Below are 144,179 nucleotides of genomic sequence, written 5' to 3' on the forward strand. Positions count from 1 at the left end.
ATGTCTGTAATTTTTCAAAAGAATCTTGGCTTTATTCTCATCAAATACAAAAATTTTTATTGGGAGCAACCCCCAAAATGAGGGACTATCCCTCAGACAAGAAGTCAATTTGCTGTTGTAGAAAGGAAAAGAGAAACACTTCGCATTTTTATCTTAAAAGGAGGTACTTGAATTCGATGTATTTGCAACGACTTTTTTTCAAAAAGGGGTCCACTTATTTTTTATAATAAGGATATTGCTATGTGTTTCTTTATTCTACGTTGGCTAGAGGTATAGCGGGAGGGTTGAAATCTCACAAAGACATGTCTAACCCCGCCGTATTTTACGCCTGTCCCAAGTCAGGAACCTCTTGCCTTTTTTTTCCAAATCAATATGGATACTTCTTAATGTTTTGTTTTACTGAATATGCATGAATCATTTCCCTCTAGAAGTAACGCACGCAACAAACAACACGATATATAGTTGACAGCAACTTTATGAAGAAAACATCTGAACAGCAGAAGTGCAACAAAAACAAACTCTAACATACATAACTAATTCTTTTAATTTATTAATACTAGTTCCTTTTTTTAGCTCCAAAATGCATGTGCATACACCACAGCGTTTTGACACAAATTAGCTCCGCGCCTGATTCTGGTGCAAACATTTTAGGGTATATATTTTGTAGCCGGACACACGAACACAGTGATATAATAAAAATATCAATACTCAAATAGTTCAGTATTAGGCTAAATTCAATACAATTGATCGGTTTATTTTACACCGTGAGGTCATTCCGATGTATTGTTATCGCCAAAATTTCCATTATGCAAATTATTTCGGGGGTTTTCAACTGATCCATACAAATTATAGATCCGCGGTCATTATCTCAAAATAACATTACTTATCGCTTGTTTCAAATTTATTTTTTCAATGGATACTCCTATAAATATTTTTTTTATTAAAACACAAATTGATATGAAAATGTGTTGTCGTTAGATGTATATACAAAAGTAAAAAACCATTCATAATATCTAAGCACACGTACCGAAAAATAGTATTAAAGCTTGTGGAAGAATATCTCGATCAAGAACGTTTTGCGACACTCCCGACAAGGACCGGTAACTCTGTTATTGTTTTTGCGGGAAAATATGAATGCCTTCTAATATCCAATCTTTTAGAAACATCGATTGTTTTTTACAGAAGAGTGTCCATCATGCACTTGCACTGCACTATAAGTAGAATAGTAGAATAGAGTGACATATATACATGCAAACGTAATGTTAATGAAATATATTATAACAACCAAATGTATACTCTGGGACTATTATTATATTAGTATAACTGTTCCAGGTGTATTGATTTGTATCACTTTAATACAATAGTTATTACGGTGCGGTAGAATTTCCTGTCATTTATTAATCATCCACGTACGAACTTAATTGTACCAGAACAAATATATCTTTGTACATTGACCTCAGTTTCAGGTATAGAGATGTGATTTGTTTCTGTGACATGTGCTTTGGACCATCCACAAGAACTTGAGGTCATCCGATGTTCAGTACTTCAGTACTTTGATTGTTTAAAAAAAATGCCACAAATGAAAATTTTATAAGTTGATTAATATTTTCCACTTATATTACAAGTTTAGAAAACAGTTTAGAAAGAGATTCAACGAGACTGACTGTAACTTCAGAGAAATACATCCTTAAATTTGCATTTCTGGGCAATAATTTCATTAAAAGGGAAAGTCGAATGCACCCTTTTATGTTCGGGCGTGTTTGAGTTTTGTCTTGAAAACGTATAAAGCAAAAATGTCTCGCTCCAAATTCTATTAGTTTTATATATTTAGGATACAGGTTGATTTAATATCTTTACAAATGTACAGTACTAAAAAATGAAATATGTTGGTCAAGTGAAATACCTTTCCGATGAGTCATAATGAGTTACAGAAGGTGTGTTCGATTAACAAATTTTTACTGACAGACTTTTGAAGTGGATCTTAAAAAATGCATGACTTAAAAAACTTAATTGTTAATATGAGTTTTCATGGGTTGCAAGTCTTCAACCTCTGAAATGTTTAGTCTGCCATTCATTCCACGAAATATTTTATTGGATTTTTTTTATGTTTTTGAACTTTCAAAAATTACATCTGAGAACCGATTGGATAAAAAAAAATTAAGTTTAAGTCAGAAAAGTAAATTAAATAGTGCTCAATAATTAGTAGATATTAGCAGAGACATATAATACAATTGTATTATATGTCTCTGATATAAGTAATGTCTTTTAAAATACAACGTTACTTGCATGCAAGGATTGTTATAGCCGCTTTGTGGATAAATTTGTCGGTTTCCAAGAGCAAAATTTGTAGCGTCTTGTCCCTATAATGGCTTCCATTTTAACGACTGCAGTGGCCGGAATTTGGAGATCATTTTGACGAAGTCGAAACAAGAAAAAAATCTTTAAATTTCACTTTTTCTGAGAGTAAAAAAAGACATGAACGTTTTCAGTGGCGGATTTACAAGGGCACAGGGATTTGTTTTTAAAGAGATTGTCGTATTTCCTCACCTCTTATTTTCAAGGTAAATCGAGAATTTCTTTAACTCCCACCCCTTTTTCCCCGGTCCATGAAAAATGAATTAAAATTTTGTAATGTATAATCATTAATAAAATGCTATTTTAATTTCATAAGATCTACTTTGTAACAGAATCCGGGACTTATACATTTAATTCTCTAAAAGCCAAAGCATACAGTTATATTTGTTTATTTTTCTTATTTCAATTATTATGTACATCTGTGAGGCAGTGAATAGGTCAACGAATAAGGATATGAAGGTGTTTTACAGATATTAGAAAAAAAATGTGCAGAACAGTAGGTCTGGGAGCGAGGCAAAACATTAATGATAAGATAATGAAGAGGGGATAAAAGTATCGATTTCTTGGTTGGTTGTTTAACATCCAGTGGCAAATATTTGATGCATGTTTAAGACGAATATAATAAAGATCAATTGAAAGGAAAACAAAGAATAAAGTGAAATGGGAAAAAAAAAAAAGATATTAAAATATAGAAACGATGATCTGACACCCCATCCCGAGAAAAACCTACTCACACTCGCATAATATTTTTTTTTTCATGTTGCCCCCCTCCCCCAGACATCGGGGTTAAGGATCCGCCCCTGACGTTTTAACTTAGGAATATTGATGACCTGGACATGAATTCCTAGAAAATTGTTCCGAGGACATAATTACTGACATATAAAAATAAGACTCAAATTAACAGTATACTAGTAAATTCTTTCACCATAGACATTTAATACTTGTGAAAATTCCGCCGTCCAGACACAATTATTAGGACTAATTTATCTCTTACATTTGAACAATAAGTATTCGTTCCTATTGTGACAACCCTGTGATGAAATATAAAGCTCAAACAAACGCTATTAAATGTTTTATCTTTATGGAACTTCTTTCTGGCGATATTTTTGGTGTTGATGCGGAAAACATATATATATATTCTCTCTCTTTGCTTCATAAAAAGTTCAACTATTCTTTTTTATCAGAAATTGCAGTATGCTAGCTAATACTAATCTAGGGAGCAATCATTTGATTTGTATTGGGGAGGGGGCTAGGCTGGAAAATGTTGTCCTAGTCTCAGTTTATCCTGACTTTTTTTTACATACATAACATCCTGCTTTTTTGTTCGAGTCCCCGCTGCCTTCTTTTCAAGAAAACTGCATCCACTTTAGTAGTTAGTGGCCCCCTTATGACAATTTCCTGACCCGCCACTACATAAGCCGGGTCCTTCATTATGATTTTTTAACCCTTTTTTTAAACATTCGCTCATATTAACTATAATTAATTGATAGCTGTATTCCGGCTGAACATTGCTCTTTTTTGTTATCAGTATAATTTTACCCTATTCTTTATTCTGCTTCTGCTTCTGCCTGATTATTTTTTGGTGAAATTGCAGCTATTCTAATTCATGTTATTTTCTGTAATCGATATATTTTCATCAAATTATTTAATTTTACAAATTTTACCAATTCTTCAATTGATTTTCCATTTTCTTAGCGTTCAGTTTATATTTTAGCGGAATCCATTTTAACAATCCAGTATTCACTTTTTTCTATGATGCTTGCCCATTTTTCTCTATCTTTTATTTTTTTTTGCCAATTAAAATGATTAATTATTCTTTATTCGGTAAAGCCCCCAAGACCTTTCCTTCACGCTTCATCGAACCACGGGCATTGAGGGCTACTATTGGCGGGAATTTTCTGTTGATCTAATTTTTCAACTCTTGTGGAAGGATCCATTTTGGTATAAAAATGTTGCTCTGAACGGCTGTTCACACATTTGATTTGAAAGTTTCGTCTAAAAGGTAGGTTGTATTCTTTCTTTAAATTTATAAATAAAATATGGCCTAGTATATTTTGTTACGCAGTATAAATAGTCGAAGTTTTAAAAGTTACACAGTATCGGAATGTTAATTTCAGTTTCGTAGAAAACTTTTTGTAATTCACTTTATAAAAAATGTTTTTCACATTTTATAATAAAGATAAGAAGAGAAGATTTCATCTTTTAACATATATTAAATGCTATTGTATTAAGTTTCTGGTTCAACCAAAGAATTGGACTGAACTCTGTGAATTTTCGATTCGAGTTGACCGGTATGCATGTTGGAATCGATTTGTAATATTATGCCATAGAAAAGTAAATTGTTTTATCTAATATGGTTAATTCGAGTTTTATCCTGTAAAACAATAATTTCGTAATTTTTAAAATAGGTCCCAACCCAGAATACAGGGATTGGTTTTTTTTGGGGGGAGGGGGCAACTTAATATCCCCATTCAAATGCATTGATTGTCCAAACAGAAGGGGGTTCCAACTCCTGAACCCTCCCTCTGGATCCGTTACTGACCATGACCATCATCCTGGATGGCCTCTTTTTGAGACCATATCTGTTGTATTTGTTGTTGACTTGTTTTCATTCTAAATATTCAACATGCATGAACTATTTGCCACTATAGGTTAAGCAACCACCAACAATCAATAAATCATTCATTTTTGGCTTGCTTGACAGAGTCAAAAAGTGAGACATAGGTATGCTGTTTCTGGGGTCCGCAATGACGGCGTCAACAATGTATTAGTTTGTGATTTGGTCTAGTTTATGGTGAACCACTAGTGGTAGCCTACTAGGTCAAAGATATTTGGTATGCAGTTGTATTAGAATTGGCACATTTTATTGCCATGGAGATTATTTGGCCCCGCCCCCTCAGTTATGGTCTATTTTGATATATACTATATGCCATAGGTCAATTATATTTGGTATATGGAATTATTTGTGACGTTTATTTTACCCTGAACTCTTTTTAATGGTTCATATATATATGCTCAGTGTTAAGTTTTTGTGTGTTGGTCTGTTTTTCATGGTTAAGTTTGTCTTAGATACTTTAAGCAATAAGTCACCTATGTTTAATACATCTATTGATTGTTCAGTGTACATGTCTGTCTGGCAAGGTTCAACTGACCTTGACCTCATTTTCATGATTCATTGGTCTATGTTTCGTTTACTTAGAAACTATAAGAAGTGTGTCAACTATATATTTGGTATATATATAAAATGATTGATTGTAAGGTGTACATGTATTTTGATTGTAAGGTGTACATGTATTTCTCGTTTGCTTTATTTGACCTTGACTTCATTTTCTTGGATCATGTAAAGTTAATGTGATATTTGTAAGGATTTATTTATAGGACTATCAACATAAAATCAATAGTTAGTATTAAATAAGGCGAGACATTTCACCATGTTACTAATAACTTGTGTTTTGGTCTGTTTTTCACTTCCCTTAAGGGGGCTCGCAGGTCTAAATCATTTTTTTTATTTAATATAAGATTTCGCTATATTTTTCTATAAATGAACTTTATCTTATACTTAATAGAAAAATGAAATAAAAAAATGGGGTCATCGTTCATTTAAGTTCACAATCTGCCTTCGAAAGAAGCATTACAATTTTGTTAATGACCTTTTTTCTGTTGAACTAATAGGAGAAAAAGCGGTAATATCGAAATAAAAAAGAACTTAATTACAGAAATCGCTTAAATTTTACAATTATTTAGTTTATATACAGCTTATTCGAAAACAAGACTAAAAAATATAGGTCACAGATGAGTTAAAAAAGATATTTCAATTTTAATGCCAAAAAAGGCATTTTTTCACCAAAGGGAGATAATTTGAAGTTTTTTCAATGATATCTACATTTTAAAAGTCACCTGGGGCCAACAGGAATTGATTTTTTGGAATGATTTTTGTACCATATGATAAAGTAACAGTTACTTTAAATATGGTAATTGGTATAATTAATAAAATTTGTAATGAAAAATAAATGTTTAATTTTGTTCTGAAATCTGAAAAAACCCGCGAGCCTCCTTAACGAGTATATACGTACCCTTTTTGTAGTTTGGTGTTTCAATGCTTGATAGACAGCATTATTTTATGCAGTGCAAATAATGAGTGTGTGTGCATGCATGCATGGGGTATCATTTTTGGGATACAATTAAAGCAATCTGTAGACTTATACCATTGACTAAACATCAAGGAACATCTCAGTTTCTTGTGATTGTTTTGCTTTAAATGGTATAAAAAACAAAAGGATTGAATTCAAACAACTGTCCTATAATCTCCTTCTCATAATCTTCATGTTTCGATATTCCCCTTGACATTATCATTGTATGCGTGATTTTAACAACATGGAAATTCTGAATCAAGCAGTATTTATATTTAGGGTTTTTATACGCCCGTCAAAATGCAAATGTCCAGTGTCCGTCTGTCTGTCTGTCCGGCGTCACACCGTAACTTGAGAATGACTTATCCAAATTTCATGAAACTTGATAAAGTTGTTTCTTATGATGGTCAAATGATCTGTATACTTTTTGGTGAAAATATGATTAAAACTTTTTGAGTTACAGCACTTTGTAACTAAAACAAAGGAGTGTTTTTTTCACATGTCGCACTGTATCTCAAAAACGATTCTTGATTATGGCTTAAAACTTTAAACACTTCCTAGTTATATTAATCTTAATATCTGTATACTTTTTGGTGATGATTCAAAATTATTTTTTTGAGTTATTGAGTATTTTGTAAAAAAGGGGAATGGGGTTTTTACATGTCGCGCCATAACGCAAAAACGATTTATGATTATTGCTTAAAACTTTACACATGTCTTTGTTATATTTATCTAAAGATCTGTACTTTTTGGTGATGATTCAAAATTTTATTTTTGAGTTATTGAGTATCTTGTAAAACAGGGGAGGGTTTTTATATGCCCGTGCCGTATCTCAAAAATAATTTATGATTATTGCTTAAAACTTTACACACTTCTTTGTTATATTAATCTAAAGATCTGTATACCTTTTGGTGATGATTCAAAATTTTATTTTTGAGTTATTGAGTATCTTGTAAAACAGGGGAGGGTTTTTATATGCCCGTGCCGTATCTCAAAAATAATTTATGATTATTGCTTAAAACTTTACACACTTCTTTGTTATATTAATCTAAAGATCTGTATACTTTTTGGTTATTGAGTATTTTGTAAAAAAGGGGGAGGGGGTTTTTACATGTCGCGCCATATCGCAAAAACGATTTATGATTATTGCTTAAAACTTTACACATGTCTTTGTTATATTTATCTAAAGATCTGTATACTACTTTTTGGTGATGATTCAAAATTTTTTTTTGGAGTTATTGAGTATTTTGTAAAACAGGGGAGGGTTTTTTACATGTCGTGCCGTATCTCAAAAATAATTCATGATTATTGCTTAAAACTTTACACACTTCTTTGTTATATTAATCTAAAGATCTGTATACTTTTTGGTGATGATTCAAAATTTTATTTTTGAGTTATTGAGTATCTTGTAAAACAGGGGAGGGTTTTTATATGCCCGTGCCGTATCTCAAAAATAATTTATGATTATTGCTTAAAACTTTACACACTTCTTTGTTATATTAATCTAAAGATCTGTATATTTTTTGGTGATGATTCAAAATTTCATTTTTGAGTTATTGAGTATCTTGTAAAACAGGGGAAGGGTTTTTATATGCCCGTCAAAATTGATGGGACGTATTATGGTATACAAATGTCCGGTGTCCGTCTGTCCGTCTGTCTGTCCAGCGTAAAGTTTCATGTCGCACCGTAACTTGAGAATGACTTATTCAAATATCATGAAACTTATTATAGTTGTTTCTTATGATGGTCAAATGATCTGTATTCTTTTTGGTGAAAATAAGATTAAAACTTTTTGAGTTACGGCACTTTGTAACTAAAACAGGGGGGTCTTTTTTTCACATGTCGCATCAGATCTCAAAAACGATTCTTGATTATGGCTTAAAACTTTAAACACTTTTTAATTATATTAATCTCTATATCTGTATACTTTTTGGTGATGATTCAAAATTTCATTTTTGAGTTATTGAGTATTTTGTAAAACAGGGGAGGGTTTTTTGACATGTTGCGCCGTATCTCAAAAATAATTTATGATTATTGCTTTAAACTTTACACACTTCTTTGTTATATTAATCTAAAGATCTGTATACTTTTTGGTTTTGATTCAAAATTTTAGTTTTGTGAAATTTAGGTTTTTGTAAAAAAAAAAAAACACAGGGTGGGGGGGTTTCACATGTCCCGCCGTGTCTCAAAAACAATATAAGGTTATTGCTTAAAACTTTCTCAGAAACTTTATGATTTTTGCTTAAAAATTCCACACAAGACATAATTATTATTCGGGCGTATCATGCGCTCGTGGTGCAGCTGTTTATTATAAATTTAGAAACACGTCTGAGGGAATTCCCCAGTTTTGATAACATGCGAGAGTTCTCTGAATTCCGATCGATAAATCTATTTCTGTTATATAAGAACTGAAAGCATGGAGTTTTCTTATGTCATGGTTATGAAACTGATATTTGATATTGTACTTCCATAAAGAAATGGAGGTCGTTTAATTAACATTTACTATATGTCCTTGCTACAAATCACATGTCTAGGGTTGTAAGTATGTGCATGTGTATAGTTTTCTTGACTTTAAGGGGTATCAGATTGAATGGTTGCTCTGGATTCCCCACTCCATTGATTAATTTGAAACTCATGGAATCCTTTCTATGTATGTCTGCTATTGAGTGTTTTTGTTGTTGCATAATTTTAAATTATAATTATATGCATCATATGAATTTAAATTAATGTAGTCCACAACATAAAGGTGTAACTAGAACACCTTTAGCCAAAATGGAGTCTTCCATATTATCGCTATAATTTGTCTCCCCTCTGTAAGTAACTTTCGTCAAACTTTTAAACAACAATATGTTGAGAAAAATTAACTCGTTCTGTCAATAGACATCGTATTATATTAAAACCAATCACAATTTAAACAGAGGAATGAGTACGGAAAGGAGTCATGCCCACTGACCCATAGGAAATTAAATATTGAAAGAGTTAGGAATGGGGTTCCACCTAGAATTCATGTAGGAAAATAGGGGTACGAATTAAGTGAAATACCTTCTCTCATTCTCAGTGACTGCTGTGGAAAGTAAACTTGGAATTGATAGAACAAAAATAAAATAGATTGTTCATACATTTCACTTGTATCAAGGATTGGCTATTTTTAAAGTTGAATAACTATTCAGATTACGTAAATAACATTTTAAGAGCATTATTCACGTGCAGTTGAATTATTTTTGAAAGTAATACTAATACATGTATCAATGAAAACAATGGCAATTAATCGTATACCTCAGAGCAATCTGTTCTTTGATTACAAATATGGACACATTTTAATATGACTGCATAAATTTCAAAAAAAATTGTCAGATATTGGTTTCACGTTGTTGTCAGCTTCGTCCGAAGACAGATGGTTTCTGAAAAATAGCTTTAGAATAAGTAAATAAAAAATCAATAAAATTTTAACACAAGGTTTATATTAAACCACAAAAGGAAGGTTAAGGTTGATTTTGTTTTTTTTTGTCCCAACTGTTTAGGAATTAGGGGCCAAACAAGGGGCCCAGATAAGCATTTTTGCAGTTTCCAGCTTGTGATTAGGCCCCAAAAAAATATGTGTCTGTTTAAGGTTACATACTTTACAGAAATAGGGTTGGTAGGTCGGTAATTTCCTTTTATTTTATTTTTTCATTTTTTTTTTTTTACGACATGATTTTTAGTTATGCTGTTTCGTCTTGCCATGGTTTGAGTTGATCAGAGGACGAGTTTACCCATATTTTTGATGATTGGCTTATTTCCCTTTGACATTTGTTGGGGGAAAATAATGGCGGCTAATGTTCATTTCATCACACGAGTCACAAATTTCCTTAAATACAGCTATCATATTCACGATTGTGAACATTGGGATGCATCAGGCAATTATTAATTTATATTATTGGCAACACTATCTTCACTTTTGACATGAGTTCAGTTTATTTTTCACTTTACGAAGGAAAACAAAATGACTTACAAAATATAGGATCAGCTCTAAAAAATAGGGTAGGTCCAGTAACCTGCATATAAACCAGACATATATTTTTTTTTGCTTAAGTGTACTGGTGTATGAATTTCTGAAATTATACCAAAAGTTTCCATACTACAAAGGGATGGTTATGTTTTTTTTGGGCTCAAACCATTTAGCAAAAAGGGGAAAAAACAAGGGTTTTTGCAGAAAGCTTGACATATGGATCGTGATTAAGCAGCAGCAGCAGAGACATTAGTTAACTTCTTGAAAGCTTTACATTTTAGAAGGTGGAAGACCTGGATGCTTCATACTTTGTATATAGATGCCTCATGTTATGAAGTTTTTGTCAGTCACATGTCCAATGTACTTGACCTCATTTACATTAATCAGTGACTACTTGAAAAAAAATTTAGGATTTCTTGTAATGTTAAATTCTAGCGCTCTCTTATTATAAGTAATACTAGGATAACTATATTTGGTATGTGCGTTCCTTGCAAGGTCCTCTTGCCATCAGACAGTTTTCACTTGATCTTGACCTCATTATATGGATCATTGAATAAGGTTAAGTTTTGGAGGTCAAGTCCATATCTGAGATACTACAAGCAATAGGTCTAGTAAATTAGTAATTAAAGTATATTCGGTGTATGGAAGGACTGTAAGGTGTAAATGTCCAACTGGTGGGTGTCATCAGACCTTGACCTCATTTTCATCGTTCAGTGGTCAAAGTTAAGTTTTTGTGATTTGGTCTTTTTTTTCTTATACTGTATGCAACAGGACTACTGAATGCATGAATGAATCTTTATTGCATTAGCAACAACATTGCTTTAGCATAATACATATATATGTTGTGTACACGATGTAAGTTTGTACAAATTATAATTTGTACAGGGTTTTTTGTACAAGTTATAAGTTTTTTGACACCTACTTTCTTGCAACAGCTAGGTGATACAGGTTTATTTTTTAAAATATATCAGTGTAATGTTTCAAATTAAAAAAAAATATGCTTCAACCTAAAAGTTAGTGCTATTCTCCTCGTCTTCAAACTGGAAATGAGGATAACTGAATGGTTTAAATTCTAATTTTATTTTTTTCCTTATACCATATTCATATCCATACAAAATCTTTGTGTGGTCTTATAATGTTTTTGTATCAATGATCAGTATTAGACTATCGTGATGTAGTGAAAATATGACAAAAATATGCAAAGCAAAAGACTGTGTACTTGCATCATCCATTTTTGTTCAGCAGGTCATAAAACACTGATAACTTGTACAAAAATCTGTACAAATTATAATTTGTACAACATTACAACTTGTACACAACATATATACATATATGACAAATATGACAGAATACTATATTTGGTGTATGGAATGATTGTAAGGTGTACATGTCCAACTGTAATCCACACATAAACTATTGTGTTAGTGTAATCCACACATAAACTGAACTGTGAAAGGAGTATGTTCGATAAGGTCCTAAAATGGCCCACTTTTTTAGCGTAAATTTCAAATTCGGATTTATTGACCAATATCACGATAAATTGTAGCTAATACATTGACTAGCGATAGGATATAAGCCATTTTGTTTAAAATTTTACGTTTCTGCGTTTCATTATGACGTCACAAGTTGTACTCATATTGATTTTTCACGAAAAAATCAATGAAAATGGGTAAATTTCCAAAGATTATTTGACAGGAAACATAGAGCGCATACGTCGACAACAAAGATCTTTTAAAATAATGTTTGTGAAGACATTTAATATGTCTTATTTGAATTTTAAGCTTGTCGACGCCTAGCTGCGCTCTATTTTTCCTGGTCCTTTATTTGGTTGAAATCCCGCTGATTTTGTCAAATTTCACCAAAATCCCTTAACTTGACCGTTTTGGAATGTAAAAATCGTTGTGTTAGAATTAAACTTTGACAAAAACAGCTCTGTTTAACTTTTTCACATGTCTTTAAGGCAACTTAAAACAATTATTGTCTTGTAACCATGAACTTTATAATTGGGGCCAAATATGGCACTTACCTAACTTAATCCTTTACGTTCTCATTTATAAAACTCAAGGTTTACTGTATGTAGTTGAATCAACTGTTATGTTTACATGCAGTTGATTGTCAATGTATAGGCTTTGTCTGAGTTAACTGTACAAAAAACTAGCCATCTATATCTAAAGAAGAAATGTTTTTGAGTAAAATTAATATCGAAAACATTTAATAAAGTTCTGTACAGAATTAATTAGCTAAACTTGATATGTTGCTTCAATGTTATAAAGAAAACTTTTTGTAGCTTTATTTACCCCTTATCAAGACGGAAAGCATCATAATTCCTGAATCGACTGGATGTACATAGAAATATTTGCCACTGGTCTTTACTCATGCAATCAATGATTCACTCATGAATGTATAAATGCATTTCTCAATAGAGTGTGTGGTAAATATTATATATTGTTAGACCAGTATTTCATATCCGGTAAATTATTATTGCACTTAGAAATAAAGAAAACCAACAATATTAATTTGCAATGTACGAACTGTTATTTTAAAAACAAAGTTTAAGTGGCTTAGAAGTATATCTGTATCTGTATGGTATCTGTTCGGTAGTATTTGGTCATTGCTCTCGGTTCAAACTAGTGACCATTTCATTAAAAACTAATGAATTGAGAAAAACACAAATAATATTATTTCTCATTTCTTTCATTTTTAGCTCACTGCTGCGAAAGGTCTCATGTGAGCTTATGCCATCACTTGGTGTCTGTCGTCATCTGTTGTGGTAAACTATTTAAAAAATCTTCTCTGAAACCTCTGGGCCAAATACCTTCAAACTTTTACTTAATGTTCCTTAGGGTATCTTGTATATAAATTGTATCTGAAATATTGATCCATCGCCAAACATGGCTGCCATGGCTAAAAATAAAACATAGGGGTCAAATGCAGTTTTTCGCTTAAATCTCAAAAACTAAACTTTTTAGAGTAATCTGACATGGAGTAAAATTGTTCAATTGGTCAAGATCTATCAGACCTGAAATTTTCAGACTAATCAAAACTCACTTTTGGGTTGCTGCCACTGAATTGTTAGTTATAAGAAAATTTTGAAGTTTTTTTGTTTTATATAACCTGTAAACAGCAATAATGTTCAGCAAAGTAAGATCTACAAAAAAGAAAATATGACCAAAATTGTCAATTGACCCCTAAGGAGTTATTACCCTTTAAAGACAATTTTTCACAATTTGTTCATCAATTTTGCTAACATTTAAAAATTTATGAAAAACAGGTGAGGGATTCAGGCTCTTGAGAGCCTCTTGTTTTTATAGATTAGACTGTTGCATTGGTTTTCCCTTTTGAAAGATTTTTGGGGCTCTTTTTAGCTTATTGTTAGGTGTGAGCCAGGGCACATTGTATTTAATGTTTTTTCTTTTACAAATTGTGACTTGGATTGAGAGATGTCTCATTTTAAAGTTTCGGGACAATTACTAATGTTTAACTGTATGGATCTCTCTGACATTGTACCGTACATACAAGGTTCCATATAGTGAAGGGAATTAAGGCTTAGTGTCCGGTTGGGGTTAATATCCCTGAACATTAAGGAATAAGGGGCCAAAAAGAAGCATTTTCTAGTTTACAGACAATAACTTGTGTTTTAGTGTATGGATCTCTCTGAAATTATACTACAAGGTTTCTTACTCCAAAGGAAAGGCTGGAATAGAGTTTTGGAGTTCTTGCTTCAAGAGTGGTTTCAATAAATGAGGGGCAAATAAAGGGGGAAACAAGGGTTTTTGTCGAGCCTGCAACTTTTGTTGCAGAAAGCTCGACATAGGGATAGAGATCCGGCGGCTACGGCGGCGGTGGCGGCGTTAGCTAACTTCTTAAAAGCTTTATATTTTAGAAGGTGGAAGACCTGGATGCTTCATACTTTGTATATAGATGCCTCACGTTACGAAGTTTGTCAGTCACATGTCCAATGTCCTTGACCTCATTTTCATGGTTCAGTGACCACTTGAAAAAAAAGTTCAGATTTTTTGTATTGTTAAATTCTCTCTTATTATAAGTAATAGGATAACTATATTTGATATGTGCGTACCTTGCAAGGTCCTCATGTCTGTCAGACAGTTTTCACTTGACCTCGACCTTATTTCATGGATCAGTGAACAAGGTTAAGTTTTGGTGGTCAAGTCCATATCTCAGATACTATAAGCAATAGGGCTAGTATATTCGGTGTATGGAAGGACTGTAAGGTGTACATGTCCAACTGGCAGGTGTCATCTGACCTTGACCTCATTTTCATGGTTCAGTGGTTATAGTTAAATTTTTGTGTTTTGGTCTGGGTTTTTTTCATACTATATGCAATAGGTCTACTATATTTGTTGTATGGAATGATTGTAAGGTGTACATGTCTAGCGGGCAAATGTCATGTGACCTTGACCTCATTTTCAAGGTTCAGTGGTCAAAGTTAAGTTTTTGAGTTTTGGTCTTTTTATCTAATACTATATGCCATAGGTCAACTATATTTGGTGTATGGAAATATTTTATGATCTTTATGTCAGTAGCGCAGGTTTCTGTTGACCGTGACCTCATTTTCACGGTTCATTGCACAGTGTTAAGTTTTTGTGTTTTGGTGTATTTTTATTAAACTATAAGTAATAGGTCAACTATATATGTTGTATAGAAGCATTCGTTAGCTGGACATGTCTGCCTGGCATGGTTCATCTGACCTTGACCTCATTTTCATGGTTCATTGGTCTTTGTTTAGTAATCTTGGTTAATGTTAAGTTTATGAGACAGTTGTAATAAAGCTTTATACTTAGGACTATCAACATAATATCAATGATTAGTATAGAAGGCGAGACATTTCAGCGTATGCACTCTTGTTCAGGTTAAATGACAATTTAGACAATTTAAAAGCAGTGTAAGGGAGGTCAACTGAAATTTAAAGAATACTGTTATATTGATTTTTGGCCTTGAATGTTTGTCCCTAACATTTTGTTAACTGTGCATTTGCATTCAGGTATCGCAGATCAAATTTATTTGTTCATAGTGTGTTAATTTATGTTTTTTGATTGAGTTAAGCCTTTCATATTTTATCGTGTGGTTTTCTATGTTATGATGTTATGCTATGGTTTCAGAAAAAGGGAGTAGGTTTGGTACCATTAAAACGTTTAATCCCGCTGCAAATGTTTGCACCTGTCCTAAGTCAGGAATCTGATGTACAGTAGTTGTCGTTTGTTTATGTAATTTATACATTTTTCTCGTTTCTCGTTTTTTATATAGATTAGACCGTTGGTTTTCCCGTTTGAATGGTTTTACACGAGTAATTTTGGGGCCCTTTATAGCTTTTTGTTTGGGTGAGCCAAGGCTCCGTGTTGAAGTCCATCCCAATATGAATATATATAACTATTCCAGATATCACATACCGTAGCCAGGGGGTTCCGGAGGTTTGGGGGGTTTGGACGAACCCCCCCTTGAAAACAAATAAGCACTGTTAAAGTCAATGTTCTGTTCTAATTGTGACTGTTAAAGTTGAGTTTGTGAGTCCAACAAACCCCCCCTTTGAAATTCCTGGCTACGGGCCTGAAACACCTACTGTTTGAAAGCTCAGTGAGGAAGTTTTCACTTTTACAGTGAACATAATAGACTATGTTCTCCCATGCTCAACTTTGTTTGCATTTTAGAATAAATCTTGACATTTGTACATTGATTTCAATTGTTAGTTCACTCAGAAAATCATTGAATATCTTATCCTGATTGCGTGATCGACTGGTTAACTATTTCTGAATGAATTATTTCCGTTGTATTAAGTAACTCCGCAGGACCAGTCTAATAAATTTTATAAAATGTTGACTTTGAAAGATCAAAATAACCAAAGATTTCAACATTGACATCAATTTTTTTAATTTAAAGAATATATAGAGGCATATATGAATGAAATGAGATGAAATAAATTGACTGCATTTCCCGACACTCACAAACTTGTTTTACGAACTTTAAACAATCAATGATCTTAAAAACGATCGAACACAGGGGTTTGTTACAATTTGCCAGGCTTACTATCCATACGAACCCCGAAATTGAGCAAGTCTTTGAAGTATTAATTATCACCTATTCCATCTAATAATTGTTTAGTCATCAGCAGTAGTGAATTTTACCATTTGAAAATAATTGAGAGGATATGATTAGAAAAACAAACCCCAAGCTGATACGACATGAGAAATTCACTTTCTCCATGTCCAGCTTGGATGAAGCCATTTGAAATTATAAAACGTTAAGTTCAGAAAAATGAGAAATCATTATGCTTCATTAAAATATCAATTCCTGTCAAACGTTGTAAGGTTAACTGTACACTCTACAGTGGGATACAAAACCAAACACAGAAGCTGACAATGACTTTATTGTTGGTCTTACATGTTCTGCAACATCACCTGTTATAGTGCTAAGAAATCTTCACATAGGCAGTCTGGTACTATAGACCAATCACGGAAAAAGACTTCTCCTTGGTTTTTTTTTTTTTGATACACAGATAGTATGAGGATTATATGAATTTACAATGGAGAAATAAAGACTTCTTCTATATCCAGACAATAACATTAGCAAACAAAGGGGTAACTTCCAAGAGCATGATGAGGACCTCATTACAAGAGAAAACATCAATAGCATAATATAAGAAAAACACATAACAAATTAATTACAAACAAACCGTGCACCGCAACAAAGTTCCTAAGAATTGTCGAAAATTACGCGCTTACCACAGCGCTATATCCAAAAATCCTGGGGAGAACACTGCAGTTGTATTACCTAGGCACATCTCATTATTTGGCCTTGTCCTTCTGTTGAGGTTGCACTTGCATTTGTTAAGTTTAGCTGGATAATATCTAAATTTATCGCTTAAGTAAACAAAATCATGGTTAAAATTAGGAGTAAGCTTACTTTCTATTTGGACTTCTCTTGAACTGAATTTTAATGTGCGTATTGTTATGCGTTTACTTTTCTACATTGGCTAGAGGTATAGGAGGAGGGTTGAGATCTCATAAACATGTTTAACCCTGCAGCATTTTCGCGCCTGTCCCAAGTCAGGAGCCTCTGGCTTTTGTTAGTCTTGAATTATTTTAATTTTAGTTTCTTGTGTATAATTTGGAGTTAAGTATGGCGTTCATTATCATTGAACTAGTATATATATGTTTAGGGGCTAGCTGAAGGACGCCTCCGGGTGCAGGAATTTCTCGCTACATTGAAGACCTGTTGGTGACCTTCTGCTGTTGTTTTTTCTATGGTCGGGTTGTTGTCTCTTTGACACATTCCCCGTTTCCTTTCTCAATTTTATTTTCCAACATTTATATATATGCAAATTTGATATTTTACAGAAATCTAATAACTAAAGCAGAAAATTTGAACAACCTAAGGTTTAGAGAAAGTAATGTAAAGGTAATGTATAACAAAAAGTGTGGTAATTAAGAATATTAGTATTAACATATACATGGTGATTAGTTTTTTGTTGCATCATTCATATCACAAGATACTTAAATATAAGTATTAACTGAAGAAAAATCCTTCAGTGTTTCAAGTTCTTAATCACCATGAACTGAAAAAAGTTATTGAAAAGTGACTGGTAGTTGTTTTCATGAAGTATGCCAAGGGAGATAACTCTAATCACATTAAGAGGAGGTCCATTTTAAAGCATTTAAAACTAGTTAAGATTGTTTTTAATTATATTTATTTCGGTATTTAAGATATGTATTTAAATGAGCTAATTTATGTGTATGCCTTCTCTTAATCTTGTTTCTTGGTATATAATTTTGATAAACATTTTTTTCAGCATTTCTTTAAAATGATAACATAACTTAAAGAAATCAAAAACTTTTCCAATATAACATTAGCCATAGTCGTGCTTACATCAATTACAGATAACTTTTCATTTTTCCAAAGACTGGTTATGATGTTGGATGCCATTTCTTTTAACAATAAGTTGTAACCGCATGAATCCCTATAAGCACACTAAACTTCTAAGTGTATTCTAAGTCATACACCATATATATTACAAATTTGTGAAGAAAATTTTGATTAAAAATAATTTTACTCATCTGTACTCTGTAGATCCTATGTATTGCACAAACACTGCACCTGGACTGAAGACAAACACTGCACCTGGACTGAAGACAAACACTGCACCTGGACTGAAGACAAACACTGCACCTGGACTGAAGACAAACACTGCACCTGGACTGAAGACAAACACTGCACTTGGACTGAAGACAAACACTGCACCTAGACTAAAGACTTTAGACATAATATCCAAGTTAAATGGGACTAGTGACCACTGGAACTAGCTCCTTCAAAAAACATAGTCATTATTGACCTCTATATTGATGTGTTATGATGAAATCATGTTTTTGATAGTTGCATTGATAAATGTTCATGCATTAAAACATTGGATTGACTTTGACCCAAGACTTATTATAGTTTCTCCAGAGTATAAATGAGTTTGTCAATTTTAAGTGTTTAGAAAATTTAATTTTAATATTTACCAATTTGTGAAATTTGATAGCAAGGCTAATGGCTGGTGCACCAAAATAGACTTTCATAATTGGCTGTATTTTCACTGATAAAAAATTCTGAAAAATTGTAACAGCAAATAGCTTCTCTTTAAAGCTGATATAAATTAAGAGCTTTTGTTAAATTTCTTTAATTTATGTTGCCCTCCTTGACGGAAGAAGACACATTCATGGCAGATAGCAAAGTCATAATGTACGTATTTCCTTAAAACTATGTTCATGTTTGTAAACAAAATGGATCATTTTTGTCGAGCCTGCAACTTTTGTAGCAGAAAATTTGACAGGGATATTGATCTGGTGGCGGTGTTAGCTTTATATATTAGAAGGTGGAAGACCTGTATGCTTCATACTTTGTATATAGATGCCTCATGTTGCGAAGTTTCCATTGGTCACATTGTCTTATGTCCTTGACCTCATTTTCATGGTTCAGCGACTACCTTAAAAAAAAGATTTTTTATGCCCCACCTACGATAGTAGAGGGGCATTATGTTTTCTGGTCTGTGGCTCCGTTCGTCCGTCTGTCCATCCGTCTGTGCTTCCGTTCGTCCGTCCGTTCAGGTTAAAGTTTTTGGTCAAGTTAGTTTTTGATGAAGCTGAAGTCCAATCAACTTGAAACTTAGTAAACTTGTTGCTTATGATATGATCTTTTTAATTTTAAAGCCAAATTAGACTTTTGACCCCAATTTCACGGTCCACTAAACATAGAAAATGAAAGTGGGAGTTTCAGGTTAAAGTTTTTGGTCAAGGTAGTTTTTGATAAAATTGAAGTCCAATCAACTTGAAACTTAGTACATATGTTCCCTATAGTATAATCTTTCTAATTTTAATGCCAAATTAGATTATTACCCAGTTTCACGGTCCATGGAACATGGTAAAGGATAGTGCGAGTGGGGCATCCGTGTACTTTGGACACATTCTTGTTTAATGATAAAAACTTGTACCATAAAGAAAATTTCAGAGATTTAAAAGTAAGTTTTGTTTTTTCAGTTGAATCAATTTCTTCTATTGTCTTAATTACAAATATGGAGAATTGGTTAAAATGCTTATGATACAGCTATTATGACCGCTCCTTTTTAAATGACTGCCAAAATTTAAAAAAAATTGGTTGTATATTGATATCACTTCGTTGTCAGCGTTGTCCAAAGACAGATGGTTTCAGCATAATAACTTATGAATAAGTAAATAGAAATCAATAGAATTTTATCATAAGGTTTATAACCAGTACAGGAATTGATTTTGGGAGTTTTTGTCTCAATAGTTTAGAAACAAGGGGCCCAAAAGGGGTCAAAATAGGTATTTTTCTAGTTTCGAGACAATAATTTGTGTAAGTGTATGGATCTTTTTGAAATTGTGCCACAAGGTTCTATTTTAGAAAGGAAGGTTTGAATTGATTTAGGTGCTTATGGCCCAAACTGCTTAGAATTGGGGGCCAAAAAGGGGTGAAAACAATACTTTGTATAAATTGCAGGTAACACACCAGGATAAGTCGCATAGTTAGTATTTGGTCATTAGAATTAGGTCTTTCCTCTTTTCGTGGAAAGACCTTTTGTTTTTCTTCTGCCGTCTGAGATGCTTTTTTGTCTTACAACATATCGAATGGATTTTTTGGCCAATGATGTTGTACAGTAATAGGGTTTCAAAACTCACCCTGTGTGACCGAACACTTATTCTTATAGGAGTTACCTCCCCGCGTTCCCTTTTTCTTGTTATCGCTATATCTCTAAAACCGTAAAAGATTTTAGCAAACTGTTTTCACCAAATTGTTCGTCTACTCTTGAGAATAATTTGGTTTATTTTGACTTGAGTGATCAGAAGACATCTTTGAAAATTTCATGTAGGCGATTTGTTGGATAAATTCATACGTTATAAGTCGTAGAGGCCTACAGTCTATTGATATGAAGTCCTTGGTCCATTTGAAGAAAATCGAAGTCAAGGTCAAAGGTCAAGGTCATGTTTTAAATTTAAAATTTCGCTTGTTATCATTATTCCACAGAAACTGTGACAGTAAATGATATATGTTTGCCAAATAACTGTTTACAATAAGGCGCAACTTCCACCTATTTCAGTCAAAGTGTTTTGGTTAACCGTTATAGGAGTTTTCTCCCCTTATGTATTTCAAATCAGTATTTTTCCACAACCATACAAGTGATTGACCTTCCGTTTTGAGTTCACTGACCTATGACCTTGAAATTGAGATCAAGATCGAAGGTCAACGTCATGTTATAAATTTTGAATTTTGCTTGTTATCGTTACTCAAAAGAAACTGTTACAGTTAATGATATGATTTGTTTGCCAAATTACTCTTTACAAAAAGGCGCAACTTCAACCTATTTCAATAGCCAAAAAATATTCCCTATTTTAAAGCTGATACTAATTTATAATTTCCTTTTGTTACAGATACCCATATATGTTCCACTCCAACGAGAGGGATTTCATGGAAGATAACGCACCAGGATGAGTCACATGTTAGTATTTGCTCATTAAAATTGTACTTGAAACTATGTTTTACTTTAACAATAGCTTAGAATTTTATGACAAATTTGGTCTTAAATCAATTTCTTTTATTAAAATTTCGATTCGAATGCGTCATTTTTTAATTAGAATTGATAGTAATTGTAAATTAAGTGTTGCTGATTTAAAATTTGACATAAAACACATCACATTAATTTCAATAGCCAAAAAATATTCCCCATTTTAAAGCTGGTACTAATTTATAATTTCCTTTTGTTACAGATACCCATATATGTTCCACTCCAACGAGAGGGATTTCATGGAAGATAACGCACCAGGATGAGTCACATGTTAGTATTTGCTCATTAAAATTGTACTTGAAACTATGTTTTACTGTATCAATAGCTTAGAATTTTATGACAAATTTGGTCTTAAATCAATTTCTTTTATTAAAATTTCGATTCGAATGCAGCATTTTTTAATTAGAATTGATAGTAATTGTAAATTAAGTGTCACTGATTTAAAATTTGACATAAAACACATCACATTAATTTCAATAGCCAAAAAATATTCCCCATTTTAAAGCTGGTACTAATTTATAATTTCCTTTTGTTACAGATACCCATATATGTTCCACTCCAACGAGAGGGATTTCATGGAAGATAACGCACCAGGATGAGTCACATGTTAGTATTTGCTCATGAAAATTGTACTTGAAACTATGTTTTACTGTAACAATAGCTTAGAATTTTATGACAAATTTGGTCTTAAATCAATTTCTTTTATTAAAATTTCGATTCGAATGCGGCATTTTTTAATTAGAATTGATAGTAATTGTAAATTAAGTGTCGCTGATTTAAAATTTGACATAAAACACATCACATTAATTTCAATAGCCAAAAAATATTCCCCATTTTAAAGCTGATACTAATTTATAATTTCCTTTTGTTACAGATACCCATATATGTTCCACTCCAACGAGAGGGATTTCATGGAAGATAACGCACCAGGATGAGTCACATGTTAGTATTTGCTCATTAAAATTGTACTTGAAACTATGTTTTACTGTAACGAGAGCTTAGAATTTTATGACAAATTTGGTCTTAAATCAATTTCTTTTATTAAAATTTCGCTTCAAATGCGGCATTTTGTAATTAGAATTGATGGTAATTGTAAATTAAGTGTCGCTGATTTAAAATTTGACATAAAACACATCACATTAATTTCAATAGCCAAAAAATATTCCCCATTTTAAAGCTGATACTAATTTATAATTTCCTTTTGTTACAGATACCCATATATGTTCCACTCCAACGAGAGGGATTTCATGGAAGATAAAGCACCAGGATGAGTCACATGTTAGTATTTGCTCATTAAAATTGTACTTGAAACTATGTTTTACTGTAACGAGAGCTTAGAATTTTATGACAAATTTGGTCTTAAATCAATTTCTTTTATTAAAATTTCGATTCGAATGCGGCATTTTGTAATTAGAATTGATGGTAATTGTAAATTAAGTGTCGCTGATTTAAAATTTGACATAAAACACATCACATTAATTTCAATAGCCAAAAAATATTCCCCATTTTAAAGCTGATACTAATTTATAATTTCTTTTTGTTACAGATACCCATATATGTTCCACTCCAACGAGATGGATTTCATGGAAGATAAAGCACCAGGATGAGTCACATGTTAGTATTTGCTCATTAAAATTGTACTTGAAACTATGTTTTACTGTAACAATAGCTTAGAATTTTATGACAAATTTGGTCTTAAATCAATTTCTTTTGTTAAAATTTCAATTCGAATGCGGCATTTTGTAATTAGAATTGATAGTAATTGTAAAGTAAGTGTCGCTGATTTAAAATTTGACATAAAACACATCACATTAATTTCAATAACCAAAAAATATTCCCCATTTTAAAGCTGATACTAATTTATAATTTCCTTTTGTTACAGATACCCATATATGTTCCACTCCAACGAGAGGGATTTCATGGAAGATAACGCACCAGGATGAGTCACATGTTAGTATTTGCTCATTAAAATTGTACTTGAAACTATGTTTTACTGTAACAATAGCTTAGAATTTTATGACAAATTTGGTCTTAAATCAATTTCTTTTATTAAAATTTCGATTCGAATGCGGCATTTTTTTAATTAGAATTGATAGTAATTGTAAATTAAGTGTCGCTGATTTAAAATTTGACATAAAACACATCACATTAATTTCAATAGCCAAAAAATATTCCCCATTTTAAAGCTGATACTAATTTATTGTCGAGCCTGCAACTTTTGTTGCAGAAAGCTCGACATAGGGATAGTGATCCGGCGGCGGCGGTGTTAGCTCACTTCTTAAAAGCTTTATATTTTAGAAGGTGGAAGACCTGGATGCTTCATACTTTGTATATAGATGCTTCATGTTACGAAGTTTCCGTCAGTCACATGTCCAATGTCCTTGACCTCATTTTCATGGTTCATTGACCACTTGAAAAAAAAGTTCAAATTTTTTGTAATGTTGAATTCTCTCTTATTATAAGTAATAGGATAATTATATTTAATATGTGCGTACCTTGCAAGGTCCTCATGTCTGTCAGACAGTTTTCACTTGACCTCGACCTCATTTCATGGATCAGTGAACAAGGTTAAGTTTTGGTGGTCAAGTCCATATCTCAGATACTATAAGCAATAGGGCTAGTATATTCGGTGTATGGAAGGACTGTAAGGTGTACATGTCCAACTGGCAGGTGTCATCTGACCTTGACCTCATTTTCATGGTTCAGTGGTTATGGTTAAATTTTTGTGTTTTGGTCTATTTTTCTCATACTATATGCAATAGGTCTACTATATTTGTTGTATGGAATGATTGTAAGGTGTACATGTCTAGCGGGCAGATGTCATGTGACCTTGACCTCATTTTCATGGTTCAGTGGTCAAAGTTAAGTTTTTGAGTTTGGGTCTTTTTATCTAATACTGTATGCCATAGGTCAACTATATTTGGTGTATGGAAATAAGTTATGATCTTTATGTCAGTTGCGCAGGTTTTATTTGACCCTGACCTCATTTTCATGGTTCATTGCACAGTGTTAAGTTTTTGTGTTTTGATCTATTTTTCTTAAACTATAAGTAATGGGTCAACTATATATGTTGTATAGAAGCATTGTTAGCTGTACATGTCTGCCTGGCATGGTTCATCTGACCTTGACCTCATTTTCAAGGTTCATTGGTCTTTGTTTAGTTATCTTGGTTAATGTTAAGTTTATGTGACAGTTGTAATAAAGCTTAGCTTTTTACTTAGGACTATCAACATAATATCAATGATTAGTATAGAAGGCGAGACATTTCAGTGTGTGCACTCTTGTAATTTCCTTTTGTTACAGATACCCATATATGTTCCACTCCAACGAGAGGGATTTCATGGAAGATAACGCACCAGGATGAGTCACATGTTAGTATTTGCTCATTAAAGTTGTACTTGAAACTATGTTTTTCTGTAACAATAGCTTAGAATTTTATGACAAATTTGGTCTTAAATCAATTTCTTTTATTAAAATTTCGATTCGAATGCGGCATTTTTTAATTAGAATTGATAGTAATTGTAAATTAAGTGTCGCTGATTTAAAATTTGACATAAAACACATCACATTAATTTCAATAGCCAAAAAATATTCCCCATTTTAAAGCTGATACTAATTTATAATTTCCTTTTGTTACAGATACCCATATATGTTCCACTCCAACGAGAGGGATTTCATGGAAGATAACGCACCAGGATGAGTCACATGTTAGTATTTGCTCATTGAAATTGTACTTGAAACTATGTTTTACTGTAACAATAGCTTAGAATTTTATGACAAATTTGGTCTTAAATCAATTTCTTTTATTAAAATTTCGATTCGAATGCGGCATTTTTTAATTAGAATTGATAGTAATTGTAAATTAAGTGTTGCTGATTTAAAATTTGACATAAAACACATCACATTAATTTCAATAGCCAAAAAATATTCCCCATTTTAAAGCTGATACTAATTTATAATTTCCTTTTGTTACAGATACCCATATATGTTCCACTCCAACGAGAGGGATTTCATGGAAGATAACGCACCAGGATGAGTCACATGTTAGTATTTGCTCATTAAAGTTGTACTTGAAACTATGTTTTTCTGTAACAATAGCTTAGAATTTTATGACAAATTTGGTCTTAAATCAATTTCTTTTATTAAAATTTCGATTCGAATGCGGCATTTTTTAATTAGAATTGATAGTAATTGTAAATTAAGTGTCGCTGATTTAAAATTTGACATAAAACACATCACATTAATTTCAATAGCCAAAAAATATTCCCCATTTTAAAGCTGATACTAATTTATAATTTCCTTTTGTTACAGATACCCATATATGTTCCACTCCAACGAGAGGGATTTCATGGAAGATAACGCACCAGGATGAGTCACATGTTAGTATTTGCTCATTAAAATTGTACTTGAAACTATGTTTTACTGTAACAATAGCTTAGAATTTTATGACAAATTTGGTCTTAAATCAATTTCTTTTATTAAAATTTCGATTCGAATGCAGCATTTTTTAATTAGAATTGATAGTAATTGTAAATTAAGTGTCGCTGATTTAAAATTTGACATAAAACACATCACATTAATTTCAATAGCCAAAAAATATTCCCCATTTTAAAGCTGATACTAATTTATAATTTCCTTTTGTTACAGATACCCATATATGTTCCACTCCAACGAGAGGGATTTCATGGAAGATAAAGCACCAGGATGAGTCACATGTTAGTATTTGCTCATTAAAATTGTACTTGAAACTATGTTTTACTGTAACGATAGCTTAGAATTTTATGACAAATTTGGTCTTAAATCAATTTCTTTTATTAAAATTTCGATTCGAATGCGGCATTTTTTAATTAGAATTGATAGTAATTGTAAATTAAGTGTCGCTGATTTAAAATTTGACATAAAACACATCACATTAATTTCAATAGCCAAAAAATATTCCCCATTTTAAAGCTGATACTAATTTATAATTTCCTTTTGTTACAGATACCCATATATGTTCCACTCCAACGAGAGGGATTTCATGGAAGACAACGCACCAGGATGAGTCACATGTTAGTATTTGCTCATTAAAATTGTACTTGAAACTATGTTTTACTGTAACAATAGCTTAGAATTTTATGACAAATTTGGTCTTAAATCAATTTTTTTTATTAAAATTTCGATTCGAATGCGGCATTTTTTAATTAGAATTGATAGTAATTGTAAATTAAGTGTCGCTGATTTAAAATTTGACATAAAACACATCACATTAATTTCAATAGCCAAAAAATATTCCCCATTTTAAAGCTGATACTAATTTATAATTTCCTTTTGAGAGTGATTTCATGGAAGATAATCTCTGAATTGAATGAACAGCAAATATTCTTTAATTAAAAATACCAATTTAAAACTTTTTTTTTGTTACAGATGCAGCCTATATATGTTACTCCTCGCCAATGAAGATAGTTTCATTGTAGATAGTGCATTAGGATACGTCACGGATACATCACATGTAAGTATTTCTCTATTTGTTAGGTATTAAAAATAAATTTTCAGTAAGTGAAATACCAGATTGAAACTATATAACAAATTGGTCTAAAACTATTTTTTTTTTAATAAAAATATCACTAATTGCAAATATAAATTTCCAATTTAGGATTTGACTTAAAACATGCATGCATCACATTGATTTTTGAATCGATTTACAAAAGCAAATCGTCTTGATTTTGAAACTGCAACAAATTTATAATTTTTGTTTCTGTTGCAGATGCAGCCTAAATATGTTGGCACTCCTTTACCATGAAAGATGCTTACATTGTAGTTTAACACATTAGAATGAGTTACATGTAGGAATTTGGTCATTTCAATTGTTCTGAAATAATAAAACAAAAGTTTTTCCAGGAACAACAGTTTGAAACTTTATTACAAATTGGTCCTACATTTCTTTTATTAAATTATTTACTGTAATGATGTATATTTTAATAAGAATGCTCAGTGATAGTAAAACTACTTTGTCTAGTCTCTAATTTCAGAATTGGCATTAAACATGCATCACATTAAGGAAGCTGGCTTGTCTGTTTTAGATTTTTAGTCAGATTTTCGGAATCCTCTGGTTTTATCCATTTGAATGCCTTGATAAAATTTGCCCGGTGACCCCCATTTTTCTTTTTGTTAATCTTTTATATGTATAATGATAAGCCATCTGTAAAAATCTCATAAAATTTTAATTACTTTTTAACAGTTTTTGAGAACTTCAAATTGTCAATGATAAAGCTATGAAAAGTCGAGAGAATATTTCCGGCCAAAATTTCAATGGCTTTTATCTCAAAAACAAGCACGGTGACCTATATATTTTTTTTGCTCTTTGGATTCATTTATTAATCCCCTATCTATATAAACTAGTGTTTTGAAAAGTTAATTACTTTGAAACTGAGAAGCGAACTCCCTTAATTTCTTAAGTGGTTTGCAACTGGAAATAGTCTTTTTTAAAACTGAAATTAAATTATGTATGTTTTTTGTTTTTGTTACAGATACAGCCTCAATATGTAACACTCCTATACCATGAAAGATGCTTCTATTGTAGAAAGCACATTAGGAAAAGTTGCATGTAAGTATTTGTTCATAACAATATTTCTCAAAAATATGTCTACATTTATTAGTTAATAAAACAATTTTTGCTGGAAACAATAAACTGAGCTTACATGTAGGTATTTGAGGGCACTGAAGTAAGCTTTATAACAGACATTGGTCTTAAATTTTTCTTTCATTCAGATTTATTCATGTGAAGTATATTTTTATCAGAATGTATAGAGATTGTTAAAAATATACCTGTCTCCAATTTAGGATTTAACATAAAACATCCATCACATTAATTTCCAAATTGTTTTTGTTACAGATTCAACTTAAAACAGATGATGTTTCAGTCGTAGCAGGTGCAGTTAGGCAGCCAAACATGTTGAACTGATTGTTGTGATGAGACAGTTTATTGCTTTGGGAAATCTAATAATATTGTTTATAGATTTATATAATAAAATTCTGTAATGTTCATAATATTATATGATAATTTGTTAAGTGCCCTCAATATGTCTTCAACGAAATATTAACATGCACAATTGAGGATGCACTGTAAAAAAATCTTCAATATTCTTATTTTTAAAAGTAGGTTCTGATTGTCAATTTTATAAGATATGTACATATTTACCTGAATTTATTTTTAAGGTAATTGGAACAATATGACTATTAAGATTGTTTGAAATTCATGTTGAGTTTCAATCATTTCTGTTCAAAATATATATATCACATTTTTCTGGTTTGCCAGCAACTTCAATTTTTGAAATTAGAAAATGATGTATAGCCAAAAGATCAGTTGAACAATGGTGTTGGTTGCAGTTAATACCAGCTCTTTATAGGATCTTAAAATGCCTAAAATGGAAACAATGTTTAAATTTAACAAGTTACCATATCTACTGATGAAGAAATTAAAATATTGTGTATGTTCCTTTTTTTGTACAAATGGATATCTTTTGAGTAATCGATTGGAACACCCAAACAATAACTTAATCATTTGGTTTTTTTCTTGTATATCCATCATTCTTTTGTAAGATAAAAACAAAAAGAAAGTAATTTTGTTAAAATTATTTCTAATTTTTATCAACACAATTAAAATTCTATTAAACTAATAGTTTAGTTCATGCTCCTTTAATCTATATCTTAAAAGTTTTGTGGTGGGCTAAGCAAATATCAAATAATCATTTCAGAAATACACTTGATTGCAGCGCTGCATCTTCACTAACATTTAACATAGTTGGTTCTGAGTTACTGAGGTAGTTCCTATTGGTGTGTTTCTTGTTTTTTCTATGGAGGAATCAGTAGTTTCTATGTCTTCAGGATATGGTTTTGTCATTCAAAGGGAACTCGCAATCTCGCAATGTAATTCTGAAATGATATATATTTGATATTTTATTTTCATGGAAAAAGAAACAATTTTAAATTTATTGCATGAACATTTGAACTATTTAAACTTTTTAATTCATAATTTTTGGAAATGGAAAATTCATATTGTAACTGACATATTTTGGAAATAGAATTCAAATTGTAACTGACACATTTTGAAAATTGAATTCAAATTGTAACTGACACATTTTGGAAATCGAATTCAAATTGTAACTGACACATTTTGGAAATCGAATTCAAATTGTAACTGACACATTTTGGAAATAGAATTTAAATTGTAACTGACAGTTTGGAAATAGAATTCAAATTGTAACTGACACATTTTGGAAATATAATTCAAATTGTAACTGACACATTTTGGAAATTGAATTCAAATTGTAACTGACACATTTTGGAAATAGAATTCAAATTGTAACTGACACATTTTGAAAATAGAATTCAAATTGTAACTGACACATTTTGGAAATAGAATTCAAATTGTAACTGACACATTTTGGAAATAGAATTCAAATTGTAACTGACACATTTTGGAAATATAATTCAAATTGTAACTGACACATTTTGGAAATAGAATTCAAATTGTAACTGACACATTTTGGAAATAAAATTCAAATTGCAACTGACACATTTTGATGTATGGAATTTTAAAAATAAGAACATTTATGTACTTAATTTAAGGACAAGTGAAAACAATTCCTAAATATAAATTTTTGCTTCATTTGGTAACATGGATGTGCAAAATCACTGATGGCTAACAAGGTTAATTCCCTTATTGGTTAGATAATGAAGTATAGTCTACTGGACCCTGCAGACATCCTACTAAATGTATTGATATATTAAATGTTTTTTTTTATATCTCAATCAATATTTGTACATGCCTCACACGAAAAGGTACAAGCAGAGTTGCATGTACTGGACAGAGTCGGCTATCAACTTTCTTTTTATAACAAACCCATTTCACAATCAATATTTGTACATGTCTCACACATAAAGGTGCAAGCAGAGTTGCATGTACTGGACATTGTCAGCTATCAAGTATTTTTATAACAAACCCACAGAACTGGTATCCAGGAAATTGAAATGAATCAACAAATCATTTATATTGTAGAAATGTATTTTCCCGCGTTTCGGAGTATTATAGCGGGAAAATGTTGTCTAAAAGGAATGTTTTATAAGAACAGTATGTTTTTGGCGGGTTTTGTTATGTGTAGTTCTACACGTGGTTACGTGGACCAATCATTTGGATTGTGTCAATAATTATTATTATGTTAATAAGGTGAAAACGGGTTTTTAATTTTCTTGTGTTTGAAAATCATTCTAGTCACAGACGTTCAACACTATAAAACTTATATTGTATATTATTTTGTTGTTTTTTCTTGTGATGGAGTTTGGCATCAGTGTCCGGAGGCGTGCCTTGCACTTGCTCCGAACACAGGTTTCCGTATCAATTTCTTTAGTAAAGTTTTTGATGGTTTTTCCTGGGCGGTGAGGTTACGTTAAAGACGGATATATACATAAATACATACATCGAGATATGGGCTCTTATTGATTCAGACTAAACTTGTTTCAGATGTTTATTCTTTCTGTGTACTCATTTTGGAATGTATTTGTATTTCATATATGTCATGATTTATAATATAAATATACATTAAACGCCGGCTCTGTTAGTCTGCACGGCTAAATGCATTGCTTTGTGTTTGTTATTATTGTAGTGTAGTTAAGACTAATATATTTCTCATTATACCTTACTTATGATGCAGATTCAAAGATGTATTACAGTGACATAACACTACAAGTTACAATATATTTTGTATTTTTTGTCATGATGCAGATTTTTGTCATGTTATTTTAAACATGGTGCATTACTTTTTTAGAGTTTTCTTTATGTGTTATGACGTATGCTATATTTGCTAAACTTGTATGCATGTTTATTATGTTGATGAAAATAAAATATGATGCATAGGTAATATCAGCAATATGAATATATTGTTTATTTTGTTTAAGCCTATAAATTATTTTGAAAGATTCTTAAATAAAATGTATTTGAAAACCGAGAATGTGTATAGTACCAGACTTGTAATACAATTATGTCTGATAGTACTATATGAATCCTTGATAAAACCTATGTAACATCTCATTACCCTCCTTATACGGTGATGTACATATTAAAAAGATGTGGTATTATTGCAGATAGGACAATGCTCCATTAGAGACAAAGTGACACAGAAATTAACAACTATAGGTCACCTTATGGCCTTCAACAATGAGCTAAGCCCAAACCGCATAGTCAGCTATAAAAGGCCCCAAATGATAATGTAAATCAATTCAAACGAGAAACTAACGGCCTAATTTATGTGCAGGAAATGGAAGAAAAACAAATATGTAGCACATAAACAAACGACAACCACTAAGTTACAGGCTCCTGACTTTTGACAGGCACATACATATAGAAGGTGTCAGACCACCAATTAAAAGTCCCTATCTGTTCAACCAAATTTTGCAATTTTCATAGCTTTCTAAATTTTTTATCTTAAGTTTAACCTCTTACAAACCAGGTATATCCTTAATCATTTTTTGGCAAATGGAAAACAATGCAGTACATTTTCGACCAATGACTTGTCTTAAGAAAGAGGAAATATACGACAACGGGAACATGTCTATAAAGTTTTGTAATTAAAACAAACATTCCATAATGGTCAACCAAAAAAAGTCATAAATTATAAATTCATAAACCTTAATACAGACTTCAAGATGAAATGATGTGCTCTGTAAAAAATAAACAATTTTTAATCTGTGCATAGTATCTATTTAAACCATTAATCAAACCAACTAATGATAATTTAACAAACAAGAAGACTGCTTTTTATAAAAAAATAAAATAAAAAAAAAAGTAACAAATAAAAATCAACAGTTTGAATTTTCATATACTACTACCAAAACTGGTCCGAGAACACAATTATTTCGTAGTGCATTTCTTTTAGAACATAAATGAAAATTAAAAAAATCCCACCTGCGCTTTCTCAAAGAAACTTTTACAGTGTGTTGTACTACTTTTGGGACAAATTATATCAAAATTATAGAAAACTTCATCGACAATTTTATGTTTAGGGCGTCTTGAAATCTTTTGACAGCTTCCGAAGTGCTAATTTTCAATCTTTTTCAGCTGGACCAAATCACTACTTTCCTTTAAAATTCTGGACCTAATTTTTTACAGTGTAATTTCACCCCCCTATTTGCAATTTGAGGCATTAAACATGGAGAAATAAATTTGGAAGGGGTATACAAATTAATGGCAAGTAACCCACTGTCAACACTAGGGACTATATTGAACAACGAAAATCAAGGGACGACAATTGTGGTCTCGTACCAACTCCTTTTCAAAAATATGCGATACTGAAAATAGCGGTGCCCTTATTCGTCGCGGGCATTGACTGGTACAGCACATCTTGTCCCTCTTCGGAATAGTAGGTCACATCTTCCTTTTAACCACTGGCAAATTTTTGTCAGGAAAATAACTGCATCTTGAATGGTGTTCAAATCTATGGGTTCCGCCATCAATAGCGGCGGCCAAGATGTAATATGGCGTTATTCAATTGTGACGTTATATGTTACTCTCTCCCCCAGAACTGCCATAGATTTGGAGAAAACAAAAATCTGCCATAGATTTGAGTTGTTTGGCATTTGTAACGTCACATTTGCCATAGATTAGGAATCTGCCATAGATTTGGAACCTGCCATAGATTTGACTCCTACATATATAAAAAGGAAGATGTGGTATGATTGCCAATGAGACAACTCTCCACAAGAGACCAAATGACACAGAAACTAACAACTATAGGTAACCCAATGTCTTTAGCATGGTAAGAGGACATATAAAATAAAACCAAAAATTATTAGAATGGTACTGCTCACTAATAATACCCCCATTATAATCATTATGTTACAGTTACATGTAGGAGAAGAACACATTTGATGTGAAATAAGAAAGAATATAGAAGTAGTTTGCAAACTAAAAGTTAATCAGAAAAAAATGTTAAAATGCATCACACTATAAAAGCAGGTTTCCTGAAACTCTGATTTAAGGATTCTGAAAAAAAATGTGACTGTAATTTTAATACACAGCTATTATGAGTAAAAATATATATCAGAAATTCCTACTATGAACATATTAGGTAAAATATCAGGGGCGGATCCAGCCATTTTAAAAAGGGGGGGTTCCTAACCAAGGACAAAGGGGGGGGGGGGGGGGGGGTTCCAATTACATGCCCCCATTCAAATGCATTGATTGTCCAAAAAAAAGGGGGGTTCCAACCCCTGGAACCCCCCTCTGGATCCGCGCCTGAATATTACCAATCTTTATAACCTGCTTGTTCATGTGGGAATCTAACTTAAAAATTGCATTCAGACTTGACTTTTATATGAGTGACAAAAGAGATGATTTCAGCTTTCCAATTGTGAACTTTCCATTTCTGGGTAGCAACATTCCAGCAGCACCTGAACACGGTGTGTATATCTCCCAATTGATACGATATTTCCGTGCTTGCATTTCTTATCATGATTTTCTTGATAGAGGGTTGTTGCTCACAAGGAAACTATTAAATCAAGAGTTCCAAATGGTGAAGTTGAAATCATCTCTTCGTACATTATACGGACGCCATCTTGAGTTGGTTGACAGTTATGGAATAACCGTTTCACAAATGATATCAGATATGTTCCTTGCGTCGTAACTACAATCCCCTTCCCTTTCATAAATGTGACCTACCGAATTAGACTATTTACTGGATTTGTAATCTCATAAGCAACACGATGGGTGCCACATGTGGAGCAGGGATCTGCTTGTCCTTCCGGAGCACCTGAGATCACCTGAGTTTTTGGTGGGGTTTGTGTTGTTTATTCTTTAGTTTTCTATGTTGTGTCATGTGTACTATTGTTTGTCTGTTTGTCCTTTTCATTTTTAGCCATGGCGTTGTCAGTTTATTTTCGATTTATGAGTTTGACTGTCTCTCTGGTATCTTTCGTCCCTCTTTTATATGAGTTACATGTATGCATTTAAACCAAAAAATATGTGTGAATTGCCCATTTTAGGTAAAATACGAAAATTTTGTCATGTTTATAACTTCATAGTGACATCACAAGTGACATTAAGCTTTATGCTAAAGAGACCAAGATATAGTAACCTGTTCATTTATTAATCAAATTGCTATTATTTTCGAAAGGTATATATATAAGATTTCTTATTTTGCGATTTCATGGTCCAAATAACAATACCTTCTTGTTTAGTTTTTACATGATATGGCAATTGACAGTCATGATGCAGATGCCTAGATGTATAATGTTTCATGTACTTTCTATATTTTGCAGGTTAAAGGAGGAAAAGATGATCAAAAGGGCTTGTGCAAAGATTTTCTACTTTGATATATTAAGACTTTTTATAGCATCTTACTCTATGGAAATCTGTGATATATATTTAATCAGATCAAATGTTTTTGAAAATTTTACACATGTTATACCGTATAGCGGGTTATTTGGTGAGGTGCAAATTTTCCATTATTTTCACGGACAGAACAAAATCGCCAAAATAAATTCCACCAATTTAAAAGTGCACATGCAAAGTTATTGATAAAAGTTTTGAATCCGCCAAAATAGTAACCGCCGAAATATTTCGTAAACCTTATTTAATGAAAATCGCAAAATTTTACATCTGCGAAAATAACTGGCTATACGGTATCTAATGATGAGTTTATATGTCATGTTTGTATTTGCATAATTTTATTATTTTCAATATGTCACAAAGGGGAACAAAGAATAAATATCAATTGCTGCAACTAGAATGTTTAAGTATTGAAAATTCTGAATTTTTTGGGGGATAGGTTTCACAAAATAAAAAAATTTAAATCTAGATTTTGAGAACATTATTTGTAACATTATTAATTACGTAATTGAATGTTTTGTTTTTTTGGTTAATTTTTCAAATTTTTGAATTAAGGATGTTTGCTACTCTGTATAACAAAGTTTTTAAAAGACTGTTTTAAATTGATAGTATATAAATACAGAAATTGAAAAAGCAGAAGAAAATTAAGGGTCCATGTACTTGTTTTCCAGATATAAGTAATTCGAAAGGAGTAAGTTCGGTAAGGGCCTTATTTAACCCTGATTTTAAAAATGAATGGTACAAGATACATAATGTTTTAAGTTGTCTTAAAGACATGTGAGGAAGTAAAATAGAACTATTCGTGTCAAAGTTTTATTCTATAGCGTTGATTTCTTCATCCAAAGTAGGCCAAAATAAGAGATTTTGACGAAATTTGACAAAATTGGCCGGATTTCAACAAAATTAAGGACCAGGAAACATAGAGCGCAGGCGTCGACAAATTAAATATTCTACTTAAACATGTGAAGTGTTATTAGAAACATTGTGGTCAAAGATCTTTTTTGTCGACGTATGCGCTCTATGTTTCCTGTCCAATAATCAATGCAAAATTTACCAATTTTCATTGATTTTTCATGGAAATTGAAAATGAGTACCGTTTGTGACGTCATAAGTAGAACGCAGGAATGTTAATTTTCAATAAAAAGGCTTATTTCCTATTAAGGTAGATAGGGTGTCTTCCTCCATCTTGGATTTGGAAATACCAGAAAACAAGGTCTAGATCTTTAATAGAATGTGCAAATTTTTAGAGAAGTAGATAATTCATGTGTAAGAAATTCCACTTCTACATAGAAAATGACATGTTTTATCATATTTATGATTGTATTTTACAAAAAACAGAAATGTTTTGTTTGAACAATTTTTTTCCAACTTTGCCACATAAGGGGAGGCAACTCAAATGCAAGGGCAGATAATTCAGATTAAGGTATTTTTACAATAGAATGTGTTAGGAATTTCTCTATTTTATTATGTAACAAGAAAACAGGTCCGGTGACCCCATTTTTTCTTTTTCTTAACTGAAAGCATACTATCAAAGCTATCTTCTCATATGTTATCTCAAAATTCTATGGTGTAGTTTACGCTTTATTGCAGAAAATTAGGGTTTCCATGCATAATCTATACAAAATTTGACAATTTTGAACACCGTGTAGCATGAAAAAAAGCCCGGTGACCCATTCTTTTTATTACTTTTTTTTAAAAAGCATAATATAAACTTCATTTTGGCAAATTATTAAAAAATTCTATGGATTATAATTTAGACACCCCATCTACCTTAAGTCAATGTATTAGCTATGATTCATTGTGATATTGATCAATAAATCCTAATTTGAAATTTAAGGTAAAAAAGAAGGCCATTTTAGGTTAGGACCTTATCGAACCTACTCCTTTGGCAGGAAATAATTCTCTCAAGATTTTTTATAAGTTTAACATTGGCACCTTTTTTCTTCCAAAATCAAAGAAAATAACAAGGATTTTATAAGAATTTTTAAAAATGAACTTTTGAACTATATGTTATCAAATTTTAGAAAGAAAAGTAGGGATAAGTGGGCAAATTTTTTAATGGCACTACATGGATAAAACCAGAGGATTCAGAATATCTGGCAAAAAAATCAAAAACAAGAGAAGTTAATACCCTTAGTTTAAAATCATAGTATAGTTTTTACAGTCTGACAGTGGATACTTCATCACATGAAGTTTAATGGACTTCTTTTAATCAGTATCTGTCATAGCTAGATTGTATTGTATTGTTTAACTATTTATTATGTTTTTATGTTATTGGACTCAGATTGTCATTTATTCTGTTATATATTTTTAAAATTGTAAGTATTTAAATGTTATTGAAAAAGTTACCATTTATTTGTGCTGTATAATGTTATTGAAAAAGTTACCATTTATTTGTGCTGTATATTGTTTGAATGATAATTGAAAAAGTTAGCCATTCAGTTGTACTGTATTTTGTTTAATGGGTTATTGAAAAAAAATACCAAATCTGTGAGAGCTTTAATACCATATTAATTTCTGTGAAAACTTGTTTTAAGGGTTTCAGTTTTTAAGGGATTTCAAAATGCAGGTCGGTACCTCTCATGCTAAAATTGGCCAGAATTAGAGAAGGTTAGTAGGTCTGTCTTTCATCGTAATTTGTATAACATGCATGTACATATATTCCTATATTCATATTTGATATTATATATTATTATTTTTTTATAACTTGTTCAAAAGTTCAGGTATTAATTGTTAGTCTGTATTCTGTATAGACAGAAGCACTGAAAACACAAGTGATTTTTAATGATTTATTTTTGAAGATTTAAAGATCTTGGATAGACTAGAGATATTTTACCGGTGATAATCATTGTTGCCTCCTGTGATAGTTTTTAAAATGTTGTATGTGTTTATGATTGTTACGGAAGAAACTTATTGTAAAAAAATCAATTAGTATTTCTTTATTTATGTTTTCCTTTATTGATTTTGGTCTGTCTAATATATGGAAGAAAGGAAATATTTCAGAACTTTGAAAATATTTAAAGTGTCTAGCAAGCTTTTTTTTTTTTATAAATTCCTACTTGTAGAATACAGCCCACTGCAAGTAAACAAGGACCAAATGAATATATGGTAGTTTTCTATAGGATAAATGCTTACGAAGATTTGAAAATTACAATTTAGCAATAATCATATTTTAAACTTTCTTCTTTTATTGTTATCTAGAACACATCTGCGACATTGCTAGTTCATGACTGAATTTCAGAACACCTTATTATTAGCCTGGATTTTAATTTGACCGCTAAAAATTTTGGTTCAAATAATGCTATGATGTGGTTGGCTTTGTCGTCCTAAAACAATAACTTTAGTTTTAGTGAGCAGATCTATTAAATTTTACCATACAGTTCAATACCACAAAAGAAAGGTTGGGATTGATTTTGGGGGTTATGGTACCAACAGTTTAGGAAAAGGGGCCAAAAACTAGCATTTATGTAAATTCCATACAACAATTTGTGTGTAGGTGTATGGATCTCTCTGAAATTGACCCACAGGGTTCCATATCATAAAGGGAAGACTGGTATTGAGTTTTGGGGTAATTGCCCGAAACCTTAAAGAATTAGGGACCAAAAGAGGCGTAAAACAAGCATTTAGATTTTTCATTTTAGGCCCTGTTTTCAAATTAGCCCATATTAAGGTTTGAAGGGTCCAAAATTAAACATCAGGCAATGCTAGGTAAATTAAATGTTCCAGTTAAATTTTATGAAGGTCTTTGACCAAATTTAATTTGTGTCAGAAACCTATATTATGTCAATTCTTTTTATCACAATCCAAATTCAGACAGTTTAGAGCTTGAATATTGTGTCCGAACTTGCCCCAACTGTTCAGGGTTCCTCCTCTACCGCCGTATCAGGTTGTGCTCAGAAAAGCATTTTATCAGAATTTGTATTGTTATGTGATAACAGTCATGCTTATTAAATGGTGCGTTAATTTTCTCCACCTTTAAATTTTTTTCTGTTGGAACCTTTCCAGGTTGTCTTTCTACATCTGGAAACTGCATGTGAAATATACTATTGATATCAGTATGAGATGGTATAATTTTTATTCTTATTAGTTATATATAAAGTTGAATTGTTTGATTTGTCGTTTTTATGACTAACGAATTGGACTTTGTTATATTTGGTAGTTTAGATATGATTTGTGAAGTTTTATTACATGTTTTTTTTATTTTATTTATTGAACTTAATCATTATTAAATACTGTGAAGGTACTTTTATTCCTTGGTGTCAATTTTTGCAGATTTTCAAAATTCCTCAGTTCGTGGGTTTTTGAATTTGTGGATATTATAAAAGCATTAAAGTTTTTAAAGGAAAGTTTACATTCGTTGGAAAGGAGTATTTCGATAAGTTTATGTGAAAGATTTTAACTGATTTAGTCATTAAAAACGCTCTAATTGGAGCTAAAATATCAAAAATCTATCAAATATGCAAAAAAACGTCACTTTTCAGATGTTTTTTTGTCAAAAATGAAAGTGGCCGCATCCGTGCTCATCCTCAACCTTTATATATGTTATGTATTATCATCAAATACAACTTACATTTCAGTATTATGAATGAACACGAATGTGGCCACTTTCATTCAAGACCGAAACCGTCTAAAATTTAATAAAAATGCTAAAATTGTGAAGGTTTCAGTAATTTAGCATGACTTAATGCTGCTTGTACCCGATAAATGTGCATTGTATTGTCAAAAAAAAAACATATTTGCGTAGCAGAAGCATTCTACTTTCCAATAAATAGCTGAAAGATTACATTTTTACAATTTTGTAAAACTGCTATATTTTGGGACCAAAAAGCGGTCTTACTGAACCTACTCCTTTGAATTTGTGGTTGAACCCAGTCACAAAAACCCCAGAACTAAAGTACTTTCACCGTAATGACTGAAATAAAAATTTATTTTATTTAAATATGTTGAAAACTATAAACATTTTGAGCTGATTGTTCCGTGGAACTGTGAGCTTTAGCCGTCACTTGGCGTCCGTCGTCTGTCATTGTCTGCCTTGTAAACTATTTCAAACTTCTTCTCCTCTGAAACTACTGAACCAATTCCAACCAAACTTAAGCTGAATGACTCTTAGGGTATCTAGAATATAGTATGTGTTTTATTTTCTGTTACTTCAAAAACATGATCACCATGGCTAAAAATAGAACATAGGGGGTATAATGCAATTTTTGGCTTATATCTCAAAAACTTAATTTAGAGCAAATCTGAAGTGGATAAAAGTGTCCATTAGGTCATGTTCATTCAGCCCCGATACTTTCAGATGAATCTAACAACCCATTGTTTGGTTTCTATTATTTTGTTATTGTCTTGAATATTATTAATTATAAAGATAAACTGCAAACAGCAAAAAATGTTCAGCCAAGTAAGATCTACAAATAAGTGCATATGAGCAAAATTGTCAATTGACCCCTTAAGGAGTTATTGCCCTGTAAAGAAATTCACAATTTGTTCATCTAGTTTGCTTTCTTTAAAAAATCTTCTCCTTTGAAACTGCTGAATAAATTTCAGCCAAATTTTGGCTCTCAAATGAGTTTCAGAGTATCCAGTATAAATTAAAAAACACTATGGCTAAAATGATACATAGAAGTAAAACGCATTTGTTTTGTTTTTGAAAAAAAATAAGACAAAGAAAATTTAAATGGAATTTTTAAACCACTCGTTAATATATATTCCAAAGCAAAGATCATAAATGATCGAAAGATTTAAGCAAAAAATTACAGGTGAGGGTTTCAGGCTCTTAGGAGCCTCTTGTTTTATTGATATTCAAAATGGCAGCTTTATTTTTATTATAAATATTCTGAATCTTAACAAATTGTTAAAAATGTAATTTTGATATTGTCTTTATAATTCCTCTTACATGGTTGAAAGCATTTATCTCGCACAGAAGATTGCATTGTTGCTTATGTGTACAGGTTTAGTTTCAACTTACTTATATAATATGTAAAGGCTTTACCAGGAATGTAAAAAGAGATTATGTCTGTTATAGTCCAATTTTCTGTGTGAAGATGAGGAGGTTAAAGATTATACAAGTGTAAAATATTAGTATTTGTAAAAATTGATAGCTTAATCATCTACAAGATAATATTGTCTAAATTTTTTTAGTGCAATAAAAAAAGTTATGACTTTGTTCAAATGCTGAAAAAGGCTTTGTCTTTTAATATATGCAGTAAATTATGTATGTATGTACATAAAAAAACTATAATTAAAGACCACAACCACAAAAAAATTTTGGGATCGTAAAATGGTATGACGTCGTTGTCTGCATCTTTATCTGAAGACACATTGGTTTCGGGACAATCACTTTATATATATATATATAATTAGTTTAAGGGTATGGATCTCTATGAAATTTTTTAAGAAGGTTCAGTACCACAACAGGAAGGTTGGGGATGATGGTTCCTACTGTTTGGGAAAAAGGGGCCAAAAACAAACATTTTTCTAGTTTTATTATCATAATAATTTGTGTTTAAGTAGTTTGAATACTCTGAAACACATTGTTTAATACCCTACGTAGAAGGTTTGGATTCATTTTATTTTAGGGGTTATGGGACTAAGAGTTAAGAATTAAGGGCCAAAAAGGGCCCCAAAATAAGTATTTTTCTAGTTTCCAGACAATAACTTGTGTGTATGTGTATGGATTCATCTGACATTGTACCACAAGGTTCCATATCACAAAGAAAAGGCTGAGATTGAGTTTGTGGTTAATTGTCCAAAACATGTAATAATTAGGGGCCAAAAACAAACATTTTTCTAGTTTCCAGACAATTAAATAAACTTGTGCTTAAGTATATGGATCTCTCTGAAATTGTACTACAAGGTTCCATACTAAAAAGGAAAGGCTGGGATTGAGTTTTGGGGTTATTGATCCAGGGGGGGAAGGGAGATTTTTTTCCCCATTTTTTTTTTAGGGAACTCATATTTTTTTCAAAATTTTTCAAATTTCGAATTTTTGAAAAGTTTTAAAGAAGTAATCTCCAATTGTACAGTATTGCGCAATAGATTTGTAAGATCTTTGACCACTTTTTTTTGTGTGTCAGAAACCTAAATAATGTCAAATATTTGTTCACAATCCTAATTCAGACAGTATGTAGCTTGAATATTGTGTCCAAAGTTGCCCCAACTGTTAGACCTCTGCGGTCATATCAGTCTGCACTTAGCGAAGCATTTTATTATATATCATGCTATATGACATATGTAGAAAATAGTTACTACGTCGCCAACAGTGAGAGCAGATAGCTTTACCACTTGACTGAAGGGAAATGGTTTGCAGCTTGGTCACATTTTGAGATGTAGTATGTAAGCAATTTTAGGAAAGTTCAAGCTATAGAAATACTTTCCTAAGACATAGGCCTCAAACCAGAAATTTACAGACTATCACAAATGTACTACTCCTAGATAATGTCGTCCGTGTACATTTACGCCAAACATTTTTCATTTTAAAATGAAAAATAAATTTTCAAATTGCTCTGAAAATTTTTAATGTAGTTGGTTAGAAAAATGTAACAAAAATCTATTCAAATCACTTTCAAAAAAACATTTTCTCTAAAAGATTTGAAATTTGTTATTCTCATGAAATTACATTTTTGATTTTACGAAGATATTAAATCAAATAACAATAAGTTTGTGTTAAAAATGATTTTATTCTGTCAAAAGTTTAAATATATTTAAACATTTGCAATTGCTTGCTTTAGAAAACAAAACATATTTCAATCTCATTCTTTAAAGCAAATATTGAAAATACTGACCTTTAGTATTTTTCAATTTAGTTTACAATATTGAAAAATGAAAAATACTCTAACGTGGAGCATTTTTCAATTTGACATACAATATTGAAAAATGAAAAATGCTCTAGCGTGGAGCATTTTTCAATTTGACTTAAAATATTGAAAAATGAAAAATGCTCCAACGTGGAGCATTTTTCAATTTGACGTTTGAAAATGAAAAATGAAAAAATTGTTGAATTTTTCATTTTTCATTTTACTGTGCAATATTCAAATTTTAAAAATGTTCATTAACTATGAGAACAATAATGAGAACGGATTTGTTTCAATGTAGGCGTTTCGAATGTTTCAATTGTTCACACTTTTTATTAAATATTTTACTATTTCCGTTCTCTTCTTTCTTGTTTAAGTGCAATATATCTTGCAGATCTTTTTAAGGTGTGTGTCACTGTGTGTGTGTGTGTGTGTGTTAACTATGCGTGGTATCAACAAATTCCGAACAAGAATGGTACACTGACAAGTACGATAATGACAATAAAAAATCATTCTTTCTTTTATATTTATATACCTAGTCGTCTTTGTAGCTACATGTTCATATATATCTTTCGATCTATCAATATGTCATTTATTGTATATATCTATCTATCTGAATTTTGTTTTTGTTTCTTTTTTTTTCTTTGAATTGTCGGGGTCGAAATCTTTAATTCAGTCCTCTCAAGTGGAAAAAGTACCTTGCTCACATACATGTACATGTTGTAAGAATGGTATATAACTTTTAGACCATTGATGTTTGATTCAACAAATGATACTTGACGTAAGAACACACCAAGACATTTCTCAACACTTGACTTCTTTAGAAATCAAGCATGCATCAGCACGAACAATAAGTCGTTTTTTGTTCAGAAAACGGAATTACTAGGCGATGCAGAGTAGACGAAGGAGCATTAAACCATAGTTAAAGATAGTCCGAAGGAAGGGGACGATGAATGGCTGACCCGTGATAAGAGAGAGCCATATCTCTTGCACGTTAAAGACACCCTTGTAGATTTCGAAAAAGAGTAGGCTAATGCCGCTACAAGGCAGCACTCACACCCGCAAAGTGGAAAGGGATTTATATAACTTGCAAAACTTGTTCCCAATCCACTATAAATAAATATGTTTAACCATATCGTGGCTGAATGTGTCAAACATGTTAGGAAAGAAGAGAAAATATAAGAATATTTGAAAGTGTCCATGTCACTTTCTGTACATGCTAAAGGAACAGGGTTCGCGGGTGGAGTGGGTGGGGATGGATGGGTGTAGATGTTATATTATTCTGATCATTGCGCTAGTATTTGTCTTCAAATTTGTATTTTTTCTGCATTGTACAGCATTTTCTAATTTTGAATCTGTTTGATACAAACTTGTTTTCCCAAGCTTATAATCTTCACAATTCTCTGTCGCAGAGTATCAAATAAGCAGTATTTTATAAAAGAAAATATGAAATTAACTTGCATGCATGTAGGTGTGGTAAATGTATATTTCGAAGGATGAATGACTTCTTTATTTGCTTTTACCGAAACAAAATTTAGCAAAGACTATATCATAATTATGTGAATAGTATTTCAGCAAACATAAAACAGTTCCTATGAGGTTCTGTTTTATGTACATTCTATTTCCTTTTATTCAATATGATTTTACATCTTTAATATGTGAAAGCAAAACAAGTACTAGTAATATAGGACAAATATGTCGACACAAAAAATGGGTCTCAGTCAGTAACAATATTCTTTTGAAATAAAAGAAAGTAAAAAAAAACAACCAGATCGACACTGATCGACACAAACGTATTCAAAGCCATATGCATTATGTACATGGAACATATAAAATGTACTAGTAAATTGTAGTTACATTTAAAACATGATGTGCGCACAGTGTGTGTTATTTTCAGGCTGGACCCACATACGGTCGGAAAATGATGACAGGCCATTTTTCAAGCAAAGGAATCAACGTGTCTGAGGTTATAGTTGGTAAAGCATTAGCGACAGCTAATAGCAGTGGCGGGTCAAGAACTTTTCATAAGGGGGGGGGGGGGGCACTGACTGACCTACAGGGCGAGGGAGGGCTCCAGTCATGCTTTAGTGATTCCCTATATAATCAACCAAATTTTCCCCACAAAGGGGGGGGGGGGCACCAACAGAAATACATAGTGTTTCAACTTCTGCAATGATGACAGCGTATAATGCACATGGTCGACGCTTCAACAAAGAAAAGAAGTAAGAGACGATATCAAAAGTTCAATGTAGGAAAAAAAACCTTGATTCTCATAGTTTTTTAACTGACACCACCCTTTTTCTAAACTGAACTTGAGAAAAATTGATTGTAAAATATGGACATATGTAACATCAATTTTGGATAAACAAAACTCGCAGTGATTTTACAACCCCTCCCCCTCTCCCACCTCAAACTATTTGATTGAAGTTTTTCATCCTACATTCCTTCTGCTCTCGTGACTGTTACCATGATCGGTCATGGATTTTGCGTTTTATTCGGAACATAAATCATCTCTTTTGAATAGCCTTAATTTTTGTTTGCTAGTCAAAAGAAAGGTAAATAAAAAGTTAATATTTAATAGATAAATCTTTTGTCAATGTACAAGTTTTGTGTGTGTGTGTTTGTAAAAATCGTCCTCTATCGAGTCATGTCACTTTTTTCTTATATATCACTATCTTGGTAGCGTTTTGTACGACTCCCAAATGGCATGACAGAGACTTGAACCCGACTAATATTTTAAACTGTAACTTTCTTTTTCTGTACCTGCCTACTACATCCCAAGCTATTAATTTGTATATTTGTATGAATGTATAACAGTTGTGGTCCTTTTTCAATTTGCAGTCAGCTAAAACTTATTTTTTCATCGTTTTATTAAAATCTTGACCGTGGTTTTTTTTTTCGTTTCTTTTATTGTTTCAATTTTTGGGTTTGTTCGTGCTAATATAATTTTTTATAATAATGATGATAATAAACTAAAAGTTATATAATCAGTTTATTTCTCTTCGTCTATCTATTATTTGTTTAGCAACCAACAGTCAATCAATCCAGCGCTTAACTATTTGTTACAAAATATATAATGGTCCTTTCATATTTTTTTATAATTACCATTTCTCTGCAGGGAACGATGTTTTGAGAAATTGTTTCATATCATTTTGTGATACGCTTACGGAAACATGATTGTGCAGGGTTAAACTTAATGTAAATGGCAGAGAGTGGATAAACTTGGTAGCATAGCTTTCATTTCTCTCCTTTTTATGTAACAATATATAAAAGTTATTGAACTTTAACCACTGAAGGGTAAAATCAACTGTTTCATACTTTTTACTTTCCCCTGAATTATAAATTATAATAGGATCGAAAATTTGACAAAGAGACAGCAACCCGACCAAAAAGCAAAACCAGCCCAAACCCATTAGTGGGTCTTCAATAAAGCGAGAAAATCGGTAACACGGTTGGACCCTTTACACAAATGTGTACTATTTCATCCAAAATGGACGTCACATTTAATTGCGAAACATATGAATAAACGTAAATAAATATATATTAACCTTGTTTATGAATAGTTTGTGCAAGGGAATGCACTTTCAGAGTGACTTTCAAAAATAACTTGAAAGTTTTCCAGTGTGACTTTCAAAAATAACTTGATAGTTTTCCAGTGTGACTTTCAAAAATAACTTGATAGTTGCTTTAGGTAGCCTATATCATACATTTCAAACGATTCGGAAGTTGACATGTGATGGTTTATAGGTTGGTATTCGCTTTGAATTTGATTGTGCACATAAAACGATTTAATCCCTAAGAGTTCTATATATGCACCGTAAAGTTATTTTTTCTCGAATCAATTAAATTGTTTGAAATTTTTCATTTTGGAATCTTTTGTAGCTTGCTGTGCGGTATTGGTTTTCCTCAATGTTGAAGACTACATACTATGAATTAAACTTGCTTACTTCATCATCATTTAATGTCTTGTGAAAAAAACATGTTTCTATTGCAATCATACCATATCTTTTATTTTTATGAAATTATGAATAAAACAAACCTAGTATTCACGAATAGAGTAAATGAATAAACGGAGAGCGCGCGGCAGCTTTATATATTTTTATATGCTATACGTATATGAATTTTTATAAATGTACATGTATCAATTGGTTATGCTTGTTGTACTTGCTATAGGGGGAAACTCAGAAAAAATAAGATTGCAACGTTTCTTCGGTATTGATTATTTTTATTGATCGATAACTCATATAAGAAGTCATTTGACCTTTTTGACGTGGATGGACATTAGGTAGAAATTAGCATTCTAATAAAATTGAGAATGAAAACGGGAAATATGTCAAAGAGACAACAACTCGACCAGAGAGCAAACAATATCCGAAGGCCACCAATGGGTCTTCAACGCACGAGAAAATCCCACACCCGGAGGTGTATCAGCTGGCCCCTAAATATAATTGTGTACTAATTCAGGTAAAATGGGCGTCACACTTAACTCCAAAACATATAAATCAGATTAAATTAAATATATATATATACAAGACTGGCCAGAGGGTCCTGGCTTGAGACAGACGCAAAAATGGGGCGAGGTTAGATATGTTTTGTGAGACCAAACCCTCCCCTATACCTAGTAAATGTAGAAACACATTTGAAGAAATACACATAGGGCGTAAAACTCAAGTTAAAAGAAGTCCGAGTCCGATGTCAGATTAGGCATGTTTTTTACATAAGGTTTTCGTTATTCAAAGCGTTTTTCAATACTGAGACAGCACTATCATTTTATCCCTATGTTTAAATTTTAGCCATGTCGGCCTACTTGGATGGCAGGTAGGGTTATTCAACACAGTTTTTAAACTAGATACACCAATGATAAAAGTTTAACCAAAACTATCAGGGGACTCCCTAAAAGACATATTTTCAATAACATTTGGTCCAGTACAATGTAGTTTCTGAGACCGAGAAATTTTGTAAAAGTTAACAAAGGCGAAATCGGACGACGAACACAAAGTGACGGTGACCAATAGTTGTTAATTTCTGTGCCTTTTTTTGGTCTGTTGTGGAGAGTTGTCTCATTGGCAATCATACCACATCTTCTTTTTATATAGTCTCATCATCTCTTGGTATTATTTCAATACTTTATGCTGAAAAATCTTTTATTTTAAATTCATTTCTTTGTTATCAAGTTTCTTTCTTGTGAATATGTGTAAAACTATATAAAACATGCCTATGTCAGGCCCGTAGCCAGGAATTTCCAAAGGGGGGTTCGTTGGCCTCAAAAACTCGACTTTTACAGTCACAATTCGAACAGAACGTTGACTTTAACAGTCATTATTTGTTTTCAAGGGCTACGGGTATGTATGTAGATGAATAACCAAAAAGAAAAAATGTTTATTCTTTCTGTTTCCGTTTTCAGTTTCCGTTCCGTATTCCTTTCCGTTTCCGCCGTTTAGCAACACCCGATTTTTATCAGGTTATCTCCCATTGATTTACACGCCATCTTTTTGATACGTTTCTTCCAAATTTGAAATTTGCAACTTAAAGTACATCAATGTTTTACGCTATATAAACAATTTTAAATATGGACGACACTAAAGAAGAAGGTGAACTTTCAGATGATGATGAAGTCGATGCCCAACCTCAGAACAATACCGAAAAGACGAAGTCTTACAGAAGTCAGTATGATGACCAGGCAAGATTTCACAAACAACCAGAACATTACAGACATCCAGTGCGGGATACAAGGTCCGAAAATATGCGTCGTACAACTCACATAAATCCTCATTATTGTATGGATTACACAACTCGTAGTGGACCCCCTCCCCGACCACTTCGGTATGATAGAATAAGAGTAAGCCCACAGGAGCATCCAGTTCATATGTCAGACAGAGACCGAAGAGATTTCAAGCATTACAGAGAAAGAGTTAAAAAGTCCTCTGTACAGAATGTAACCAATACTGGAAATAAAATCCAAATTATTGATTATCAACATCGAAGTGCACCAAACACTGCACCAAACACGTCTCCTGGATGTATCCTTTTTTCTAAGCTTCATAAATTTATATTGTTCCAGTCTTCATGCCAAGGCCTGTAAAATTGCTTTTCGTTCAAAACTATCTATACGGGCCAACAAAATCTAACTAAACTTTTCCAAAAATTGACCTTCGAGTCTAGATTTAAGTTTATTGTGAAGACTAGTAGTCACATTAAAAATATATAAATTTGATACATGTATAGGTAATACACCTTATCGCCATTTGTCCGCCATTACTGGATATCACAAAGGTTCCCGTAAAATTTTGATGTCATAGAACAAATATCTGATGCCACAATGGAAAAGTGATTATTGTATGCGTCAAAAGTTCAAGCGGCCGGGTCAGTGATTCAAGACTCTGTCGTGGTTGAACTATTGATGTCATACAACAATCACTTTTCCACTGGGGCGTCAGATATTTTGTATTATGATGTCAAAATTATACGGGAACCTGTGTGATGTCCAGTAATGGCGAACAAATAGAAATAAGGTGTATTCAGAACTACATGTAGTTAAATGCTTTAGGGCTACAGAAAATAAAGAAGTTGCATGGGTTTACGGATTAAGATAAATTAATGTTTGAATTCAACTGATGACAACCAAACTGTTGCACTAAAAGAGTAACTTGTACAATATCACTATTGTTAAGTATAAAGGAAATGTATCATGCGCTCATGGCACAGCTGTTTATTTCTTCTTGCTTGAAGATATTGATTTGATGTTTTGGTATATTGTTTTATCATGACTTGTTACAGATCAAGTTCGAATTTTGTTTTGCCCTGATAATTTTGTTACATGTATGGTCCTTGTTTTACTTTCATTTTAACCTTAACACTATAAACAGTTTGGGCAAAAAGGAAACTAAGAAATGCCAAGATAGATAAAAATAGTAAGGAATATAAAGAGACAGTAGACAAATATAAATCAGAACTACAAGGTGTTGAAGACAGGATCAAAATGCTAGAACACAAAGACAAGATAAATCAAGAGAAACAAGGGTCATTAAAAACTACTGAAATTATGAATAATATACCGAATGAAAATTCATCTGATTCAAAAGAAAATTCAAACAGGAATAATAATAGTGAAAACTTGACTGAGGTAACTGAAGTAGAAGTTGAGACTGAAAATCCTAATTCTCTTGAGTCGGGGAAAGTTAGAAATGAAGAAAGTATAGAAATTTTGAACACAACAGAGGAAAAAGCTGGAGATGGTGAAAGTGACGAGGATAAAGATGTCATGATCATCGAACCTCCACCACCAGAGGTCATTGTATTAGATGATGATGATGTCATCGAAGGTCAAGGTCAAGATGACATCACTGAAGATCAAGGTCAAGATGATGTCACTGAAGGTCAAAGTCAAGATGATGTCACCGAAGGTCAAGATCAAGAGGATGTCACTGAAGATCACGGTCAAGATAATGTCTCTTTAGAACAGGTTGCAGAAGATGCAGATTCTGAGCAGAAAGTTGTAGCAGATGATGAAATCCAAACAGAGGTTTGCATTGTAACACATAGAGACCCCCAAAAATAATAAAGATGAAAAATTCATAGAAAAGTCAGTTCAATTATTTATTGCTAATATTCTTTTATCATCATGATCTAATCTCTTGATTTCAGTTATCATATTTTTCAGGCTTCAAGAATAAATCTTGGAAATACATGCATTTAACTTTTGTATAGAAATGGTAAAATCCTATGAGAATAAGGAGTACTTACATGTAACACAATGTACAACTGCATAATTTTTTAACGATTATAAAAAAAAGTTTAATGTAGAGTTTGATGTATGTATATATGCTTACATTTTCAGTGTGGTGTGATATGTCTTTTTTAGGACGAAGAAGATCTAGACGAGTTAGAGTTGAGAAGAATTGCTTTAGCATCATCACTTTCACAGACAGAAAAGTTACAAGTACAAAATGAAGAGGCCAAAAGACAAAAATCTAAATCTAAATCGCCCAAGAAAAGACCAGAAAATAGTAAGTTTTTTTATTATGACAATTATCATGATTATCAAGTATTTCAGTAATTATGAAATGTTCTATTTAGATATGTTATTGTAAATTTTAGGGGGGGGGGAGGGAGATTGCATAATCATATGATGATTTTTGATCATTGAATAAATATACTGTGGATTCATTATTATACCTATTTTCATGGATTTTACAGGGAACCATAAATTTAAAAGGTCAACAAAGCACTGCTTTTATTTTGGAAGATACAGATACTTAAGTAATGCCACACAATCAAATATCATGGAAAATGCAAGTTTTCCTCAATCCATGAAAATTGATACACATGAAAATAAATTAATTCATACTAGTCAGCTGGTACTGTATTTGTTTTGTAGTGTCACATGTATTAGTTAAATGTTAATTTTGGTGAGAGGGCAATAACTTTACAATTGATGTAGAATCACATATATATCCCTTGAAAAAATTTAGCCTTTCTCTTAAAAATCGCAAAATTAAAAAAAAAAGTATCTCTAAATTATTTAAACATTTGTCATATGACATTAATTGGTTTTCTTCCACTGAATTTGACTGTTGGTCTATAGTTTAAACATATTTTATTTGCTGAATTAAAGCAAAATGGATTAGACACAATATAAAAAAGAAGATGTGGTATGATTGCCAATGAGACAACTATCCACAAAAGACCAAAATGACACAGACATTAACAACTATAGGACAAGTAAATCATACTTATGAAGTCTTCTCTTCTTTGGTCTATATGTACAATGTATGTGTAGACAAACAAACAGGAATGCCTGTTGTGAAGAACAAATACCTACTAAGTTTCACCGCATTTGCATGAGACTACACATGTTTTTTTCCTAATAAATTCGATCAGAAAATGAAAATCAATTGTCTCACTCGTGTTCTAATGCATGTAAAACAAGTAAAAATAAATATTGATAACAAGAAAAAGTTTTAAAATCATTTGCTGCTTAATTTACATAAAATTAATAATGTTAATTGATATTTTAATTGATTTTACCACATTTTTAATCCACATAAGTGATTGCCATACCAGTGAACTGTGTTCATTGTATATATATGCATCATCATGATCAGCTACATAAAATGCACACAAGTTCTAGATTCTTTGAAATTTTATTTATTGGGAACATTTTGCCAATTTCAACATATTTAAGTCCTCATTTTGCCAACTTATACACCAATTCGTCCTCGGTGGAAAGCTGTATCTATGGTAATCAAACCATATTTTCTTAATTTTTATGTACACCTATTTGAATGAGATTTGCGTGAAAAATTATTTAGCGTTTTTCCCTTAATGGTATCATTTTCCTTTTTGGATATCAATCTGTTTTATGAAGTACATTTTGATTATATGGATTATTTTAAACAGGAAGAGTAGCTGCACAGAGACCAGCAAGAGCACGAAATCAGTCCCAGAGAGTCATCAATCAAATATCACGTAGGCGTTCTGATGAGAGACGAAAGAAAAAAGATAATGAAGAAGTTAATAGAAGAAGATATGGTGATGACAGAAGAGATCATCAGAAACGAAATCGTGAAATCCAGAAAATTCTGACTATAGACGATCCTAAGGAACAAGTTCGACGTTTCTTGTTGATGTTGGGTGATCAGAAAGCATTAGATAGTATTGACCTGGCTGGATACAGAAGGGTTAGTACAGGGTTATCATAATTATCTTTCTTGACTCCATATTTCAAAAGATGTACCAAGATTGTAAAATGATGTATGTACTGGCACTGAGCCATGATATTCTTCAGGTTCTTTTTTTTTATAGCAAAAGTCTTAAAATTTGTCAAATTTGATATAACTTCTTTGCTCTGTTTTCTCATAGAGATTTGAATTATAGCATTACATTTTTCTTCTCACTGTTTGATTGGCGAACTAGTTATTTCCTTCAGGAATGGATTTTTTAATTTCGAGTCTGTGGCTGTGATATAACTACTTAAGCATGTTAAACAGTGACATTTTTCTATGAAATTGGGTTCATATTAAGAATATGTTTTCATTTTGTTTATAATCTTTATATGAAATTCTCTAATATTTTTCTTCAAAGGAGTCTACTAAGAGAAAGAGAGTTGACAGCAGTGAAGGACAGGTGGCGCCTCCTGTCTTACAAGATAATTATGAACCAGTAGAAATGGATATAGACAGTAACCCAGACTCTCCATTAGATATTGGACAAGGAATGGAAGATTTACAAATGGACCAAGAATTCTTTAATTTTCCACAGCAGTCTCTAATGATGCCGGTTTGTACCCACTTTATAAGAAAAAAACATTAGTTAAGAATTTTTTATCTGTCAATAATATTGAGAATGGAAATTTATGGGGAATGTGTCAAAGAGACAACAACCAGCCAAAAGACATGACTGAGTAGAAAACAACTGAAGGTCACCAATGTGTCTTTAACACAGGGAGAAAAACCCATACCCAAAGGCGGCTTCAGCTGGCTCCATATAAAAATGTATACTGGAGGGCAAAAATGGACGTCACTCAAAAGTTGGAAACTGTAACATATAAATGAACCAAAATAAAAGAAATAAACTTTTATTGCACCACTTTTAATTAGTGTTATTTTCTCTGTAAATGTAGAAATTTGAAGTAAATTTTCAGATGACAATGGTTTGAATACAGTTACATAACAATAACAAATAAAAAGTTAACACTCCAACACCTGATAAACATGCAATCTCTAAAAAAAATCTATGACCAGCTTATTAAAGACATCTGTATTTTAATATCAATAATTTTAAAGATCTGTTAAAAATAATTACGTTTGGTCAAATAAAATGATCTGTTCTTAAACTATGTCAATAACTGTAAAATATTATTTATATACATTTTCAGGGATATTATCAAGACTATATACCAGATCCCTCCTTTCAAGCATATGGCTGGATGGACCACAACAGACAGATTCCATTCCTGGAGACCATGCCTGTGATGCCTATGGAACCACAACCACCCCCACTTCCGCCACCTTTACCATCAGACTGGCCCCCACCACCACCCCCACCAGAGGAACCTCCACCACTGCCATTAGAAGAATTCCCACCGCTGCCACCAGAGCCTTATTTACTACTACCTCCACCCCCACCACCAGGGCTTCCAATCCCCCCACCCCCACCTGAGGAAGAAGATGAAGTGGATGATGATGAGGAAGCACTGTTACGGGCCAAGCTATTACAGTCCTTGGCAAACAGGAAAATAAGGATGGTTAAAGCAATGAATGAAGATGTAAGTGACTATAGTAGAACATTATGTTTTGGTGCCGCGTCCAGTACATAATTTTAGATAAAGTTGATGGCATATCATAATTTTTAAAGCTCAAAGCCACAAGAATTTAACTTTAGTAGGGATTTGTATATAGGGAGTTATGTAAACGGGGGGACAAACGTGCATTCAGCCGCCAAAGGTCAAACTTGTTGAATATAGTATCTGCATGGAAAAATATACAACTTTTTGGTTCTAGGAAATTGAAAAGTTTTATTAAAATAACCTGGAGTTATTCTTTTCTTTAACTATGAGTAAATACTTTACTTTTGTGGCAAAAAAAAACAAATAAAAAAATATTGTGTCATAATAAGAGTTGAAGTTCATTTTTGAAAAAGTTAAAAAATGATGATGCAAAATGTGTGAACCTGTGATTTTTTAATTTTGTTTTTCACAGTCATTAGGTGCAACTTCAGGAAGGTCTTCTCCATCAACACCATGTGTCCAATCACCAAGTTCTAGAGTACAGTCACCAAGCCCTAGAGTACAGTCACCAAGCCCTAGAGTACAGTCACCAAGCCCTAGAGTACAGTCACCTAGTCCAAGAGGACAGTCACCTAGTCCAAGTGATGCTGTCAAACCAAGAACAGTTGAGATAACAAGGATAAAGGTCAGTTGGAGAAAAGGGAAAGAACTGACATTACTGTGCTCATTTTTTGTTTTATAGATTTATCATACGTAATTGGTAGAGTTTTTCATTTATTTAAAATTAAGCAAGCTTAATATTTTGAAAGTATTATTAGCGTAATTATATGTTGTTCTTGTTGAACATGGTTTTACTGCATGAACATTCAATATTTATGTGATCTTATTTTCCTCCATAATGACGCCTTTTGATGCCTGTGTAGTGCCTCAGTTGAAACTTCTTAACTGCAAAAAATCTGTATCAGACCTAATAAAATTTGTATCTAATATAAAAAGGATATTCAAGAGAACATCTGACTGGAATTTCATTGATGAAATATTCCTTTTCGCAATGCATTGATATTTTAAACCTGATGATTTTTTTTTTATTGAAAAAATTCTATGCGAATCAAGTATGTACAAATAAAATATCAATGGAGGAAAGGGTTAATATCCGGCAATTTGCATAAATTATCACATGATGAAATTAGAAATGCCTCTTAAGTCATAAACAATTCAGTGTTACTATCAATCAATTTAACTGGTATGATTTTTTGGTAAACAGGGTTACTATTCTTTTAATATACATTTCATGAGTCTTCAATTTAAAATACTTATAAAATCGCACTTAAAAATTTGCATTATATTTCCTATTTTATCTAAACAGGTACCAATACATAAACCCATCATTATCAACCCTAATGAAGACACCACTAGTGAAGAGGATGACGATGAGGAGGAGGAAGAACAGGAGGTACAATTGAGGGTTTATTTATTTTATTGTCATTCTTGAGGCCCGGGTGTCCAAGTAATCATAAATTAATAATCAAATAATGAAAAAAACAGTCCTAGATTATCAAATAATCAAATGATCTTGACATTTTTTGTCTGGTAATCAAATAATCACTATACAAATGGTCAAGTAATCACATAATCACTCTACAAATGGTCAAGTAATCACATAATCACTCTACAAATGGTCGAGTAATCACATAATCACTCTACAACCGGTCAAGTAATCACATAATCACTCTACAACTGGTCAAGTAATCACATAATCACTCTACAACTGGTCAAGTAATCACATAATCACTCTACAAATGGTCAAGTAATCACATAATCACTATACAAATGGTCAAGTAATCACATAATCAAAAAATCCATTCTTGTGTTGATTAGAAACAAAACGGGATATGGCAAAAATATTTTAAATAAATAGATATGGTATGTTTGCCAATGAGGGCTATTCCAGAAAAAAATGTATGGGGGGTTGGAAGGCAGTTTTTGTCAGCACCCGCCACCAAGACAATTGTAATTGAGAATTATAGTGCATTATAGTGTGAAAAGTTGCTCTGATACCCATCACCCATGTATTATTAATACAATGTGCCTTCCAACCCCCCATACATTTTTTTCTGGAATAGCCCTGAGACAATTATCCACCAGAGACTAAATGCATGGATGTAAGCAACTATAGGTCATCATACTGCCTTCTACAATGAGCAAAAAATAAAATAGAAATCTATTTGAGTTCCATATATAGGATTACAAAGGCAATGTACTACATGTACTAAGTCATGTCATTTCCAAAGTCAGATAATTTTATTCAGTGTTTTTTTCTCAAATTTGAGTAAGGACTCTCAATACTGATACTAAGATAATAAATCTAATTAGATAATCTTATTCTTTTATGTTGATGTCTTACTTCAATTGGAGAAAATGGTTTCTTTCCTTTATTGCTAGAGTAATGTAGATAAATTCATCATAGATACCAGGATTAGAGCAGCAACACTGATCTACATGAAATGATCTGTTGCAGTTCCTCAAGTTTTAGTTTTATTTATCTATAATAACTGTTAATTGCATGGTCTTCGAAGCTATTATGGATGATATCAGATGACATTTGTGTTATTTTATGCTTTAGGCTTATGAACCAGGACAAGACCCGTATGAAGCATCTTTTGTAGGTCTAGGTCAGAAGATAGATGCCTCTCCTCTGCAGCCACTACAAAAACCACAATTTCAGGCCAGTGATTTTATTGGAGGGTTAGATTCATTTCTCAAGGAAGCAAGAAGAAACTCTGAGGTAAGTTTTGGGTCCTGATTTTTCTGCCTCTGCCATAGTGGCAGGGATACTATGGCAGGGATAGTCGCAAATAGTATTGCCTCACTCATTTTGCTAGTATTTATTTGATGGATTTGGTATTGAATGAAAGGATGATAGATGGCTGTTCTACATTTTGAAAGGGAAGTGGATTATTCAGAGTAATATAGAATTTTAAATGTTAAAAGGATGGGATATAAATAAATGCATCTAGTTAATGACTAAATTTCAGTGAATTGATGTATGCCCAGCAGTATTCCATATGAAATACACATCTGGATTATAATGCACCCTTTTCTGATTGTTTGTTTCTGTTTTATTCGTTGAATACTTAGTTTTAAATTCTATTAGGGCTGCTATTAAAACATACATTTTACGCAAGGAAGGCACTTTAAAAAATGGGATAACCATCTACAGAGGAATTTAAGAATTTCTATTACGTTTTCAGAGTATAAAAAAAACCCACCTATAGATGAGATTTATGGTGTGCCTTCTGAGGCCTTAACAGAACAACCCTAATATATCATGTTTTGAGTAACTTTAGTATGTTACTGCAGCTGATATAGTTATTATTTGAATAAACTTATTGTTCTGTATTACAGCTCCAGGAGTTGGATAATAGAAGGCCGGTAGATCCAAAGTCAGTTACTGAAGAAATTCAGAAAAAGATAATTCCAAAGCCAGGCGCCAGACAAATTCAGAAAAAAATTGTTCCAAAAACAGTCGGCAAAGAAATTCAGAAAAATGTTGATCCAAAGGCAACCAAGAAACTGAGTCCTAAACCAGTCAGTAGAGACTTACAGTTTGTTGATCCTATGCAATCGGAGAAAACCATCATTAAACAGTTTGAAGATGATATTGTTAAACAGAGGTAGGAAACAAATATAATTGTGGTAGTTTTATCCGAAATGTTTTTTTCAGTAGTATATTTTGTGACAGTTGTTATTCAAAGTTTGTTTGCCAATTGCTGCAAGTTGACAATGGAATCTGGGAAAAGTACATAGCAGTATAGATATAGGCATATAAACCCTACATCTATTTATTTTCATATTACTGTTGTATGTTATGTAGAGGAATTCAAAGGAAAATATCACATTTCAATTGGATAAAAAATATAGCTATATTTACAATATGAAAAGATATTCTATAGTTCAGAAATGTTAAGAACTTCACAAATATGTTTAGGTTCATCAAAAGTTTTTATTTACAATATGAACAAGAACAAAAAAGTAATCTTCCAATACCTATTTAATGTAAAAGAAAAAAAAGAAAATCCACATACCTTTGTAATTGTTAACCTGAATTCCTAGAAAAAATATTGCTAAAAGCAATCAAAGCATGGTATCTTGACGCTGGTTTTATCATGCTACTGAAAGTATTTTTTGTCATAAATTGATAACACACACATCCCATATTATCCATTACAATGTCCGTTTTATTTTTAATATCAAACTTTTCTTTTTAGATCTGAAATCATAAAAGAGCAAGGCCAATTTAAAATATTGCTGGGTAATACAGCTAAATTCCAGAAACATATGAAACAGTCCCAGGAGAAAGTAGATATGTTGAAAGAGCAATTATCTAAAGCTGATAACTTGTTGACTTTCTTTAAAGAACATTTTGAAAAGAATAGAAAGCAGGTAAGTGTTTATTTATAGTTTCATTTATTGAAAAAATATTTCAGTTCAGTTATGTATTAATTATGAAGAAATACTTGATTTGACAAGATACTAATTCTTGTTATTTACGTACATGATAAAAGTTGGATACACATTTAAGTGTTACATAAATTATATACTTTTAGATAAAGTTTGATGAAAGCTCAAAATAAAAATATTAATTTTCCTCAACTCGTGAAAATGGTTCCTTATTAAAGAAATTTGAAACCACAATGGTATTTGCTCTTGATACATGATAAGATAATACTTTGGATGAAAAATTAATAGAACAAATTGTTTCTTACAAAACTGACAATCACTGTGAGGTCTTAGTATTCTAGTGATTCTTGTTTTGTCTTCAGACAGAGTACCACTAGACTCTAAGTATAATTTGTGGTCTGTGCAAGCAGAAATTCACTAATATTACTTAGAAACTCGGTTATTTACCATTTAATTGTCAATGGATGATTATATTAAAAAAAAAAAAAAAAAATGAAAGAGTTTTTGAAAATTTACATTTAATTTCTTCAAGATATACATACTACTACTAGATGTTTTGATATATATACACTTTCAAGAAGTATATGATATCCTATGGACACATTTTTTATGTTTTTACAGGCAAGGCAGTTTAAAGAACAGGTTCAGAAAAAGATGACAATTTTCAAAGAGAAAGAAAAACTATTATTGGCAATGGGTCAAAGGGTGTATGGAGTATCTTACAAGCCACGGTCAGTAGTGGCTAAAGCAGGTGGCAAAAACAGAGTGGCTGATCTTTCTGTTACAGTTGTAAATGAGGTTAGTGGACCTTTAAATTCCAATTCTTGATTTGATATTACATTTTAAATATAGGTGCTAAATGTTATCAGTTATGGAAATTTATTACATAGATGATCGTAATTTTTATATAAGTTTCCCATTGTGATAAATCAGATAATCTCACTGAACTATATCTCGTTGTGAAATAACTTGTTTATTTCACTCTCTATCTTCTTTTTCGCACTTTCAATCCAAACTTCCAACTGAAGATTTGTGCCTGGATACTAATTAATTAAGGAATGACTGTAATATTTTTTCTGTCTATGAAGAAATAACATAAAAAAATTGGTGCACACTGAATAACGCGCGTAGCGGGTTATTTAACCAGTCAGGGGACTTACTTAAAATCACTGATTCAAGTAACATTATTTCCATAGAGGTTGGAAGTTAGAGTTGTCTTTCTTTAATAATCGCCTATTTAAGTAGTACAAATTAATCACTAGAAGAAGTGATTTAATATTAGTGTAGCTTTAAATATAGAATACTAATGATCCAGGGACTAATTATGTTTCTAAACTTATCAGAACCAACATCTGTGTTGTCTAGGATGACCAGGTCATTTCAGGTGATGACCTTGTACTGAATCTAGGATAATGACATAAAAATCACTTGTTTAAGTATCAGACCTCAATTTCCTTCCCAAAAATCACTTCTTTAAGTATCATTCTTTTAATAACCCCCACTAATTTCAACACCCCCGAACACGAACAGTGAAATTTTTATCGGGAACAGTAGAATTTTATTACATAATCTGAAAGATGAAACCTTGAACTTCACAGGAAAAATACTCCCACTGCTGTGAAAAATCTTTGAAGAAAGTATCAGTTCATTATGTAAAGCCATTATTATAGCATTTTTTCAACCAAAATAGAATTTTCAGGTAAATGATAGCACCAAAGGCATAAAACTTGCTACTTAAAAGAAGCAAAAAGTTCATATTTTTTAATTTTACTAATTAATGGATGTTATTTAAACCTATGTGTTTAAAATTTTGAAAAAACTACAAAATCCCAATTTGTGACAAAACCTCGAATTTGCTACTCAAATAAGTGATTTAGTAAGTCCCCTGACTGTTAACAGTGTGCACCACATTTTTTATGTTATTTCGAATAGACAGAAAAAATATTAGTCATTTCTTATAATTTAATTCTAAATTCCATTTTAAACCGTAGAAAACCATGAAAAAACGTTGATGACGTCACGGTCACATGACTAAATTATGTCTATGGACTAATAACAAAATAACATCGGCCAATCAGAAGACGCGTTGCATCCAAAATTAAATTATTGAATTGTGTAACACATCAACAGTTAATAGCCCAGATGCATTTAAAACGACGGTTGACCTCACAATGATTGTGAAAATTTGAATCTCTGCGTCTGTCCTAAGTCAGGAGCCTTTGTTCTTTGTTAGTCTTGTATGTTTTGTTTTTTTTTAATTTTAGTTCATTTATATGAATTGGATTTACTTTTCCTTGTAAAGCTCTGTCATATTAATTTTGTGTATCCAAGTTTGTGTTTAACTTTTCAGAATGCAGCAAAAGGAAAAGAAAATATAAACTCTAGGTCTGAAAAATCTAATAAAGATTCATTAGTGAAGGAAAAAGAACGTTTGAAAAAGATGGCTGATGACTATAGTAAAAAAATTCAGGATCTTAAAGATTTACAAGCAAAACGTGATCAGTTAATAAAGGAAAGTCGATCACCAGTGAAAAATAAAGCTAAGATTCCAAGACTTGAGAAAATTGAACTGGATTCTAATGTTCCAGATGATATTGTGATACGACCAAATAAGCGAAGACTTTCTCTCAGGGAAATAAATCCAAGCAATAAACCCAATATAGAAAACAATGGTGCTAATAATGTTTCTGTGTTAAATAAGACACTGGCTGACAATCAGTGTAAAGGTGCTGGAGATATTACGCCAAAATCAAGTCCAGAAAATATCAATCAATTAGGTGTTTTACAACTTAGGAAGTTAAAAACATTGCAGGTATGTTATATAAAGACGAATTTATGCAATACTTCATGGATTCATTTATATTCATTAGATACCAATTTTCATTGTATTTCGTGGGTACAGGGGATCCACAAATTTAGATGTTCAATGAGAGACAGATTTTTTAAAGGAATGTATGCAGAATTTGCCATAACAACAAATTTTAATAAATATTCATGAATATGCAAGTTTTCATCAATTCATGAAAATTGGTACCCATGAAAATAAATGAATGTCCAGTAGCAAAATAAAGTGGGAATATATCCTTGCAATAAAAAAAAAAGCGATAACAGGACATAAACAGGAAATGTATATATAACAATTTAAGCAGTTCTATCATACCACATCTTTTTTTTTATATTACATGTATTCATTATTTCTATGAAATAAAGGCAAACATCTTTAGTGGACACTGTGGATTGATGAGTAAATGTAAAATCCACATAGATATTATTGTATTAGTGTATTTATGTTATGAAAGTTTAACACCTTTTTGTGGAAAGAACTATGATTAAAAAAAATACATGTTTATATTCATCTATAGAATCTTGTTTTTCTTACAGTGAAATAAATATATTTGATTTATTTTTATTTGCAGATTGAGAATGTAGAGAAGTTCCTTAGTAATGTTGATCTTCCTGATTTATCATCACCCTCTAGTCATCCCTTACTGGTTCCACAGTACAATCAAGTAGCTATTTTTTTTAACCTTTAGGCTTTTTTTATTTAATCCCAAATAATTTAATTTTGGATGTAACGCGTCTTCTGATTGGCTGACGTTATTTTGTTATCAGACCATAGACATAATTTAGTCGTGTGACCGTGATGTCATCAACGTTTTTTCAAGGTTTTCTACGGTTTAAAATGGAATTTAGAATTAAATTATAAGAAATGACTGTAATATTTTTTCTGTTTATTCGAAATTACATAAAAAATGTGGTGTACACTGTTAAATAACCCGCTACGTGCGTTATTCATTCAGTGTGCACCAAATTTTTTATGTTATTTCTTCATAGACAGAAAAAATATTACAGTCATTCCTTAAATAAAATCTTGAACTTCATTGTTGATCAACAGCATCTTGTCTTGTAATTTTAATTAGTATGAACATGATGAATAAATGAAGATGTGATATAGACCAACAAGACAGCCTCTCACCACACAAATCAAAAAGAGATGTATAGTTCAATATTTTTTTTCTTTTCTTGAATTTTATCACCTTTAATCATATTTTCAATCCTGAACTTCATTGTATATACCATTTTCTAAATAGATAAATAACAATCTGCAATACACTATTCACTACACAGAGAGATAGAGCTAATTTAGAACAACATTGTACTTTCACCTATATTTTATCATTATATAAAGATAATCATGTAGTTATTAACTTTATTGCAGATTTCGTCTTTCACAGAACATCATATTTTATCTAGAATGAAATCCACCCATTCGTCATCCTCTAGTCCAAAGTTAAAATACAGTAGTCCCTTACTACACTTTAAGTCATACAGGTATGAAAGATAAAGTAACAAGTCAAATTCAAAATGCTGAATCTAAGTAAAAAAAAAATCTTTGTTTTCCTTTCCAACAGTGTCTGTTTCAGTAAAGTTTCATTGCATCTCTGCTAATAAGAGAGCTTTAAACTTACAAAAGTGGAAAAATTATGTCTAAGGCCAAAATTAGAAATATGTTTGTTTCCCCTCCCCCCACCCGGGTCAAAAATAAGCCCCCGGGTCAAAAAATTATTTTCCACAAAAAAATCTAAATTATTTTTTTCCTGAAACCATTCATGTGACCATGCTATGACAATCACATCCAGTTTTGCGTCAAATTTTCAAATTAAATAAAAGTAACCATTTATATGAAAAAAGAAGATGTGATCTGATTGCCAAAGACATAACTATCCATTTGAGACCAATTAGGAGTAGTTGTCTCCTTCAGGTTTCACTTCTACGAGATTATTTAATGATACAGGAAATTGGCTATTTTAAGATTAATTTAAAGTTTGCAAGAATATATATTTATTTTGTCAGCTTTAATGCACTTATAAAGTGGCATATGTATCTGTAAATGAACAGTGTGTCTCATACAGGTGCTACACCAACCTTCTATTTATGTCATGTCACTTTATACAAAGACAGTGATAAATCATATTTCGAAAACAAACTTCAACCCATATAATTATACCCCCGCTTTAAAAAAGGGGGGGTATACTGTTTTACCTCTGTCTGTCCGTCCGTCAGTCCGTCCGTCCGCCAGTCAGTCCGTCCCATGAAACTTTCGTCACATTTTTCTCAGGAACTACACATCCACCCTTTCTGTAATTTGGTATCAACATTTATATATGTTAGCCATACCGTGTGATGCGTTTTCAGATTCATCACTTGACAACTTCCTGTTTACCGAACACTTGTATGATTTTACACATGATAGCCAAGTTGAAAATTTTCGTCACATTTTTCTCAGCAACTACAATACAAGGATTTCTGAAATTTGGTTTCAGGATTTATATAAGTCAGCTATACCGTGTGATGCGTTTTCAGATTCATCACTCGACAACTTCCTGTTTACCGAACACTTGTATGATTTTACACATGATAGCCAAGTTGAAAATGTTCGTCACATTTTTCTCAGGAACTACCATACAAGGATTTCTGAAATTTGGTTTCAGGATTTATATAAGTCAGCTATACCGTGTGATGCGTTTTCAGATTCATCACTTGACAACTTCCTGTTTACCGAACACTTGCATATTTTTACACTATTAATATTATCCACTTGCGGCGGGGGTATCATCAGTGAGCAGTAGCTCGCAGTTTCACTTGTTTTGTTTTTCTTTACAAACATTTGTGTTTCTTTGATTTATGAAAAAAGCCAAGCACAAAAATCCAAAAGGGAAGACAAGTTATTTGAAGATATACAAATTCATTATTGGCTAGATAATTCTCATGGATTTAAATGTTCAACAAAAAAAGTATAAATTTTCTATAGGCTAATATCCAAAATTTGGCAAAACCATGAACATACAAGGTTTCCTCCATCCACGAAAATTTGTACCCAAGAAAACATATGAATCCACAGTATATAAGAATGCAGGCTTACAAACATTGCACATTTAAAGTCATAAGAAACCTCAAATCAAAAAAAGTAATGCATATGTTTTTTTATAACTCAATGGATAGTTTTCCTTATAAAACTTATGTACATGTACTTTTTTCTGAAGAAAATTCTTTAATTTATTCATATTTAGAAGAAGGTTACTTTATTTTAATTGCTTCCTTCCAGGAAGCAATTCCCCCGACATATTTTCCGCATGCAAAGTGACCTCAGTGTGACCCATCTCGTAAAAATCCAGTGATCACAATACGTATGGATGTCCTTAAAATAAACTATTATCTGAATTTACATGTTAAACACATGCTCAATTTCCGTGCTTTTTTGTCGATTGTTGACAAACAGGTACCAATCGTTAAACTTCGGCTTCAAAACACGAAATTAAATTAACTGCCATATTTTCACAACAACACTGACCAATTGAAAAAAAAATTGATGATTATATGAAATTTACACGAAAAAAATGATAAATTCGTGCACAGAAGACTAAGTTTATGATGTTTGTATGCATTGGTTCAAGAATTGGAAGAACATTATTTTTCACCAGTCACTCGTTTATGACTTTAATTCACCAGTCAATTTATTTTTAAGACAATTATGTAATAATTTATGACCAAGCATTAGGAGTAAAGTGTTGTATATTTCAGGTTCAGTCCCTACTATAGAATCAAAGAGAAGATGTCTCTATCATCACCAACAGTAGCTAACAAAATTAATCCAAAGAAAATGTTGTGTAGATTTGATATACTGGGTACATGTCATGATGAGGACTGTGCAGGGTAGGTATTATTTATATTTGAACCAGAGTTATAATTGGCATATTTTGCAGTGAGTTATGTGTCGTTTAAATATATATTTGACATACAAGTCGCATTTTGTCGTAAGTTGCGTGCAGGATAAGTGTAGTGTAGATTTGGCATACATGGTACATTTGTAGTAAGGTGTGTGCTGGGTCAGGGAAGGAGGTCATCCTTAATCCCTGGAAAAAGAAACAGTGAGTCCTGAATTCCTAGAACTCTAAATAGTATTTCCCAGAACTGAAAAAAAAATCAGCATTAATTTCAGAGTCCCAATTATTCTGTTAAATTGAATTGATAGTTGTGGCTGCACTTATAAAGTGGCATAATATTTACTTCTGTGATATTTGTGGCTGCACATTTAAAGTGGCACAATATTTACATCTGTGATATTTGTTGCTGCACCTTTAAAGTGGCATTTTATTTACCTCTGATATTTGTTGCTGCACCTTCAATTGGCAAATATTTTGTGTCTGTGATATTTGTTGCTGTACTTTTTAAGTGGCACAATATTTTCCTCAGATATTTGTTGCTGCACTTTTAAAGTGGCACAATATTTCATTTGATATTTATTGCTGCACTTTTAAAGTGGCACAATATTTTCCTCTGATATTTGTTGCTGCACTTTTAAAGTGGCACAATATTTTCCTCAGATATTTGTTGCTGCACTTTTAAAGTAGCACAATTTTTTCCTCTGATATTTGTTGCTGCACTTTTTAAGTGGCACAATATTTTCCTCAGATATTTGTTGCTGCACTTTTAAAGTGGCATAATATTTACGTTTGTGATATTTGTGTCTCATTCAAGTGCTATATAAAAGTTGTATTGTAGCGTAAGAAATGTGTCAATCACACAATTTTAGTTTCAATAACACACAATGTTTCTAAAATTCTAATTTTCATTTGCCTTAACAAAGTTCAGAGGGATTATTTGAATACATCAGGTTTTAAGTCCATGTTCCTTTATGCTTCAGCAATAAGTTCTAAGAAACTAATTGAAATATATCCATTTGATTATGTCCTGTGCATAAAACTTGATAAAGGTCCTAACTAGTAGTAATGATATATATCTTTTCTTAATATTTTTAATTTTAACCATCAAGTCAAGTTCATATTTCAGATACCGCCAATCATTTAGCTTTATAGAAACAATTGTATCATTGAAATATTAGGGTTTCAATTACAAGTTTGAGCGTTCAGATGCAATTGTATAACTGACAGTAGGCCAGTAAAGTAGAGTTCCATAGTAAGCTGGTTTCTTTAATTTTTAAGCAAAATTTCATGCTGTTATCAAGGTTAACATTTGAGTTCAGATCTCATATATTAATTTATCTACAATTATTATTCTTGGATAAATCCATGATGGAGTGGTGAACTTGAGTGTTATATGAATAGAGAGTTACCCTGACCTACATTTTACACTTTATTGACCTAGTCAGAGTTTATTCTTTCTCCAAAAATCACAATAATAAATGCTTAAAAAAATGAACATTGTAAAAAATGATTAAAAAACATGTTACATTGGAAAGTATTATCTTTATTTCAGACAGCATCAGTCCAACTATCAGATGTCACAAGATGAAATATTACAAGACATTATATCTTACTGTCCGTCTGTAGCAGATATAGATAAAGATACAAACCCTATCCATTATCAGGCAGAAATTGGTAAGATATTTTAAAGATGTTTAGATTTGACAGGAGATATGCAACAATTTAATCAATACACAGTTCATTAAAAAAAAAAGAATGGTCGAATCTTGTTTAAAAGCATGAGGAATTACTGAAACAATTTTGCTCATAGAAATATTGAAAGGTTTTGAAAACAACATGACACAATTTTCTAGTCCTATGAGACATTCTATTCAGCATAGACCATATTCAGGAAAGGGTGTGTGTTGCAGATGTTAATAAGGCCAAAAAAAAAATTATGTGTGGTTCCAGTTACATACTTTTAAAAAATAGGGTTGGAAGGTCGGCAAGTTATGAAAAAAAATTTCTAACTTTTTATTTTGAAATCTGGAAAAAAATAGTGTGTTTACCGAAATTGTTTCCGGTATACACAACTCAACCGGAAGTACGCCATTTACATGCGATTGGTTGAAAAATAAACAATCATGTTATGTTTATAGTTAATTTTGTTGCATTCTGTTATGAATTCTAGCATTTTAGCAATAACAGATACTTCTGATGGAAATTCAGATGACAAAAATCTATGAATTTAATTATCTAAATTCACAATCCTCAAAATTTGATTGTTTGAAAGTTCTAGGGTCAGGGGTTTAAACTAGAGACGGTCCGGTAACTGGAACCATACATTTATTTTTTTAGGCCTAATTTTAGTATGACTACTGTATCACATTGAGGTTTTCGAGTTTGAATCCTGAAAATTCAAATGAAAGAAGGAATAGTGTTTACAATATATTCACCAAGAGTTTGGTGTTCTAGAAATTTTCCCTAAAAACATGTTATAAATACTAATAAATACTAATAAGTTATTATTTTTACAGGTCGTTACGTAACACAGGTTAGAAAACAGTATGAAGGAATGTTCACTATGGACAGGTTATATGTATTAATGGCCAGTCAAGTTAATGAAAAAGGAGCACATAGTAAGTATAATATGTATTTATAGCTTGCTGTTTTAATTGTGACTTTGATGGAGAGTTGTCTTATTTACACTCATACCACATTTTCCTATATCTCTTTGTTTTTTTAACCTTTCTTTACTGCCTATTAAAATCAAGTTACCGGTTAAAAAATGGATGGCTGAAAACTTGTCTTTACAGATTGTTTCTATATTTACAATTGCTAATGTAAAGTTGACAATTCACTAAACATGCAAGCAAACTCAAATTTATTCAAGTTAAAATTGAACATGGCAAATTCAATATTTTATTATTGCATGTCTATTCTCTCTGACACATATTTCATGCTCCATGATTCTATGGTAGTTGCTTATTTTAAAGGTCTTCATTGGTAAACTTTGGCAATAAAACAAGTTAATTAGATGGCAAACATTCATTTAAGGAATATATTTTGTCAATTATGAATTCATAATAAAACTAAAAAATCTTTTATATACTTAGTTAAGTATATATCCATTCATAATATAAAAAAAAATTCTGTACATTATAATACATTGTAAAAACAAGATGCTGATTTCATTCATATGACTCTTAAATAGATATAGGAAGATGTGGTGTGAGTGCCAATGAGACAACTCTCCATCCAAATAACAATTTAAAAAAGTAAACCACTATAGGTCAATGTACGGCCTTCAACACAGAGCCTTGGCTCACACCAAACAACAAGCTATAAAGGGCCCCAAAATTACTAGTGTAAAACCATTCAAACGGGAAAAAACAACAGTCTAATCTATATTAAAAAAGTACACATTTCAAATAGTTTGACTGCCATGCTTTTCCAATAAATTACAAAGAATTCATTGATATATGGCCTAATTAAGATGTTTCTATACAAGAAAAATGTGTTGGAAATTTATTTTATTTACATATTTGTTATTTTAAAATTAATTTTAGGTCGTGAAGATATTAAAATTTCGAGTAATGATTACTTCTATATTTCTGATAATTTGGCTATTTTCAGTAAAGCCTCATATGATGTTTTTCAAGCAAAGGAAATGGAAACCCGCCCAGAAAGATACTGTAGCAAACAAGCCAGATTTTATACATAAAGGCTTGGAAGTGGATAAACTAGGTATGTTAATGGTTACAGTTATTGAATGGAGGATAGGAGACGCTTATTTTAATTCAATATTAGTGTGTGCATTTTTATAACAATTTTATGAGAATTGTAAGTACAATGAATTTTTTTATTTTATGGTAAAAAAAGGGCTTCCTATCCTCAACTGTGTTTTATTCTGGAACCTCCTTTACGTAAATAACAGAATTTTAGTACTATTTTTGTTGTGGGAGTGTAATTTGTTTAATTCTATTCTTTATGAATTGGAGGAAAAATCATCCAAATTAATTTAAATCTGCTACTAATAACTAGAAATAATTTAATCACAAAAGGCTGTAGAGAGGCACAAGAAAATTAATTAGTGCTGTTCCAAAATATATCAAAAAGGGAGGCGGGGAGCAACGAAATTAATTAAATAAGTTGCATTATCCTTAGAACTTTGTAAGAATTATAAGTAAAATGGAAATTTCTATTTTTTTGGGTGGTCGTACCTCCCATCATTAGGTTTACTTCTGGAACAGCCCTTATGTATTGCTTCACTTGTTAATAATCATTAACATGATTAAACAGATGTTATTTCTATTAATTAAAATTACCTTGATTTTTTGCATTTTTTCAAATTAGTGATTTGATAATTCTAGAAGTCATTACCTTTGTAATTATAAAATAAAATAATTCTTATTTCAGAATGGAAGAAGCCACTGAATTTCCAGGACCTGGACAATGTGATAAGTGACCAGGACATGAGATACTTTGTCCTGTCAGATACAGCTAACATACAGGACTTAGAATCGTCAGTCTTAGACTCTCCAGAAGATGAAGAACTATGGCTTAAACTAGCTTACAAAAAATTACATGATCCACAGAGGTAGGGTGGCTTGGATATAAAGTATCAAAATAGTTGATGGAGATCAAATATAGAAATTAAGAAATATAGAATTATGTTACTGTAAATTCAGAAAAAAAATTTGGTGCATTTATTATTGTGATTTTGTCTTATAGACGAAATGCGATTTTTATTTTGGCAATATTGAGAAAAAGCCAGTTTTATTGATTTAAAAAATTTCAACAAAATGCGAGTTTAAATTATTGTGATTATAACCTGTATCACATTTTTCGCAATATTAATAAAAACATCCCAATTATTTCTGAATTAACAGTATTTATCACTGATATTTAAGATTAAAACAAAATATTAAGATAACTTATTTGAGCAATCACAAATAGAGGATAATATCTTGAAACTGTTCAACATATGCACATGAAATGTCCAGATTATTCAATATTTTTATTTCTATTTGCTTATTTTTATGTTTTTTTTTGTAGTCAATGTTAAGTTTTAAGAACCTCCATCTTTTCTTTCTTAGTAAACTATGTTTTTTGTATACCGGTATGTTGCATTGGTTTTAAGTGGTTTGTTGAAAATGTAAGTATTGCTGATATAAAAAAGAAGACATGATACACCTAAACGTGGCATTTCATCAGGTACTTGATTAAATGTCGTTCACTGGTGATAAATAAACCTGTAGAGAAGCAAGTAACATTACAGGATCATTGTACTGGTACATACATTCTCTAGGACAGGTAACCAGTTGTTAGGGTCATTTTTATCATCAGATTATCACCCACATTGTCAATGTAATTCCAAATATATTTACATGTTTATGTAAAATTGAGAATGTAAATGGGGAATATGTCAGAGACAACAACCTAACCAAAGAGCAGACAACAGCCGTGAGCCACCAATGGGTCTTCAACCCAGCGAGAAAATTCTGCAACTGAAGGTGGTCCTCAGCTGGCCCCTAAATAAAATTGATTTCTAGTTCAGTAAAAATGGACGTCACGCTAAATCCAAAACATATAAATGAACTAAAATTAAAAAACATGCAAGACTAACAAAGGCCAGAGGCTCTGGACTTTGGACAGGCGTAAAATTGTGGGGGTGGTAAATGTTTTGTATCTACGTAAAACTTGTTCATTGATGAATACAATCATTGAGTTCATTATTTCTTAAGATATTCCACTCCATTAAGTGTCTTATGAAAAATAAAAAATTTAAAATAATTTCAGTAAATACTTTACCATGTGAATATGTTTTTGAAACTTTGATTTAAAATATAAAAATGTCCCCTAAATACTTAAATTCAGCTGCAAAAAGTTTGTATATGTTATGACCTGCATTTTCATTTTCTGAGGTTGACAAGTATGAAGATAAAGCAAGTGTTATATTAAAATAAAAAGAACAAATATTTAAAAAGGTCTTTTTCTTTGATTTTAGCCAAGAGAAAGCTAATCTAGACAATGCACTAAATGTTCTGGCACGAGGATTAGAGGAAAATAAATGTAGTTGTGATTTGTGGAAACATTATTTGAAGTTATATAGTCGACACAAGGAGAGTTCAGACTTGGTGGATCTTTGTGCTACAGCTTTACAGTATGCTCAGCATTATGACATCTGGTGGCAGGTAGGTTCAGACAATAGTAGCTTTCAAAAAAGCTAGGTTTATGTGCCTATCCTAATCTTATACTGTATAGAGGGTTATTTTCTCGGGTTTAAATTTCATTATTTTTAGGTATACAAATATTTTGGTGGATTAAAAACTTTTATCAATACCTTTGCATGTACACTTTTAATTTGGTCATTTTGTTCTATCTGTGGAAATTTACACCCTGTGAAAATAATCTGTTAAATGGTGTCTCCATCATTTGAGGATAAATTTTAATCCCTTTGTTAACTATAGAAGAATAGCATACTGTGTTTGAATTATCAATTCATTTTCCCTCTGCGCAACGGACGCAAAATACCAAAGGTACATTCAAACTCTTAGTCCAGAATAAACTGACAATGCCATGGTTATAAAAGTAAAGAGACCAACAAAACAAACAGTACACAAAACACAACATAACTTAAGACTGAGCAACATGAACACCATGGAAAACTTAGGATCCTTGCACTGGTACATACATTCTCTAGGACGGGTAACCAGTTGATAGGGTGATCTTAGGTGCTCTGGAAGGGTAAACAGATTCTGCTCGGAGGGAATATGGTATCTGTTTGTATACATTGCTAACACACTGACCGTGCAAGGGCTGTATTGCCAGTCAAGGTCCTTTAAACTTCCATTTGATGTTGCTAACACTATTCTGAAGAGACTATTTATAGCTCTCATATTTAGTCGGATATTTGATGTCCTTCTTTTACTTAGAATACACAGAATTAATATTTAATGACTTGTATCATTGGAATTAGAAATAGCACTTTAAAGTGTCATGTAGACTATAACATAATCTATGTGTCTCATTCAAGTGCAACAGACAATAACAGAAACATATCACTAGTACTGATTTACAACAATACTGATCATTGTTTCTGTAACAATTTGTTTTATTGAACATTTGAGTTCATTAAATTTTTACAGTAGTTATGAGATCTCTGAGACTATATGACAGATAACTCTTGTATCTTATTTGATTCTTACCCATCATGTGTTGTTGGTCATATACAGTTGATGTTTTTAACAATTGTTATAGGAAGTAAGAGATTTTGATAATTTTAATGAGTATTGTAATATTGACACCTTGAGACTTTTAGACAGAAAACTCTCATACTTAGTAGATGTTTTGCCATGTGTAATTCACCATTGGTTTTTTTTGCAGTATATGAATGCTTCCAGTTCTATAGTAGATAAACAAACTATCTGTGATATGATTTTGAGCTTCCTGCAATCCCAAGAGTCTCTACAACCAGAGGAGATGTCACATGACCTTCTGGAAACCATCTTATATAAAACCTCATTACATGTTTGGTCTGGAAAACTGAAAACTGCTCATAAATTTCTCCAGGTAAGCATTAAATATGCAAATTAATCATTCTCCAGGTAAGCATTGAATATGTTTTACTCATTGAATAAATAAATAAATAATTTGTTTATTAAAGTGTCACATATTGATTGCAATAAAAATAATTCATACACAATATACATACATAATAAAACAACCAATATCCAGCCAAAAACTGACTTACGAGACACTATATGTTATAGCAAATGCATATTTACAGATTAAAATAGCGTAAAAATAAAATATTAAAATAAATATACGTCTTTTCCACAAATAAATAATCCTGAGCTTGAATCTCTAATAATTAGTTATATAAAACATAATATACTCATTTCACAAAAAATGATAAAAATTCTCATTTCCATTTATAATTAAATATCAGTTTATAAATCACATTGTCTAATAAATAAAATAAAAATTTAACTATTTATAGAATATAAACTTTTAAAAATGTAAAACCCTTATATTTGTCTATTAAAATTATTAGTCTTGTATTATTTTAATTTTAGTTTCTTGTGTACAATTTGGAAATTAGTATGGGGTTCATTATCACTGGACTAGTATATATTTGTTTAGGGGCCAGCTGAAGGACGCCTACGGGTGCGGGAATTTCTCGCTACATTGAAGACCTATTGGTGATCTCTGCTGTTGTTTTTTATTTGGTCGGGTTGTTGTCTCTTTGACACATTCCCCATTTCCATTCTCAATTTTACTACTGATTTTCCTGCTGTAGAAATACATGTAAATTCATTTTCGTTAAAGCGGCCATTTAACATACAGAAATTAATATCACTTAGGAAGTTTGCGAACAAATTCTCCGTGCTTATTTTCACTAAAGTCAATAACGCTACGTGCTTTTACTAAATCAACTCCTTCTATGTAGTCGGAATTTAATCCTATTCGCGCATTCATGTCACCACAGATAAACACTTTTCCCTTACATTGATAGCAGTATGTTTGCCGTAATAAGTTTTGGAAGAATACCTCAGAATCAACAGGTTTACATGTATCAGCTGGCGGTAAATAACATACGGCTACGCAAAAACAAAATGTTGACACCATTGACGAAAATTCTAACCATAATATGCCTTCTATCTCATCATCGATAACGTTAATGTTAAATGTAGATCTTTTATGTCAGATTTACAAGGGAAGTATAATTAGTTCTGACAAGTGATGATTAGTTTTCAATTTCGGCAGTGTTAGATTTGTTGAGGGATCTCCTTTACTAATGTCAGAGTATTGATTTCAAGTATTTTATATAGAGAAACATTTTATAAAATATGATACATAGGTGGTTATCTCCTTTGTCTGATAGGTTCTCACTAGATAGCATTTGATTATTAAAGGTCCTAAAAATGTGTGTATTCAAGGTTTCTATGCATCAATGGAATTAGAAATAGCACTTTAAAGTGTCATGTAGAATATTATGTTATCTATGTGTCTCATTCAAGTGCAACAGAAAATAACAGAAACATAATATTATAGTACTGATTTGTTACAGTACTTTTAATTGATTTCTGTAACAACATCTATTACTTGGAATACACAGAATTAATATTAATATATCATTGAAAGTAGGAATTGCACTTTAAAGTGTCATTAAGAATATTATGTTATCTATGTGTCTCATTCAAGTGCAACAGAAAATAAAAGAAACATAATATTATAGTACTGATTTGTTACAGTACTTTTAATTGATTTCTGTAACAACATCTATTACTTAGAATACACAGAATTAATATTAATACTGTATACCATAGAAAGTAGAAATAGCAGTTTAAAGTGTCATGTAGAATATTATATAATCTATGTGTCTCATTCAAGTGCAACAGAAAATAACAGAAACATAACATGAGTACTGATTTGTTACAGTTCTGTTAATTGATTTCTGTAACAACATCTTCTACTTGGAATACACACAATTAATTTATCATTGAAAGTAGAAATTGCACTTTTAAGTGTCATGTAGAAAATTATATAATCTATGTGTCTCATTCAAGTGCAACAGGAAATATCAGAAACATAATATTAGTACTGATTTGTTACAGTACTGTTAATTGATTTCTGCAACAACATCTTCTACTTGGAATACACACAATTAATTTATCATTGAAAGTAGAAATTGCACTTTTAAGTGTCATGTAGAAAATTATATAATCTATGTGTCTCATTCAAGTGCAACAGGAAATAACAGAAACATAATATTAGTACTGATTTGTTACAGTACTGTTAATTGATTTCTGTAACAACATCTATTACTTAGAAAACACAGAATTAATATATAGAAAGTAGAAATAGCACTTTAAAGTGACATGTAGAATATTATCTATAATACTAAAATTACGAGGTCCAATTTGTCAGCCGTCATCACGTAAAAACGACGAATCAAAGAATTCAACTTTATATATAACTAATATAGTACAAAGGTGTAGATTAAAAATTACACCACTCTAGGCCCTTTTGTTTTCCACGTAATTAATATTGCCAATAATTAAGAAGTTCCAGGTCGAGTCCGATACCGATATCAATAATATATTCACCTGTTACCTTTTACCTCATCTGTACGTTCCGCATCTGACAGGCGCACCAACAAACGGTGTATTCAGGATTAATATGCTATATACACGGGTCAAAATCACAGGGTTGACACTACTAAATTGTCAAATTGTTACCTATTGTAGTATTTTAATCAGTAAGACTATCTAAGATAACAATACGAATACTAAAAATCTGGACTAAAATAAGGCGTATAGGTACAGTTTTCAATTTGTTAGCGGGCATGACGTAAAACAGCGAATCAAAGAATTCAACTTTATTTATAACTAATATAGGACAATGCTGTTGATTAAAAAATACTCCATTCCAGGACCTTTTGTTTTCCAAATAATTAATATTACCAATAATTGATAAGTTCCAGTTCGACGGGTTCAAACAGAAAGATTTGAAAGCAAAGAAAACTGTGTATCTTATAATTGGCATGACTTTATCAGATGACAATACTAATACTAAAATAAGGCTTGCGCATAGTTATATACTTTAATTCAGTCACGGACCCGCGATATCACGGGTGTGTTCTAGTATAATCTATGTGTCTCATTCAAGTGCAACAGAAAATAACAGAAACATAATATTATAGTACTGATTTGTTACAGTACTGTTAATTGATTTCTGTAACAACATCTTCTACTTGGAATACACACAATTAATATACCATAGAAAGTAGAAATTGCACTTTTAAGTGTCATGTAGAAAATTATATAATCTATGTGTCTCATTCAAGTGCAACAGAAAATAACAGAAACATAATATTATAGTACTGATTTGTTACAGTACTGTTAATTGATTTCTGTAACAACATCTTTTACTTGGAATACACACAATTAATATATCATTGAAAGTAGAAATTGCACTTTTAAGTGTCATGTAGAAAATTATATAATCTATGTGTCTCATTCAAATGCAACAGGAAATATCAGAAACATAATATTAGTACTGATTTGCTTAAGTACTGTTAATTGATTTCTGGTACAACATCTTTTCCGTAGAATACACATTTAATATTCATATATCATTGGAATTTGGAATAGCACTTAAAAGTGTCATGTAGAATATTATGTAATCTATTTGTCTCATTCAAGTGCAACAGAAAATATCAGAAACATAATATTAGTACTGATTTGCTTAAGTACTGTTAATTGATTTCTGGTACAACATCTTTTCCGTAGAATACACATTTAATATTCATATATCATTGGAATTTGGAATAGCACTTAAAAGTGTCATGTAGAATATTATGTAATCTATTTGTCTCATTCAAGTGCAACAGAAAATATCAGAAACATAATATTAGTACTGATTTGCTTAAGTACTGTTAATTGATTTCTGGTACAACATCTTTTCCGTAGAATACACATTTAATATTCATATATCATTGGAATTTGGAATAGCACTTAAAAGTGTCATGTAGAATATTATGTAATCTATTTGTCTCATTTAAGTGCAACAGAAAATAACAGAAACATAATATTAGTACTAATTTGTTGCAGTACTGTTTATTGATTTCTGTAACACCATCTTATACTTAGAATTACAGAAATAATTTTCATATCTCATTGAAAGTAGAGGTCTAGGTGGCCGAGTTTCTAAGTAGGTTCTACTCTCAGCACTAGCCAGTCAACACTGAGGCTGTGAGTTCAAACCTCATTCGTGCTGGTGCACTCAACTCCAATCTTAATTGACTAGGATTGTCAGTTTTCTATAGAAGATTATGGTTTTCTCCAGGCACTCCAGCTTCCTCCAACAATAAAAAGTGGCTGCCATGAATTAACCTAAATATGGTGCTAAAAAGTGGTGTTAAAATACTAAAAATCAATCAATCAATCAATGAAAGTTGAAATTGCACTTTAAAGTGTCATGTAGACAACTATGTAATCTATGTGTCTCATTCAAGTGCAACAGGAAATAGCAGAAATATAACAATAGCACTGATTTGTTTCAGTCAGTACTGTTAATTGATTTCTGTTACAAATGCATTTACTTATAATACACAGAAATAATATTCAAATGATTAAAATAGAAATAGCACTTTAAAGTGTCATGTAGAATATTAAGTAATCTATGTGTCTCATTCAAGTGCAACAGAAAATAACAGAAACATAATATTAGTACTGATTTGTTGCAGTACTGTTAATTGATTTCTGTAACAACATCTTCTACTTGGAATACACACAATTAATATATCATTGAAAGTAGAAATTGCACTTTTAAGTGTCATGTAGAAAATTATATAATCTATGTGTCTCATTCAAGTGCAACAGGAAATATCAGAAACATAATATTAGTACTGATTTGCTTAAGTACTGTTAATTGATTACTGGTACAACATCTTTTCCGTAGAATACACATTTAATATTCATATATCATTGGAATTTGGAATAGCACTTAAAAGTGTCATGTAGAATATTACGTAATCTATTTGTCTCATTCAAGTGCAACAGAAAATAACAGAAACATAATATTAGTACTAATTTGTTGCAGTACTGTTTATTGATTTCTGTAACACCATCTTATACTTAGAATTACAGAAATAATTTTCATATCTCATTGAAAGTAGAGGTCTAGGTGGCCGAGTTTCTAAGTAGGTTCTACTCTCAGCACTAGCCAGTCAACACTGAGGCTGTGAGTTCAAACCTCATTCGTGCTGGTGCACTCAACTCCAATCTTAATTGACTAGGATTGTCAGTTTTCTATAGAAGATTATGGTTTTCTCCAGGCACTCCAGCTTCCTCCAACAATAAAAAGTGGCTGCCATGAATTAACCTAAATATGGTGCTAAAAAGTGGTGTTAAAATACTAAAAATCAATCAATCAATCAATGAAAGTTGAAATTGCACTTTAAAGTGTCATGTAGACAACTATGTAATCTATGTGTCTCGTTCAAGTGCAACAGGAAATAGCAGAAATATAACATTAGTACTGATTTGTTTCAGTCAGTACTGTTAATTGATTTCTGTTACAAATGCATTTACTTATAATACACAGAAATAATATTCAAATGATTAAAATAGAAATAGCACTTTAAAGTGTCATGTAGAATATTAAGTAATCTATGTGTCTCATTCAAGTGCAACAGAAAATAACAGAAGCATAATATTAGTACTAATTTGTTGCAGTACTGTTAATTGATTTCTTTTACAAATTTTTTTACTGAGAATATGCAGAATTAAGATTAATATATCATTAAAAGTAGAAATTGCACTTTAAAGTGTCATGTAGACAACTATGTAATCTATGTGTCTCATTCAAGTGCCATAGAAAATAATAGAAACATAACATGAGTACTGATTTGTTACAGTACTGTTAAAGGCATACGATACAGTTTTGATCCTGTATTTACAAGTTGATGAAAATTTGCATATAGGCTATTTTTTACCTGATTAAATTAAATATGTAAAAAAAATATACCTTCATGTGCTACTTTTACAGTAAAATGAGGTCGAAATTTGGTATAATTGCTCAAAATTCTGATTTGTAGCCGTATTTTCCTATTCGAAAGAAAGGCATAACTTTTGTGTTTTGAAAGATAAACACAAATTGTTTTTTGTTAAATAATTTGTAATGTCTGTATTTTATAAGTAACTCAAAAATTTATACATTTTTTATTCAGAAATTACTCATATTTATCAAATGTTCATGAATGTAGAAAAAAACATATTTTGTTGCTGTATATTTATCAAATTAAAAAAATTGCACTATTTACGTTTTAATGAAAATTGGCACACATAATCTTCTCGCGTAATCAAACCAAATGGCATTTTAAAAAAATAGGGTCCATGAACTCGTTTTCAAGTTAAATAAGTTTGAATGATAAAAATCAGTCAAAAACTGCATCTTTTCCCGATAAGTCATAGTTTGACGTCGCGAAAAAACAAATTAAGTTAGCAACATCATTACCTCCCCAGTAACTGTATCGTATGCCCTTAATTGATTTCTGTTACAACGTCTTTTATCAAGAAAACATGGAATTAATATTCATATATCATTGAAAGTAGAAATAGCACTTTAAAGTGTCATGTAGAATATTATGTAATCTATGTGTCTCATTCAAGTGCAACAGAAAATAACAGAAACATAACATGAGTACTGATTTGTTACAGTTCTGTTATTTAATTTCTGTTACAACTATTTTACTTTAATAGAATATACAGAATTAATATTCATATATCATTGAAAGTAGAAATTGCACTTAAAAGTGTCATGTAGAATATTATGTAATCTATGTGTCTCATTTAAGTGCAACAGAAAATAACAGAAACATGATTTTAGTACTGATTTGTTACAGTTCTGTTAATTGGTTTGTGTTACAGTGTTTTACTTCATAGAATATACATAATTAATATTCATATTCTACATAATTAATATTCATATATCATTGAAAGTAGAAATTGCACTTAAAAGTGTCATGTAGAATATTATGTAATCTATGTGTCTCATTCAAGTGCAACAGAAAATAACAGAAACATAATATTAGTATTGATTTGTTACAGTACTGTTAATTGTTTTCTGTAACAATGTCTTCAAGATATTTTTGTTAAAGAATAGATTAGGAATGGACTAAATATAAAATATCAATACATTCATGATGTTGTATGGAAAAAATTTTGTTTTTCTTCTGGACACAAGTGGATACAGTATTGTTGAGGTTTTTAATGATAATTGATATCCCCTGAATAATAATGAATCCACAGTGCTTATCTCTGATATTCCAGGGTAAACTAAGGAACACAAAAGAAAACACCTGGATCCATACCAACCTTCAGCCTGTTGATAAATGTGTCTTATGGTTGTCATATATCAATCTTAAAGAATTCAAACAGCTACCTCCACAACTCTACAATCCACAGAAACAGATGGCAGGCAGAATTGTCAATAAGGTAAATTATTATGAGGGGCATATAGGGGTATCTGCATGGAAGAACGCGAAATAAAATTGCCATTTCACGATGATTGAACAATTAAAAATTTCTTGCACGTTGATCTTTTTACCGATTTCACGAAACACGGTGAATAACGAACCTTTTTCACGGCTGCATGTGAAATAAAAATGGCAAAACACACTGCAAGAAAATAACCCTTTACCACCCTCTATTATGTTTGAATTATTTTTGTTTTATTTGAGGCAAATATAAAGATGGTTTGTTGGTGTTTACATTTGTAATGAAAACAATTTATACACAGATATGTTTTTGTAATGCACAAATAAAAATTCTAATTTTCTAAAGATTTAATATTTGATTCAACTTTTCAAACATGAAATGTTTTAATTTACTTTTAAATGTAATTTTTTAAATGTAATTGTTCTTCAAACCACACCACATTGAGGTTCATTTATGTTGAATGTACATGAAAATAAATCATGAGTTAACCAAAATTTTGATTCAATTGACAAATAAGTTTACAAAGTCAAAGTAAAATGCTTCTCAAAAAATTAAATTGCTGAAATCCATGAGTAATACATTTAATAGATATAGGAAGATGTGGTGTGAGTGCCAATGAGACAACTCTCCATCCAAATAACAATTTAAAAAGTAAACCATTATAGGTCAATGTACGGCCTTCAACACAGAGCCTTGGCTCACACCTTACAACAAGCTATAAAGGGCCCCAAAATTACTAGTGTAAAACCATTCAAACAGGAAAACCAACGGTCTAATCTATATAAAATAAAAAAAATGAGAAACAAGTATAAATAACATAAACAAACGACAACTACTGTACATCAGATTCCTTACTTAGGACAGGTGCAAACATTTGCAGAGGGATTAAACGTTTTAATGGATCCAAACCTTCTCCCTTTTTCTGAAACAATAGCATAACATCACAACATAGAAAAACACACATTAAAATATTAATTGGCAGGCTTAACTCAATCAAAAAACGTACATTAATACACTAAACAAATAAATTCGATCTGCGATATCGGAATACAAATGCACAGTTAATGCATTTAAGGGGGTTCGCGGGTCTAAATCATTTATATAGGATTTCTCTATATTTTTCTATAAATGAACTTTATCTTATAGTTAATAGAAAAATAAAATAAAAAAGTGGAGTCACCGTTCATTTGCGCTCACAATGTGTCTTCGAAAGAAGCATACATTTTTGTAAAGGTTTTTTTTTTTCTGTTGATGTAATAGGAGAAATAAAGGTAATATCGAAAAAAAGAAAGAAATTTGTTACAGAAATCACTAAAATTTTACAATAATTTAGTTTAAGTACAGCTTATATGGAAATTACATTAAAAAATATAGGTCACCGATGAGTTAAAAAAGATATTTCAATTTTAAAGCCAAAAAATGGCATTTTTCCACCAAAGGGAGATAATTTGGAACTTTTTCAATGATGTATACATTTTAAAAGTCATCTGGGGCAAACACGAATTGTTTGTTTTGAATGATTTTTATACGACCGCAAAATTTGAAAAATTTTTCGTCGTATATTGCTATCACGTTGGCGTCGGCGTCGGCGTCGTCGTCGTCGTCGTCGTCCGGCGTCCGAATACTTTTAGTTTTCGCACTCTAACTTTAGTAAAAGTGAATGGAAATCTATGAAATTTTAACACAAGGTTTATGACCACAAAAGGAAGGTTGGTAATAATTTTGGGAGTTTTGGTCCCAATATTTTAGGAATTAGGGGCCAAAAAGGGCCCAAATAAGCATTTTCTTGGTTTTCGCACTATAACTTTAGTTTAAGTTAATAGAAATCTATGAAATTTTGACACAAGGTTTATGACCACAAAAGAACGGTTGGGATTGATTTTGGGAGTTTAGGTTTCAACAGTTTAGGAATTAGGGGCCAAAAAAGGGCCCAAATAAGCATTATTCTTGGTTTTCGCACAATAACTTTAGTTTAAGTAAATAGAAATCAATGAAATTTAAACACAATGTTAATGACTACAAAAGGAAGGTTGGTATTGATTTTGGGAGTTTAGGTCCCAACAGTTTAGGAATTAGGGGCCAAAAAGGGACCCAAATAAGCATTTTTCTTGGTTTTCGCACCATAACGTTAGTATAAGTAAATAGAAATCTATGAAATTTAAACACAAGGTTTATGACCATAAAAGGAAGGTTGGTATTGATTTTGGGAGTTTTGGTCCCAACAGAATAAGGGGCCCAAAGGGTCCAAAATTAAACTTTGTTTGATTTCATCAAAATTGAATAATTGGGGTTCTTTGATATGCCGAATCTAACTGTCATGACTGTGTATGTAGATTCTTAACTTTTGGTCCCGTTTTCAAATTGGTCTACATTAAGGTCCAAAGGGTCCAAAATTAAACTTAGTTTGATTTTGACAAAAAATGAATCAGTTAGGTTCTTTGATATGCTGAATCTAAAAATGTACTTAAGATTCTTGATTATTGGCCCAGTTTTCAAGTTGGTCCAAATCGGGGTCCAAAATTAAACTTTGTTTGATTTCATCAAAAATTGAATAAATGGGGTTCTTTGATATACCAAATCTAACTGTGTATGTAGATTCTTCATTTTTGGTCCTGTTTTCAAATTGGTCTACACTAAAGTCCAAAGGGTCCAAAATTAAACTTAGTCTGATTTCAACAAAAATTGAAATCTTGGGGTTCTTTGAAATATATGCTGTATCCAAAAATGTACTTAGATTTTTTATTATGGGCCCAGTTTTCAAGTTGGTCCAAATCAGGATCTAAAATTATTATATTAAGTATTGTGCAATAGCAAGTCTTTTCAATTGCACAGTATTGCACAATGGCAAGAAATATCTAATTGCACAATATTGTGAAATAGCAAGTTTTTTTTTAATTAGAGTTATCTTTCTTTGTCCAGAATAGTAAGCAAGAAATATCTAATTGCAAAATATTGTGCAATAGCAAGATTTTTTTTTAATTGGAGTTATCTTTCTTTGTCCAGAATCAACTTAAATCTTTGTTATATACAATATACAATGTATATTCACTTTTTACTACCAACTGATAAATTATAATAAATAACATTCAGTGATAACAAGCAGTTTTTTTTACATCTTAATATTTTATAATGTATTTAAATGAGTAGTTATTGTTGCAAACTCCATTAGAAATTTTAATTGAGATTAGTTTTGGAATAAGGGAAAGGGGGATGTGATTAAAAAAATTGGGTTCAATTTTTCTCATTTGAAATTTCATAAATAAAAAAGAAAATTTCTTCAAACATTTTTATGCCCCACCTACGATAGTAGAGGGGCATTATGTTTTCTGGTCTGTGCGTCCGTCCGTCCGTCTGTCCGTTCGTTCGTCCGTTCGTCCGTCCGTCTGTACGCTTCAGGTTAAAGTTTTTGGTCAAGGTAGTTTTTGATGAAGTTTAAGTCCAATCGACTTCAAACTTAGTACACATGTCCCCTATGATATGATCTTTCTAATTTTAATGCCAAATTAGAGTTTTTACCCCAATTTCACGGTCCACTGAACATGGAAAATGATAGTGCGAGTGGGGCATTCGTGTTCTGAGGACACATTCTTGTTTTGAGAGGATTAATATTCAACAGCATAGTGAATTGCTCTAAGAGAAAACAAAAATTTTAAGTTCATTAGAACACATTCATTCTGTGTCAGAAACCTATGCTGTGTCAACTATTTAATCACAATCCAAATTTAGAGCTGAATCCAGCTTGAATGTTGTGTCCATACTTGCCCCAACCGTTCAGGGTTCAACCTCTGCGGTCGTATAAAGCTACGCCCTGCGGAGCATCTGGTTGTACCATATAATAAGTAACAACTACAAAAGGTAACAAATAAAATTTGAAATGAAAAACAAATGTTTATTTTTTTTCTGAAATTTTCATACCCTCGAGCCTCCTTAATGTCTGTTTAATGATAACGTAATGTAGTAGTGCCAAATTAGATGATTATACTCTTATTACCTTCTGAACCTGAAGTAATATAAAGACACTTATTGTAGATGACTGTAGGCTGACCTCTAGATGTCTGCTGTTATTTTGTGTTTTCAAATTCTTTGTCAGGTTACTGCCTCATTGAAATTTACCGTGGATTCATTATTATTATTCGTTGGATACTAATTTCCGAGGGTACAGGTTAAGGTGGTACCTAACACTACAGGAAGATAACTCTGTAAAATCAGCTAAACGTTTTAACTATGTTATGTTGTTAAGGTAATATTAAGCTTTTCAATGATCAAAATTGGTGGTTGTCAAATTGCTATAGAACCAGTGTAATTTTTCTGATAAAACGGTTGGTTCAAATTTTCTAAAAAATTTATATTTTTGTCAATGGGTTTAAAGAAAATTAAACGAGCCAAATTAATTTTAGGCAAAGTGTTGGGTACCACCTTAAACACAAATTTAAATGTTCAAGGAAATACAAATTTCTATAAAGTTGTATCCAGACTTTGGCAGAACCACGAAATAACATATCCACGAAAATGCATGGTTTTCGCAATCCATGAAAATTGGTACCTACGAAAATATATGAATCCACTGTAGTCTACCTTTCTTTTTATTCTTATTTGAGTAATTTCTGCAATATTTAAATTATTTAGGCCAAATAAAAATATATGTGTGGTTCCAGTGACCCTACCTTCCCTACTTTTTCGTCTTGAAATTAGCCTACCCTAAAGATTTTATCGTCATTTTTCATTAAGCAGTGTTAAAGTCAGAATGTTGCTCCTATAGACTCAATGTAAAAAAAAACATAAAATAAAAAAAAATCCCTACCTACCTACCCTAACTTTTTTTCAGATGTAACTGGAACCACACATACTATTTTATTTGGCCTTATAGTTACAAGGTTCTGACTGTGTTTTATATTATTTATAAGTATTTTCTATAAATATTTGTTTTTGCAGGACAAACTGATAATTCCTTGGAACAGTTTACCCCAATTAGGTTCCAATGTTGATGTTCTGAAATCTCTTATGTTGAAAGCTGTGGAAGATTGCATGACTTCAGGGAAAACAGTTCTGTCTATAGAAATTCTCTACGTTAATATATTCAACCTACTACAGTCTCAACAAAGGTTGGTTTTTTGGGTTTTTTTGCTGGGGGGGGGGGGGGGGGGCAATGTTGGGGCATGGTGTTGGTGAGTGTGCTTTCAAATGTTCTTAAATTGTTTATTATAATAAAGGTATCCAGGAATTCTAGTTCAGAACATGCTGGTGACAGAAAAATTGCCAGTTACTTAATATTGTTGCCAGTTTTCAAAACCAAGAGTATCTAGTCTCATCCCAATTGAAAGGGCATTAGAGAGTAAATGTTTTAACCCTTTCACTGACAGCTGCCCTCATAGAAGCTTCTCTGACACGATGGCTTCACCGGCTACTGTGACACAAGTGTGACATCTTCATATTGAATATCGATAAAAACTTGTCTGTAGTTAATTATGTCTTTATTTTATTTTATTCACTCAAACCACAGTTTTGTTTAAGTTTTAAAAAAAAATTGTCTGAAAATATCAAATTTGCTATTTTTAACCGGATTTCCATAGGAAAAATAGGTTATTAATTTGGTGATCTACGGCAGGCCGGTGGCAGCCAAATGTTGTCTGTGCATTTACTCATGAAAATGTTAGAAAAATCCAGTTTACTGTCATTCTGACAGATCTTGTTCTTTATTATAATAGATGAAATTACTGAAATTCAACTTTTTGACCCAAACTTTCCAAAAAATTGTGTAAGGTTAGTTTATGATCACATCAACTTACATCTTTATCAACATATACTGAGCATTCTTTTTTATGCTTTCATTAGCGCAAAAAAATGTTGTAATAACCTTTTATTTTTATACGACCGCTTCAAATTTTTCGTCGTATATTGCTATCACGTTGGCGTTGTCGTCTGCGTCGTGTCGTCGTCCGAATACTTTTAGTTTTCGCACTCTTACTTTAGTAAAAGTGAATGGAAATCTATGAAATTTTAACACAAGGTTTATGACCACAAAAGGAAGGTTGGTATTGATTTTTGGAGTTTTGGTCCCAACATTTTAGGAATTGGGGGCCAAAAAGGGCCCAAATAAGCATTTTCTTGGTTTTCGCACTATAACTTTAGTTTAAGTTAATAGAAATCTATGAAATTTTGACACAAGGTTTATGACCACAAAAGAACGGTTGGGATTGATTTTGGGAGTTTTGGTTTCAACAGTTTAGGAATTAGGGGCCAAAAAAGGGCCCAAATAAGCATTATTCTTGGTTTTCGCACAATAACTTTAGTTTAAGTAAATAGAAATCAATGAAATTTAAACACAATGTTAATGACTACAAAAGGAAGGTTGGTATTGATTTTGGGAGTTAAGGTCCCAACAGTTTAGGAATTGGGGGCCAAAAAGGGACCCAAATAAGCATTTTTCTTGGTTTACCAACCATAACGTTAGTATAAGTAAATAGAAATCTATGAAATTTAAACACAAGGTTTATGACCATAAAAGGAAGGTTGGTATTGATTTTGGGAGTTTTGGTCCCAACAGAATAAGGGGCCCAAAGGGTCCAAAATTAAACTTTGTTTGATTTCATCAAAATTGAATAATTGGGGTTCTTTGATATGCCGAATCTAACTGTCATGACTGTGTATGTAGATTCTTAACTTTTGGTCCCGTTTTCAAATTGGTCTACATTAAGGTCCAAAGGGTCCAAAATTAAACTTAGTTTGATTTTGACAAAAAATGAATCAGTTAGGTTCTTTGATATGCTGAATCTAAAAATGTACTTAGATTCTTGATTATTGGCCCAGTTTTCAAGTTGGTCCAAGTCGGGGTCCAAAATTAAACTTTGTTTGATTTCATCAAAAATTGAATAAATGGGGTTCTTTGATATACCAAATCTAACTGTGTATGTAGATTCTTCATTTTTGGTCCTGTTTTCAAATTTGTCTACACTAAAGTAGAAAGGGTCCAAAATTAAACTTAGTCTGATTTTAACAAAAATTGAAATCTTGGGGTTCTTTGATATGCTGAATCCAAAAATGTACTTAGATTTTTTATTATGGGCCCAGTTTTCAAGTTGGTCCAAATCAGGATCTAAAATTATTATATTAAGTATTGTGCAATAGCAAGTCTTTTCAATTGCACAGTATTGGGCAATGGCAAGAAATATCTAATTGCACAATATTGTGAAATAGCAATTTTTTGTTTAATTAGAGTTATCTTTCTTTGTCCAGAATAGTAAGCAAGAAATATCTAATTGCAAAATATTGTGCAATAGCAAGATTTTTTTTAATTGGAGTTATCTTTCTTTGTCCAGAATCAACTTAAATCTTTGTTATATACAATATACAATGTATATTCACTTTTTACTACCAACTGATAAATTAAAATAATCTTTACCATTCAGTGATAACAAGCAGTTTTTTTACATCTTAACATTTTATGATGTATTTAAATGAGTAGTTATTGTTGCAAATTCCATTAGAAATTTTAATTGAGATTAGTTTTGGAATAAGGGAAAGGGGGATGTGATTAATAAAAAAATTGAGTTCAATTTTTCTCATTTGAAATTTCATAAATAAAAAAGAAAATTTCTTCAAACATTTTTTTGAGAGGATTAATATTCAACAGCATAGTGAATTGCTCTAAGAGAAAACAAAAATTTTAAGTTCATTAGAACACATTCATTCTGTGTCAGAAACCTATGCTGTGTCAACTATTTAATCACAATCCAAATTTAGAGCTGAATCCAGCTTGAATGTTGTGTCCATACTTGCCCCAACCGTTCAGGGTTCAACCTCTGCGGTCGTATAAAGCTACGCCCTGCGGAGCATCTGGTTGTCTATTGTTTTACCATCACAATAATAAATGCATGCAGTTACATCTGGCCTCACAGTGTTAAAAATGTCACGGAAAAAAACCCAGTGAAAAATATGTTTGTCAAAAGAAATTAGCCTAGAGACTTTTCATAAATCATCAGAACTATTTAGGTGTGGCATTGAAACCATTATCGGCTTAAGCATGTAAACTATAAAAGTTATAGATATGTACTTAAATTCCAGGTGAAGAGGACAAAAAAACAACCTGTTAAAATACCATGCCTAAAATTACCTGTAATTTATTAATTACCTGTATTACCTAGAGAAACGGAAAGATTAAATTGTATAAAAATTGCAAGGTCAATGTTTTGGCGGATATATTACACTTGTTCTCACAAAAATCGGCTTTTAATTGGATTAAGGACATTAATTGTGGCTATGTATAACAAATTAATGGGGTGTATTGATATATTCTTTTTTCTTTCACAAAAAATGCAGACAAATTTCTTGCAGCTAAATTTTTTTCGCTTCAAAGTTTTATTGCTTGTATCCTGTGTTTATTAAACAGATTTGTTTAATTATTATATGCTTCTTTAAATCACCAATTTAAAAAGACAAAATTTATTTAAAGTCTTCCCTGAAGAAATAAAAATAATTTACACAAGTGTCAGACTGTGAAATATTTTAATAGGTGCATACTTAAGACAGTTTTATTGCACCAAGTAAAATATCCATCATATGGAGTAATTGTTTTGTCTTTGTTGGTACTAATTTACATTGTATATCTGGGGATCAAAAGAAGAATTTATAAGAAGATAACACAATTTTTTAGCTAATTGATTACTGATAATTAACCTTTTGACTTTTGATTTGATCATTCGTTTCATATATCTATACATTACCGAATCTTTTATCCAAGTATAAAAAGATGGGGGTGTTCAGATTTTTTTAAACATTTAATTTAAAAACCATCATGGTTTGACCATAATTTAATAAAATTGAGAATGGAAATGGGGAATGTGTCAAAGAGACAACAACCCGACCAAATAAAAAACAACAAATACAAAATCTGTTTTGTAACATGTTTTGGTGTATTCTTGGGGAAAACTAAAAACCTATGAGAGTTATCTTTCTTTGTATATATATATATATATGTGTCACCATGAGGTATTATATTTCTAACCTTATAACCCTGAAATAAACTGCAAACCAGAGATATTAGTTCAAGTCATAATTTATCAATAATTATAAGCAATTAAAGAGTAATTGGTCTAGCCTTTTAGATACTTTTTTTCATTATGATTATTGGTTTAATTAGTTATCAAAGGTACCAGGATTATAATTTAGTACGCCAGACGCGCGTTTCGTCTACATAAGACTCATCAGTGACGCTCATATCGAATTAGTTATAAACCAAATAAATACAAAGTTGAAGAGCATTGAGGATCCAAAATTTCAAAAAGTTGTTCCAAATACGACTAAGGTAATCTTTGCCTGGGATAAGAAAATCCTTAGTTTTTCGAAAAATTCAAAGTTTTGTAAACAGGAAATTTATAAAAATGACCACATAATTGATATTCATGTCAACACCGAAGTGCTGACTACTGGGCTGGTGATACCCTCGGGGACGAAACGTCCACCAGCAGAGGCATCGACCCAGTGGTGTAAATAGTTATCAAAGGTACCAGGATTATAATTTAGTACGCCAGACGCGCGTTTCGTCTACATAAGACTCATCAGTGACGCTCATATCGAATTAGTTATAAACCAAATAAATACAAAGTTGAAGAGCATTGAGGATCCAAAATTTCAAAAAGTTGTTCCAAATACGACTAAGGTAATCTTTGCCTGGGATAAGAAAATCCTTAGTTTTTCGAAAAATTCAAAGTTTTGTAAACAGGAAATTTATAAAAATGACCACATAATTGATATTCATGTCAACACCGAAGTGCTGACTACTGGGCTGGTGATACCCTCGGGGACGAAACGTCCACCAGCAGAGGCATCGACCCAGTGGTGTAAATAGTATCAAAGGTACCAGGATTATAATTTAGTACGCCAGACGCGCGTTTCGTCTACATAAGACTCATCAGTGACGCTCATATCGAATTAGTTATAAACCAAATAAATACAAAGTTGAAGAGCATTGAGGATCCAAAATTTCAAAAAGTTGTTCCAAATACGACTAAGGTAATCTTTGCCTGGGATAAGAAAATCCTTAGTTTTTCGAAAAATTCAAAGTTTTGTAAACAGGAAATTTATAAAAATGACCACATAATTGATATTCATGTCAACACCGAAGTGCTGACTACTGGGCTGGTGATACCCTCGGGGACGAAACGTCCACCAGCAGAGGCATCGACCCAGTGGTGTAAATAGTTATCAAAGGTACCAGGATTATAATTTAGTACGCCAGACGCGCGTTTCGTCTACATAAGACTCATCAGTGACGCTCATATCGAATTAGTTATAAACCAAATAAATACAAAGTTGAAGAGCATTGAGGATCCAAAATTTCAAAAAGTTGTTCCAAATACGACTAAGGTAATCTTTGCCTGGGATAAGAAAATCCTTAGTTTTTCGAAAAATTCAAAGTTTTGTAAACAGGAAATTTATAAAAATGACCACATAATTGATATTCATGTCAACACCGAAGTGCTGACTACTGGGCTGGTGATACCCTCGGGGACGAAACGTCCACCAGCAGAGGCATCGACCCAGTGGTGTAAATAGTTAAACCAGTCACGATGGCAATTAAAGAAATATGAAGCTCGTAATTCATTCAAGATCGTTTACATATTTAAATGCACACCAATTTTAAACTTTAAAAATCTTTTGAGTGTTAAAATTGTTGATTTATAACCTGATTTTAATCTGATTGCAGAAAGACCTTGTGTATAATTGAAAAAAAGAATGAATTAGATAGTTGACCTTTTTCTGTTGGGTTGTCATGTTGCATAAAAATTACATAATTCTGTTTTATGATGAAAAAAGTTTAAGTTAATAATTGCGTGTCATGTATTGTTGTCAGTTTCGTGTGGTATAACATACATGTCAATGTAGTTCATGATACGAAGTTTTATAGCATGCGATAAAAACGTTGTTTTTAAGTTTTAATAGGCCCAGAGAAATTTAAAGCTATTAAATTGTAGTGTAACATGTTATTTTACTTATGTAGAAAGAAATTTTCAAATATTTTTCAAATGTCTAGAGAAATTATGTCACATATCCATATGAAGACATTGGTCTTTGTACTTGTTTCTCTGGGTTTTTTTTGTCATTCGCAAATGTATCCTTCCGAATTATTAACATTTAATTTCCTTGCAATTGTTTTCATTTATTTCCTAGTTTTGTGCAAAGAAAAAAATGAGACTACTTCTTTTGTGTATGAATGGGATAAAATAATAAGGAGATATGTTTGTGTAAATAAACAGATAATGATTCCATATACTGTAATTTCAGATATTATTGTGATGTTTTTATTATTGCGAAATGTGATAGGGTTATAATCGCAATGATTTAAACTTGCATTTTGAATTTTTTTAAATGAATTAAACAGGATTTTTCTCAATATTGCAAAAAATTAAATCGCATTTTAGTCTAAATTGAAAAAATCACAAGAATAAGGGATGACATCAAAAGATCGATTTAGGACAAAAAACTTAAATCAAATAGTTTGGGGGGGGGGGGGGGGGGGTTAAAATTCTGCAAGTTTTGTATATTTAAAATCGATTTTTACATATATCCCTATTGGTAAATCAATTTTTTCCCAAATTTAGTTAAGAGGGGGGGGGGGTTCAGTGAAAAAACTATGTGAATTAAGTTTTTTATCCTACATTGAACTTTTGATGTCGTTCCTAAATGCACACATTGAATTCTGAATTTACAGTATTCCTAACTGGAATAAAAATTAAGAGATGTGTTATAATTGCCTATGAGACAAATATCCCATAAAACTGGAATAAAGATTAAGAGATGTGTTATAATTGCCTATGAGACAAATATCCCATAAAACTGGAATAAAGATTAAGAGATGTGTTATGATTGCCTATGAGACAAATATCCCATAAAACAGGAATAAAAATTAAAACTTAAGAGATGTGTTATGATTGCCTATGAGACAAATATCTCATAAAACTGGAATAAAAACTAAGGGATATGTTATGATTGCCTATGAGACAAATATCCCATAAAACTGGTATTCATCGATTAATTTTTGATTGCTTAATGTCCAGTAGCAAATAATTCATGCATTTCAGGACAAGAAAATTCAAAAGACAACACTGATCTTATAATCTGTGAACACATCTAAGCTTCTTTAATTGTTCAACATGTCTTAAAACAATAATATGCTTTGTAAGACTGAACCAATGTAGTTTCTATTATAAATAATGGTTTTCTTGTGAAGATACATGGTTGTACAGAAGACGTTATGTCCAATCAGTTATCTGTTGAGTGTCAGTTTGAGATTCTTGATTCATGGTAGCCAAAATAAGAGATCAGGACATATTTTACTAGATTTAGAGCAGTGATATTGTTGGCTTTTTTCAAAACTACCTCTACTCTTTTTTATTGGGAAAATATGCGTCATTTTCATCAAATTGGGAAATTTAAAATATACCATGAATTTAATTGAAACTTCAATTTACAGACCCATTTTCAAGAGTCAAACCCTGCTTTAAAATAAGACCCCATTTTGTTAGTGATGATACATAAACAGACCCTCAAATGTGCACATATAGTTATTTTTAGGCACGAAAAATGTTTAACTGAGTGTTTTTCAGCATGTATTCATTCACAATTACTACTGAGACTGCACTGTTTGGGATAAAAGTTGTCTTTTTGGGAATAATTTTAAGCCATTTTTTTTTCAAATTGGGATTTTTCTCCAGGGGAAAAAGCCTTTATTCTCCACTAATTTAAGGCAAACAATATCACTGTAGAGATTCTACATGTATCTCATTTAACCTTGCTTGCTTTACTTCATTGGGAAAATAATAGAATTTCTCAATCTTAATGAAAGATATACTGATTCTCAATATAGGCGTGTTAAAACATCATGTCCCAAACAGTTTTGCATGTTTTGTTGAACCACAAAAATGTCATTTGAAGTCTTACTCAGATCTTTTAAGGGATTCAAATTTTGTAATATTACAGATATGAAGAAGCAGCATCCCTCTGTCGTAAACTTTTGATGATGGATCCGACAATGATAGATATTTGGTTGTGTGTGGCAGAGTTATATTCCACATGTGGTGACCCTGTGGCTACTAGACAGGTCAGTATATATATATTAATGTTAAAGGTTGTGTGTGGCAGAATTATATTCCACATGTGGTGACCCTGTGGCTACTAGACAGTAATGTTTAGGATTGTGTGTGGCAGAATTATATTCCACATGTGGTGACCCTGTGGCTACTAGACAGGTCAGTGTATTATATAATAATGTTTAGAGTTGTGTGTGGCAGAATTTTATTCCACTTGTGATGACCCTGTGGCTACTAGGCAGGTCAGTATATATATAATGTTTAGGGTTGTGTGTGGCAGAAGTATATTCCACATGTGGTGACCCTTTTTCTACTAGGCAGGTCAGTATGTATATATATATATATTAATGTTAAGGGTTGTGTGTGGCAGAAGTATATTTCACATGTGATGACCCTGTTGCTACTAGGCAGGTCAGTATATATATATATATATATATATATATATATTAATGTTTAGGGTTGTGTGTGGCAGAGTTATATTCAACTTGTGGTGACCCTGTGGCTACTAGGCAGGTCAGTAGGTCTATATATGTTTAGGGTTGTGTGTGGCCCAGAGTTATATTCCACTTGTTGTGACCCTGTGGCCACTAGACAGGTCAGTAGGTCTATTTATAGCATAGAACATGATATTGTGGACCATTTGATAGGATCAAACACTCAGCAGTCTTGCATTAAAAGTTGGGGGTATTCTTAGCTTTACAGTTTTTGATACATTATGCATCAATCCATCGATTATTGAATAATCCATGTTTGAATATGTCAGAATAAAAAAAAAATCTATGATTTAGTTGGGCCAATTAACACCATTAAACAATAAGTACTCTCACTATGACTTAAAGCAAAAGCATTGTAGGTCTAATATGACATGGGAAAATTCATCAATGTTAAAATGATCAAAAAGGGTATAACAAGTTTAGAAATATGTTGCAAGTATAACTGTCAGACTTAATAACCATTTTGGGACACTGTCTTAAATTGACTTTGTTGGTTTGTTTTGGATAATAAAGAAAAATAGGAATAAAAGTTATAATTAATTCAGAATGCTTTGAAAAATAATGCGATCTTAAAGACACCATTGGGAACAGTGGCGGATCCAGAGGGGGTGTTTCGGGGGTTGAAACCCCCCCTTTTTTTTTTTGCCGATCAATGCATTTGAAGGGGAACATGTAGTTGGAACACCCCCCCCCCCCCCCTCTTTGTCCTGGGTTGGGAACCCCCCTTTTTAAAATGGCTGGATCCGCCACTGGGGAAAAGTGAAACTACCGGTATGTAAGTTGTAAAAAGAAATGATTTTGGCTGTATATTTGTTTTTGAATTTTAATTACCTAAAGGTAGAATAATATAGTACATGAACTACATTTGTACAATTGATTAAAAAGTGAATTTAAAATAGTATTTGTATCACACTGTAATTGCAATAACTTTAACAATATAATGTTTTGAAAACACGATGGCACAAAATTTAAATGTTTACAATAAATGAAGTTGAGAAAAAGTATTGTCATTGCTATTGAAATGTAATAGTTATGTTATAATGATACTGTTATACAACACTTTAGAAAAAATAAAAATTGCTTGTTCACCTCTTAGGTTAAAGTATTGTAAAATTTTATCATTTAAACATTTAACTACTGAGGTTAATAAGGCGAAATTATTTTTTGAATAAAAATTAAAAAATAAAAAAGTACGGTAACTGAAGATGAATTTTTATGAGAAAGTCTTTAACTCTCCATTAAAAACATTCTGTAAGGTTATTTTTCATTGTGAAAAAAAAGAAAGAAAAATGAAACTTTGATTTTTATTTCTTTTGAAGTGTTGTAACAAGAAATAAAATCTCATATTTTAATGATAGATGTTTACCATTTGAAAAAGCAAACCATCTGAGAAATTTCACGAGTAAAGTTTTCATTTGATGTTGTTCTTGAGAAAAAAGAGAGTGTTCAAAAAGTCATAAACCTTTGACCTTTAATTATAACATAAATTTTCGGTGTGCCTTTAGACATTCTCTCTATTGAGATGTTTTATAACCAAGATACAACTCCTGATGAGTAATTACGTTGTTTGAACTTTGTTTGTAGTTTCACTCCTACATGTAAATGTACCTGCAGGTTACCACAAAGTATAGGTCATCATAATGTGTGTGTGCAGTCCCTTCCTTGCATATGCTGATGCTTAAAGTGCAAGACTGTCAAGAATTTAAATAGTTGTCAGCAAATTGAAGAAAAACTGCAGATTTGTAATGAATTAAGACATGTAGTAATGTGTAAAAAGAATTTTGAAGAAATTTCATTGATATTTTTTTTTTGGGTGGGGGGGGGGATGTTCTTTTTTATTTGTTTGAAGAATTTGACTCTTTCTGCAGATAAAAAAAAACTTTTAAAGGGTCATTAGGTGACCTGTTGCAAGGAATTTTTTTTCCCACTGACCATATACTCCTTTTCCAGAAGTCCAAATTTTATGTCAGTAATGAACATATGATTCAATTCTGTGGAGACCTTCAGGATTAGTGCATTTTTATGCCCCCACCTTAGCGGAGGGGGCATTAGGTTTTACCCTTGTCTGTCTGTATGTCCGTCTGTACATGTCACATATTTGGTTTCCTTTCTCTAACTTTAGTTTGCCTAAACCAAATGTTATGAACCACAAAACACAGATCAATTTTGAAATTTCTAGAGTTATTCCCGTATACATTTCATTTCTATAACTTAGTTCTTGAGTTATGTCCTTTTATAACATTATATGCAAACAGGGGGCCTGAGAACACAGTTATTTCGTAGTGCATTTCTTTTAGACAATAAATTCAAATTAAAAAAATCGCACCTGCTCTTTCTCAAAAAGATTTTTACAGTGTAGTGTACTACCAGTGAGACAAATAATATCAAAATTATAGAAACTTCTACCAGCTCTAACTCAAAATATTGACAGTTCTGTGTTAAGGGGGTGTAAAATTCAGTTTGACAGCTTTAGATGTGATAAAATTTGACCTTTTTGAACTGGACCAAATCACTACTTAACATAAAGATTCAGCACCCAAATTTTTTTGACATGTAATTACATCCCCCTACTTAATATTTCATGCATTTGATATCAAGAAATAAATTTGGAAAGTGTATCAAATAAAACATGCAAGTTATACACTGTTTACACTAGGGACTATATTCGTAGACAACGAAAACCAAAGGACGATAACTGTGTCCTTGGACCAGGGGCATCATCTTTGTCCCATGGACATGCCACATTTATTTCCTGATTCATGTACTACCTGAGTGCAATTGAATTTTTATGTGTAAGTTTGATTGATTTTAGTGATTGGTAAGCCTATTTTGTTCTTTTTCAGGTTTTTGCAGATGCCTTGGCAGCTAATAGATTTAGTGCTCAACTCAGTTATTATGCAGCAAGTTATGAAATTCAACAGGTGGGTGTCCGTATAATTATGATATCATAAATAATCATTTTTGTAAAAGAAGGGGAATTTTATATTATTCAAAATTGACCGTTGACATATTTCTGATGGGTGTTCCATGTTTTAACATTCTTCATAAACACATTTATTCTGTTTTGAAATAAATACATTACTAGTTATTCGAAATTATGGAAATTTATAATGATGATGCAGTAGAAAAGTAAACAATAATTATGCATGTTTTGCTGTTTTTGCATGTATATATTTCATGTTAATGGACATTAAAGGTGCAAATGATGGTTTTTATGAATCTTTTACTTAATAAAGATGCATAATTTAAGATGGATTGTATTACTCAGTCACACCAAGGGTTTTAATGAGGTTGTCGTTGACAAATTATAATTATTTCAAGATTGTTCAGCAAATTTTATTGTTGTATTATTTTCAAATTTCATGCTTTAAATATGAAAAATGAAATTTATTAGACTTTAGTTGTTGCATTTTCTCTTAAATTACTATTTATTAGATATTTAAAAATCTTTTATTTGAATTGTTTAAAATCATTCTTAAATGGGAAGAGTAATATTTATTGTTTGAGAAAAAAAAAAGCATTGTAATGCACTGTTCAAATTATTCATGCTGTTAAAATTTTAAAAGGAAAATGTTGAAATTTTTGATAAATAAATGTCTCTCCTGTGTTTGGTTGGTAAACATGATAAAGGAGAAGTAATGATTAAAATTGAGAATGGAAATTGGGAATGTGTCAAAGACACATATACTGAACAATTATTATTATATGCATTACACATACCTTACTGGAATCCTAAATATCATCTGCATAAACTTATTATGAAATGAATACAATTTGTTAGGAAAAAATTTAGTAAAAATATTTTTTAATTTCAATATCATATTTGATTTTATTTCGCCAACCTTTGTTCCAAAGTTGGTCAATTTTGACAATTTTTCATCCTTGTTCTTGACCCGAAGACTCAGGGATCCAGCTGTAGTCTGCATGTAGAGTGGAACCCAGTTAACAAATTGACCCCAACAGTTGTAACCCAAAATATGGAATTTTACGATTTTTTTCTGATTTTTGACTTGTACTGGAGCTGAAACCAAAAGTTGTCGTTTCCTATGCGTATTTCAATAATAATCAGGATCAGTAGTTATATGCCTGCTGGTTTTCACTATTTTTATACGACCGCAAAATTTGAAAAAATTTTCGTCGTATATTGCTATCACGTTCAGGCGTCGTCGTCGTCGTCGTCCGAATACTTTTAGTTTTCGCACTCTAACTTTAGTAAAAGTGAATAGAAATCTATGAAATTTTAACACAAGGTTTATGACCACAAATGGAAGGTTGGGATTGATTTTGGGAGTTTTGGTCCCAACATTTTAGGAATAAGGGGCCAAAAAGGGCCCAAATAAGCATTTTCTTGGTTTTCGCACTATAACTTTAGTTTAAGTTAATAGAAATCTATGAAATTTTGACACAAGGTTTATGACCACAAAAGAAAGGTTGGGATTGATTTTGGGAGTTTTGGTTCCAACAGTTTAGGAATTAGGGGCCAAAAAAGGGCCCAAATAAGCATTATTCTTGGTTTTCGCACAATAACTTTAGTTTAAGTAAATAGAAATCTATGAAATTTAAACACAAGGTTTATGACCATAAAAGGAAGGTTAGTATTGATTTTGGGAGTTTTGGTCCCAACAGTTTAGGAATAAAGGGCCCAAAGGGTCCAAATTAAACTTTGTTTGATTTCATCAAAAATTGAATAAATGGGGTTCTTTGGTATGCCGAATCTAACTGTGTATGCAGATTCTTAATTTTTGGTCCCATTTTCAAATTGGTCTACATTAAGGTCCAAAGGGTCCAAAATTAAAGTTAGTTTGATTTTAACAAAAATTGAATCCTGGGGGTTGTTTGATATGCTGAATTTAGAAATGTACTTAGATTTTTAATTATTGGCCTAGTTTTCAAGTTGGTCCAAATGGGGGTCCAAAATTAAACTTTGTTCATCAAAAATTGAATAAATGGGTTCTTTGATATGCCAAATCTAACTGTGTATGTAGATTCTTAATTTTTGGTCCAGTTTTCAAATTGGTCTACATTAAGGTCCAAAGGGTCCAAAATTAAACTTAGTTTGATTTTAACAAAAATTAAATTCTTGGGCTTATTTGATATGCTTTATCTAAATATGTACTTTGATTTTTATACGACCGCAAAAATTTTAATTTTTTGGTCGTATATTGCTATCACGTTGGCGTCGTCGTCGTCGTCGTCGTCGTCCGAATACTTTTAGTTTTCGCACTCTAACTTTAGTAAAAGTGAATAGAAATCAATGAAATTTTAACACAAGGTTTATGACCACAAAAGGAAGGTTGGGATTGATTTTGGGAGTTTTGGTCCCAACATTTTAGGAATTAGGGGCCAAAAAGGGCCCAAATAAGCATTTTCTTGGTTTTCGCACTATAACTTTAGTTTAAGTGAAGAGAAATCTATAAAATTTTGACACAAGGTTTATGACCACAAAAGGAAGGTTGAGATTGATTTTGAGAGTTTTGGTTCCAACAGTTTAGGAATAAAGGGCCAAAAAAGGGCCCAAATAAGCATTATTCTTGGTTTTCGCACAATAACTTTAGTATAAGTAAATAGAAATCAATGAAATTTTAACACAAGGTTTATGACCACAAAAGGAAGGTTAAGATTGATTTTGAGAGTTTTAGTTCCAACAGTTTAGGAATAAAGGGCCAAAAAAGGGCCCAAATAAGCATTATTCTTGGTTTTCGCACAATAACTTTAGTATAAATAAATAGAAATCAATGAAATTTTAACACAAGGTTTATGACCACAAAAGGAAGGTTGGGATTGATTTTTGGAGTTAAGGTCACAACAGTTTATGAACTAGGGGCCAAAAAGGGGCCCAAATAATCATTATTTTTGGTTTTTGCACCATAACTTTAGTATAAGTAAATAGAAATCTATGAAATTTAAACACAAGGTTTATGACCATAAAAGGAAGGTTGGGTTTGATTTTGGGAGTTTTGGTCCTAACAGTTTAGGAATAAGGGGCCCAAAGGGTCCAAAATTGAACTTTGTGTGATTTCATTAAAAATTGAATAATTGGGGTTCTTTGATATGCCGAATCTAACTAAGTATGTAGATTCTTAATTTTTTGTCCCGTTTTCAAATTGGTCTATATTAAGGTCCAAAGGGTCCAAAATTAAACTTAGTTTGATTTTAACAAAAATTGAATCCTTGGGGTTCTTTGATATGCTGAATTTAAAAATGTACTCAGATTTTTAATTATTGGCCTAGTTTTGAAGTTGGTCCAAATGGGGGTCCAAAATTAAACTTTGTTTGATTTCATCAAAAATTGAATAAATGGGTTCTTTGATATGCCAAATCTAACTGTGTATGTAGATTCTTAATTTTTGGTCCAGTTTTCAAATTGGTCTACATTAAGGTCCAAAGGGTCCAAAATTAAACTAAGTTTGATTTTAACAAAAATTAAATTCTTGGGCTTATTTGATATCCTTTATCTAAATATGTACTTTGATTTTTGATTATGGGCCCAGTTTTCAAGTTGGTCCAAATCAGGATTCCATATCAAGTATTGTGCAATAGCAAGAAATTTTCAATTGTACAGTATTGCACAATAGCAAGAAATATCTAATTGCACAATATTGTGCAATAGCAATTAATTTTCAATTGGAGTTATGAAAAAAAAAGGGGGGGGTTAAATTTTTCTCATTTCAGATTTCATAAATAAAAAGAAAATTTCTTCAAACATTTTTTTGAGAGGATTAATATTCCACAACATAGTGAATTGCTCAAAGGCAAAAAAAAAACTTTTGAGTTCATTAGACCACATTCATTCTGTGTCAGAAACCTATGCTGTGTCAACTATTTAATTTTAGATTTAAAAAGTTTGAAGAAGAAATCTTTAATTGATTTGTAAAATCTTGACATTTGTTTTGTGTAAAAAAAAACCATGTAATGTAAAAAATTTGATCACAATCCAAATTCAGAGCTGTATCACGCTTGAATGTTTTGTCCATACTTGTCCCAACTGTTCAGGGTTCGACCTCTGCGGTCGTATAAAGCTGCGCCCTGCGGAGCACCTGGTTTATTATTGGCCCAGTTTTCAAGTTGGTCCAAATCGGGGTCCAAAATTAAACTTTGTTTGATTTCATCAAAAATTGAATAATTGGGGTTCTTTGATATGCCAAATCTAACTGTGTATGTAGATTCTTAATTTTTGGTCCCGTTTTCAAATTGGTTTACATTAACGTCCAAAGGGTCCAAAATTAAACTAAGTTTGATTTTAACAAAAATTAAATTCTTGGGCTTATTTGATATGCTTTATCTAAATATGTACTTTGATTTTTATACGACCGCAAAATTTGAAAAATTTTTCGTCGTATATTGCTATCACGTTGGCGTCGGCGTCGTCGTCGTCGTCGTCGTCGTCGTCCTGCGTCCGAATACTTTTAGTTTTCGCACTCTAACTTTAGTAAAAGTGAATGGAAATCTATGAAATTTTAACACAAGGTTTATGACCACAAAAGGAAGGTTGGTATTGATTTTGGGAGTTTTGGTCCCAACATTTTAGGAATTAGGGGCCAAAAAGGGCCCAAATAAGCATTTTCTTGGTTTTCGCACTATAACTTTAGTTTAAGTTAATAGAAATCTATGAAATTTTGACACAAGGTTTATGACCACAAAAGGAAGGTTGGGATTGATTTTAGGAGTTTTGGTTCCAACAGTTTAGGAATTAAGGGCCAAAAAAGGGCCCAAATAAGCATTATTCTTGGTTTTTGCACCATAACTTTAGTATAAGTAAATAGAAATCTATGAAATTTAAACACAAGGTTTATGACCATAAAAGGAAGGTTGGGTTTGATTTTGGGAGTTTTGGTCCTAACAGTTTAGGAATAAGGGGCCCAAAGGGTCTAAAATTGAACTTTGTGTGATTTCATCAAAAATTGAATAATTGGGGTTCTTTGATATGCCGAATCTAACTATGTATGTAGATTCTTAATTTTTGGTCCTGTTTTCAAATTGGTCTACATTAAGGTCCAAAGGGTCCAAAATTAAACTTAGTTTGATTTTAACAAAAATTAAATCCTTGGGGTTCTTTGATATGCTGAATTTAAAAATGTACTTAGATTTTTAATTATTGGCCTAGTTTTCAAGTTAGTCCAAATTGGGGTCCAAAATTAAACTTTGTTTGTTTTCATTAAAAATTGAATAATTGGGGTTTTTGATATGCCAAATCTAACTGTGTATGTAGATTCTTAATTTTTGGTCCAGTTTTCAAATTGGTCTACATTAAGGTCCAAAGGGTCCAAAATTAAACTAAGTTTGATTTTAACAAAAATTAAATTCTTGGGCTTATTAATATGCTCTATCTAAATATGTACTTTGATTTTTGATTATGGGCCCAGTTTTCAAGTTGGTCCAAATCAGGATTCCATATCAAGTATTGTGCAATAGCAAGAAATTTTCAATTGCACAGTATTGCACAATAGCAAGAAATATCTAATTGACAATATTGTGCAATAGCAATTAATTTTCAATTAGAGTTATCTTTCTTTGTATAGAATAGTAGTTGATAATATATGTTGGAAATTTGCCAGACATGACTATGATGTCATTTTCTATTTTTATTAGCCAATAACTTTATGTAAATAACTTCATTGGAAATTTGCCAATATAAAATGTTGCTGATGAAGCTTTTTTTCCTTATCTTATCTAAAATGTTTTTAGATAATGTATGTTGGACATTTGCCAGACATGACTATGATGTCATTTTCTATTTTTATTTGCCAATAACTTTATGTAAATAACTTCATTGGAAATTTGCCAATATAAAATGTTGCTGATGAAGTTATTTTTATTGTTTTATACAATAAACAATGTATATTCACTTTTACTACCAACCAATCTTTACCATTCAGTGATAACAAATACTTTATTTTACATTTTAATATTTATGATGTATTTAAAAGAGTAGTTATTGTTGCAAACTCCATTAGAAATTTGAATTGATATCAGTTTTGGAAAAAGGGAAGCGGGGATGTGAAAAAAGGGGGGGGGGTTAAATTTTTCTCATTTCAGATTTCATAAATAAAAAGAAAATTTCTTCAAACATTTTTTTGAGAGGATTAATATTCAACAGCATAGTGAATTGCTCAAAGGCAAAAAAAACAACTTTTAAGTTCATTAGACCACATTCATTCTGTGTCAGAAACCTATGCTGTGTCAACTATTTAATTTTAGATTTATAAAGTTTGAAGAAGAAATCTTTAATTGATTTGTAAAATCTTGACATTTGTTTTGTGTAAAAAAAAAACATGTAATGTCAAAAATTTGATCACAATCCAAATTCAGAGCTGTATCACGCTTGAATGTTTTGTCCATACTTGCCCCAACTGTTCAGGGTTCGACCTCTGCGGTCGTATAAAGCTGCGCCCTGCGGAGCACCTGGTTGATTATGGGCCCAGTTTTCAAGTTGGTCCAAATCAGGATTCCATATCAAGTATTGTGCAATAGCAAGAAATTTTCAATTGCACAGTATTGCACAATAGCAAGAAATATCTAATTGCACAATATTGTGCAATAGCAATTAATTTTCAATTGGAGTTATCTTTCTTTGTATAGAATAGTAGTTGATAAGATATGTTGGAAATTTACCAGACATGACTATGATGTCATTTTCTATTTTTATTTGCCAATACCTTTATGTAAATAACTTCATTGGAAATTTGCCAATATAAAATGTTGCTGATGAAGCTTTTTTTCCTTATCTTATCTAAAATGTTTTTAAGTTCATTAGACCACATTCATTCTGTGTCAGAAACCTATGCTGTGTCAACTATTTAATTTTAGATTTAAAAAGTTTGAAGAAATCTTTAATTGATTTGTAAAATCTTGACATTTGTTTTGTGTAAAAAAAAAACATATAATGTCAAAAATTTGATCACAATCCAAATTCAGAGCTGTATCATGCTTGAATGTTTTGTCCATACTTGCCCCAACTGTTCAGGGTTCGACCTCTGCGGTCGTATAAAGCTGCGCCCTGCGGAGCACCTGGTTGGAAGTTTTGGGCCTCTGAACTTCCTGCATAAGACACGGAAGTGAAGCCCACCCCTCCAGAAAACCCAGTTTTATCCAATTTTAATTACAAATTCGTAATTGAGCTCAAAATGCTATTTATACATGAGAAACATGACAATAGATAGATTGGGTTGAGGGAACATGCATAAATTTTGAAATAAGTATCTAACAGTTGACTTCTAAAAGTATGGAAAGCCATTGGAGCCAAATAACAGTGGTTTGGGTATGCTTGTCATATGACGGTCACAGCATGGTTAGGGTTAACATCCTTTGTGTATTTTGTTTATGAGGTCATTGTTTCTTCATTTTGATGGTATAATTTTCTTCACAGGGTGATAATGACAAAGCTTTGGAAGCATTGGAGATGGGTGCCATCAATTACTTTGATGTAGATATTAAAGACAAGAGATCTGACCCTAACCTGTTGTATTGGTAAGTTCTTTTGATAGACAAAAAAAAGAAGGGTATAGTAGACTCCCTCTTCTTATTTTTGAAAACATTTTCACAGTCAAGCAATGTTTTACCTTATGACAATATGTGTGTGTCTGTCCCAAGCCAGAGGCAATATTCAGTGGTTGTAAATAGTTTTTGTTTGCTTAAATTGCAAAATGGAGAGCAAGGTATGAAATCTATGAATGAGCTTTGCTTAGTTTCAAGATGTTTTTTGTTTTTCCGTGTTGACCAGTACTAAAATGATTTTTTTTAATTATTTTCTGAGGCTCCCACAGGGTACCCCCCTCAGGTCGCTTTTAAATTCGTCAAGAGGTCGTTTTTAAGGGAAATGTTCAGGTCGGAGGTCGTTTTTCCCAACACAGAGGATGGAAGTAGGTCGGAGGTCGTTTTTTAGCTCACCTGGCCTAAAAGGCCATGTGAGCTTTTCTCATCACTTGGCGTCCGTCGTCGTCGACGTCGTCGTCGTCGTTAACAATTTTTCAAACATCTTCTCCTCTGAAACTACTGAATGGATTTGGTTAAAACTTAACATGATTGTTCCTTGGTATATCCTGCACAAAATGTGCGCTTCGATTTTTGATCCGTCAAAAAACATGGCCGCCGTTACTTAAAATAGAACATAGGTGTCAAATGCAGTTTTTGGCTTATATCTCAAAAACGAAAGCATTTAGAGCAAATCTGACATGGGGTAAAAATGTTCATTAGGTCAAGATCTATCAGCCCTGAAATTTTCAGATGAATCAAACAAACCATTGTTGGGTTGCTGCCACTTAATTGGTAATTTTAAGGAAATTTTGCAGTTTTTGGTCATTATCTTGAATATTATTATAGATAAAGATAAAACTGTAAACAGCAAAAAAGATCAGCAAAGTAAAATCTACGAATAAGTTAATATGACCAAAATTGTCAATTGACCCCTTAAGGGGTTATTGTCCTTTAATGACAATTTTTCACAATTTGTTCATCATATTTGCTAACTTTAAAAAATCTTCTCCTCTGAAACTACTGAATGGATTTGGTTAAAACTTAGCATGATTGTTCCTTAGATTATCCTGCACAAAGTGTGTGCTTTGATTTTTGATCCGTCAAAAAACATGGCCACTGTTACTTAAAATAGAACATAGGGGTCAAATGCAGTTTTTGGCTTATATCTCAAAAACGAAAGCATTTTAGAGCAAATCTGACATTGGGTAAAAATGTTCATTAGGTCAAGATCTATCAGCCCTGAAATTTTCAGATGAATCAAACAAACCATTGTTGGGTTGCTGCCACTTAATTGGTAATTTTAAGGAAATTTTGCAGTTTTTGGTCATTATCTTGAATATTATTATAGATAAAGATAAACTGTAAACAGCAAAAAAGATCAGCAAAGTAAGATCTACAAATAAGTTAATTTGACCAAAATTGTCAATTGACCCCTTAAGGGGTTATTGTCCTTTAATGACAATTTTTCACAATTTGTTCATCATATTTGCTAACTTTAAAAAATCTTCTCCTCTGAAACTACTGAATGGATTTGGTTAAAACTTAGCATGATTGTTCCTTAGATTATCCTGCACAAAGTGTGTGCTTTGATTTTTGATCCGTCAAAAAACATGGCCGCCGTTACTTAAAATAGAACATAGGGGTCAAAGGCAGTTTTTGGCTTATATCTCAAAAACGAAAGCATTTAGAGCAAATCTGACATGGAGTAAAAATGTTCATTTGGTCAAGATCTATCAGCCCTGAAATTTTCAGATGAATCAAACAAATCATTGTTGGGTTGCTGCCACTTAATTGGTAATTTTAAGGAAATTTTGCAGTTTTTGGTCATTATCTTGAATATTATTATAGATAAAGATAAACTGTAAACAGCAAAAAAGATCAACAAAGTAAGATCTACAAATAAGTTAATATGACCAAAATTGTCAATTGACCCCTTAAGGGGTTATTGTCCTTTAATGACAATTTTTCACAATTTGTTCATCATATTTGCTAACTTTAAAAAATCTTCTCCTCTGAAACTACTGAATGGATTTGGTTAAAACTTAGCATGGTTGTTCCTTAGATTATCCTGCACAAAGTGTGTGCTTTGATTTTTGATCCGTCAAAAAACATGGCCGCCCTTACTTAAATAGAACATAGGGGTCAATGCAGTTTTTGGCTTATATCTCAAAAACGAAAGCATTAAGAGCAAATCTGACATGGAGTAAAATGTTCATTAGGTCAATATCTATCAGCCCTGAAATTTTCAGATGAATCAAACATCCAATTGTTGGGTTGCTGCCACTTAATTGGTAATTTTAAGGAAATTTTGCAGTTTTTGGTCATTATCTTGAATATTATTATAGATAAAGATAAACTGTAAACAGCAAATATGATCAGCAAAGTAAGATCTACAAATAAGTCAATTTGACCAAAATTGTCAATTGACCTCTTTAGGAGTTATTGCCCTTTAAAGACTTTTGTCACAATTTGTTCATCATGTTGACTTACTTTAAAAAATCTTCTCTTATGAAACTGCTGTATCAATTTCAGCCAAACTTAGGCTAAATGAGTTTCAGAGTTTCAGAGTATCTAGTATAAATTTTATATTTCATTTCCTTGTATGTCAAGAAACATAGCTCCTATGGCTAAAATAGAACATAGGAGAAAATGATTTTTTTTTGCTTTTGAAGAAAATAGGACGATTCAAAGAACATTTAAATAAATTGAAAAGCCAAAATAATCATTGATGAGAGATTAAACCAAAAAAATTCAGGTGAGCGATTCAGGCTCTTGAGAGCCTCTTGTTTTCCAAATTTTACAGGTTGCAGGTCGTTTTTAGAAGGCCCTCAGGTCGGAAGTCGCCTCTGAAAAGCCCAGAGATCACAGGTCGTATTTGATCCTGCGGGAGCCTCATTTTCTATATGGGGTTCTTCATACTTATCATACGACCTTATTTAATATCAAGTTTTTCAATGTCATTTGATGCACTCTTTTCCCAAAGCGAAAAATTAGTCTTAATGTTTAAAAGCAATCTGTTGGCACCTTTTCATTTCACCAAATCCTCTATACAACCATACTGTAACCATCCAGTGCATTCTCAAGAAAAGCCACTCATATTTTGTCAGTGGAAAGAGTAAATTTAATCAGGAACAAACTGTATAGCACATGGTCATGCACATTTGGTAGAAATAGATAGATAGTTGAGTACTGGGACATTAACAGAATCAAAAGAGACCACTCACACCTTTAAAATTTTAATTTTAGATTTGTTTTCAGACCAGAGCTAATGTGAATCAGTGATGATTTTGGGGTTGCAGAGTGGCTGCTCCAACATTTCTGTGCAATAACTTATGAACCATTCAACTAATGAAGTTTTAATATTTTACTACTGTGGGCAAGTTAGATATTGAGGATTTTCACTTTTGCTGTTCAGGGGTTATGGTCCTTGATGGATTTAAAAAAATGATCCTTGCAATTATTGCAGAATAACCTTTCAACTACTATGTTTCAATGATACATGCATTGTTACTGATGATCATATGGAGTTCAAATTTAGTATTGACTATTTTCCTTTTTGCCATCAGGTGTTATGGTACTTGATTGCCTTTTCCAATTTTAATATGTTGCTCATAATGGCATATTTGAGGTCAAGTTCAACATTGACAGTTTTCTATTTTGCTGTTTTGGAGTTATGGCCCTTCACTGCTTTAACAATGCCATTAACAATGAGACCAAACATACTATATCTTCATTATTATTTGATGTGAATTAAGCAATTTGTAAAATTCAATGAGGGTTGCTATTTCAGAGATACAGACTTCTTGGAGCCTCTTGTTGTTGAAATGATTCTACCTTTTTCTCCATCATTAAACATTATAATTATTAAGTATTTTACAGTTTACCTGTCTCTTCCAAAATTAATTTATAGGATTTAACAATATTATAAATATTTAATTATAAGATAATGCAATTGATATGTTTCTAAATTGAATATATATGTACAATTTATCAGGTATTAATTATACTATTTACTAAATCGGAGTTATGGGAACTAGGTTTTATACATTTTGTCAGCGGAGTGTAAATGAGAGTTTAAAATGAAATATTTTGATCACGTAATTGGTGTAATTATCAGTCATATATTATAAATTTTAAAATTACTGTATCAAAGTCAACAAATAAATTATAATTTGTGACATCGTTTGTACTTAAAAGTTTAGGTGGAAATTTTCATTTCTGCTCAATCATTGAATAGTCTTAAAAAAAGACAAGATATATTTTATGCTTGAAATTTGTTAAATATTCAATTTTGGATAATTATCAATAGATAAAAGTTTAATTGATTTGATCATAAATTCGTTTTAAAATCTTTTGAAAATAACAAATATGTGATAATTGCCACTTAATAACTTGATTACTTATATATGATTCAAATTTCTCTTTTATTTTCTCACAAATAAATTTAAATCTGAAGCTGTTCCACAGTTTAGTGACTTAGACTTAAAAGTAGTTTTCATAGTATCCTGCTGATTTTTTAATTATGATTTATAGTAATTATGTAGGACATAAAATGACCTATGACCCTTACCCAGTTATGTAATTAAGATTTGAAAAAAAATCTTTTCATTATTTGAAGGATTTCAAGTCACTTTGCAGTTTGCTAATTATATCATAATTTTCAATTTATGTGAATTCCTTATCAATCCAGGTGGTCTTTTAGAAAAACAAATAAAAATTTATTGAACACATAAATAACCTTCAGAAAAGAAAGTTTGTGTAATCTTTAATTATGAGAAGGTATAAATTTTCCCAGACAGTTTGTTATAAAAATGAATCTAAAAATATTTTTTAAAGTCATAAATCCAGTTATGCTGAAGAGTAAATTATTTATTCTTATTGTACTATATATTGCACATAAATTAAGTGGGGAACTGTAAAAATGTTTATCTGTTCTAAAAATGTCAGTAAAAACAGAAAAAAAAACAGAAAAAAGTTAAAATGTCATAATTTTAATATATGTCTTCATCAGGTGAACCCCATGTAACATACTTGTATATGTTGTCATAACAAACTTTACTGAACTGAGAATATATTTACATGAAGATACAAGTATGTGTATGTTTTTAGTAATATGTAATGTAAGAAATGCATTCTCATTGCCCTGAATTTTTTTTCATCACTATATTTGGAATATAGAAACATGAGCTATTTTAGGGACGACATCAAAAGTTCAATGAAGGATAAAAAAAACTTTAATTCACATAGTTTTTTCACTGACCCCACCCCCCTCTTAATATCTAAATTTGGGAAAAATTGATTGACCCATATGGATATATGTAAAAATCAATGTCGGATAACCAAATCTTGCAGCAGTTCAACCCCCCACCCCCAAACTATTTGAATTCAGATTTTTATCTTACATTAATCTTTTGATGTCGTCCCTTATTTTAAATTCATGTTGACCGACAAGTCAACATAATCACTCTATTCCCTTGACCAACTCTTACCTATCAAAAACTGTGTGAAAAGTACATTGGTTAGTTTCATTTCTGAAGATGACCAGACAAAAATGCCATAAAAAAATGCTGTATTGGTTTTTCAGTACTTTACTAGATGAAGCTGTGCCCCTACAATATAAGCCTCCTGACTTCAAGGAAGGTATCATGCCTGAGTCAATAGAGGAAGAGATTGTATATGTATGGATGAATTACAGGTAAATCTAAATAGTCAATTAATTCTCTACAATATAAACCTCAGCCTGACTTCAAGGAAGGTATCATGCTCGAGTCTGTAGAGGAAGAAATAGTCTTATGTATGGATGAATTACAGGAAAATCTATAAATAGTCAATAAGCTCTCTTTTAAGCAGTTTATTTAAAAATCCTATGAATACCCCCTTTTTGAGGGGGAGGGGTTAACATGGAAGTTTTTTTTTCTCACTTAAATTACTCTAAATACTGTAAATTCAGAAATTATAGCATGCTTTTATTATTGCGATTTTGTTATTTTAGACTCAAATGCAATTTTAATTTTTGCGATATTAAGATAAATCTTGTTTAATTTATATATAAAAAATTTGAAAAAGCGATTTTAAATTATTGTGATTATAACCCTGTCGCATTTTTCACTAAAATACTAAAAACATCGCAATAATTTCTGAATTTACTGTACATGGTAAATCAGTAAAGAGTTATGTAGGATGACATGTATGTATTTTAGAAAGAAAGAAGGATGATTTAACAATGGAAAGTTTGTAATATTTTGATAGGTTCATATGAAACACAAATAAGATTTGTTTATAGTAACATTCTGAACTCAGTTTGTAGAATAACATACAAAACATATAAATGCATTTACAAAAGTTGTTACAAGGAATGTATTTACACTAGTTCTTGTGTACCACCTGTGTAATGTATTGTTACCTGAGGTAATTTGGCAGGTAACTGCACATTCTTGTTATGACTTTGCCTAGAGTCAGTTATCAAAATACCGCAATTATTTTGCAAATAACAATCAACGAAAATTAAGATTTGATGATTTTTATTTGAAGATTTAGCCAAAATTGTTGTAACAATTAATTCCTGTCCTCTTTACCTCTGCAATTTAAAAATATAATAATCAACAGTGCATGCCAACATTAGTTGACTGCATATAAAATAAGTAATATTGTTTTACCAGTAGTTAGATGCTGTGAAAGCATCAGGTTGGTAAGGTACCAGATTTCATGAATTGTGTGATTACACCATCTCTGTCCTGGGAGAATTTTGTTTTTTTACTCTGCAAAATGCATCATTTCTTTTTCGCAAATATTAACACTTTAAAACCAAAAATTCAACAACCCTTAATTGGTTCATTGATCTTAAAAATTTTAAATAACAAATTTCACATTTTTGCATGATTTAATTGTTAATAAATCAGAATTTTAATCAGAGTATTTATGATGCAAATTATTTTTTTAAAGGAGACGGATAATTAAAATTTCATTACATGTTAGTAGATATGACCCTTATCATTTAATGTTAATTTTGATTGGATTGCACAGAAATTATTTCAATATTTAATAAATGCAAGCATTATGGTAGAATATGGATATCAAAATTTAAATGTAAATCATACTGGCCATTTTATGAAACTATTTTACAGTTTGTTATTGGAACTACAAGGAGACAGTACACAAGCTGTAGAGATGTATGAGACGGCTCTCAGTAAACTGGAAAATGTTAAAGATATTACAAAGATATGGACTAGGTAATGTAATCTCCTCATGTAGTTCTTGTGTAAGAGTTACCTCCTATTGAAAAGTCTGAAAACAAATTTATTTTTAATCATTTACTTATAGTGGATTGGGAAACCAGATATTGCAACTTATATTAATCCCTTTTCACTTTGTGGGCGCGCATGCTGCCTTGTAGCGGCATTAGCCTGCTCTTTTTTGTTAATCTACAAGGATGTCTTTTACGTGCAAGAGACATGGTTCTCTCTTAACACAGGTCAGCCATTTATCGTCCCCTTCCGACGGACTATCATCATTTCTCAAGACCATTTGGAAAACAAATTTATATTGCATTATGATGTTAAAGGAAAAAAATGAGTGGTCAAATATATTATAAAAAAAAAATTTAGAAAGAGAGAAAAATAAAAATAAAAATTAGAGAAACACGTTTACTGATGTTATTTCCTTTTTTTTTGTGTTTTGATCAAAGGTAATGACTAATGTCAAAGGATTTGATCATTTATATATTTCTCCTAGGTTAAAAGTAATGACAATGGTAACAAATTATTTGTCATAGTGTCTAGAGGTTAAATATTTGGATAGTAGGATTGAAAGGTGATGGCTATTATCACTATTTGTAACCTTTTTTGTCCTTGGGTTAATAATATATGATGATGTTGAGGGTTGGCCTGGTCTGAACTATTGATTAATAACATGTATGTTCCCTGCTGATGTGATACATTATGAACATACTATTCTTAAAAGTTTGTCATGACAGGAATTGAAGATTATGTAAGTGTTAAAGATGAAAAGGGGAAAGAAGTCCTGACCAAACAATTTTTTGGGGTTTACTGGAACAAAAGCCTGATGGACTGTTTCCTTTCAATTTTGGCATTCCAAAAATATATATATTTAGTTTTAAATATATACATTCTAAAAAAAGAGAACAGAAATAGAATCTGAATCTATTAAAGCATGTTTGTGAAATTTCAGGATAAAAACAATTAAATTTAAATATTGCAGGATAAAAATTTAATTCATTTAATTGAGACAGAAAATATAAAAAAATAAAGATTAGATTAGTCTTGACCTGTTTCTTGAACTCAAATGAAAAATGCAGTTTCTATTTCATGTCAATGTATGTAAAAGTAATATGTATTTTATTCCAGCTATTTGCAATTTCATGCTAGACAAGTTCTAGATAATAAGACCAATAAAGAAGCAGCTAAAACATTTACCAGCTTGGTCTACAGGGCTGTCACGTCTATACCTACCAAATTTGACTGTAGATTTGTGTGGGACAGTCATTGGTATAATTACAATCATATCAACACAGTCTTAGATTTGTATCTGAACAGTCTTCCCAAGGAGTTACTGCTGACAGAATATGAGAGACTTATTACCATAATGCCTTCTAATGTTCAACTTATTCTGAGGTAAAGTTCAAGTGAAATTACTCATTTAAAGAGAAACTTAATATTTTTGGTAAAATTAAAATATTCAAGTTTTAGTGAAAATATTTGATTTTTCAGAATTGTAGAAAATTGTTCCGTTAAATGTGTCATGCACACACATTCTTTTGGATTTTTTACCTTGATGAAATCTTTGGCCTTGCAGAAATATGAATTTTCATATGTTTGCATGTACTACATATTACTATAAAATTTTGTGTCTATTTAAAGGGTAAATGATATAAAATACCATAGCTTAGTTATTGAATTTAAAGTAGAGTGCTGTAAAATCTAAAGTCAAAGTGTCTCATAATTCTAATAATGAGACAAGTTTGCTCAGATCCTAAAGTTTTTCTTTTGTTACTGAAATTTAATTTGGTTGAAATCTCTTTGACTGCCAGCTGTCTTTAAATTATTTAATTTCACAATTCAAATGACATAAGTTTTAAATCAATTGTATATAGATAAATTCCTAAAGATTGCTGTTCCATGCATAGTTCATTATTTCCAAGGCTCTTTGTACATGCTTTACTTACAGGGCATGCCATGAAGCCATATCTCAAGATGACCTTCAGCTAGCTAAGAGTTTCTGTAATGCTGCAATCTATGACAATGTGGGCCACTTATCACTTTGGAAGATGTAAGTTAAAACAAGCCACAACTGTAATTCAGGTGAGCTAGTTAATTAGGACAGTGTTGTACAAAAGCTAACAGTGAATGTTGTGAATGCTCTCCACTGTATTTTAATACTTTCAGAAAAATTGCCTGAGGAATAAATAGGAACTATCATTGTCTTATTATTGTTATTTTTTGTTGCTCTATCTCTATCTCCACTTTTAACCTCTAATTGCATCTTTTTGTGAGGCATTTCAGATGAAACCAGCACTTATGTTATTCAACCTACTGAATGAATCTTTCTGGGAAATTCCTAAAATGATTTTATGGATATAGTATGAGCCATACAGGATACCTGTACTATTTGAAAAAGTGTTACTATAGTTTTATAGAATTTAGTGAAACTTTTAACAAAAGATAGGTTGCTATGTTAACGTGTGCATGGACAGACATTTTTGTTAGACTAGAAGTTATCATGTAGGGGAGCAATTTTCTAACCAGGGAGCATGGGGTATAGATTTGTAAAAAAATTCTAATAGTATCTTCAAGAATATTGGCTTCAAATAATAGTTTGATAGGTGTTGCATTTATTATATCCATAAATGTGTTTAATAATCTATCTTTAGATTTAAATTTGTTGCCAATCATATGTACATCTTATTCAGTGACAAACTTTTACCAATTCTGTTGTAAATTTATCACTGTCCACAATTATTTTATGTACGCCATTGAATATTTGTCCTTGTTTGTTCAACCTAGTCCTGCTTGTGTCTTTGTTTGTATGTGAGAAAACTGCTTTCAAATTAACTGAAAAATGAAAATTTCTTTTGATTCTTTGACTGTTATTTGATTTAAAATTTCATTAATTAAAATAAATTATACAACATCATACATTTCAGGATGATATCGTTAACCGTCAAACTAGAGAATATCAGAGAGGTTAGTCTTAGAACACAACTGTTGTAATTAGATTGATATAAATTTAATGGAAGTATTTCTTAACTTAGTTTTACATGTACAGTACTAACAAAACTAACTGTTGTAATTTGATTATTTTTTTCTTTGATTTCCAGTGTCTTTTGAATGTAGCTAATAATTCTTAAATCTTGGGCTGCTTTCATACAAAATGAAAGCATGTGATGGAATCAAGTGATTTGTCTTAGCCAATAAAAGATCAGCATTTGTATGAATTAAACACCTAATGTAAAGATTGATAAATGGCCTATTTTTTTACAGTTTACATTGATATGTAATCTTAGGTTCAAGTTATTTAGACATTAATTACTTTGTCAAACCTTCAAGGAATTTTATAAAAATTAACCAGCAGATTTTTCATGATCAAAATATTGCATCCAGCACATAACTTCAATTAATTTTCTTTCATTAATAACTTAAAGGAATGTGTCTAAACAAGATACAAGATTCTTCTTGTCAATTTGCATCAGAATTTTTTATTTTTTTTTTTTTTTTTCCCCCCTTTTCTGATAAATAGATTAGTTTTTGGCAGTAGCTAATGAAGGGAAATTAAATATATAAGAAATTTAAAATTTACTGTAGTTTAAAGTATGAAAAAACAGTTTCTTTTAAAAAAATTAAAAGATGGGAATTTTTTTATAATATTTTTTTTCTTTTTTGTTGTAGGCCAGAAAGTTATACCAGAGAGCAGTCCAAGTTCTACCTTACTGTGTCACCTTGTGGAAAGATGTAAAAACTTTTTCATTTCTATCAAATTATTTACTTTTTAACCATTTTACTATTCTTATCCTTATAGAAATTTACTCAAGATTTTTATCTAAAAAGTTTTCAGAATCAGAAAATTTATCATTCTGCATACACTCAGATATTGTATTAAAGAGACAAAAATCAGCAGCAAATTAAACGATATATAAAAGTTTGAAATATTATTACACAACAAAAGCCACTTTAATTCATGATTTTATTTTCTCTATAAACTTTTATAAAATACTGTTTATTGAATAGAATATTAACATTCGTGTTTTGTTTCTGTTTTCTGATTTCAGTATCTGATGTTTGAGGTTTCCCACGGCTGTAAGGAGATTGTTCCACAGATACTGTCTAGATGTCAGGAGCTGGGGCTCAGTTTGGATGAATATGTCAATTTTATTATAAAGGTCAAATAAAAGGTCTTTGTAAGCAAATTGACATTCAAGGAATTGTGATATTCTTGGGAATCCAAGATACTATTGAAAATCGTGATTTTAAAACGTACAAAAGTGAAATTTTTGTGTTTTCCAAAATATTAAAATGCCAAAAATTCCTCAAAAATGTAGCATAGGACATGGAGTTCTATGTGCTATGTGTGGAGGAAACGGATGTATCATATCAAAAATTGCCACGTCGGCAAATTTGAATCCGAAAATTTTCAAAGTAAATGCCAAACCATGGTAAGTATTAGTATGAAGCCTTTGACATTAGTTTTATGATTAATTATCATGACAATTATCGTGACGAACCTAAAAAGAAATCACCAAAAAAAAAAATGAAAGTCTTTGTTAAAGGCTTCATTTAAATAGAGTGAGTTTTGTATGTTGTTTTTCATCTTTTTGTTTTCTCTACTTAATTTATTTTTATTTGTTGTTGTGCATTATGTTGCTACTCAAGGGAGATTAAAATACTCCCAAAGCTTTGCTAAAGATAGGATGTGGAATTAGTGAACAGAACTCTCCAAGAAGGAAGCAGAATTAGTGGAGTATTCAGTAATGAACCATCCTAACCATTAGGGAAAATTGTGCATTACCTAGAATAAGGATTTGCCAAAAGTGTTTAATTATGGAGATAATCCTGTTAGAAGCAACTATGATTATAACAAACATTTAAAATGATGATAATATAATGTTGGTCTCATCTTAGAAATAAAATGGTGGCAGATAGGATTCATGACATCCTCCCTATACCTGTGCATGCTTAACCTTTAACACCAATGTCAATTTCATATTGTTTATCATGGTTGTATTAAATATCGTAAACAAGACTCCTAATTACATGAACAGAAAATCTAAACTTTTTATTGAACGAACCAAAAAGGGATATCTTACGACACATATGCCATATTGTGTGCTGTTAATTCCAAACAGCTGAACAATAACGGCTGATTGTCAAGTTATCTAAAGCAAATTCTGGTGACTTGAATTCCCAAGTCTGGTGAAATTTTTAAGTATGGAGAGGTTAGAATGAAATTTGTGTGTGATTTCTTTTGTACATTTTAACTGAATGAAATTTCAGATATTTTGAATTTATTTTCCTAACCATTTTACTTGGATTTTCTGTTCAGTAGATTCCATACACCATATATTTTATATCATGTCTTGAAATTGCAATAATCAAGTCCCTAACGACTTTTATACATGTGATAAAAAAAGTATTTGCAATTAATTTTTTTTGTTTCATTTCAATGTAATTTTTTTATGCATATTGTTACTTCTTTGTTGTTAAAATTTCTTATTAAATAATCAAATTGAATTATTACATTGTCATAGTTTTCTTTTATATTTTTATTTGAAAACATATATTGATATTAGAAGATGTGGTATGAGCATGATGAGTGCCAATGAGACAACTCTCCATCCAAGTCACAATTTATAAAAGTAAATTATAGGTCTTCAACACAGAGCCTTGGCTCACACAGAACAGCATACTATAAAGGGCCTTAAAAATTACTATAGTCGCCGTCAGCTGAAATTCGTAGCGGTTATCGGTAAAAATAATCTAAACTATCAATCGCGTTCACTCGAGATATAGTTTTTCACATTCCATTCATAAATCGCAAAAAGAAAAACCACTACAGACCTTCCTTTTAAGTGATCACACTGTAATAATCCTGACCTTCACATTTTCCAGAATATTTTCCATTGTAATTCCACCATCTTCGTTTCTATGAGGATCATTTGTTTACATATGACATTCGTCACTGTACGCAGTTTCCTGAAATGTTCCTTTCATTGATGTGATAAGGTTTCCCGCGCTTTATGCAAATTTTATGAAATTGAACTCCACGGAAACACTTCCGGTAAAAACAATGGCTGATTCCACCATTCAAAATCGTCTATGAAAAAGTGAAGGTCAGGATTATTACTGTGCGATCACTTAAAACGTAGGTCAGTAGTGGTTTTTCTTATTGCGATTTATGAATGGAATGTGAAAAACTATCTCGAGTGAACGCGATTGATAATTTAGATTATTTTTTCCGATAACCGCTACGAATTTCAGCTGACGGCGACTATAGTGTAAAACCATTCAAAAGGGAAAACCAATGGTCTATAGCTTTTTTATTCTATTCTTCATCACAAAGTCACAGTGAGGTCTTTAACACTGAGCCAAAAACTCTCAACTCTCTCATACCCACTTAATTGTTACAGCAGAAATTTCATTGGTTGATGTAATAATGAATATCTGAACCAAAAGTACTGTTGTCAAATCCTTGTCCATGAAATGTGAACTTTAATCAAATTGTTCTCTTGTGTATTTGGTTTCTGATTTCTTTTTGTGGATGTAATATTTTGACACTTTCTGTTGGATTTGTCTTTTAAATTAAACAAAATCTTCTGATGGGAAATTGCAGAATATGCTAACTTTGTTGACACAACTGGCTTCAATTCATTTAGAGTTGAGATACTTGCCACTGCTTTTATTCAATGTTGGTCTATCTTGACCTGGATTGATGTAAAAATGTGGTATGATTGCCAATAAGATGACCAACCACCAGAGACGAAAGGAGGAGGATGGAAATAACTGTAAGTCATTAGATGGCCTTCAACAATGACCAAAATGTGAAATAATTCAAAAGATAAAAACAGCATGATTTAATTGATGAAAATTTAAAGTGATGTTGGTAATCTTCCTTATGATACAGGACTATCAGGTTGAATTCTGTTATTAGAACTATTATGTTGTCAATTCAAGTATTCTGTGTTTCTGAGTCAATTATTCACATAATATTTACAAAACAAAGGCAACTAAAAATCACATTTAAAATAAAACATACATTTCCATGACAAATAATACAAAAAGAAGAACAAGACATACAAGTCCAAAAAACAATATACAACAAGAGTGGACACGCTGTAATGTCTCGCATTCTTTAATAATCATTGATATTATGTTGATATCAAGCTTTACTACAACTATCACATCAAGTTAACATGATCCAAGAAAATGAGGTCAAATTCAGATAAACCCAACTGGAAATACATGTTCACCTTCAAATCATTCCATACAACAAATATGCTTTTGAAAAAAATATTTGACCTGTTGCACATTGATGAAATAAACTAAACCAGGAAAACCAAACCATTGATCAAGGAACCATGAAAATGAGGACAAGGTCAGATGAAAGTTGCCAGACGGACATGTACACCTTACAAACATTTTTTAAATACAGTTTACCTTTTTGCATAAAGTATCTTAGAAACAAACAAAACCAAGAAAACAAGATTGACCAATGAACCCTGAAAAGGGGTCATGGGCAGATGATAATTGCCAGAAAGACGTATATACACCAAATATAGTTGACCTATTGTTAATAGTATAAGAAAATTTAACATGGAGCAGTGAACCATAAGAATGAGGTCAAGGTAAAATAAAATAGACCAGACTGACATGTACATCGTAAAATATTTTCATACACCATAGTTGACCTATTGCTTTAACAACTGAACCATGAAAATGAGGTCATGGTCAGATGTACATGAACACCTGACAAGCATTCCATACACCAAATATAGTAGACCTATTGCACGCAGTATTAGAAAAACAGACCAAAAACACTGAAACTAAACTATAACCACTGAACCATGAACATGAGGTCAAGGTCAGCTGACACCTGCCAGTTGGACATGTACACTTTACAATCATTCCATACACCAAATATAGGATTGATTGTAAATAGTATCTGAGATATGGACTTAACCACTTAAACTTAACCTTGTTCACGACAGGCATGAGGACCTTTCAAGGTATGCACATACCAAATATAGTTATCCTGTTACTCATAATAAGAGAGAAATCAAGAATACTAAAAATCATTGTTTTCAAGTAGTCACTGAACCATGAAAATGAGGTCAAGGACAATGGACATATGACAGACGAAAACTTCGTAACATAGGCATATATGTATACATAGTATGAAAGAGGTTAGCTAACACCGCCCCGGATCACTGTCCCCATGTCGAGCTTTCTGCGACAAAATACTATTACGTTTGCTTTTAATTCACTAATAACAAAATCAATATTAATACCAATAAAACAATATTCAAAGATTTAATTACAGTGTTGAATTGGTATAACTCGGGTTGGTTTTGGGGGGGTTTTAATGAACCAAATTTATTCCACTGTTTTCTCTCAGTCTCCTGGATAATATTTAAAAGGAGAGAGCATTGAACTTAAAATATAGATTAACTCCACCTCGTGTCCAAAGTCGAGAACCGGACAATTATCATTGGCGAGGTAAACGATCAGTTTAGTATCATAATTCGCCTTCTTGGGCGATAGTATTCAACGAGTGGAAGGATTTTTTTTATGATTGTTACATTTTTGGAGAAGCGAATTATTCATCAGTTTATTATGCAAATTGAAATGAACAACATAATTTGTGGTTGCTAATTTGTCATACAGATTTGTCTTTCAATGAAAGAAGCCATAAGAAACACTCGGTCACCTAGTACAATTGAAAGGTTGAACTTAAGCTAGTAATACCAATGTTGAATAATTGATTGGTTGGCGCTGTCGTTTATTCCTCTTATCGATGATATGTTACAGCAAGTGCAATTGTAAATTGTACAAGAAAGAGAAAGTAAAAAAACCAAAGCACCAATCAAAAATCATAAATCATAAATCAATGAAACATCGAAAACATAATGGCAAAAAACGAAAAACGATGAAACGGTCTACTTTCCACTTCTTATAAAAACTTAAAGACTGTCAGAAGAACGAACCGTACCTACAACTGCGTGGGTAATTGCATGCGCAGGGGAAAACAGATCCTGCTTAACATGTGGCACCAGTCGTGTTGTTTATGAAAAATGCAAATTTGGTGATGGGTCTCATCCGTTAGTCACATAGTGTTATTGAATTCCTCTAACTTGGCTTTTCAACTAAAAATGCTCTTCTGATTCTTAATGGTTTTTTTAGCGAACAGCAGCCCAAAGACAAAAAACGCGTCTAGTGGTGCCAGTCTACTTATTTCAGATCCATACTACAGACTTATGCGTTGGTATAAATGGAACTAAACACATTTATTCTAAAAACAGTTGTTGGCATGACATGGGTTATGTTCTTCTCATATATGTTATGATGGTATGATACTTAACCCCTAACAGGAAGGATTGTGCCTGATGTTCATATGATGAAATCATAATCTTTCAGTCAGCTTAATTGAAGTCTGGAGCTGGCATGTCAGTTAACTGCTAGTAGTCTGTTGTTATTTTTGTATTATTGTCATTTTGTTTATTTTCTTTGGTTACATCTTCTGACATCAGACTCGGACTTCTCTTGAACTGAATTTTAATGTGCGTATTGTTATGCGTTTACTTTTCTACATTGGTTAGAGGTATAGGGGGAGGGTTAAGATCTCACAAACATGTTTAACCCCGCCGCATTTTTGCGCCTGTCCCAAGTCAGGAGCCTCTGGCCTTTGTTAGTCTTGTATTATTTTAATTTAGTTTCTTGTGTACAATTTGGAAATTAGTATGGCGTTCATTATCACTGGACTAGTATATATTTGTTTAGGGGCTAGCTGAAGGACGCCTCCTGGTGCGGGAATTTCTCGCTACATTGAAGACCTGTTGGTGACCCTCTGCTGTTGTTTTTTATTTGGTCGGGTTGTTGTCTCTTTGACACATTCCCCATTTCCATTCTCAATTTTATTAAACTATCTGAATAACATCTTGTCTATGTATGGAAAGGGTGCTTGACCGAGAAAATTAATACAACCACAATATCTTTTAGTTGCCAAACTGTCACATTTTTCTTTATTCTTATTTGTCTTTTAGTGAAAGAACATATTAAGTCATCTAGTAAAACGGTTGACTTTTAACTGGTATGACATGTTAACCAGATGCTAGGACAACGGAGTAATTTGTTCATTTTTTGCAACATTACCTAATAATGTTTGTCTTTTAAGTGTTTAATTTATAGTTTATTTTGTTATTTATTAAGTAAGTAATAAATTAATATCACCAGAACGTAAAGATGAAATGGATCTACTTTATTTGAGTGACAATGTAATACATATGGGCTTGTTATAGTATTAGAACAATTTCATAAAGTTTACTACCACTGGGCTCATATTTCCGGGTTATGAAATAACATTTTTCAGCTTCTATTTTTGATACATACAATTTAAATGAGTTACTTCGTAGTTTTCACAATTTTATATATATCAACACTTTAATAATCTATCAATGTATCACAAACGGAATCAAACACTCGTCCTTACCGTAATATTCATAAAAGAGCCGCTAACCATAACCTCCAAGTATAGGGAACCCAAGAGTAATTAAGAGTCTAAATAATGGAAAAATATGTACATAAAAAATAAGTGTTAACATTTATCAATTTATTTTAATTTATTTTTTTGGCGGGGGGGGGAGGGGGGAGGTGCCTTTAGGGTGGAGAAAAAATATGTGTAATATAATTTCCCATAATTTGATATATTTGCCTTGCTTGTCAGAGTGTCGGGAAAAAATTTTCACACACTTAAAATGAAAATATAATCCAATCCTCAAGTAGAACATGGTTTGTAATGTATCATAAACTGGGGGTTTGGGGAGGAGAAAGAATAGATGTCGGAGATGAGGACAAACATTGTAAATAATATACTAGTAATAGGGAAAAGATATATTCATCAGTTCACTGCACCAGTAGTTGCTACACAATTTTCCGGGCAAATATATTCCAGAACAATCCCAACCGTCAAATGGCACCAACAAATCTATTGGTAGGACAACAGAGTTACAGGAAAAGAACAGCAAAAACATCAGGATTCATAAGAATGAAGCCTAAGGTTGTTATTCCAATCCTTGATTGAAGATTCCGTTCTTGTATTTAGTACTTTTCAATAGGAAAGACAAACACAAAAACACAATGTCACTTGTATGTCAGCCATGTTTGTTTACATTCGTCTAGGATGCTCTCTATCACGTCCGCGTCTAAAAAATAAAACCTAGCGACGGTGGACTGTGACAGTCATTCCCGCCATCGACTGCTTTGGGAGAGGACGTGTTGTTGCAGAAAGTATAGTACCTAGCCATTTGCCCAGTGTTGAAATTGTGATGTGCATTGGTTGATTACAGTAGAAAGTACGACAATTTACGTGTTTCACTGTGTAAATGTGTGGCACTTTGTGCATCCACAGTTTATTCATCTGAAATATGACAACAATACGAGAATTTTAGACTGTAAATAACTGCTGCTATGAGCAAAAGTTTTTTACAAGAGAAATTCGACAAGTTTTCGCTTGTGAACTTGTAAGAGATCGCCTATGTGCATCCTTAGTTGCAACGGAACATGACGGTTGCTTACGGATGACTGGCTTTCATTGTGAACTTGTTAGAGATCGCCTATGTGCATCCTTTGTTGCAATTGAAACATGACAAATACTAGTTTTCAATGTGAACTTGTTAGAGGTCGCCTATGTGCATCCTTAGTTACATCTGAAACATGACAATTTTCTACTGTAATCAGTGGATGTCACCGTCATAGCTACCACAGAAATGATGTTTCAACTCAACGACAAAATGGTGTTTCCAGTCCAGTCCACAGAGAGACCAGAACCACGTCCTGCAGCAGTCAGCGGGGAGCAGACACCAGGCTCTTAACGGGGCCGCAAATTATTCAAAAAGAGTTTACAATTGTTGTACATCAGTGTTATTTATATATTCCACTTATTTTATTTTTTTTTTACTTTATTTTATTTTTTTCATTACTGCTCCTCCCTCTATATAAAAAAAAAATAAAAAAAAAATAGATAAATATTTTATCTTTCTCTTGTAATTACAATTAATTCTCAATTTTTTTACTCATAATGCAAACATTTTAAAAATTATTTAAATCTACTTCAACTCGTAAATTATACATATCAGCTTCTAAAAGATTTTTCATATTAATTTTTACATAATATATTTTATATTAGAAAGCATTAAAAAAAATTAAAAATAAAACGTAAAATGATTTAAATAAATTTTGGATAAATTTATTGATTTTTTGTTTAAATGAAAATGAAAATGGAAAATGTTTTAACAAAAAATTTGTTAAAATATTTAAGAATTGGATGCTACTACTTTTATAATTTTATTGATTTGTGAAACGATAATCAAAGCAATTTTGTTTATTGATTGGCTTACAGCAATAGTAATTTTATAAGGTTATATCGTTGACCGTGTGCACATTTTTAAAATGAAGCGCTTTATACAAAAAAAACTTCGGTCAACGCTTTTGCACCCATATAATTCTCATAATTACATTGTAATATTATATATGAAATGCGTGCAATTAAAAGTTATATCAAGCTTTCCTTTATGATTTTTAAATGCACTGTTTTATATTTGTCACGGATAGTACAAAGTTTAATTGCCAATCAAAATTACGGATGCTAATAAAAAAAAATAAGATATTTATCTTCCTACTCATTGAATGTCTAATTCACCCTGCTCAGTCGCGCCTTATTTCTCCTCTAGGCTGTGAAAGATGAACTAAACGTCGGAAACAACCATATGATTCTGAGGGTTGGGGCTGATGTCATAAATATTGTGGCCACCACTAAGTTCAAGTAGAAATAAATTTAAAAAAAATTATTTCCACAAATATTCAAAATGCAAAAAAAAAATTACATTCTGTATGCAAGAGTGTACAGTTATTTAACTTTTTCCCCGTTTTAACTGTATCATAAAGAAATGAGGGTATTCATAAATGATACATCCTGCTATAAAGCTGAACAAAATTATCACAAAAGTATCCATTTTTCAAAAAGGACGCATGGTCCTTCATTCTTCCACACGTATACAACGGTCAGTGTCTTATTTTTGTGATATCGTGTCATCATAATGTATGTGGTTTGCGTTTAAATGTTGATACAGATATTCACTGAAATTATTCTTGTTAGGGAGCTACCATTTGATTTTTATGGGGGGCCTAGGATGAAATTTGAAAAAAATAGGCAGGACAGAAGTTTTGAGTAAAAAAAAAGGCAGGATGAGACACTTACAAAAAAAAAAGTCAGGACGACAATTTGGGTAAAAAAAAGTCAGGATAAACTAAAAAAAAAAAAGGCAGGACCGAACAGAGTGAAAAATAAAAAGGCAGGACAGAGATTACAGCTAAAAAAAAATGCAGGACAAAATTTTTCATCCTAGCCCCCCCCATAAAAATCAAATGGTAGCTCCCTTACAAATGAATTCATACTGAAGAACAATTTATCTCGATCATCCACACGAAAACTGTAAATTTAAAACACATCATTTTGCTCTATCATTAATTTAAATAAAATGGTTGTTATTCTGAAGGTATCCGTAAAAGTCACTTTCCACCACATTTTCAACAGTTTATGTTGTACAATTGAAGAGAGAGCGAAAGAGAGCCGAATTTCTGTCTAAGGGAGCTAACATTTGATTTTTATGGGGAGGGGGCTAGGATGAAATTTGAAAAAAATAGGCAGGACATGAGTTTTGAGAAAGAAAAAAGGCAGGATTAGACGCTTTGCCAAAAAAAGGCAGAGTGACAATGTAGGTTAAAAAAGGTAGGACCGAATAGAGTGAAACATAAAAAGGTAGGACCGAATAGAGTGAAACATAAAAAGGTAGGACCGAATAGAGTGAAACATAAAAAGGTAGGACCGAATAGAGTGAAACATAAAAAGGTAGGACCGAATAGAGCGAAACATAAAAAGGTAGAACCGAATAGAGCGAAACATAAAAAGGTAGGACCGAATAGAGTGAAACATAAAAAAGGTAGGACCGAATAGAGCGAAACATAAAAAGGTAGTACCGAATAGAGCGAAACATAAAAAGATAGGACCGAATAGAGTGAAACATTAAAAGATAGGACCGAATAGAGTGAAGCATTAAAAGATAGGACCCAATAGAGTGAAACATTAAAAGATAGGACCGAATAGAGTGAAACATTAAAAGGCAGGACAGAGATTAAAATAAAAAAAAATGCAGGACACCCTTTTTTATCCTAGGCCCCCATAAAAATCAAACGGTAGCTCCCTAAGGATCATTGTAATAACTATGTTTTACAGACTTCTAGCCCAACTTAATCGATCTGATGAATGAATATCAATAAGAAGATGTGGTATGAGTGCAAATGAGACAAATCTCCACCAAAGTTCAAATAAAGCGGATGTAGGCAATTATAGACAACCATGCAGCCTTCAACAATGAGAAAAACACATACCATAGAGTCGGCTACAAAAGGCCATATATTAGATGAATAAGCCTTTTTCGACTGTTTTTTTTATAGTTTTTTCTAACGTTTTGTTCCGCAACTGTCTTGGGTTAGTTGAGGGTTGTGCGCTCACAAAGATGTTTAACCCCGCCACATTCTCAGTGTATCCCAAACTCTGTCTCACGGTCCGACAAAATGTCAGACAAAAAGTCATTCGGTCAGACAGAGATTTTAAGAATTTTTAGTTGAATATATAGAAGAAAAATGTCAAATATCTTTTTCGGTCAACCTTATAACAGTTTGGCACATACTGGTGATTCAAAATTAATGTGCCTGTCCAAAGTTGCGAGTCTATATATATAGTTTAGTGGTTGTCGTTGGTACATCACTACATGACTTTTGTATGTATTTTTTTTCGTAATACGTTAGACCGTTAGTTAGCTGCGGAACCGTAGCTCTTATGTCCTTATGTTATTTTTTTTACTATTTATGGTCCGCAAATAGTAAAAAAAATAACATAAGGACCTTAAAGAGCTATGGTTCCGCAGCTATCCTTTAGTTTTCATAATATCACAAACGTTGTTCTTTTAACAAATAAACATAAATATTGGTTAGAACAATTATTAAAAAAACATGCACCTTTATACAATAAACTTTAAGCCTTTTTTGTACACATTCTGTTCGCGTTAAGCGATTATATGCAAACGAAGACATGGCATCAACAAATCCACCATAACCCGACAGCAGTTTAAAGAAGTTTACAAGAAAATAATTTGAAAACATCATGCAAATTGTGATGGAATAAGAAGATTGAAGCCTAAATTTTTCATACTATTCCTTTATCAAAGATTCCGTTCTCGTACTTTGTACTTTTCAACAGGAAAGAAAAACACAAAAACACAATGTCACTTGTATGTCAGCCATGTTTGTTTACATTCGTCTAGGATGCTCTCTATCACGTCCGCGTCTTAAAAATAAAACCTAGCGACGGTGGACTGTGACAGTCATTCCCGCCATCGACTGCTTTGGGAGAGGACGTGTTGTTGCAGAAAGTATAGTACCTAGCCATTTGCCCAGTGTTGAAATTGTGATGTGCATTGGTTGCTTACAGTAGAAAATACGACGATTTACGTGTTTCACTGTATAAACGTGTGGCACTTTGTGCATCCACAATTTATTCAGCTGAAATATGACAACAATACGAGAATTTTAGACTGTAAATAACTGCTGCTATAAGCAAAAGTTTTTTACAAGAGAAATTTGACAAGTTTTCGCTTGTGAACTTGTTAGAGATCGCCTATGTGCATCCTTAGTTGCAGCGGAACGTGACGGTTGATTACGGATGACTGGTTTTCATTGTGAACTTGTTAGAGATCGCCTATGTGCATCCTTTGTTGCAATTGAAACATGACAAATACTAGTTTTCAATGTGAACTTGTTAGAGGTCGCCTATGTGCATCCTTAGTTACATCTGAAACATGACAATTTTCTACAGTAATCCGTCGATGTCACCATCATAGCTACCACAGAAATGATGTTTCAACTCAGCGACAAAATGGTTGGTTTCCAGTCCAGTCCACAGAGAGACCAGAACCACGTCCTGCAGCAGTCAGCGGGGAGCAGACACCAGGCTCTTAACGGGGCCGCAAATTATTCAAAAAGAGTTTACAATTGTTGTACATCAGTGTTATTTATATATTCCACTAATTTTTTTTTTATTTTTACTTTATTTTATTTTTTTCATTACTGCTCCTCCCTCTATATAAAAAAAAATTAAAAAAAATAGATAAATATTTTATCTTTCTCCTGTAATTACAATTAATTCTCAATTTTTTTACTCATAATGCAAACATTTTAAAAATTATTTAAATCTACTTCAACTCGTAAATTATACATATCAGCTTCTAAAAGATTTTTCATATTAATTTTTACATAATATATTTTATATTAGAAAGCATTAAAAAAAATTAAAAATAAAACGTAAAATGATTTAAATAAATTTTGGATAAATTTATTGATTTTTTGTTTAAATGAAAATGAAAATGGAAAATGTTTTAACAAAAAATTTGTTAAAATATTTAAGAATTGGATGCTACTACTTTTATAATTTTATTGATTTGTGAAACGATAATCAAAGCAATTTTGTTTATTGATTGGCTTACAGCAATAGTAATTTTATAAGGTTATATCGTTGACCGTGTGCACATTTTTAAAATGAAGCGCTTTATACAAAAAAAACTTCGGTCAAAGCTTTTGCACCCATATAATTCTCATAATTACATTGTAATATTATATATGAAATGCGTGCAATTAAAAGTTATATCAAGCTTTCCTTTATGATTTTTGTCACGGATAGTACAAAGTGTAATTGCCAATCAAAATTACGGATGCTAATAAAAAAAATAAGATATTTATCTTCCTACTCATTGAATGTCTAATTCACCCTGCTCAGTTGCGCCTTATTTCTCCTCTAGGCTGTGAAAGATGAACTAAACGTCGGAAACAACCATATGATTCTGAGGGTTGGGGCCGATGTCATAAATATTGTGGCCACCACTAAGTTCAAGTAGAAATAAAAAAAATAAAAATTATGGCCACAAATATTCAAAATGTAAAAAAAAAAATTACATTCTATATGCAAGAGTGTACAGTTATTTAACTTTTCCCCAGTTTTAACTGTATCATAAAGAAATGAGGGTATTCATAAATGATACATCCTGCTATAAAGCTGAACAAAATCATCTCAAAAGTATCCATTTTTCAAAAAGGACGCATGGTCCTTCATTCTTCCACACGTATACAACGGTCAGTGTCTTATTTTTGTGATATCGTGTCATCATAATGTATGTGGTTTGCGTTTAAATGTTGATACAGATATTCACTGAAATTATTCTTGTTACAAATGAATTCATACTGAAGAACAATTTATCTCGATCATCCACACGAAAACTGTAAATTTAAAACACACCATTTTGCTCTATCATTAATTTAAATAAAATGGTTGTTATTCTGAAGGTATCCGTAAAAGTCACTTTCCACCACATTTTCAACAGTTTATGTTGTACAATTAAAGAGAGAGCGAAAGAGAGTCGAATTTCTATCTAAGGGAGCTACCATTTGATTTTTATGGGGAGGGGGCTAGGATGAAATTTGAAAAAATAGGCAAGACAAGAGTTTTGAGAAAGAAAAAAAATATAGGCAGGATGAGACACTTTGCCAAAAAAAGGCAGAGTGACAATGTAGGTTAAAAAAAGGTAGGACCGAAGAGAGCGAAACATAAAAAGATAGGACCGAATAGAGTGAAACATAAAAAGGTAGGACCGAATAGAGCGAAACATAAAAAGGTAGGACCGAATAGAGTGAAACATTAAAAAGGTAGGACCGAATAGAGTGAAACATAAACAGGTAGGACCGAATAGAGTGAAACATTTTAAAGGTAGGACCGTATAGAGTGAAACATAAAAAGGTAGGACCGAATAGAGTGAAACATAAAAAGGTAGGACCGAATAGAGCGAAACATAAAAGGTAGGACCGAATAGAGTGAAACATAAAAAGGTAGGACCGAATAAAGTGAAACATAAAAAGGTAGGACCGAATAGGGCAAAACGTAAAAAGGTAGGACCGATTAGAGCGAAACATAAAAAGGTAGGACCGAATAGAGCGAAACATAAAAAGGTAGGACCGAATAGAGTGAAACATTAAAAGGTAGGACCGAATAGAGTGAAACATTAAAAAGTAAGGACCGAATAGAGTGAAACGTAAAAAGGTAGTACCGAATAGAGCGAAACATAAAAAGGTAGGACCGAATAGAGCGAAACATAAAAAGGTAGGACCGAATAGAGTGAAACATAAAAAGGTAAGACCGAATAGAGTTAAACATTAAAAGTTAGGACTGAATAGAGTGAAACGTAAAAAGGTATGACCGAATAGAGTAAAATATAAAAAGATAGGACCGAATAGAGCGAAACATTAAAAGATAGGACCGAATAGAGTGAAACATAACAAGATAGGACCGAATAGAGTGAAACGTAAACAGTTAGGACCCAATAGAGCGAAACGTAAAAAGGTAGGACCGAATAGAGGAAACATAAAAGGGTAGGACCAAAAAGAGTGAAACATAAAAAGTTAGGACCGAATAGAGCAAAACGTAATAAGGTAGGACCGAATAGAGCGAAACATAAAAAGGTAGGACCGAATAGAGCGAAACATAACAAGGTAGGACCGAATAGAGCGAAACATAAAAAGGTAGGACCGATTAGAGTGAAACATTAAAAGGTAGGACCGAATAGAGCGAAACATAAAAAGGTAGGACCGAATAGAGTGAAACATAAAAAGGTAGGATCGATCGCGAATAGAGTGAAACATTAAAAGGTATGACCGAATAGAGTGAAACATAAAAAGGTAGGACCGAATAGAGTGAAACATAAAAAGATAGGACTGAATAGAGTGAAACGTAAAAAGTTAGGACCCAATAGAGCGAAACGTAAAAAGGTAGAACCGAATAGAGCGAAACATAAAAAGGTAGGACCGAATAAAGTGAAACATAAAAAGGTAGGACCGAATAGGGCAAAACGTAAAAAGGTAGGACCGAATAGAGCGAAACATAAAAATGTTAGGACCGAATAGAGTGAAACATAAAAAGGTAGGACCGAATAGAGTGAAACATTAAAAGGTAGGACCGAATAGAGTGAAACATAAAAAGTTAGGACCCAATAGAGCGAAACGTAAAAAGGTAGGACCCAATAGAGCGAAACATAAAAAGGTAGGACCGAATAGAGCGAAACATAAAAAGGTAGGACCGAATAGAGCGAAACATAAAAAGGTAGGACCGAATAGAGTGAAACATAAAAAGGTAAGACCGAATAGAGTGAAACATTAAAAGTTAGGACTGAATAGAGTGAAACGTAACAAGGTATGACCGAATAGAGTAAAATATAAAAAGATAGGACCGAATAGAGCGAAACATTAAAAGATAGGACCGAATAGAGTGAAACATAAAAAGGTAGGACCGAATAGAGTGAAACATTACAAGATAGGACCGAATAGAGTAAATCGTAAACAGTTAGGACCCAATAGAGCGAACGTAAAAAGGTAGGACCGAATAGAGGAAACATAAAAGGGTAGGACCGAAAAGAGTGAAACATAAAAAGTTAGGACCGAATAGAGCAAAACGTAATAAGGTAGGACCGAATAGAGCGAAACATAAAAAGGTAGGACCGGATAGAGCGAAACATAAAAAGGTAGGACCGAATAGAGTGAAGCATAAAAAGGTAGGACCGATCGCGAATAGAGTGAAACATTAAAAGGTAGGGCCGAATAGAGTGAAACGTAAAAAGGTAGGACCGAATAGAGTGAAACATAAAAAGGTAGGACCGAATAGAGTGAAATATAAAAAGATAGGACCGAATAGAGCGAAACATTAAAAGATAGGACCGAATAGAGTAAAACATAAAAAGGTAGGACCGAATAGAGTGAAACATAACAAGATAAGACCGAATAGAGTAAAACGTAAACAGTAAGAACCCAATAGAGCGAAATGTAAAAAGTTAGGACCGAATAGAGAGAAACATAAAAAGGTAGGACCGAATAGAGTGAAACATAAAAAGGTAGGATCCAATAGAGCAAAACGTAAAAAGGTAGGACCTAATATAGCGAAACATAAAAAGGTAGGACCGAATAGAGCGAAACATAAAAAGGTAGGACCGAATAGAGTGAAACATAAAAAGGTAGGACCGAATAGAGTGAAACATTAAAAGGTAGGACCGAATAGAGTGAAACGAATAAAGGTATGATCGAATAGAGTGAAATATAAAAAGATAGGACCGAATAGAGTGAAACATTAAAAGGTAGGACCGAATAGAGTGAAACATTAAAAGGTAGGACCGAATAGAGTGAAACATAAAAAGGTATGATCGAATAGAGTGAAATATAAAAAGATAGGACCCAATAGAACAAGTAAGACCGAATAGAGTGAAACATTAAAAGGTAGGACTGAATATACTGAAACGTAAAAAGGTAGGACCGAATAGAGTGAAATATAAAAAAGATAGGACCGAATAAAACGAAACATTAAAAGATAGGACCGAATAGAGTGAAACATAAAAAAAGGTAGGACCGAATAGAGTGAAACATCAAAAGATAGGACCGAATAGAGTGAAACGTAAAAAGTTAGGACCCAATAGAGCGAAACGTAAAAAGGTAGGACCGAATAGAGCGAAACATAACAAGGAAGGACCGAATAGAGTTAAACATAAAAAGGTAGGACCGAATAGAGCAAAACGTAAAAAGGTAGGACAGAATATAAAGCGAAACATAAAAAGGTAGGACCGAATAGAGCGAAACATAAAAAGGTAGGACCCAATAGAGTGAAACATTAAAAAATAGGACCCAATAGAGTGAAACATTTAAAGATAGGACCCAATAGAGTGAAACATAAAAAGATAGTACCGAATAGGGTGAAACGTAAAAAGTTAGGACCCAATAGAGCGAAACGTATAAAGGTAGAACCGAATAGAGCGAAACATAAAAAGGTAGAACCGAATAGAGTGAAACATAAAAAGGTAGGACCGAATAGAGCGAAACGTTAAAAGGTAGGACCGAATAGAGTGAAACATAAAAAGGTAGGACTGAATAGAGTGAAACATTACAAGATAGGACCGAATAGAGTGAAACGTAAACAGTTAGGACCCAATAGAGCGAACGTAAAAAGGTAGGACCGAATAGAGGAAACATAAAAGGGTAGGACCGAAAAGAGTGAAACATAAAAAGTTAGGACCGAATAGAGCAAAACGTAATAAGGTAGGACCGAATAGAGCGAAACATAAAAAGGTAGGACCGGATAGAGCGAAACATAAAAAGGTAGGACCGAATAGAGTGAAACATAAAAAGGTAGGACCGATCGCGAATAGAGTGAAACATTAAAAGGTAGGGCCGAATAGAGTGAAACGTAAAAAGGTAGGACCGAATAGAGTCAAACATAAAAAGGTAGGACCGAATAGAGTGAAATATAAAAAGATAGGACCGAATAGAGCGAAACATTAAAAGATAGGACCGAATAGAGTAAAACATAAAAAGGTAGGACCGAATAGAGTGAAACATAACAAGAAAGGACCGAATAGAGTAAAACGTAAACAGTAAGGACCCAATAGAGCGAAACGTAAAAAGTTAGGACCGAATAGAGAGAAACATAAAAAGGTAGGACCGAATAGAGTGAAACATTAAAAGGTAGGATCCAATAGAGCAAAACGTAAAAAGGTAGGACCTAATATAGCGAAACATAAAAAGGTAGGACCGAATATAGCGAAACATAAAAAGGTAGGACCGAATAGAGTGAAACATAAAAAGGTAGGACCGAACAGAGTGAAACATTAAAAGGTAGGACCGAATAGAGTGAAACGTAAAAAGGTATGATCGAATAGAGTGAAACATCAAAAGATAGGACCGAATAGAGTGAAACATAAAAAGGTATGATCGAATAGAGTGAAATATAAAAAGATAGGACCCAATAGAACAAGTAAGACCGAATAGAGTGAAACATTAAAAGGTAGGACTGAATATACTGAAACGTAAAAAGGTAGGACCGAATAGAGTGAAATATAAAAAAGATAGGACCGAATAGAACGAAACATTAAAAGATAGGACCGAATAGAGTGAAACATAAAAAAAGGTAGGACCGAATAGAGTGAAACATCAAAAGATAGGACCGAATAGAGTGAAACGTAAAAAGTTAGGACCCAATAGAGCGAAACGTAAAAAGGTAGGACCGAATAGAGCGAAACATAACAAGGTCACTGGGGTAAAGCTGATGACCGTAACTGCATTCACGGTCATCCCAAGATGTCGGATGAAAAATTAGGTCAGTATTTGTATTGTCTGTTTAAGTGTTTCTATATCATTTTCTTTACAAAGCATACATTGGTACGATGTAAATGTATAAAAGAATCACACGGAAATCATAAATAACTACCAAGAAATGTGTATGAAACAGGAAAGTGGAATTGAAAAAATCGCTAAGATGACCGTAAATCGATAGTAAAATATTTTCAAGATGACCGTAACATAAAACAAGGATGACCGTGATTGGTAAAAAGATGACCGTAATCTGTAAAGAATGATCGCAATTTTTAAAGGATGACCATCGATTCCACCTCATATCCGTATTTGTATTACCTTTTTTGTATCAAATAATAATTAATCGTGTTGGTATAAAACGTATTTATAAGACTGCATTATCCTATAGGTAGAAGAAAATAAGACTTGTTTCAAATACATAGTTCACCAACTGTATTAAATCGTATCCAAATGAAAGAGGAATCTTGCTAGCTTTGAACATGAGCTATTTTGTAGACAATGTGCTTACTATGTAAACATTTTAACCTGCCTGTAGTATAACACAAGGAAACACCTGCTTTGCTCGATAGTGTTGTATATATTATTGGAGGGCCCCTTTTATATTGTACAAGGGGGTTGGCGTGTTCAACAAATTTTACATTTCTAAATCTATCCGATGTACAATGTATATAATACTGTAAAAAAAATCTAAATTATACAAGTGAAAACCAAATTATAAATTTAGAAGAACAAACTATAGCATTCAAAAGATGTTCCTCAAATTTTAAAGTCAGTGGAGATTATGTCCAAGAATGGTGTCTAACGGAATTAAAAATGAACTTTGAATTGGTTTACATTGTTATTTAGTGGCCTTTTATAGCTGACTATGCGGTATGTACTTTGCTCATTGTTGAAGACCGTCCGGTGACCTATAGTTGTTGATTTCTGTGTCATTTTGGTGTCCAGTGGAGAGTTGTCTTTTGGAGAGTTGTCTAATCGGCAATTATACCACATCTCTTTTTCTTATATTTATGAACTATTGCCAAATATTGAAGCAAAACTAAAAGAGATAGGGCGATACGAAGACTGCATTTCCGTATTGAAATCCTTATCTAATGGAATATTTACTGAACATGTTGCTTTTCATTTGTTACTAAATGTCGGAATTTTAATCTCAGTCAAACCAATTGAATGCAGAATAAATATTGCAGTTCCATCGGATCCGGTGTTCTCAAGGGACTGTTTATATATTTCAAGGCAGATGTTAAGATTTTAATCTGATTCTGCTGGATAATCATATGTTTAATCAATGGGTTTTTTTTTCTTCAACTTTTCGTCGTATCGCTGTCAATTTGTATTATATTCTTCCCTATACAGTTTGGAGTTATACAAGGAGATAACCTAAGTCCTTACCTGTTTAAGATTTTCATTAATGACCTTCCCAACTATGTGGCAAAATCTCTAGACCATGTAAATATTAATAGGCATATTATCTCTAAATCCTTAAAAAAACTAGTACTTTATGCATGTTTTTTTATCATGCTATTAAGCTTATTCTTGGAAGTGAAATTCGCTATTTATCCCTTGATGGCAGAATTTAGATATGGAAACTAACTAATTTGCAAGGATAAAATTTATTCACATTAAACTTGTGAAAAGCTACACAGTACATTTTGTAAACTCATTCTGGGTGTGCACAAATAAAAACACAAATTGTGCAGCCTTATCTGAACTTGGTCGGTTTCCACTGTACTTTTAATTAGTGAGGTCTATTTTGAATTATTGGCTTAGACTAAAAAAATAGACTAATTTCCTTTATTACAAGATGCATACCAGCATTCAAATAACTATGTTCTCAGTATAAATCGTCATGGTATGGCTTTCTCCAACACATTTTAAAAACTCTTCCTGGTTTCGCAAAGCTAAATGATGGGAAAATATTTCAAATAATACCATCAGGAAAATATTGAAAGAGACGTGCATAAAAATTTTGGAAGGATCAACTGACCAAGAAATCAGAAGGAGAGCTCCGCACTTATGTGCAAGTTAAGGATAATTATGGTTTCGAAAAGTATTTATATCAATATCATAACAAAATTTTAGCTTAGGGGATCATTAACAAAATTGAGGGTGCCATCTCAACATTTGCAGATTGAAATAGAACGATACCAGGGTACTCCTTCAAACCTTAGACCATGTCAGCAATGTAATTCTGGTAATATTGAAAATGAAGTTCATTTTCTCTTTTATTGCACAAAATATAACGAAGACAGACACCATTTATATCAAATCTGAATCATGTTCCAATTTAATTAACTTAAATTCCCAAGAGAAATTGCTATGGCTGCTGTCTTGTGAAACTCAACTGTATGAAAAGAGTTACATGTATATTCCTGGTTAAACACTGCAAATAGCAGATTTATATTCCATGTTTCGCAAAATTAGCTATTGTTGCTATTTAAAAAATATATTTGTTAAGTGACAAGATTCAGTTTCTCTATTATTTTGTTCATCTGCTTCTGACACGAGGAGGATTGCTGTTATTGCCTATCGCAATCAACAGTATATCCTACGGCACCGTCCCTTGGTGTCTCCTACAGATGAACAAATTTCGATCTTTATAAATAATAATTTCAGTCTGTTCAAACTTTACTTTTAATGTGTTTTTTATTGGTGCATTGCTGGACATAGAAATAATAATGATAATAAGGAAGGAAGGGGGGAAAAGTTCTTTTAATGTATTTTTGTTATTAATGCTATTTTCATTTGTCTATTATAATATCTGTCACGTTATATAGTGTACAATGTTTGTTGCATATACTATCATTATTGGTAATTGTAAATGCCCACTTTGGGACTATGATTGGAAAAATAAAATATTTGATTTGTATTCAAATTTTAACGTTGTTATCAATAAATATTTAATTTTTTACGAGAAATATGCAATTTACTATCATTGTCATCAACTCTAAATACGGCAAATAGTTGAAAAGAAATTGATAAAACATATTTATAACCGCTAAACGAGCCCCTATTGAGACAAACTCAACAAACAGTTATGAATACAAATATGAATATTTCTTAGAATTGACGGTCACCCTTTAAAAGTTACGGTCATCCTTCACAAATTACGGTCATCTATTAGCCAATTACGGTCACCCTTGTTATGAATCGCTGATCCTGTTACGGTCATCTCGATTATGATTTACGGTCATCTTAGTGATTTTTTCAAATCCAATTTCCCGTTTCATACACATTTCTTGATAGAAATTTTTTGATTCCGTGTGAATCTTTTACAAATTTATATCGTACCAAGGTATGCTTTGTTAAGAAAAACACTTAAACAGACAATACAAATACTGACCTAATTTTTCATCCGACATCTTGGGATGACCGTGAATGCAGTTACGGTCATCAGCTTTACCCCAGTGAAGGTAGGACCGAATAGAGTTAAACATAAAAAGGTGGGACCGAATAGAGCAAAACGTAAAAAGGTAGGGCAGAATATAAAGCGAAACATAAAAAGGTAGGACCGAATAGAGCGAAACATAAAAAGATAGGACCGAATAGAGTGAAACGTTAAAAGATAGGACCCAATAGAGTGAAACATTAAAAGATAGGACCCAATAGAGTGAAACATTAAAAGATAGGACCCAAAAGTGTGAAACATTAAAAGAGAGGACCCAATAGAGTGAAACATTAAAAGATAGGATCGAATATCGTGAAACATAAAAAGGTAGGACCGAATAGAATGAAACATAAAAAGGTAGGACCGAATATAGCGAAACATAAAAAGGTATGACCGAATAGAGCTAAACGTAAAAAGGTATGACCGAATAGAGTGAAACATAAAAAGATAGGACCGAATAGAGTGAAACGTTAAAAGATAGGACCGAATAGAGTGAAACATTAAAAGATAGGACCCAATAGAGTGAAACATTAAAAAATAGGACCCAATAGAGTGAAACATTTAAAGATAGGACCCAATAGAGTGAAACATTAAAAGATAGGATCGAATATCGTGAAACATTAAAAGGCAGGACAGATTAAAAGTTAAAAAAAATACAGGACACCCTTTTTTATCTTAGGCCCCCATAAAAATCAAATGGTAGCTCCGTAAGGATCATTGTAATAACTATGTTTTACAGACTTCTAGCCCAACTTAATCGATCTGATGAATGAATATCAATAAGAAGATGTGGTATGAGTGCAAATGAGACAAATCTCCACCAAAGTTCAAATAAAGCGGATGTAGGCAATTATAGACAGCCATGCAGCCTTCAACAATGAGAAAAACACCTACCATAGAGTCGGCTATAAAAGGCCATATATGAGATGAATAAGCCTTTTTCGACTGTTTTTTTTATAAGTTTGTTCTTACGGTTTGTTTCGCAACTGTCTTGGGTTAGTGGAGGGTTGTGCGCTCACAAAGATGTTTAACCCCGCCACATTCATTTGATTCAAGATTAATGTGCCAGTCCAAAGCTAGTTGCGAGTCTATATATAGTTTAGTGGTTGTCGTTGGTACATGTATGTATTAGTTTTTCGTAACACGTTAGGCCGTTAGTTATGTCCTTATGTTATTTTTTTTACTATTTATGGTCCGCAAGTAGTCCAAAAATAACACAAGGACCTATTAAAGAGCTATGGTTCCGCAGCTAGCCGTTAGTTTTCTCAATTGAATTGTTTCATAATATCACAAAAGTTGTTCTTTTAACAAATAAACATAATTATTAGTTAGAACAATTATTAAAAAAAACACACCTAATTTATGCTATAAACTTTAAAGCCTTTTGTGTACACATTCTGTTCGCATTATATGAGGGTTTGGATGGGGTTAAATGATCAAAGAATAATGCCCTTAAAAAATGAAAGATTAGAGAATAACGTGCAAAAAAAATGAAGATTAGAGAAAAAAAGGGGTAATTTTTTGAAGATTAGAGAAAAAAGGGGTTATTTTTTAAAGATTAAAGAAAAAAGGCGTAAAAATTAAATGTTTACAGAATAACAGAACCCCCACCCCCAATCCAGACTCTCTTATATGCAAACGATGACATGGTATCAACAAATCCACCGTAAACCGACAGCAGATTACAGCAATTTACAGGAAGATAATTTGAAAACAACATGCAAATTGTGATGAAATCAGAAGATTGAAGCCTAAATTTTTCATTCTATTCCTCTATCAAAAATTCCGTTCTCGTACTTTTTACTTTTCAATAGGAAAGAAAAACACAAAAACACAATGTCACTTGTATGTCAGCCATGTTTGTTTACATTCGTCTAGGATGCTCTCTATCACGTCCGCGTCTTAAAAATAAAACCTAGCGACGGTGGACTGTGACAGTCATTCCCGCCATCGACTGCTTTGGGAGAGGACGTGTTGTTGCAGAAAGTATAGTACCTAGCCATTGACCCAGTGTTGAAATTGTGATGTGCATTGGTTGATTACAGTAGAAAATACGACGATTTACGTGTTTCACTGTATAAACGTGTGGCACTTTGTGCATCCACAATTTATTCAGCTGAAATATGACAATTATACGAGAATTTTAGACTGTAAATAACTGCTGCTATAAGCAAAAGTTTTTTACAAGAGAAATTTGACAAGTTTTCGCTTGTGAACTTGTTAGAGATCGCCTGTGTGCATCCTTAGTTGCAACGGAACATGACGGTTGATTACGGATGACTGGTTTTCATTGTGAACTTGTTAGAGATCGCCTATGTGCATCCTTTGTTGCAATTGAAACATGACAAATACTAGTTTTCATTGTGAACTTGTTAGAGGTTGCCTATGTGCATCCTTAGTTACATTTGAAACATGACAATTTTCTACAGTAATCCGTCGATGTCACCGTCATAGCTCCCACAGAAATGATGGTTCAACTCCGCTACAAAATGGTTGGTTTCCAGTCCGAAAAGACGGAAGAACCAAGTCCAGTAGTAGTCCTGAGGCAGCAGTCAGCGGGAAATTATTCAAAAAGAATCTACAATTGTTGTACATCAGTGTTGTTTTTCTCCTTAATATTTTTTTCAAAATTTTTCCTACAATTAACAATTTCCTTATTTCACTCACATACATCTATTCATCCATATGACAAAAGTGAGTTCCGCTAAAAAAATGTCCTATCATTTTAAATATAAGCTCTATAACTCTATGAGCAATTTCTATAATGTAAAAATGTGTTATTGTTTATTTGGCCACAATTTTCATGAAGTTCTTGTTCATTTTATATATATTTGATGGCTTAAATACAAATGCATTTTTTTACGATTTTAACTTGGTTAAAATGCATAGCAAACTTTTTAAGATTTTTTTTCTTTGTGTTCACCTCGTCAGAAAATTAAAAAGAGCATGAATTATATCTTGGCCACATAAACAATAAAACTGTACTACAACTGATGGTAAATCAGTCATGTAGTTGCTTTGCAATCTTTTTTTGAAAAATATTGATTTTAGTTGAAATGATAGGACATTTTTTGAGCGGGAACTCATATTTGTCCAAAAAATGTATATGTACTAAAAGAAGGTTTATATGTAAAAATAAAAGAAGGGACAACATCCTTTAACCTTAACATAAACAAAAAAGGAACACAAAAAAAAAAAAAAAACTCACACACACACAACAAATAAAACCAAGGAACAACAAACACACACACACACACACACACAACAAATAAAACCATGCAAGGAACAACAAATAAACACACACACACACAACAAATAAAACCAACAATCAGTCCAGTGTCAAGACCATATATCCCTATTTTTGACATAAATTTTAAATAAGGGAGCTACCAATTGATTTTTAGGGGGGGGGGGGGGGGGTGGGGAGCTAGGATGAAATTTGAAAATAATAGGCAGGACAGGAGTTTTAAGTAAAAAAAAAGGCAGGATGATACACTTGCAAAAAAAAGTCAGGATGACGCTTTAGGTATAAACTTAAAAAAAAAGGCCAGGACCGAAGAGTGAAAAATAAAAAGGCAGGACAGAGATTACAACTGAAAAATATGCAGGACTGAATTTTTCATCCTAGCCCCCCAAAAAAATCAAATGGTAACTCCCTAATGCAATCCAATATCATATTCATTTCAAAGCAAAACCATTAAACTGAATTAGAGTGAAACTCGTTTCTCTCGTCAAGCATACAACTGTCTAATGGAGGGAGAAAGACACGTGATAGAACAGATTATATACGATTTCGGCCACTCAATACATGTACTAGCTTTTTTGCTCGATTGCTTTTCTAAATAGAAATATACTATGTCTTAAAGTTCATGTTAGATATCGAAATATAATGTTTCAAAATCAGAACACATGTTTGTATTGCTTAAATATCTTTTCACCGTAAGCCCATACCACATAGTGAGCTATAAAAGACCCCGAAATGACAAATGTAAAATAATTCGAAAGAGAAAACTAACGGCCTTATTTGTGTACAAAAAAACAATGGACGAAAAACAAATATGTAACACATCAACAAAGACAACCACTGAATCGCAGGCTCCTGACTTAGGACAGACACATACATACAGAATGTGGCGGGTTAATCATGTTAGCGGGGTCCAAACTCTCTCCCTAACTTGGGACAGTGGTGTAACAGTACAATATAAGAAGGAACTATAAAACATCAGTTGAAAAAGGCTTAACTAATCAGATGGATACAAATAGATATAAATCTAACAAAATCACAGTGCGGACGTGCGGAAGGGTACTTGTATATCCCAACAACAAAAAGACACTAAATACTGCTCTGAGTGTACTCGCAGTTACTGACAGCTAGTTCAAAGCCAAAAAAAAACAACTTAAAAAATAATGCATCTAAGACTAAAACGTTTATTTGTTTTTCGATGTACAAATATAGCTTGATGAACATACCTATAACAAACGACCCCTGCTGAATATAAAAATAAGGAGATGTGGTATGATTGTCAATGAGACAACTATCAACCAGAATAAAAATGGAGTGGTAGTTCGTAACTGAGGACAGGGGACTCTTGAAATTTTTACATTCAATTTGTATTATTTGTTTTTAATTTCTTATGTTTTGAATTGAAAAAGAATATAACAATCATGAGAAATCCCTATACTTATAGTCGGACATCAAACGCCACGACAAATGCATGACAAAGTAACAACAAAAGTCAACAGTCAGAAGGCCGATAACAACTACTAATCGTTTTGCATTATAAAATTATAAAATATATCATAGAATAATAGAAGGATAAGTTAATACATCTCATCCTAAGTCAATAAGCTGGACACAAACATTACAAAAGTACATGTATATATTTTTTTCAAACAGAATGCAATGTCCTCCCTTCCTAGACAATTACAAAACGGTCAGTGCCTTGTATTGTGATAACGTGTCAGTATAATGTATGTGCCGTGCGTTTAAATGTTTATACAAATATTCACAGAAATTATTCTTATCTCCACCTGACTTCATACTGAAGAACAATTTATCTCGATCATCATCCACACGAAAGCTGTAAATTTAAAACACAACCATTTTGCTCTCTCATTAATATGATAGAAAATGTCCTTAAAAGTCAATGTCCATTTCATCACATTCTTAATATTTCATGTTTTACGACGAGAGAGAGAACACGCGAGAACAGAAATGATGATTTCGTGTCTCTTTTAAGTTCGTTTAAAATCTAGATTTTTGAATGATTTAAACAAATTATTTCATTGGTTGGTTTGAAATTTTTGGACTTATATTTATTGGTTATATCGCTTAGCAAATGCTAAAGAATATGATGCTACAGTTAATTTAAATTTCATATTAAGAATTACAAGCTCTTATAATATTTGAACAGAAATTCGAGGTTTTTTGTTGTTGTTGTTCAATCACGCTAACTTATATAACGGCCCGCTCACCCCTCCTATCACCTTCAAAATAGGACCATGTATGTTTTCCATATCCTTCCATCATTTTCATTGACAGTTAGCATTCAAGAGGTGTTTAAAGATATCTTTTATTGAACAATATGACATTCTCTCCTTTGCCATTTTTGTTGTGAATTTTTTTACAATTATTATTATTGTTATTATAAAAACCGATATAAAGTTAAAAATGAAAAATAGATATGAAGATTTAATTCAAACTAAATTTCAAAACATTGATGATAAAAGTAAATTTTTTCTTTATAAAAAACTTTAAAACGATTACAAACTAGAATCTTATCTAAATACATCTAATTTTCAGATAAGGAGATTAATCACTAAATTTAGAATAAGTGATCACTCCCTCTTGATTGAAAAGGGGAGATATTTTAAAATCCCAAGAGAGGAACGACTTTGCCATAAATGTAAAATACTAGAGGATGAGAAACATTTTTTACTATATTGTGAGTATAATAAAACTCTAACAAATGATTTTTTTTATCACATATGTACTGAAAATAATAACTTTAATAATTAAAATGAAGAAGAAAAAATTCAACATTTACTAAATCCATCATCGCCTTTACAAACAAATAAGTTAGGATCCTTCCTGAAAAAGTCATTAGAACTGAGGGCAGGGGACTCTTAACAACTTATTTGTTGTTAAAACATTTTGATGCTGTTGTTATTGTGTAGGTTTAATATGTATGTTTATTGTGTTAATATATGTTGGTCACAAACTGTAAAGTTTATATGACAATAAAATATTTGATTTGATTTGAAAAAAAAATTATTAGTTAGCCCGAAATTCATATACACAAGGAATGACTGTAATATTTTTTCTGTCTATGAAGAAATAACATAAAAAATTTGGTGCAAACTGAATAACGCGCGTAGCGGGTTATTTAACAGTGTGCACCACATTTTTTATGTTATTTCATTAGACAGACAAAATATTACGGTCATTTCTTATAATTTAATTCTAAATTCCATTTGAAACCGTAGAGAACCATGAAAAAACGTTGATGACGTCACGGTCACATGACTAAATTATGTCTATCTATGGCTTGTATACTTCCCTCATTACATATACAAAAGCTATCATATCAATGCTAAGTATATGATAAAATATTTTATTAACGTCTCACCTTTTACAAAGCAATACATGATATAAACATGTAAAAAATCTCATCTTATCACATTTATCAATGGGAATAAACGCTCAGAGTAAACGTAAGAGATTGAAAAGTAAATGAATACATCCGTGACATAAACACACGTGGCTACATTTTGAAATAAAGTACATTTAACCTTGTTTCCTCTCCCCATGACATCCTCATTCATAAGAAGAACTTTTCCTTTTATTTTAGGTATAACAGTGACATGAAACAATTAAAAATATATTGTTTGTGTTATTTATGTATGGCTAGCTTAAAACACCCATTAAAATCAAATTTTATCATGTCACTTACTTATGCCCTCAGTTTTGTGAGGCAGACCATCTGTTTGTCAAAAAGCATACCATGACGCAAAACGTACTTCAATCCCTTTTTACCTTAACTAACAAGATTTCGTATGCTTAGATACAACTCTCCATTTAAGTCAAAATTTGTAAAAATAACCAATTATAGGTAAAAGTATGGTCTTC

General features: G+C 31.9%; 1 protein-coding gene and 2 long non-coding RNA genes across 17 annotated transcripts; all 3 read left to right on the forward strand.

Moving 5' to 3' along the window:
* Positions 1–4,223: 4,223 nt before the first annotated feature.
* On the forward strand, positions 4,224–31,443 carry LOC139491770 (uncharacterized). Of its 15 annotated transcripts, XR_011656626.1 has the most exons (21): positions 4,224–4,357; positions 17,826–17,886; positions 18,278–19,206; positions 21,411–21,478; positions 21,747–21,814; positions 22,083–22,150; positions 22,419–22,486; positions 22,755–22,822; positions 23,091–23,158; positions 23,427–23,494; positions 24,848–24,915; positions 25,184–25,251; positions 25,520–25,587; positions 25,856–25,923; positions 26,192–26,259; positions 26,528–26,595; positions 26,951–27,035; positions 27,291–27,369; positions 28,054–28,130; positions 28,419–30,367; positions 30,470–31,443. It is a non-coding gene; the product is annotated as an uncharacterized lncRNA (long non-coding RNA). The 15 variants fall into 15 exon arrangements; XR_011656624.1 differs by having other exon boundaries at positions 28,419–31,443; XR_011656632.1 differs by having other exon boundaries at positions 18,556–19,206; positions 28,419–31,443.
* A 3,398-nt stretch (positions 31,444–34,841) lies between these two features.
* LOC139491752 (uncharacterized) lies at positions 34,842–39,790 on the forward strand. Its single transcript, XR_011656623.1, has 2 exons — positions 34,842–36,069; positions 36,684–39,790. It is a non-coding gene; the product is annotated as an uncharacterized lncRNA (long non-coding RNA).
* Positions 39,791–48,146: 8,356 nt separating this feature from the next.
* LOC139491753 (zinc finger C3H1 domain-containing protein-like) lies at positions 48,147–116,895 on the forward strand. The gene is made up of 34 exons (XM_071279588.1): positions 48,147–48,717; positions 49,564–50,219; positions 50,559–50,703; positions 52,097–52,377; positions 52,781–52,975; positions 53,574–53,963; positions 54,397–54,609; positions 55,291–55,377; positions 56,548–56,709; positions 57,330–57,598; positions 58,193–58,367; positions 59,007–59,183; positions 60,736–61,197; positions 61,802–61,894; positions 62,605–62,717; positions 64,968–65,099; positions 66,663–66,784; positions 67,627–67,728; positions 68,726–68,836; positions 69,509–69,689; positions 71,100–71,286; positions 72,479–72,664; positions 79,933–80,097; positions 85,033–85,202; positions 93,076–93,196; positions 96,523–96,600; positions 104,046–104,146; positions 109,737–109,847; positions 111,277–111,381; positions 112,516–112,782; positions 113,336–113,437; positions 114,312–114,351; positions 115,054–115,116; positions 115,434–116,895. Exons 1-34 carry the CDS (start codon positions 48,267–48,269, stop codon positions 115,551–115,553), a joined length of 6,333 nt encoding a protein of 2,110 aa, XP_071135689.1. The 5' UTR covers positions 48,147–48,266; the 3' UTR covers positions 115,554–116,895.
* Positions 116,896–144,179: the final 27,284 nt, after the last annotated feature.

This window comes from Mytilus edulis, chromosome 10 (assembly GCF_963676685.1).
Source record: "Mytilus edulis chromosome 10, xbMytEdul2.2, whole genome shotgun sequence".
NCBI lineage: Eukaryota > Metazoa > Mollusca > Bivalvia > Mytilida > Mytilidae > Mytilus > Mytilus edulis.

Coding starts and splice junctions, on each gene's coding strand:
- LOC139491753 (XM_071279588.1), top strand. CDS start 48,267: ATGGACGACACTAAAGAAGAAGGTGAACTTTCAGATGATGATGAAGTC. Junction 55,378..56,547: donor AGGAGGAGGAAGAACAGGAG/GTACAATTGAGG, acceptor TTTATGCTTTAG/GCTTATGAACCAGGACAAGA. Junction 66,785..67,626: donor CCATTATCAGGCAGAAATTG/GTAAGATATTTT, acceptor TTATTTTTACAG/GTCGTTACGTAACACAGGTT.